Source organism: Phyllobates terribilis, unplaced genomic scaffold (assembly GCF_046119375.1).
Source record: "Phyllobates terribilis strain yellow unplaced genomic scaffold, ASM4611937v1 Scaffold_11__3_contigs__length_659146591, whole genome shotgun sequence".
Lineage (NCBI taxonomy): Eukaryota > Metazoa > Chordata > Amphibia > Anura > Dendrobatidae > Phyllobates > Phyllobates terribilis.
Genome location: NW_027362771.1, coordinates 567,013,769 through 567,136,833, shown reverse-complemented (window position 1 = coordinate 567,136,833; position 123,065 = coordinate 567,013,769). Strand labels below are relative to the sequence as shown.

At 45.6% G+C, this 123,065-nt stretch overlaps 7 non-coding genes across 7 annotated transcripts; all 7 read left to right on the top strand.

The window, feature by feature from the left end:
* Nucleotides 1–17,806: 17,806 nt before the first annotated feature.
* On the top strand, nt 17,807–17,879 carry TRNAM-CAU (transfer RNA methionine (anticodon CAU)). Its single transcript has one exon. It is a non-coding gene; the product is annotated as a tRNA-Met (tRNA).
* A 2,637-nt stretch (nt 17,880–20,516) lies between these two features.
* On the top strand, nt 20,517–20,588 carry TRNAE-CUC (transfer RNA glutamic acid (anticodon CUC)). Its single transcript has one exon. It is a non-coding gene; the product is annotated as a tRNA-Glu (tRNA).
* A 5,935-nt stretch (nt 20,589–26,523) lies between these two features.
* TRNAE-CUC (transfer RNA glutamic acid (anticodon CUC)) lies at nt 26,524–26,595 on the top strand. Its single transcript has one exon. It is a non-coding gene; the product is annotated as a tRNA-Glu (tRNA).
* An 8,866-nt stretch (nt 26,596–35,461) lies between these two features.
* TRNAM-CAU (transfer RNA methionine (anticodon CAU)) lies at nt 35,462–35,534 on the top strand. Its single transcript has one exon. It is a non-coding gene; the product is annotated as a tRNA-Met (tRNA).
* A 22,498-nt stretch (nt 35,535–58,032) lies between these two features.
* On the top strand, nt 58,033–58,105 carry TRNAM-CAU (transfer RNA methionine (anticodon CAU)). The gene has a single exon. It is a non-coding gene; the product is annotated as a tRNA-Met (tRNA).
* Nucleotides 58,106–64,053: 5,948 nt separating this feature from the next.
* TRNAE-CUC (transfer RNA glutamic acid (anticodon CUC)) lies at nt 64,054–64,125 on the top strand. The gene has a single exon. It is a non-coding gene; the product is annotated as a tRNA-Glu (tRNA).
* Nucleotides 64,126–82,611: 18,486 nt separating this feature from the next.
* Nucleotides 82,612–82,683, top strand: TRNAE-CUC (transfer RNA glutamic acid (anticodon CUC)). The gene has a single exon. It is a non-coding gene; the product is annotated as a tRNA-Glu (tRNA).
* The last annotated feature ends 40,382 nt before the right edge of the window (nt 82,684–123,065 follow it).

Here is a 123,065-nt window from a genome sequence, read left to right as displayed (position 1 = left end):
GCCCCACGGCCGGGTGTCCACACACGGTCCCCAGCCGCCTGGGGGCGGCCGGGTGTCCGTAAACGGTCCCCAGACGCCCAGATTTCTCCGTGGAACATCCCCACACACTTTTCTTAGACTGGCCTGCTTTAGGGCAGCATTGGACAAGCCCACCAGAGAACCCGACTCCTCCGGTGGGCCCTGGCTTCTCCATCAGGGGAGTTGAGAGTGCCAAGGTGAGGAGCATGAAGATGATAGAAGTTAGCATCTGCTTTGTTTTCTTGGAATGCAAGCGTAAGTGTGCAACCTGCCACCCACCCACCCCCAGGCTGCAATACCATAGTGCTAGCTTGCTTGCACTTGAAATTGGGCCTTTTAGGCATGTGGAGGCAGGCGCCGGCCACCATGTCATGGCTGCGTCGGCGGCCCTTTTATCCATACTCAGTCCCCAGCCGCCCGGCGGCCGGGTGTCCATGCTCGGTCCCCAGCCACCCTGCGGCCGGGTGCCCACACACGGTCTCCAGCCGCCAGGGGGCGGCCGGGTGTCCATAAACGGTCCCCAGCCGCCCCGATTTCTCTGCGGAACATCCCCACACACTTTTCTTAGACTGGCCTGCTTTTGGGCAGCATTGGACGAGCCCACCAGAGAACCCGACTCCTCCGGTGGGCCCTGGCTTCTCCATCAGGGGAGTTGAGAGTGCCAAGGTGAGGAGCATGATGAGGAAGATAGAAGTTAGCATCTGCTTTGTTTTGTTGTAATGCAAGCGCATGTATGTAGTAGCGGCTAGGCCTGAGGTGGTCAGCGTTTTGGCGCATATCCTACCTCCTCCGAGGATTGCTGGATGTTTTCCTGCTACTATCCAAGTTCTATGACTCCCGTTAAAACAAAGCTTCAGGTGATAAATGATGGATGAGGTAGTGGCAAAGGAGAAAGAGCAGGAGGAACAGGGACCATTCACATCAATATCAGGCCAGTCAACCAGATATGTCTTGTAGGATATGTTTCTGTAACAAAAGGAGCGGTTCGGCTACACAGTTATAGGGCATACAGTGAGTGCAATGCCTACCAAAAATTTTGAGGCACTTCAATGCCCCTTGGAAATGACATGGAGGTCAGAGGGCCTTAACTAAACCTTTTTTTACATTTATAGCAACTGGGTCTCCTGTGCACTGTTGGCCTAAGCAGTGAATGGAAGGCTTTCCAAAAATTATGAGGAACTGCAATGCCCCTTGAAACAGACGTGGATTACCGCGTACTAAAAACCTTCTACCCATTATTGGGGAGTGTGTCTCCCTTAGTTTTCACCTTTGCATTTAAAAGCAAAAGCTGACTAAAATTAGGAGGAAATGCAATGCCCGTGGGAAGAGTCGTGGAGATTAGAGGTAAGGTAATCAAAAACAACATTTCAATGCCCCTTGGAAGAGACGTGGAGGTCACAGTAGCTTAACAAGACGGTTTTAATGCCCCTTGGAAGAGTGGTGGAAGTTACAGTGGAATAAAAAGACAATATCAATGCCCCGTGGAATAGACGTTGAGGTCACAGTAGCTTAACAAGACGGTTTTAATGCCCCTTGGAAGAGTGGTGGAAGTTACAGTGGAATAAAAAGACAATATCAATGCCACGTGGAATAGACGTTGAGGTCACAGTAGCTTAACAAGACGGTTTTAATGCCCCTCGGAAGAGACGTGGAGGTCACAGTAGCTTAACAAGACGTTTTTAATGCCCCTTACAAGAGCCATGCAGTACAGCATATTACAAACATTAGTCCCATTATTGGGGAGTGGGTCTCCCATAGTATTTGCTTATGCCTTCCAAGCAAAAGCTTCCAAAAATTAGGACAGAGCAACTTGCAATGCCTCTTACAAGAGCCATGCAGTACAGCATATTACAAACATAAGTCCCATTATTGGGGAGTGGGTCTCCCATAGTATTTGCTTAAGCCTTCCAAGCAAAAGCTTCCAAAAATTAGGACGGAGCAACTTGCAATGCTTCTTACAAGAGCCATGCAGTACAGCATATTACAAACATAAGTCCCATTATTGGGGAGTGGGTCTCCCATAGTATTTGCTTATGCCTTCCAAGCAAAAGCTTCCAAAAATTAGGACGGAGCAACTTGCAATGCCTCTTACAAGAGCCATGCAGTACAGCATATTACAAACATTAGTCCCATTATTGGGGAGTGGGTCTCCCATAGCATTTGCTTATGCCTTCCAAGCAAAAGCTTCCAAAAGTTAGGACGGAGGAACTTGCAATGCCCCTTACAAGAGCCATGCAGTACAGCATATTACAAACATTAGTCCCATTATTGGGGAGTGGGTCTCCCATAGTATTTGCTTATGCCTTCCAAGCAAAAGCTTCCAAAAATTAGGACGGAGCAACTTGCAATGCCTCTTACAAGAGCCATGCAGTACAGCATATTACAAACATTAGTCCCATTATTGGGGAGTGGGTCTCCCATAGTATTTGCTTATGCCTTCCAAGCAAAAGCTTCCAAAAATTAGGACGGAGCAACTTGCAATGCCTCTTACAAGAGCCATGCAGTACAGCATATTACAAACATTAGTCCCATTATTGGGGAGTGGTTCTCCCATAGTACTTGCTTATGCCTTCCAAGCAAAAGCTTCCAAAAATTTTGAGGAAATGCAATGCCCGTTCGAAGAGTCGTGGAGGTCCCAGTAGCTTAACAAGACGCTTTTAATGCTCGTTACAAGAGACGTGGAGGTCAGAGTGGTATAACAAGATGGTTTTTATGCCCCTCAGAAGAGACGTGGAGGTCAGAGTGGTATAACAAGACGCTTTTAATACCCCTTACAAGAGACGTGGAGGTCAGAGTGGTATAACAAGACGCTTTTAATGCCCCTCAGAAGAGACGTGGAGGTCAGAGTGGTATAACAAGACGCTTTTAATGCCCCTTACAAGAGACGTGGAGGTCAGAGTGGTATAACAAGACGCTTTTAATGCCCCTTACAAGAGACGTGGAGGTCAGAGTGGTATAACAAGACCCTTTTAATGCCCCTTACAAGAGATGTGGAGTTCAGAGTGTTATAACAAGATGCTTTTAATGCCCCTCGGAAGAGACGTGGAGGTGAGAGTGGTATAACAAGACGCTTTTAATGCCCCTTGGAAGAGCCATACAGTACAGCATCTTAAAAATATTATTCCCATTATTGGGGAGTGGGTCTCCCACAGTCTTTGCTTATGCCTTCCAAGCAAAAGCTGACAAAAATCAGGATGGAGGAACGTTCAATAATGGCAACATGGTCCACGGTCACCCTGCTGGTATAGTGGTGGTGGAGGCTGAGGATAAGGAAAAGAACATAAAACAGCCGAAATGAGGAAGCGTATACCCATGTGTGGGTGTGAAGCGGTGCATGTGAATACACCTCCCGAAATAACACAGTGGATTTGACTTTATGTTACTCTGCTGTCATTTAGTGGTGATGAGAAGTTTGGCCCAATCCAGCCCTTGTTCATTTTGATAAGGGTCAGCTTGTCAGCATTGTCAGTTGACAGGCGAGTGCGCTTATCAGTTATAACTTCCCCAGCGGCACTAAAAACACGCTCCGATAACACGCTAGCGGCAGGGCAGGCCAGGACCTCCAAGGCGTACAGAGCGAGTTCATTCCAAGTGTCCAGCTTGGATACCCAATAATTAAAAGGCACAGAGGAATCACGGAGGATGCTGGTACGGTCGGCAAGGTACTCCCTCACCATCTTTTGAAACTTTCCACTCCTTGTGAGTGTACCCCGCGCCTCAGGGTCTGTCCGAAGGGAGGGTCTGAGAAAACTGTCCCAGAACGTTGACAGTGTTCCCCTGCCTCTGCTGGATTGGAGCTGCGTCTCTCTCGCATGTACACCTTGGTTGGGCAACAACGAACTGTGACCTCTGCCGCTAGCGTGTTCAGATGGGAATATTTGTAACAGTTCTGCAGCAAGGGCCTTCTGGTACTGCCCCATTTTTGTAGACCTCTCCACCTCAGGAATAAGAGAGTGAAAGTTCTCCTTGTAGCAGGGGTCTACAAGTGTCACCAACCAGTAATGACTGTCACCCAACATTTTGACAACGCGAGGGTCACGGTTAAGGCAGCGTAACATAAAGTCAGCCATGCGTGCCAGACTGGTAACGGGCAAGATTTCCGTGTCCTCACCAAGATGACGACTGACCATGCTCTCCTCCTCCACCTCCCCTCCCCCCTGTCCTCAGGCCACCCACGCTGAACCGACGGTATGACAGTTGTAGAGGTACTACCGTCTACAGCGCATGATACCAGCTCCTGTTCTTCCTCCTCCTCCTCCTCTTCTTCTCCCTCATATCCCCCAATGCACGTTGGGATGAGATAAGGCTTGGCTGTGTGTAATCGCCCGCTACGGCTTCTTGATCCATCTCATCATACTCTGGCTGCAATGCCTCCTCTTTAATTCTCTGCAGAGAGTGTTGCAAAAGACAGACAAGTGGAATGCTGACACTAATGATGGCGTCATCGCCACTCACCATCTTGGTGGCCTCCTCAAAGTTTGTCAGGATGGTACATATGTCAGACATCCAGGTCCACTCCTGAGGTCTTATGTGTGGAGTCTGACCAGAATATCGACGGCCTTGTTGCAGCTGGTACTCCACAACTGCTCTCTTCTGCTCACAAATCCTTTGCAACATGTGGAGGGTAGAGTCCCAACGTGTGGGGACATCACACACCAGTCGGTGTGCCGGAAGCTGCAAACGCTGCTGCAACACAGCAAGGGCGGCGGAAGCTGTAGCCGACTTGCGAAAATGAGCTGACAGGCGGCGTACTTTCACGAGCAGATCTGGCAACTCGGGGTACGATTTAAGAAACTGCTGAACCACGAGGTTAAGCACATGAGCCAGGCATGGTACGTGTGTGATCTCGCCTCGCCTCAGAGCCGCCACCAGGTTACGGCCATTGTCACACACGACCATGCCTGGATGGAGGTTCAGCGGTCTCAGCCACAGATCTGCCTGCTGTTTCACAGCTGTCCACATCTCACAAGCAGTGTGAGGTTTATCACCTAAGCTTATGAGTTTCAGCACAGCCTGTTGCCGCTTGGCGGAGGCAGTACTACAGTGCTTCCAGCTTGTAACTGATGTGGTGATATCTGAGATGGAGGCTGAGCATGAGGAGGAGGAGGAGGATCATGCGCAGGAGCTGTACACTGTGGGGGGCAACTCTGACTGACAAAGGGCCCGCAATCCTCCGTGTGGGGAGGATGTGTTCCGTCCCAAGGTCCGACTAGGTCCCGGCTTCCACTATGTTTACCCAGTGTGCCGTCAGGGAGATGTACCGTCCCTGGCCACAAGCACTTGTCCACGTGTCCGTTGTCAGGTGGACTCTCCCAGTAACTGCGTTGTTGAGGGCACGGCAGATGTTTTGGGACACGTGCTTGTATAGTGTGGGGATGGCACACCGGGCAAAGTAGTGTCGGCTGGGGACCGAGTACCAAGGGACGGCCACCGCCATAAGCTTGCGGAAGGATTCCGTATCCACCAGCCTAAAAGGCAGCATTTCCAACGCAAGCAGTCGTGAAATGTGAGAATTTAGGACTGTGGCCTGTGGGGCGTTAGCTGCGAATTTCCGCTTTCGTTCAAAGGTCTGGGATATGGACAATTGAATGCTGCGGTGGGACGTGGACGTGGACGTTGATGCTGTTTCTTGAGAAACTGCCATAACAAGTGAAGACTGAGAGGAGGGGGTATCTTTACATGCAGTATGGACAGGGGATTGCCTTGCACACACAACAGGGGGTTCTATTGCAAGCACAACAGCGGAAGAAGCAGTGATGACACCCGCTGACACTGGTCGTGGACCCTGGGGTTCGCCCCACAAAGTCGGGTGCTTTGCTGCCATGTGCCTGATCATGCTGGTGGTGGTCAGGCTGGTAGTTTTGTCACCCCTGCTGATGCTGGCATGGCAAGTGGTACAAAAGGCCTTTTTGGGGTTATCAGCAGAGTCTTTAAAAAAATTCCAGACTCTGGAAGACCTACCGCTTGTACTGGCAACGTCCCTCGTGTTGGTGTTACGGGGAATGGTTGCCCGCCTTCTGTCTGCGGCCACCATACTGCTTCTTCCTGCCTGTTGGGGTACTCTGCCTCCCTCCCCCTGTGTGCTGCTGGCCTCACTCTGCATGTCCTCCTGCCACGTTGGGTCAGTTACTAGATCATCCACCACCTCCTCCTCTTCCACTTGCACACCACGATCCTCCTCCTCACTTCCTGGCAATTGTGTCTCGTCATCGTCCACCTCTTGTGACAAATTACCAGCGTCGACTTCCTGTGGCCGTGCCTGTTCAAATATTTGAGCATCGCTACATGGGATCTCCTCTTCCACCACTTCAGCGGAGCAGGCGAGGGGCACAAATCTGGAAATTGACCAGTGAACAGCTCTTCAGAGTGTCCAAGTGTGGGATCAGTTGCTGTCTGACAACACTCGGCATGGTGGGAGAAAGGAGCATCAGGGTGAGGAAGAGTATGCGGTCGAGACTCATGGCTACTAACATTTGACTGTGTGGAAGACAGACCGGAGGTGTTGGTTCTCAGGTAACTGGAAGTATTATCTGCTATCCAATTAATAACCTCTTCACACTGATCAGTTCGCAATACTGGTGTTGTTCTGTGCTTCCCTAGTAATTCAGTCAAGAAGTGGGAGCGAGAAGATGTGGCTGTTGGTTGTGACACATTTTCACCTTGGCCACGGCCCCGTCCTCTGCACGCACCATCACCAGAACGTCCATTCCCACGTCCCTTGCCACGCGCCTTGCCCATTGTAAATGAAGTAAAATAGCTTACACTCGCACTATCAATGGAAAAAGGGTAACAAAAAGGAGATTAGAACCGTGGAAGAGGAAAACCACAGTTCTATTTCTCTGGCCTACACCCGACTCTTTTAAACAATCAGAACAATCAGGGATAAACTATTACTGTTTTTCTTTATGGAAAAAATACCAAAACCGGAATAATAGAGATTTTTTACCGTGGAATGGCAAAACCACAGTTATTGTTCACTGGGGTATACCATAAAATTTTAAATATATACTGTATATTTGTGGAAAAACAGTGAGCGACACACTCAAACTGTTTTTTTTTTTAGATACAAAAGGCGCACAACTGGATACTACAGAGATTTGACCCGTGGAAATGCAAAACCACACTGGGATTTGTCGGGCCTACAACAGACTATTTTCAACAGATATATTTTTGTGTCAGAACAGTCAGGAGACACTACTGTTTTTTTTTAAGGTCAAAAAAGCGAAAAGCAGCATAATAGAGATTTTTTACCATGGAACAGCAAACCCACAGTTATAATTTACTGGTGTATACCATACTTTTTTAAATATATAGATTTGCGGATGAACAGTGAGCGACACACTCACACTGTTTTTTTTAGATACAAAAGGCCCACAACTGGATACTACACAGATTTGACCCGTGGAATTGCAAAACCACACTGGGATTTGTCGGGCCTACAACAGACTATTTTCAACAGATATATTTTTGTGTCAGAACAGTCAGGAGACACTACTGTTTTTTTTAAGGCAAAAAGAGCGAAAAGCAGGATAATAGAGATTTTTTACCGTGGAACAGCAAACCCACAGTTATAATTTACTGGTGTATACCAGACTTTTTTAAATATATAGATTTGCGGCTGAACAGTGAGCGACACACTCAAACTGTTTTTTTTTAGATACAAAAGGCCCACAACTGGATACTACAGAGATTTGACCCGTGGAAATGCAAAACCACACTGGGATTTGTCGGGCCTACAACAGACTATTTTCAACAGATATATTTTTGTGTCAGAACAGTCAGGAGACACTACTGTTTTTTTTTAAGGCCAAAAAAGCGAAAAGCAGCTTAATAAAGATTTTTTACCGTGGAACAGCAAACCCACAGTTATAATTTACTGGCGTATACCAGACTTTTTTAAATATATAGATTTGCGGCTGAACAGTGAGCGACACACTCACACTGGTTTTTTTTAGATACAAAAGGCCCACAACTGGATACTACAGAGATTTGACCCGTGGAAATGCAAAATCACACTGGGATTTGTCGGGCCTACAACAGACTATTTTCAACAGATATATTTTTGTGTCAGAACAGTCAGGAGACACTACTGGTTTTTTTTTAAGGCAAAAAGAGCGAAAAGCAGGATAATAGAGATTTTTTACCATGGAACAGCAAACCCACAGTTATAATTTACTGGTGCATACCAGACTTTTTTAAATATATAGATTTGCAGCTGAACAGTGAGCGACACACTCAAACAGTTTTTTTTTACATACAAAAGGCCCACAACTGGATACTACTGAGATTTGACTCGTGGAAATGCAAAACCACACTGGGATTTGTCGGGTCTACAACAGACTATTTTCAACAGATATATTTTTGTGTCAGAACAGTCAGGAGACACTACTGGGATTTTTTAAGGCAAAAAAAGAGAGAGCAGGATAATAGAGATTTTTTACCGTGGAACAGCAAACCCACAGTTATAATTTACTGGTGTACACCAGACTTTTTTAAATATATAGATTTGCGGCTGAACAGTGAGCGACACACTCAAACTGTTTTTTTTTAGATACAAAAGGCCCACAACTGGATACTACAGAGATTTGACCTGTGGAAATGCAAAACCACACTTCTGTTTCTGTGGCCTATACCAGACTCTTTTCAACAGATATATTTGTGTCTGAAAAATCAGAGACACGCTTTTTTTTGGGGGGGAAAGGCGGTGGGGGGCACAGCAATAGGTTAATAAGACGGGTATTTGTACAGTGTGAAGGAGGAAAAAAAAAGAATATTTAGATGAAAAAAAAAGGATTTTTACTGGCCCCCGAGACCTAGAGCTAAGTCCAGCAATTTCAGAAACAGGATCACACAGGTCTGTAATGCAGCGTTTACTGGTATAACCACTGCGTCTCCTATACAGCCTGGCTGCCTGATATCTGGGATGGATATTAGTCCTGAGAAGGTCTGTTTGTTTGTTCTGGCAGCCTTTACAGACCCTACACTAACTATTTTGCAGGAAAAATCTCTCCCTAGCTCAGCAGCGCTGTCCCTACACTGTCTAATCCGGAGCGACTGTGTCCAAGATGGCAGCGCCCGGTTTTAAATACTCGAGGTGACGCTGTGCGGCCCACCAATCACTGTAATGCCCACATACAACAAGGCTGCCGCATTACAGTGACTGGCTGGCAATCCCTGCATGTTCATTGGCTCTGTAAAGAGTGCCAAACATGCAGGGCAGAGACCCGAGGTCCCGCCCGAGTAACCCGGAAATGCTCGGTGCTCGCCGAACATCCCGAGTAGCGTGATGCTCGGGCGAGTACCGAGCAGTGTCGAGCATGCTCGCTCAACACTAGTGGTGACCATACTGTATGGGGAGCTGTGGTGACTATACTGTATGGGGAGCTGTGGGGGACATCATACTGTATATTGGGCACAGTGTTGTAACTAAAGTCCTCTGGGCCCAAGTGCAAAGTCTGAACTGGGACTCCTACCAGAATGTTGGTCAAATCTATGGCCCCTTGGTCCTGGCCCTTATTCTATAATAATGTCTCTGTAGAATGAGAGAGAGGCAGCACTTTATACAATTTCTAGATTCGCATAGGATATGTGTGATTATACACTAGCACTTTACACAGAGCTCTGACCTATATATAGGACAACATTTGTGTAAATCCTTTGGTAATTTGTGCATTAGCCTATATGATGTGACTGTGCACTTGCACTTTACTTAAATTTATATACAGGATAACAATAGTGCAATATTCTGGTATAAATGTGCATTTAAACAACCCTATGTGATTGATCTACTCCCTCTGGACATTGTTTATCAACTTCTTGGGTGTACGCCCCTTGTTTTTATGGTTATTGGTTTGTTTTCCATTTTTATCACTTGATTGTCAATAAAGTACAATACGTTTCGCGAGATCTGATAAATTGGGCTTTTATGATAGTTTTTTCTCTTCTTAATTTTTAGTTTCATTAGAGTGTAAAGAATGAAAACCGGATTGTAAAAGTTCAAGAGGAGAGTTTTCTGTGAGGTAGCAGATTAGACGACAGTAGACAAAGCGTTCCAGGAGTTTAGAGATGATGGAAAGATTAGAGACAGTTCTGTAGTTAGTAGTTCTGGTCAAGGGATGGTTTCTTTTTTTTAAAGAGGTTATGACGGTGTGTTTGAATGAGGAGGGAAGGATACCATAAGCAAGAGAGTGATTAAATGTTTTAGTTAGGTGGGCTTTGACAGCCTGGGAAAGTTACTGAAGGAGATGTAGGGTTATTGCTGCAGGTTGTAGGGCAAGAAAAAGAAATAGCCTGCTAACTTCTTTCGTGACAGATTCAAAGGTGGAAAGTGAGCTTGAGGTGGTTAAGGGAATTAGAATGTAAGAAGTCTTGGATGTAAGGAAGTTTTTACACACTGACCGTGAGTTCCATACAGCAGAATTAAAGAGACAGAAGACATGCACTCAATATTGATAAGATTAGAAGGGTTTCTATGCACAGCAGGAAGAGAGTTATATATTTACTAGTGGAAAGAGGGCAAGGGATAGAGGAGATGTCACCAGTAGTGTTGAGCATTCCGATACTGAAATATCGGGTATCGGCCGATATTCGCGGTATCGGAATTCCGATACTTAATTCCGATACTTTTACAATATCGAATACCGGAATCGGAAGTTTCCATAATGCCTGCGCTCTGCAGTGTCTCTGAAGGATGACAAGCTGGATGGCAGCGCTCAGCTGCGATCCAGCCTGTCATCAGAATGCCATCCCAGCTTGAAAGAATTCTCCTGATTGTTTAAAAGCCGGCGGGCGGTAAAAAGCCGCCGGCTTTTAAACAATCACACAGCCCCATACTGCTTCCCCGCAGCCTCCCACCCCAATCCTCCGCTCCCCTCGCCACCTCCCATCCCGATCGTAAGTTAGGACCGGGCGGGGAGCGCAGCACCAAGGAGCGGGGAGCGAAGGACCCGGGCGGGGAAGCCGGCAGTGAAAAGACTTCACCGCCGGCTTTCCCGTTCTGTGCTGCGCTTTCCCGCCGGTTATTTCAAATGAACAGCTGAGGTATCAGGTGATGCCGATCAGCTGTTCATTTGAAGTCGCCGCGGTGCCCTCAGACGGTTCATGTGAGTTCATGCTTGACTGCATTGCATGAACTCACATGAACTTTCCCACGGCCGCACAGGTCAGCCTCACCTCCCAGACCATCAGCCCGTCATGATTGGTGTGTGTGCGGTGTCTGTGCGATGTGTCTGTGCGATGTGTGTGCGCGATGTGTGTGCGCGATGTGCAGACATAGGCCGATGTGACACTACTACTCCCATTAGCCTATGTCTGTCCCCCGTCCACTCGTGCCAGCAGGATCAGCTTGATGGGAGCAGTAGTTCCCATCAGCCTGATCCTGCTATTTAAACTGCCCCATATGTTATTTTGGCCCCCATAGGTTTATATTTTTGCCCCTATACGTGTTTTTTTTTAGGCCCCCATATTTTTTTTTTGTTTTTGGTCCCCAATCAATTTTAAATACATGTCATTGGTGGCCAGTGGTTACCTAAAATAAATTAGTTTATACATTACCTGTCCCCGCCGATCGCCACCTAAAATAAAGTAAAAAATAAAAAAATACACCTATACTCACCTAGACAGCTAATTCCCCGAAGCCATCGATCTCCTGTAATAAAATGTAAAATAATAAACCACAACCTTATCCTTACCCCTCCGTAGTAGTCCAAGAGTGTCCCACGATGATCTCCAGTTCAGAGCAGCCACATAGAATGTGACCGCTCTGAACCGCTGCCGCCGCTAGATTGATGGGGCCGTAAAGCAGCCCCGTCATTGCATAAGCGGGTTCGCCGGAGTTCAGTTAGCTGCTTTACGGCCCCGCTGTACCGTGAGAAATTCCCACGGTACAGCAGTGCCGTAAAGGAGGTCTCCGGAGCTGCGCTGACTGAATGCACTCCGGTGACCTCAGTCAGTGGCTCCCACTGCCGGGAGCGGACGTGTTCCCGGCAGTGTGAGCTTACAGCAGCCATGCACAGCTGTCACCATCTCCAGATGTGACAGCTGTGCATGGGAGATCAGCGCAGGAACGTGGACAGGTATCTATTTTTTTTTTAGTAAACTAAGAATTAAATAAAATGATGTGTTTTATTTCAAATAAATTATTTTTTTCTGGGTGTAGTGTGTGTTTTTTATTTTTAACACTTTGTAGGTTAGTAATGGGGGTGTCTTATAGACGCCCATCATTACTAACCTGGGCTTCATGGCAGCTGGCGCTGACATGAACCCCACCACTATTACCCCCTGCCACCGCACCAGGGCAGCGTGGAAGAGCGAGGCTAAGTGCCAGAATTGGCGCATCCTATGGATGCGCTATTTCTGGGGCGGCTGACGGCTGGTGTTTCTAGCCTGGGAGGGGGCCAATATTCATGGTACCCTTCCTGGGCTATTAATATCAGCCCCCAGCTGTCTGCCTAGCCTTTGCTAGCTATTAAAATAGGGGGGACCCCACGTCATTTTTTTTGGGGGGGTCTCCCATTTTAATAGCTAGTAAAGGCTAGGTATTCAGCTGGGGGCTGATATTAGTAGCCTGGGAAGCTCCGTGGGTATTACCCCCTTCCCAGGCTTCAAACATCTGCCCCAGCCGTCTGCTTAACCTCCGCTAGATACTAAAATTATGGGAGATCCCACGCCAATTTTATTTTTAATAAATCCTTTATTTTAACACTAAATGACACTTGAGGGGTTAATAAAGATGCAGTCCCTAAATTATTATTTATTTTTTAATAAATTTTTCCCAAAAATTTTGACGTGGGCTTTGCCATATTTTTGTATGCCAGCCAGGTACAGCATCCAGGAACGGGCTGCCCCCAACTCCCAGCTGCCTAATTGTACCTGGCCGGACACAACAATATAGGGAAGCCCTTTTTTTTTAATTATTTCATGAAATAATTAAAAAAAAATTGACGTGGGGCTTTGCCCTGTTTTTGTGTCCAGCCAGGTACAACTAGGCAGCTGGGGGCTGGAATCCGCAGCGCAGGGAGGCCCAAGCTTTCTGGGCCACCCCCGCTGCAAATTGCAATCCACAGCCACCCCGGAAAATGGCGCGTTCATAGAAGCGCCATCTTCTGGCGCTGTAGCCAACTCATCCAGGGCCCTGCTGCGGTGGCTCACTGGGTAATAAAGGGGTTAGGGCCAGCTTGGCATTATCAGCTGGCCCTAAGCCCGAAATTCATGGGGTCACGCCAATATTAGACATGACCACCATGAATTTCTAGTAAAGTATTTAAAAAAACACAACACCCAGAAAAAAGTCCTTTAATTGAAATAAACACACAATTCTTTATTGTTCTAAATTAAACCATACTTACCGTCACGCCCATTCCAGCTGAAGCCACCGATCTCCTGCAAAAAAAGTAAAATAATAAAGCAACATCATCCTTACCTTTCCATGGTTCCCACGACAGCTTCAGCTCTGCTACATCGAGATGACAGGCTGGACCGCAGCAGAAAGCTGCCATCCAGCCTGTCATCCCGCAGACACTGAGAAGAGCAGGCTTGCTTGCGCTCCTCAGTGTCTCGCTGTGACAGCATAAAGATGAGCCGAGGTCATGTCCAATGAACTCGGCTCACCTCATGCACGTCACTGACAGCGTGGGAAAATTCTCCTGCACTCAGCGCTTCAGTGTGAGAATTTTCCCACGCTGTCAGTGACGTGCATGAGGTGAGCTCATGTCCAATGAACTCAGCTGACCTCATACACGTCACTGACAGCGTGGGAAAATTCTCCTGCACTCAGCGCTTCAGCGTGAGAATTCTCCCACGCTGTCAGTGACGTGCATGAGGTGAGCCGAGTTCATTAGACATGAACTCGGCTCATCTGGATGCCGTCACAGAGAGACACTGAGGAGCGCAAGCAAGCCTGCGCTTCTCAGTGTGTGCGGCATGGCAAACTGGATGGCAGCTTTGTGCTGCGGTCCAGCCTGTCATCTCGATGTAGCAGAGCTGGAGCCGTCGTGGGAACCATGGAAAGGTAAGGATGATGTTGCTTTATTATTTTTCTTTTATTGCAGGAGATCGTTGGCTTCAGCTGGAATGGGCGTGATGGTAAGTATGGTTTAATTTAGAACAATAAAGAATTGTGTCTTTATTTCAATTAAAGGACTTTATTCTGGGTGTTTTTTTTTTTTTAAACTTTGACTATGGGGTTAGTAATGGGGGTGTCTTATAGACACCTCTCCATTACTAACCTGGGCTTGATGTCAGCTGGCATTATAAGCTGACATCAACCCCAGCTCTATTACCCCACTGCCACCGCTACAGGGCAGTGGGAAGAGCGAGGCTAAGTGCCAGAATTGGCGCATCCTATGGATGCGCCATTTCTGGGGCGGCTGACGGCTGGTGTTTCTAGCCTGGGAGGGGGCCAATATTCATGGCACCCTTCCTGGGCTATTAATATCAGCCCCCAGCTGTCTGCCTAGCCTTTGCTAGCTATTAAATTAGGGGGGACCCCACGTCATTTTTTGGGGGGGTCCCCCATTTTGATAGCTAGTAAAGGCTAGGTATTCAGCTGGGGGCTGATATTAGTAGCCTGAGAAGCTCCGTGGGTATTACCCCCTTCCCAGGCTTCAAACATCTGCCCCAGCCGTCTGCTTAACCTATGCTAGAGACTAAAATTACGGGGAACCCCACACCAATTTTTTTTTAAATAAATCCTTTATTTTAACACTAAATGACAAGTACAGTAATCAACACTGTCACTGTACTTCATATATATGTGACTGACATGTTTCTATCTATTTAATCTATGTGTGATTCTCTATTCCTTCTATTCTAAATTGTCGGGTACTGCTGCTGAATTGCCGGCCGGCTTTCTTAAAGAGACGGTGCATGAAAACACTATTATTTTTTTTAATAAATCCTTTACACTAAATGACAAGTACAGTAAGCAACACTGTCACTGTACTTATTATATATGTGACTGACATGTTTCTATCTATCTAATGTATGTGTGAAGCTCTATTCCTTCTATTCTAAATTGTCGGGTACCGCTGCCGAATTGCCGGCCGGCTTTTTTAAAGAGGCGGTGCATGAAAACACTATTATTTTTTTAATAAATCCTTTACACTAAATGACAAGTACAGTAAGCAACACTGTCACTGTACTTCATATATATGTGACTGACATGTTTCTATCTATCTAATCTATGTGTGATTCTTTATTCTTTCTGTTCTAAATTGTCGGGTACCAGTGTATGCCGCTGATGAATTGCCGGCTTTTCGTGTAATACATTCTACATTATTCTTAGTTGTTTTACTTCATGTAGAATTAACCTACAAGGAAAGAAAGGGTTTATTTTCATTCCGATATTTATGTCCCATTGACTTGCATTGGTTTCCGGTATCGGAATCGGCGATATCCGATACTTTTTGGGTATCGGTGCGATCCAATCTGATACGATATTTCCTCATATCGGTAGGTATCGCTCAACACTAGTCACCAGTGATTAGGAGAAGGAGAAAAAAGAGAGAGCAGGTGGTTCAGAGATCTGTGCGAGCATTTCGTGCAGTGTACGGTGGTAAAAGGAGAAAAACCGACCATGAAAGCCAAGAGAAGTCAAAAGTTATGAAATCTAATTAATCTTTATTGGAAATCAGAAGATAACGAAGGATAACAAAATGACCAAAAAAAAGCAAGGGTCACACAACTATGATGATATAAAAACCATATATCGTTAGGCAGTCATATTATCATATTAAAGTGCAATGCCATTGTAAACAACTATATACGATGATGCATGAATAGTATCCTATATCTAATATAGATATATATCTATATGTAACAATATATAACAAATTATAGCAAAACCATTGCAGCAGTGCCCTGTATAAAGTGCTAATGCAAATATTGAATATATTAGTATAAGGGCTATACTTACTGCTGAATGCTAGGGTAGTTGGGGACTCCCACTCCTGAGTGACATACACCCGACGTGCGTTTTGGCTGTCTCCTTCATCAGGAGATGGCTCAATGTTAGATTTAGGATACTTTTCATTAAACACCGTACATCTATATGATGACATACAGACACAAGAACAATTACAGTAGTATATACCAAATATTGACCACCAATATGTAAATATTTACAAATCAACGGTCGTTTAATGCCACAAATTGGTTAATGTGAATGGGTCTAGTGCATGAAATCACAAGCAATATCCCACTCCCATCTAGCACAGGTGGGCATTCAGAGTTTCAATTCAGGTATCCCTCCTTTCACAAACCTTAAATTTGAGTTAAACTCGTTATATAAAATATCCATACTCTGATATTGATGATTTTCTGGCTTTTTCAGTGTCCTCGTGTGTAGAACTTCACCCTTGGATTCCTGAGCTGACCACAGAATTAAGATGCGCATAATTGTCAGTGATTGAGAGTGTGGTCTATTGGGATTCACTATTTGTGGGCGTTGAATCCTTTGCAGTGCTAAGGATTCATTTTCAATGGCAGAGAAGGAAAAATAAGGAAAGCTGTATCCACTCCCTCACTATCACAATGACAAAGTCAAGGAATGCACATGCTGATTACAGTCTTTTTCACAGGTGCAGTGGGTTTATTGTCTGTACTGTTTTTCATATGTATTGCGTTTTTAGTGGTCTATTCTGTGTACACTTTATAGAAAAAAGGAAAAAGAAAAAACTAGAAAACAAAAATAGAATAAAAATAACAGAATAAAAATATGAAAATATCAATATTTAGAGCAGAATAAAATTATGAAAATCAGTGCGGAAATATCCAAGAACATTAAAGAGGTTGTCCACAACTTTTACATTGATGGCTTATCCTTAGGATAGGTCATCAATGTCTGAACTGCTGGGGCCCGACACACCGACATCCCTGCCGATCAGCTTTTATCGGTAGCGGCGGCCCGAAATACTTTCTTGCGGAGCTGGCCATATATTTGTAGTGGCCGGGGCTTGGTACTGCACAACCATCTCCCATTCAAATCAATAGGAGGCGGATGTGCAATACCTCGCGGCAGTCGCTATAAGTAGACATCCAGCTCTGCAAGTAAGTACTTCCATCCAGGGGCCGTTGCTGATACCGATAACAGCTGATCATACTAAGACCTCGTTCAGATGTCTGTTTTGTGTTTTATTTATGTTTTTTCAGAGCACCTATCCAATTTATTTGATGAGCCTTTTCACATGCATGTTTTTTGTCTTTTTGCACACCATCATTACACCAATAAGGACCAAGGCATATGATTTTAATCCATTTTGGAGTAAAATCAACAATTCACATCAATAGCTCCCTGAATAAAGAAACTGACATCTTACTGATGTCTTACATGTTTCATCCTAGTTCTGTCTGTTTTTCACTGCCCAATGGTTAAGAGAAGCTTGGACACTTTCATCCTATGTTTTTTATTGTGTAATAGAAAATCAGGTGCTACACTAAAGGTAAAAAAAAAATTAGAAACACGGACCTGAAAACAAATGAAAATCCGAAATTAAAACCACTGATCAAAATGGATGTGTGAATGAGGCCTAATACGCAGAAGTTGGAGGAAAGGTGATGTTCATTTCTTGGGGTTTTTGAACCTCTTTTTGTAATGAATATTTTGCTTTCAGAAGTTCTTGAACTAACAGCTGCTTTTTGTCTCCACTTTCAGCTGGTCTTTACATATTCAATTTGGTGAGTTTTATGACAAATGTGGTAAGAGTTTTTGAGGTCACTTTTTTCCCCCATGGTATTCTTGCTTCGGTGCATGTGCTGTAGTTAACGGCCACCAAGGTCTCAGTGTTAAGTTGCCTCGTTAGCGCAGTAGGTAGCGCGTCAGTCTCATAATCTGAAGGTCGTGAGTTCGATCCTCACATGGGGCAAAGGAAGCTTTAATTTTTTTTTCTTTCCTTTTTTAAAGTCATCAATCAATTGTAAACATTTCAAGAAATGGAAAGCCCATTTAAATTGTTTTACACCTTGATAGATAGAAAATTATTTTCAAACTTTGAAGGACCTGAGGTTAAGTTTCTATATTTAGCTGGTACCGTGTTTCGCTGCAGTAGTCCTACACATAATTTGTTTCCAGTAAACTAGAAACTGTTTTAAGCTTTTGGCATAATTAAACATATATGACACTGAAAGTTTGGTGTTTGCGTCTAGTGCTTCATTTTTACAGTGATACGATTGTGAGTGCAGAGCTGTTGAGTGGAGATGAGTGGCGTTCATGTCCTGCGCTAAATGCTGACTTCTCCTGGGAGCCTGTTGCAACGCTCGAAGAGAGAGAATTTTGGAATAAAGTTCAGGTCGTGTACCAGGACCTGAACTTCCACAGGTCTGCTCATCCCTACTGTTGAGTGGCAACCCTGCCCTGAGAGCCCTGTTGGAGAAACCCAATACACCTGCATTTTACATATGTAGGTATTAAAGGGTTTTTCCCCCAAACAAAAGTTGATTTTAATCAATACATCGTGGAATAATAATAAATTCCACAATTGGATGATTAAATAAAATGTTCCTGTGCTGAGAACAGGGCTGTGGAGTCGGAGCCCATCTTGGTGGAGTCGGAGTCAGTATAAAATGGACCAACTGCGACTCCTAAAATATAAAACAAATTGGTCACAGTAATTCAATGCAGTTTGTGAGGAATATTTTTTCATAAGAATTTGGGAAAGTTATGAAATGTCCTATAAATCTCTGTCCTATTCCTGATCTAAGGGTCTAGACTTTTAGCTGAGATGAATCTGTGCTACAGTAAATTTATCACTTAAACATGAGCCAAGTATGAGGGAGTCTGAGTCGTGGAGTCGGAGTTGGAGTCAGTGTCATGGAAATTGAGGAGTCGGAATCGGAGGTTTCGCTTACTGACTCCACAGCCCTGGCTGAGGTAATCTTATAAATGTGCCCCTACTGTGTACTGTGTAATGGCTGTGTCTGACTGTACAGGGACATGTACAGGAACATGGTCTGATCATACCACATCTCCTGGGCAGGGGAGGAAGCAAAAGATTAAACAGACATTACAACATGGGATCGCAGCTGATTATTTTTGTGAGGTAAAACATTTCCCTTTATGTTTTTAAACAATATTTTACCTCAAAGAAAGAATCAGCTGTGATCCCGTGCTGTAATGTCTGTAAACTCTTTTGCCTCCTCCCCTGCCCAGGAGATGTGGTATGATCAGACCATGTTCCTGTACGGTCAGACACAGCCATTACACAGTACACAGCAGGGGCACATTTATAAGATTATCTCAGCACAGGAACATTTTATTAGTTGTGGAACTTATTATTATTCCAAGATCTATTGATTAAAATCAACTATTGTTCTTGGGAAAAACCCTTTAATGCATTAAATTCATACATGAATAAACACAAATTTTACCAGTTTTTGCCTGGGTGTATGTCTGTTTATTATTCCATCTTTTGGAACTTTTTTAAGCGCTGTGCTTCTTTTTATATGTTAAATCTAAAATGTACTAAATTTGTTCCTTGCTGCACTAAACGTCCCCACAAATCCTGAGGAGGGCGAGTACAGTTTGGTTGTGTTACTCTGTGTATGCCAGAAGAGTACCTATCAGGTGCTCGGGAAAGCTGAGAGACATGTGGGCAAGTGTGTGACCCAGTGACTTATCAAAAGGGCGAGTGGTGGCAGTGAAAAGTGTGGTGTGGGTGTGAGAACTCGCTGTGAGGTGCACTTTGCGCATTGTCAGCCTATTGCAATAGATGAGTGCAGGCTCGGACTGGCCTGCAGGAGAAGAGGAGAATCCTCCGGTGGGCCCCCATGTGGGATGGGCTCTCCACTCAACCTATATAAGAAATAGATGGCACAATACATTTGTTTCACTATGTTCAGACAAGGGCATCATCTCAACATTCATGTAACAAACTACCCCATTTATCATTATATAGAAAAATAAGTACATTTGTGAGTGAGGATAATGTGATATTTGCATGTAGCTGAGCTGTGGGCCCCCAGAATCAATGTCACCCCAGTCCGGCACTGGGTGAATGGACAAGTGAGTGTGGGAAGCAAAGTCACTCTTTATAGTAGCATCCGAGGCAGGTGGATTGTGACGAGTCAGTGGAGGCGGTGTTCCTGACAAATTGGTGGCCGCATAGTGCTGCTCATGACATGTCTTTTTTCTTACCACTTTTTCATCAATAAAAATGTTGAAACCAAAGAGGTAATGAAAGCCCAGTAAGCATTAATGCTATCATTTGCAAATTTCCAGAGTCTATATCAACCACCTGTTTTTTTTTATATAAATAGTACAAATGCACAATATTTGCCAATTGTGCGCACCTAACAGGTATATGCATTGCTTATGTCATCAGCGCCGCTCGCCTCCAAATGTAAAATCAAGTGGCACTAGACAACGCTGTAAACATTTCCACCAGTTTTCTGTTGGATCACTCCAGCTTTCTATGAGGGTTTAGCCTATTTGAGACTGCCATTATAGTACTACATAATTGGTTAGACAGAGACCTAGAAGGGCATCTTCACCTATGTAGGCAGTTTCCCTGGTGGTCTAGTGGTTAGGATTCGGCGCTCTCACCGCCGCGGCCCGGGTTCGATTCCCGGTCAGGGAACGTCCATTTTTTTTTTTTTACACTAACAAGTTGGTTTATCTTGAGCTAATAATTAGCGTTAGGTAAATTTTGTAACATGGTCTCGCAAACTAGGCCACGACCCCTTTCCTCAAGAGTCACATCCACTTTCCATTAGGCCACACCCTCTTCTCAAACCACACAGAAAAGGGGTCTTAAACATGGGGTAAATTATATTTGATAACTTTAGAGAGTTGCTTTTTTTTCCTTTGTGTCACATTTATTATAGATTTATTTCACACGTTGCATAAATAGTGTATTTTTTTTTTAATTCTCCATGTTTTCTGAAGGTATACGCAACAAACTACGTAATAACAATCTCCTCTGGTTATTTCATTTTTGCTTAATTTTTTATGCATTTTCCTTCATTATTTGATGCATTTTTTGGTGCAGATTTGACGCAGAGTTTTTAATGTGTTTTTTTTATTCTACACAAAAACTTTGATTCTGCACTTAAAACAGCAACTGAGTTTTTTTTTACATGGGCTTTTTTTCAGGTGCCACATAGAAGCTCATAGAGAAAAAAAGCGTCCTTAGTTGCACAGCGGTCAGGAGTATTCATGAAATCACATCCACTTTGCTTGGACAGTTTAATGCAGCAGAATATCGGAGCAAAAAAAAATGCAATAGAAAAAATGCAGCATTTACATTACATTTAAACATGGTCTAAATGTCCAAGCAAAGTGAGTGATTTCAGAAAACCATCTAACCACATTGTGTCCCGGCTTTTGTGCTGTTTTTCTCTAGGCTTCTATTTAGAGCCTGGAAAAAAATGTATCTCGTGCCACCTATTGGAATCAGCAATCCTAAAGGTCAATATCAACCCTTTAACAAGCCTTGCCACATGATTTAAGATAAAAGCCAAACCAGACACTCCATTTGCAGACATTTTTTTTCGGTGGTTTTGCCCCTCATCAGTGCTAAGTTTCCCTATGCCAGCTTCATGCTATCCACAAGGAGAAATTATCTACTTACTGTTAGTGGCCTCTCACCCAGCCAAATCAGATCCGCTGCTTAGCACTGATGAGGAGCAAATACCCCAATCCACATGTCTGCAAATGAAGTATCTAATTTATACAATGTGATTTTCATGATTTTTTTTGGGATATTCTGTCTCTCAATGTTAAAATTAACCTACTCTTAAAATTATAGACTGTTCATGTCTTTGTCAGTGGTAAAACTTACAAAAACAGCAAGGGATCAAATAATTATTTCCTTCACTGTATGGAGAACACATAGGTAGCACTAGCAGTGCAAATTACCATCGAATCCATTATTCCATAACCCCATGTTGTTGGCAGGCGTTTTATCTGCCACTTCCTCCCTCCCAGTGGTGGTCTCAGAAAGGACTACACTTACTCATTTCCTATCGGCGTCTCAACTTATGCCCCAATAAGAATTTAGATATTAGCAAGTACCCCCTTAAGATTCCATCAGATTTATAGGGGTTTTAATGCATCATTATCTGACACAAAACTCTCTTTTATGGAGCATTGGGAACAAGATATAAATCAAACACTATTTCTCTGGAGAGAAGGTATCGTTGGTGGAAAACCCTTATTATGGGACGCAATCAAGTCTTCCTTGTTGAAAGTTTAATTACATTATTACGCAGGGTCTATCATTTACCTGTCTTCATACAATATATAGTACAGCTTCTCCAGACTGTTTTCGAGGATGTAATGAGAGGGGGATATATTACATATTTGTTGGACGTGCCAAGCTGTCCGCTCACCTTGGTGAAATGTCCAAATACCGCTGGAGACTGTTCGTAACCAACAATTGGCTTTTGAGTTCTTTGTGTTCTTGTTGGGGGACAAACCTCTGGGAGTTAATAACCCCACAGATAAATTAATACAATTCTGCTCAATGGTGACCAGAATTTTGAAAAAAATTAGCCAACAAAACTGAGAGCATTTTTATAGGATATGGAATCCGGTGATAGAAAACTCTTCCTTCCGCAAACCACTAATTAACTTTCCCATTAACACTTATGTCGTTAGTCCACTTCCCCCATTTTACTTTTCTTACTGTGAGCAGCACTAGACAACCCTGTAAACATTTCCACCAGTTTTCTTTTGGATCACTCCAGCTTTCTATGTGGACTCCACTTGTCTAATTACCCTATTTGAGCCGGCCATTACAGTGCTGCACAATTGGTTAGGCTGAGACCTGGAAGGGCATCTTCAGTTTTGAAGACATTTTCCCTGGTAGTCTAGTGGTTAGGATTTGGTGCTCTCACCGCCGTGGCCTGTGTTTGATTCACGGTCAGGAAATATCAACATTTTGATTGTCAAGTTTACAAGTTGGCTTACTTTGAGTTAACAATTAGCACTAAATTTTGTTATATGGTCTCGAAAGCTAGGCCACGACCCTTTCCTCGAGAATCACAACCACTTTCCATTAGGCCACAACCACTTTCCATTAGGCCACACCCACTTTCCATTAGGCCACACCTCTTCCCAAACATCCCAGAAAAAGGGTTTTTAGCTTGCAATAAACATGGGGCAAATTATCTTTGATAATTTTAGAGTGTTTCTTTCTTACTTTGCATCAGTCATTATAGATTTGTTTCACACGTTGTGTAAATGCTGTGGTATTTATTATTCTGCACTTTTTTGCAGGTGTCTGCATCAAACTACGAAATAACAATTTTGTATGATTATTTAATCTTTCCTACATTTCTTTATGCGTTTCCTCCTTATTTTATACAGGAAAAAGATATATCTTTGTACCGTGTTAGCTTGTAGATAGAAAAATATTAAGATTTGAGAGTCCTCAGTGGTTGATGCCTTTTAATGGCTAACTGAAAAGATGGTAACAAATTGCAAGCTTTCGAGACTACTCGAGTCTCTTCATCAGGCATAGAATCTTATCTAATATCTTATCTTACTATGCCTGATGAAGAGACCTGAGTAGTCTCGAAAGCTTGCTATTTGTTACCATGTTTTCAGTAAGTCCATGGCCCCACTATCAGTATTTGATCAGTATTTTTCTCAGGAGTGGCTGCCAAAAGGAGGAGTGGGTGATAAATGCAGAATTGGTGACTTGTTTCTATTATACCTTTTTTCTGATTGTTCCTCACCTGGTTTTGGCTCCCACTCCTGAGAAAAAGTACTGACCGAATACTGATAGTGGGGCTGTAGCCTTACGCGTATATCCTTTTCAACATTCTACATTTCTTACTGTGAGCGGCACTAGACAACCCTATAAACCTTCCCACCAGTTTTCTGTTGGATCACTCCAGCTTTCTATGTGGTCTCCACTTGTCTATTTGAGCCTACCATTATAGTGCTGTACAACTGGTAAAGTCGAGACCTGGAAGGGCATCTAAAAGTGAGCAGACAGTTACCCTGGTGGTCTAGAGGTTAGGATTTGGTGCTCTCACCGCTGCAGCCCAGGTTCGATTCCCGGTCAGGGAATATCAACATTTTGATTGTCAAGATTACAAGTTTGCTTACTTTGAGCTAATAATTAGCACTAAATTTTGTTACATGGTCCCACAAGAAAGGTCACTACCTTTTTCTCGACAGGCACGCCCACTCTCATTTAGGCCACGCCCACTTTCCATTAGACCACACCCACTTTCCATTAGGCCACACCTCTTCCCAAACATCCCAGAAAAAGGGTCTTTTCCTCATAATAAACATGGGGCAAATTATCTTTGATAGTTTTAGAGTGTTCTTTTTCTTACTTTGCATCAGTCATTATAGATTTGTTTCACACGTTGTGTAATTGCTGTGGTATTTATTATTCTGCACTTTTTTGCAGGTGTCTGCATCAAACTACGAAATAACAACTTTGTATGATTATTTCATCTCTCCTACATTTCTTTATGCGTTTCCTCCTTATTTTATACAGGAAAAAGTTATATGTTTGTACCATGTTAGCTTGTAGATAGAAAAATATTAAGATTTGAGAGTCCTCAGTGGTTGATGCCTTTTAATGGCTAACTGAAAAGATGGTAACAAATTGCAAGCTTTCGAGACTACTCGAGTCTCTTCATCAGGCATAGAATCTTATCTAATATCTTATCTTACTATGCCTGATGAAGAGACCTGAGTAGTCTCGAAAGCTTGCTATTTGTTACTATCTTTTCAGTAAATCCACGGCCCCACTATCAGTATTTGGTCAGTATTGTTTCTCAGGAGTGGGAGACAAAACCAGGAGTGGGTGATAACTGCAGAATTGGTGACTTGTTTCTATTATACCTTTTCTCTGATTGTTCCTTACCTGGTTTTGGCCCCCACTCCTGAGAAAAAATACTGATTGAATACTGACCAAATACTGACCGTGGGGCCGTGGCCTTAGAGATTAAAAGGTATCAACCACTGAGGACTCTCAAATCGTAATATTCTCCTTATTTGATGCATTTTTTGGTGCAGATTGAAGCAGAGTATTTAATGTGTTTTTTTTTATTCTACAGAAAAACTTTGATTCTGCACTTAAAAAAGTAGCTGCGTTTTTCTCACAATTTTTTATTTTTAAATGCATTTTTCTCAGGTTCCCCATAGAAGCCCATGAAGAAAAAATGCATTAAAACCACAGAGTTCAGCAGCATTTTTAGACACACAATGGTCAGGAGTTTTCATGAAATCACATCCGATTTGCTTGGATAGTTAAATGCAGCAGAATTACTGTGCAAAAAAAAACTGCAGAAAAAAAGCAGCATTTACGCTACGTGTGAACAGGTCCAAACAAAGTAGGTGTGATTTATTGAAAACTTCTGGTCACTGTGCATCTAAAGATACTGTTGAATTTCCCGGTTTTGGTGCTGTTTTTCTCTGTAGGCTTCTATGTGGAGCCTGAAAGAAACGTCACCGCCACTCACATAATGAAAAACGCCTTCTCTCGACTTAAACCAGTTCATCTGCAGCTTCCACTCCTGGATTCCTAAAAACTCAACCCCATATAGACGGCTAAACAATATAAAAGAGAAAAAGAGCAGCAGCCAACTGGATGCAATATAGTCGCCTCCACCATAAACACATATACAATCACCCTCTTCATAGGGGAAGAAGACTTGAATCTAGCGCCACCTATTGGGAGTACCAATCCTAAAAGTCATCCTAAAGTCTCATTTGTTAAAACATCAACTACATTATTACACAGGGTCAATCTTGTACCTACCAAGCTTCATAGAATATATGGTACAGTTTCTCCAGACTGTTTTCGAGGATGTAATGAGAGGGGGATATGTTACATATTTGGGGGATGTTTCCCAGCTATCCGCTCAAAATGTCCAAATGTCCAACAATTGGCTCTCAAGTCCTTTGTGTTCTTGAGGGACAAACCTCTTGGAGCTATTAGCCCCATAGATATATTAACACAATTCTGCTCAATGGTGACCAGTATTCACATGGCGGCTAATAGAAGTGGTCAAAGTGTCCATAATATTCTACATTTGGAAAAAAAAAAGAAAAAAGCCACCAGAACTGATGTCAGAGAGCATTTTTATAAAATATGGAATCCGTGGATGGAAAACTCTTCCTTCCCCAAACTGCCTTTTAACTTTCCTACTTAGGCCACAGCCCCACTATCAGTATTCGGTCAGTATTTTTTCTCAGGAGTGGCTGCCAAAACCAGGAGTGGGTGATAAATGCAGAATTGGTGACTTGTTTCTATTCTACCTTTTCTCTGATTGTTCCTCACCTGGTTTTGGCTCCCACTCCTGAGAGAAAATACTGACTGAATACTGATAGTGGGGCTGTAGCCTTACGCGTATGTCCTTTTCAACATTCTACATTTCTTACTGTGAGCAGCACTAGACAACCCTATAAACCTTTCCACCGGTTTTCTGTTGGATCCCTCCAGCTTTCTATGTGGTTTCCACTTGTCTATTTGAGCCTACCATTACAGTGCTGTACAACTGGTAAATCCGAGACCTGGAAGGGCATCTAAAAGTGAACAGACAGTTTCCCTGGTGGTCTAGTGGTTAGGATTCGGCGCTCTCACCGCCGCGGCCCGGGTTCGATTCCCGGTCAGGGAACATCAACATTTTGATTGTCAAGTTTACAAGTTTGCTTACTTTGAGCTAATAATTAGCACTAAATTTTGTTACATGGTCTAACAAGCAAGGTCACTACCTTTTTCTCGACAGGCACGCCCACTCTCCATCAGGCCACGCCCACTTTCCATTAGACCACACCCACTTTCCATTAGGCCACACCTCTTCCCAAACATCCCAGAAAAAGGGTCTTTTGCTCATAATAAACATGGGGCAAATTATCTTTGATAGTTTTAGAGTGTTGTTTTTCTTACTTTGCATCAGTCATTATAGATTTGTTTCACACATTGTGTAATTGCTGTGGTATTTATTATTCTGCACTTTTTTGCAGGTGTCTGCATCAAACTACGAAATAACAACTTTGTATGATTATTTAATCTTTCCTACATTTCTTCATGCGTTTCCTCCTTATTTTATACAGGAAAAAGTTATATGTTTGTACCATGTTAGCCAGTAGATAGAAAAATATTAAGATTTGAGAGTCCTCAGTGGTTGATGCCTTTTAATGGCTAACTGAAAAGATGGTAACAAATTGCAAGCTTTCGAGACTACTCGAGTCTCTTCATCAGGCATAGAATCTTATCAAATATCTTATCTTACTATGCCTGATGAAGAGACCTGAGTAGTCTCGAAAGCTTGCTATTTGTTACCATCTTTTCAGTAAATCCACGGCCCCACTATCAGTATTCGGTCGGTGTTTTTTCTCAGGAGTGGGAGCCAAAACCAGGAGTGGGTGATAAATGCAGAATTGGTGACTTGTTTCTATTATACCTTTTCTCTGATTGTTCCTCACCTGGTTTTGGCTCCCACTCCTGAGAAAAAATACTGACCAAATACTGATAGTGGGGCTGTAGTCTTACGCGTATGTCCTTTTCAACATTCTACATTTCTTACTGTGAGCGGCACTAGACAACCCTATAAACCTTCCCACCAGTTTTCTGTTGGATCCCTCCAGCTTTCTATGTGGTCTCCAGTTGTCTATATCATTAGGCTGAGTTCACACGATGCGTATTTAATGCGTTTCCGCTGCGTTTTTGCAGTTGTGTAAATGCCGCGGACACGCATTAAAAACGCATGGTAGAAGGGCAGCAATGTTCCCCAATTGAAATCCGCATGTGCTGTGCCCATGATGCGGATTTTTCCGCAGCGTAAACGCTGCGCTTAAAAATTCGCAGCATGTCAATTAATTTTGCGTAAACGTGGCGTTTTCGCCGCCATTGACTTGCATTAGAACGCGCCAATTCCGCCAGACTGCATTTGTACTTGCGCTATTGGCGCGTTCTAATGTGCGGATGGTACCCGGGTGTAGAGGAGAGGAGAGTCTCATCCACATCCAGGTACCATTAAAAAACTGTAAAAAAAGAATAAAATAAAAAATAAATGTATACTTACCTTCTGTCGGCCCGCACTGCGCTCCTGCTTGGTTCCCGGCACTTTGCAGTGAGTTGAAGGACCTGCGGTGACGTCAGAGTCATGTGACGGGTCACGTGACGCTGATGTCGGCAGGTCTTTCAATTCAAAGTTGCCGGCAGCCGGGAGAACGGATTGAGCAGGACAGCGCGGGCCATCGGAGGTAAGTATATACACTCTCTCGGGTCACACTATATAAATCCATGCTGTTTGCATGGATTTATACAGTGTGACCTAGTTGTCAAGCACTTTCCAGGTGATGCTAAAATCGCCTGGAAAGCGCTTGTCAATCCACATGCGGAAAAGCATGTGAATCTGCATGTATTCCGCAGGAAAAACGCATGCACAATCTGCATGCGTTTTTTCTGCCAGGGAGATGCAGAAATGATGCAGAAATTTTCTGCTTCATTTCTGCATCGTGTGCACATACCCTTATAGTGCTGTACAACTGGTATAGCCAAGGCCTGGAAGGGCATCTATAAGTGAACAGACAGTTTCCCTGGTGGTCTAGTGGTTAGGATTCGGTGCTCTCACCGCCGCGGCCCGGGTTCGATTCCCGGTAAGTGAACATCAACATTTTGATTGTCAAGTTTACAAGTTGGCTTACTTTGAGCTAATAATTAGCACTAAATTTTGTTACATGGTCTCACAAGCAAGGTCACGACCCTTTTCTCGAGAGGTACGCCCACTTTCCATTAGGCCACACCCACTTTACATTAGGCCACACCCTCTTCCCAAACATCCCAGAAAAAGGGTCTTTCGCTCGTAATAAACATGGGGCAAATTATCTTTGATAGTTTTAGAGTGTTGTTTTTCTTACTTTGCATCAGTCATTATAGATTTGTTTCACACGTTGTGTAATTGCTGTGGTATTTATTATTCTGCACTTTTTTGCAGGTGTCTGCATCAAACTACGAAATAACAACTTTGTATGATTATTTCATCTTTCCTACATTTCTTTATGCGTTTCCTCCTTATTTTATACAGGAAAAAGTTATATCATTGTACCATGTTAGCTTGTAGATAGAAAAATATTAAGATTTGAGAGTCCTCAGTGGTTGATGCCTTTTAATGGCTAACTGAAAAGATGGTAACAAATTGCAAGCTTTCGAGACTACTCGAGTCTCTTCATCAGGCATAGAATCTTATCTATTATCTTATCTTACTATGCCTGATGAAGAGACCTGAGTAGTCTCGAAAGCTTGCTATTTGTTACCATCTTTTCAGTAAATCCACGGCCCCACTATCAGTATTTGGTCAGTATTCAGTCAGTATTATTTCTCAGGAGTGGGAGCCAAAACCGGGAGTGGGTGATAAATCCAGAATTGGTGACTTGTTTCTATTATACCTTTTCTCTGATTGTTCCTTACCTGGTTTTGGCTCCCAATCCTGAGAAAAAATACTGATTGAATATTGACCAAATACTGACAGTGGGGCCGAGGCCTTAGCCATTAAAAGGTATCAACCCTTGAGGACTCTCAAATCTTAATATTCTCCTTACTTGATGTTTTTTTTGGTGCAGATTGAAGCAGAGTATTTAATGTGTTTTTTTTTTATTCTACAGAAAAACTTTGATTTTGCACTTAAAAAAGTAGCTGCGTTTTTCTCACAATTTTTTATTTTTAAATGCATTTTTCTCAGGTTCCCCATAGAAGCCCATGAAGAAAAAATGCATTAAAACCAGAGTTCAGCAGCATCTTTAGACACACAATGGTCAGGAGTTTTCATGAAATCACATCCGATTTGCTTGGATAGTTAAATGCAGCAGAATTACTGTGCAAAAAAAAACTGCAGAAAAAAAGCAGCATTTACGCTACGTGTGAACAGGTCCAAACAAAGTGGGTGTGATTTATTGAAAACTTCTGCTCACTGTGCATCTAAAGACACTGTTCAATTTCCCGGTTTTGGTGCTGTTTTTCTCTGTAGGCTTCTATGTGGAGCCTGAAAGAAACGCCACCGCCACTCACATAATGAAAAACGCCTTCTCTCGACTTAAACCAGTTCATCTGCAGCTTCCACTCCTGGATTCCTAAAAACTCAACCCCATATAGACGGCTAAACAATATAAAAGAAAAAGAGCAGCAGCCAACTGGATGCAATATAGTCGCCTCCACCATAAACACATATACAATCACAATCTTCATAGGGGAAGAAGACTTGAATCTAGCGCCACCTATTGGGAGTACCAATCCTAAAACTCATCCTAAAGTCTCATTTGTTAAAACATCAATTACATTATTACACAGGTTCAATCTTGTACCTACAGCGCCGGACTGGAGTACCTGGGGCCCACTAGGAAAAAATCAATCTTGGGGCCCACCAGCACCATGCAGTTACCGTATATAGGAATAACATAAGTCCACAAACTCTTTCAAAATGAATCAACTTTATTAACCAAAAAAGCGAAAAGCAGGATAATATAGATTTTTTACTGCGGAACAGCAAACCCACAGTTATAATTTACTGGTGTATACCAGACTTTTTTAAATTTATAGATTTGCGGCTGAACAGTGAGCGACACACTCAAACTGTTTTTTTTTAGATACAAAAGGCCCACAACTGGATACTACAGAGATTTGACCCGTGAAAATGCAAAACCACACTGGGTATTGTCGGGCCTACAACAGACTATTTTCAACAGATATATTTTTGTGTCAGAACAGTCAGGAGACACTACTGGGTTTTTTAAGGCCAAAAAAGCGAAAATCAGGATAATAGAGATTTTTTTACCGTGGAACAGCAAACCCACAGTTATAATTTACTGATGTGTAACAGACTTTTTTAAATATATAAATTTGCGGCTGAACAGTGAGAGACACACTCAAACAGTTTTTTTTTATATACAAAAGGCCCACAACTGGATACTACAGAGATTTGACCCGTGAAAATGCAAAACCACACTGGGATTTGTCAGGCCTACAACAGAATATTTTCAACAGATATATTTTTGTGTCAGAACAGTCAGGAGACACTTCTGGGTTTTTTTTAAGGCCAAAAAAGCGAAAAGCAGGATAATAGAGATTTTTTTACCGTGGAACAGCAAACCCACAGTTATAATTTACTGGTGTGTAACAGACTTTTTTAAATATATAAATTTGCGGCTGAACAGTGAGCGACACACTCAAACAGTTTTTTTTTATATACAAAAGGCCCAAAAATGGATACTACAGAGATTTGACCCGTGGAAATGCAAAACCACACTTCTGTTTCTGTGGCCTATACCAGACTCTTTTCAACAGATATATTTGTGTCTGAAAAATCAGAGACAAGCTTTTTTTGGGGGGGAAAAGGGGGTGGGGGGGACAGCAATAGGTTAATAAGACAGGTATTTGTACAGTGTGAAGGAGGAAAAAAAAAAAATATTTAGATGAAAAAAAAAGGATTTTACTGGCCCCCAAGACCTAGAGCTAAGTCCAGCAATTTCAGAAACAGGAGCACACAGGTCTGTAATGCAGCGTTTACTGGTATAACCACTGCGTCTCCTATACAGCCTGCCTGCCTGATATCTGGGATGGATATTAGTCCTGAGAAGGACTGTTTGTTTGTTCTGGCAGCCTTTACAGACCCTACACTAACTATTTTGCAGGAAAAATCTCTCCCTAGCTCAGCAGCGCTGTCCCTACACTGTCTAATCCGGAGCGACTGTGTCCAAGATGGCAGCGCCCGGTTTTAAATACTCGAGGTGACGCTGTGCGGCCCACCAATCACTGTAATGCCCACATACAACAAGGCTGCCGCATTACAGTGACTGGCTGGCAATCCCTGCATGTTCATTGGCTCTGTAAAGAGCGCCAAACATGCAGGGCAGAGACCCGAGGTCCCGCCCGAGTAACCCGGAAATGCTCGGTGCTCGCCGAACATCCCGAGTAGCGTGATGCTCGGGCGAGTACCGAGCAGTGTCGAGCATGCTCGCTCAACACTAGTGGTGACCATACTGTATGGGGAGCTGTGGTGACTATACTGTATGGGGAGCTGTGGGGGACATCATACTGTATATTGGGCACAGTGTTGTAACTAAAGTCCTCTGGGCCCAAGTGCAAAGTCTGAACTGGGACTCCTATCAGAATGTTGGTCAGATCTATGGCCCCTTTAATATTTCCCTCGGTCCTGGCCCTTATTCTATAATAATGTCTCTGTAGAATGAGAGAGAGACAGCACTTTATACAATTTCTAGATTCGCATAGGATATGTGTGATTATACACTAGCACTTTACACAGAGCTCTGACCTATATATAGGACAACATTTGTGTAAATCCTTTGGTAATTATGTGCATTAGCCTATATGATGTGACTGTGCACTTGCACTTTACTTAAATTTATATACAGGATAACAATAGTGCAATACTCTGGTATAAATGTGCATTTAAACAACCATATGTGATTGATCTACTCCCTCTGGACATTGTTTATCAACTTCTTGGGTGTACGCCCCTTGTTTTTATGGTTATTGGTTTGTTTTCCATTTTTATCACTTGATTGTCAATAAAGTACAATACGTTTCGCGAGATCTGATAAATTGGGCTTTTATGATAGTTTTTTCTCTTCTTCATTTTTAGTTTCATTAGAGTGTAAAGAATGAAAACCGGATTGTAAAAGTTCAAGAGGAGAGTTTTCTGTGAGGTAGCAGATTAGACGACAGTAGACAAAGCATTCCAGGAGTTTAGAGATGATGGGAAGATTAGAGACAGTTCTGTAGTTAGTAGTTCTGGTCGAAGGATGGTTTCTTTTTTTTAAAGAGGTTATGACGGTGTGTTTGAATGAGGAGGGAAGGATACCATAAGCAAGAGAGTGATTAAATGTTTTAGTTAGGTGGGCTTTGACAGCCTGGGAACGTTACTGAAGGAGATGTAGGGTTATTGCTGCAGGTTGTAGGGCAAGAAAAAGAAATAGCCTGCTAACTTCTTTCGTGACAGATTCAAAGGTGGAAAGTGAACTTGAGGTGGTTAAGAGAATTAGAATGTAAGAAGTCTTGGATGTAAGGAAGTTTTTACACACTGACCGTGAGTTCCATACAGCACAATTAAAGAGACAGAAGACATGCACTCAATATTGATAAGATTAGAAGGGTTTCTATGCACAGCAGGAAGAGAGTTATATATTTACTAGTGGAAAGAGGGCAAGGGATAGAGGAGATGTCACCAGTGATTAGGAGAAGGAGAAAAAAGAGAGAACAGGTGGTTCAGAGATCTGTGCGAGCATTTCGTGCAGTGTATGGTGGTAAAAGGAGAAAAACCGACCATAAAAGCCCAGAGAAGTCAAAAGTTATGAAATTTAATTAATCTTTATTGGAAATCAGAAGATAACGAAGGATAACAAAATGACCAGAAAAAAACAAGGGTCACACAACTATGATGATATAAAAACCATATATCGTTAGGCAGTCATATTATCATATTAAAATGCAATGCCATTGTAAACAACTATATACGATGATGTATGAATAGTATCCTTTATCTAACATAGATATATATCTATATGTAACAATATATAACAAATTATTGCAAAACCATTGCAGCAGTGCCCTGTATAAAGTGCTAATGCAAATATTGAATATATTAGTATAAGGGCTATACTTACTGCTGAATGCTAGGGTAGTTGGGGACTCCCACTCCTGAGTGACATACACCCGACGTGCGTTTTGGCTGTCTCCTTCATCAGGAGATGGCTCAATGTTAGATTTAGGATACTTTTCATTAAACACCGTACATCTATATGATGACATACAGACACAAGAACAATTACAGTAGTATATACCAAATATTGACCACCAATATGTAAATATTTACAAATCAACGATCGTTTAATGCCACAAATTGGTTAATGTGAATGGGTCTAGTGCATGAAATTACAAGCAATATCCCACTCCCGTCTAGCACAGGTGGGCATTCAGAGTTTCAATTCAGGTATCCCTCCTTTCACAAACCTTAAATTTGTGTTAAACTCGTTATATAAAATATCCATACTCTGATATTGATGATTTTCTGGCTTTTTCAGTGTCCTCGTGTGTAGAACTTCACCCTTGGATTCCTGAGCTGACCACAGAATTAAGATGCGCATAATTGTCAGTGATTGAGAGTGTGGTCTATTGGGATTCACTATTTGTGGGCGTTGAATCCTTTGCAGTGCTAAGGATTCATTTTCAATGGCAGAGAAGGAAAAATAAGGAAAGCTGTATCCGCTCCCTCACTATCACAATGACAAAGTCAAGGAATGCACGTGCTGATTACAGTCTTTTTCACAGGTGCAGTGGGTTTATTGTCTTTACTGTTTTTCATATGTATTGCGTTTTTACTGGTCTATTCTGTGTACACTTTATAGAAAAAAGGAAAAAGAAAAAACTAGAAAACAAAAATAGAAGAAAAATAACAGAATAAAAATATGAAAATATCAATATTTAGAGCAGAATAAAAATATGAAAATCAGTGCGGAAATATCCAAGAACATTAAAGAGGTTGTCCACAACTTTTACATTGATGGCTTATCCTTAGGATAGGTCATCAATGTCTGAACTGCTGGGGCCCGACACACCGACATCCCTGCCGATCAGCTTTTATCGGTAGCGGCGGCCCGAAGTACTTTCTTGCGGAGCTGGCCATATATTTGTAGTGGCCGGGGCTTGGTACTGCACAACCATCTCCCATTCAAATCAATAGGAGGCGGATGTGCAATACCTCGCGGCAGTCGCTATAAGTAGACATCCAGCTCTGCAAGTAAGTACTTCCATCTAGGGGCCATCGCCGATACCGATAACAGCTGATCATATTAAGACCTCGTTCAGATGTCTGTTTTGTGTTTTATTTATGTTTTTTCAGAGCACCTACCCAATTTTCACATGCATGTTTTTTGTCTTTTTGCACACCATCATTACACCAATAAGGACCAAGGCATATGATTTTAATCCATTTTGGAGTAAAATCAACTATTCACATCAATAGCTCCCTGAATAAAGAAACTGACATCTTACTGATGTCTTACATGTTTCATCCTAGTTCTGTCTGTTTTTCACTGCCCAATGGTTAAGAGAAGCTTGGACACTTTCATCCTATGTTTTTTATTGCGTAATAGAAAAACAGGTGCTACACTAATGGTAAAAAAAAAATTAGAAACACGGACCTGAGAACAAATGAAAATCCGAAATTAAAACCACTTATCAAAATGGATGTGTGAATGAGGCCTAATACGCAGAAGTTGGAGGAAAGGTGATGTTCATTTCTTGGGGTTTTTGAACCTCTTTTTGTAATGAATATTTTGCTTTCAGAAGTTCTTGAACTAACAGCTGCTTTTTGTCTCCACTTTCAGCTGGTCTTTACATATTCAATTTGGTGAGTTTTATGACAAATGTGGTAAGAGTTTTTGAGGTCACTTTTTTCCCCCATGGTATTCTTGCTTCGGTGCATGTGCTGTAGTTAACGGCCACCAAGGTCTCAGTGCTAAGTTGCCTCGTTAGCGCAGTAGGTAGCGCGTCAGTCTCATAATCTGAAGGTCGTGAGTTCGATCCTCACACGGGGCAAAGGAAGCTTTAATTTTTTTTTCTTTCCTTTTTTAAAGTCATCAATCAATTGTAAACATTTCAAGAAATGGAAAGCCCATTTAAATTGTTTTACACCTTGATAGATAGAAAATTATTTTCAAACTTTGAAGGACCTGAGGTTAAGTTTCTATATTTAGCTGGTACCGTGTTTCGCTGCAGTAGTCCTACACATAATTTGTTTCCAGTAAACTAGAAACTGTTTTAAGCTTTTGGCATAATTAAACATATACGACACTGAAAGTTTGGTGTTTGCGTCTAGTGCTTCATTTTTACAGTGATACGATTGTGAGTGCAGAGCTGTTGAGTGGAGATGAGTGGCGCTCATGTCCTGCGCTAAATGCTGACTTCTCCTGGGAGCCTGTTGCAACGCTCGAAGAGAGAGAATTTTGGAATAAAGTTCAGGTCGTGTACCAGGACCTGAACTTCCACAGGTCTGCTCATCCCTACTGTTGAGTGGCAACCCTGCCCTGAGAGCCCTGTTGGAGAAACCCAATACACCTGCATTTTACATATGTAGGTATTAAAGGGTTTTTCCCCCAAACAAAAGTTGATTTTAATCAATACATCGTGGAATAATAATAAATTCCACAATTGGATGATTAAATAAAATGTTCCTGTGCTGAGAACAGGGCTGTGGAGTCGGAGCCCATCTTGGTGGAGTCGGAGTCAGTATAAAATGGACCAACTGCGACTCCTAAAATATAAAACAAATTGGTCACAGTAATTCAATGCAGTTTGTGAGGAATATTTTTTCATAAGAATTTGGGAAAATTATGAAATGTCCTATAAATCTCTGTCCTATTCCTGATCTAAGGGTCTAGACTTTTAGCTGAGATGAATCTGTGCTACAGTAAATTTATCACTTAAACATGAGCCATGTATGAGGGAGTCTGAGTCGTGGAGTCGGAGTTGGAGTCATTGTCATGGAAATTGAGGAGTCGGAATCGGAAGTTTCTCTTACTGACTCCACAGCCCTGGCTGAGATAATCTTATAAATGTGCCCCTGCTGTGTACTGTGTAATGGCTGTGTCTGACTGTACAGGAACATGGTCTGATCATACCACATCTCCTGGGCAGGGGAGGAAGCAAAAGATTATACAGACATTACAACATGGGATCGCAGCTGATTATTTTTGTGAGGTAAAACATTTCTCTTTATGTTTTTAAACAATATTTTACCTCAAAGAAAGAATCAGCTGTGATCCCCTGCTGTAATGTCTGTAAACTCTTTTGTGTCCTCCCCTGCCCAGGAGATGTGGTATGATCAGACCATGTTCCTGTACGGTCAGACACAGTCATTACACAGTACACAGCAGGGGCTCATTTATAAGATTATCTCAGCACAGGAACATTTTATTTAAATACATTAAATTGTGGAACTTATTATTATTCCAAGATCTATTGATTAAAATCAACTATTGTTCTTGGGAAAAACCCTTTAATGCATTAAATTCATACATGAATAAACACAAATTTTACCAGTTTTTGCCTGGGTGTATGTGACGCGCCCCTGGGCCTGTGTCGCGCTGCGTTGCGCACGCGGGAGCTTACCCGGAGCCGGATCTGTTGAGGGTTGTAGTCTCGTGGCGGTGATCCGGTCCGTGCCCAGGGAGTCAGACTAAGTGGCGCTGTTTTAGCGGTAGATGTTGGACGACTACGCCACCCGTTGAGTGCAGCCAGGGAGCTGCTGCTGCAGGGCAGACCGCTGAGGCCGGTGGTAGGATTGTGCAGCGTGATAGTATAACCCCCAACGGGAGGGGTATGGCCTCAGGGCAGCCGACGTGGATGATGGGGGTAGCAGGAACCACTCGGAGACGGTACTGTGTAGTTCAGGGTCTTTACTGGTGACAAAGATAGACCCTCCCGGAGTACTGGCTAGCGATTGGGGCCTGGTCAGTCCTTGAGCAGATGGGATCTCCCCTGGCCAGGCGGAGGTGTAGGCCTCCCAAACTAACGATACTCTTCTGGCTACCTTGCTAGAGGCGGGTATAAGTAGCCCACGTCCCTGAGTGTACCGTGTGGTGCTCACCCGTATGGCCGGTGACTCGGGGCCTTCGGGTTTCTGGGCCAGAGGACCTGCAATCCCCTGCCGGTCGGTTTCTGCTGCTGGATAGGAGTTAGTCCCCACAGCCTCGGACTCCGGGTCCGGTGATAACTTCTCAGTCAGGGCGAGCTCTGCAGCTGCCAGCCCCTGACTCCTTGTAACACTGCTCCCAAAGAGCTCCTGTTGTTTCTTCCTATATTTGCTTCTTTTCTCTGCTTCTTCTCTACTCACTCACCCTGCCTCAGCCCTAGGTTTATATAGGGGAAGTTCTTCCCCTCCCAGGACTGGGCAGGAGGTGTGGCATGCATAGGATCCCTGACCAAGAGACCTCCCACCTGCTCTCAGACATAACATTGCTGTTACTGTGGAAAACCAGACCCCTGGGGTGCCACATATGTCTGTTTATTATTCCATCTTTTGGAACTTTTTTAAGCGCTGTGCTTCTTTTTATATGTTAAATCTAAAATGTACTAAATTTGTTCCTTGCTGCACTAAACGTCCCCACAAATCCTGAGGAGGGCGAGTACAGTTTGGTTGTGTTACTCTGTGTATGCCAAGAAGAGTACCTATCAGGTGCTCGGGAAAGCTGAGAGACATGTGGGCAAGTGTGTGACTCAGTGACTTATCAAAAGGGCGAGTGGTGGCAGTGAAAAGTGTGGTGTGGGTGTGAGAACTCGCTGTGAGGTGCACTTTGCGCATTGTCAGCCTATTGCAATAGATGAGTGCAGGCTCGGACTGGCCTGCAGGAGAAGAGGAGAATCCTCCGGTGGGCCCCCATGTGGGATGGGCTCTCCACTCAACCTATATAAGAAATAGATGGCACAATACATTTGTTTCACTATGTTCAGACAAGGGCATCATCTCAACATTCATGTAACAAACTACCCCATTTATCATTATATAGAAAAATAAGTACATTTGTGAGTGAGGATAATGTGATATTTGCATGTAGCTGAGCTGTGGGCCCCCAGAATCAATGTCACCCCAGTCCGGCACTGGGTGAATGGACAAGTGAGTGTGGGAAGCAAAGTCACTCTTTATAGTAGCATCCGAGGCAGGTGGATTGTGACGAGTCAGTGGAGGCGGTGTTCCTGACAAATTGGTGGCCGCATAGTGCTGCTCATGACATGTCTTTTTTCTTACCACTTTTTCATCAATAAAAATGTTGAAACCAAAGAGGTAATGAAAGCCCAGTAAGCATTAATGCTATCATTTGCAAATTTCCAGAGTCAATATCAACCACCTGTTTTTTTTTTATATAAATAGTACAAATGCACAATATTTGCCAATTGTGCGCACCTAACAGGTATATGCATTGCTTATGTCATCAGCGCCGCTCGCCTCCAAATGTAAAATCAAGTGGCACTAGACAACGCTGTAAACATTTCCACCAGTTTTTTGTTGGATCACTCCAGCTTTCTATGAGGGTTTAGTCTATTAGAGACTGCCATTATAGTACTACATAATTGGTTAGACACAGACCTAGAAGGGCATCTTCACCTATGTCGGCAGTTTCCCTGGTGGTCTAGTGGTTAGGATTCGGCGCTCTCACCGCTGCGGCCGGGGTTTGATTCCCGGTCAGGGAACGTCCATTTTTTTTTTTTTACACTAACAAGTTGGTTTATCTTGAGCTAATAATTAGCGTTAGTTTAATTTTGTAACATGGTCTCGCAAACTAGGCCACGACCCCTTTCCTCGAGAGTCACACCCACTTTCCAGTAGGCCACACCCTCTTCTCAAACAACACAGAAAAGGGGTCTTAAAACATGGGGTAAATTATATTTGATAACTTTAGAGAGTTGCTTTTTTTTCCTTTGTGTCACATTTATTATAGATTTATTTCACAGGTTGCATAAATAGTGTATTTTTTTTTTAATTCTCCATGTTTTCTGAAGGTATACGCAGCAAACTACGTAATAACAATCTCCTCTGGTTATTTCATTTTTGCTTAATTTTTTATGCATTTTCCTTCATTATTTGATGCATTTTTTGGTGCAGATTTGACGCAGAGTTTTTAATGTGTTTTTTTTATTCTACACAAAAACTTTGATTCTGCACTTAAAACAGCAACTGCTTTTTTTTTACATGGGCTTTTTTTCAGGTGCCACATAGAAGCTCATAGAGAAAAAAAGCGTCCTTAGTTGCACAGCGGTCAGGAGTATTCATGAAATCACATCCACTTTGCTTGGACAGTTTAATGCAGCAGAATATCGGAGCAAAAAAAATGCAACAGAAAAAATGCAGCATTTACGTTACATTTAGGCTATGTGCCCACGATGCAGAAATGAAGCAGAAAATTTCTGCAGCATTTCTGCATCTCCCTGGCAGAAAAAACGCATGCAGATTGTGCATGCGTTTTTCCTGCAGAATACATGCGGATCCACATGCGTATTCACATGCGTTTCCGCATGCAGATTGACAAGCGCTTTCCAGGCGATAGCATCACTTGGAAAGTGCTTGACAACTAGGTCACACTATATAAATCCATGCAAACGACATGGATTTATACAGTGTGAACCGTAAAAATTAAAACAAATAAAGCTATACTCACCCCCGAGGCCCCGGCGTGGCTGCAGCGCTCGTTCCTGTCTGGTTCCCGGCTGCCGGCATATCGCGAGACAGAGCGGTGAAGGGCCTGCGGTCACATTGTGACGTCACCGCAGGTCCTCAAGCGATTGCGGCATTCAGAGAAAAGCCTTCGGAAAGGTGAGTATAAACTTTATTTGTTATTTTATTCTTTTTTTACAGGTACAATGGTACCCAGGTCTGGATGAGAGTCTCCTCTCCTCCAGAACTGGGTACCATCCGCACATAGAGACGCATAGAAGCAGCTTGCACAAATGTACAGTCGCGGTTTCTATGCGTTTCAATGCAAGTCAATGGCGGGAGTTCCGCTGCGCTTCCGCAAAATTAAATGACATGCTGCGGATTTTTGTACGCAGCATAAACGCTGTGGAAAAATCCGCAGCATATGCATAGAACATGCGGAATCCCCTTGGGGACCATGGGGTGCGGATTACCTAGCGTTTCACAAGCGTTTCCGCTGCGGAAATTCCGCAGCATAAACGCTTGAAAAACGCTACGTGGGCACACAGCCTAAAACATGGTCTAAATGTCCAAGCAAAGTGAGTGATTTCAGAAAAACATCTAACCACATTGTGTCCCGGCTTTTGTGCTGTTTTTCTCTAGGCTTCTATTTAGAGCCTGGAAAAAATGTATCTCGTGCCACCTATTGGAATCAGCAATCCTAAAAGTCAATATCAACCCTTTAACAAGCCTTGCCACATGATTTAAGATAAAAGCCAAACCAGACACTCCATTTGCAGACATTTTTTTTTCGGTGGTTTTGCCCCTCATCAGTGCTAAGTTTCCCTATGCCAGCTTCATGCTATCCACAAGGAGAAATTATCTACTTACTGTTAGTGGCCTCTCACCCAGCCAAATCAGATCCCCTGCTTAGCACTGATGAGGAGCAAATACCCCAATTCACATGTCTGCAAATGAAGTGTCTGATTTGGCTTCTTATGAACCCTCTAATCTTCTCATGCCTTGGAGGGCTTCATGTGTTTCACGACATCCTTGCCCATCCAACATTTAAAGAACTCACCCTTCACGGTTACTTATTTTTAAACATACAGTGAAGGAAATAAGTATTTGATCCCTTGCTGTTTTTGTAAGTTTGCCCACTGACAAAGACATGAATAGTCTATAATTTTAAGGGTAGGTTAATTTTAACATTGAGAGATAGAATATTCAAAAAAAAATCAAGAAAATCACATTGTATAAATTAGATAAATTTATCTGCATTTTGCAGTGAGAAATAAGTATTTGATCCCCTAAAAACCATTATGAGTTCTGGCTCCTACAGACCAGTTAGACGCTCCTAATCAACTCGTTACCTGCATTAAAGACAGCTGTCTTACATAGTCACATGTATAAAAGACTCCAGTCCATAGACTCAATTAATCAGTCACACTCTAACCTCTACAACATGGGCAAGATCAAAGAGCTTTCTAAGGATGTCAGGGACAAGATCATAGACCTGCACAAAGCTGGAATGGGCTACAAAACCGTAAGTAAGACGCTGGGTGAGAAGGAGACAACTGTTGGTGAATAGTAAGAAAATGGAAGAAATACAAAATGACTGTCAATTGACATCGATCTGGTGCACCATGCAAAATCTCACCTCGTGGGGTATCCTTGATCATGAGGAAGGTGAGAGATCAGCCTAAAACTACACGGGGGGAACTTGTTAATGACCTCAAGGCAGCTGGGACCACAGTCACCAAGGAAACCATTGGTAACACATTACACCTTAAAGGTTTAAAATCCTGCAGTGCCCACAAGGTCCCCCAGCTCAAGAAGGCACATGGGCAGGTCCGTCTGAAGTTTGCCAATGAACACCTGGATGATTCTGTGAGTTATTGGGAGAAGGTGCTGTGGTCAGATGGGACAAAAATTGAGCTCTTTGGCATTAACTCAACTCACCGTGTTTGGAGGAAGAGAAATGCTGCCTATGACCCAATGAACACAATCGCCACTATCAAGCATGGAGGTGGAAACAGTATGTTTTAGGGGTGTTTTTCTGATAAGGGCACAGGACTACTTCACCGCATCAATGGGAGAATGGATGGAGTCATGTACCGTAAAATCCTGAGTGACAACCTCCTTCCCTCTGCCAGGATATTAAAAATGGGTCGTGGCTGGGTCTTCCAGCAAGACAATGGCCCAAAACATACAGCCGAGGCAACAAAGGAGTGGCTCAAAAAGAAGCACAGTAAGGTCATGGAGTGGCCTAGCCAGTCTCCAGACCTTAATCCCATAGAAAACTTATGGAGGGAGTTGAAGCTCCGAGTTGCCAAGCGACAGCCTCAAAATCTGAATGATTTAGAGATGATCTGCAAAGAAGAGTGGACCAAAATTCCTCCTGACATGTGCGCAACCCTCATCAACAACTACAAAAAACGTCTGACTGCTGTGCTTGCCAACAAGGGTTTTGCCACAAAGTATTAAGTGTTGTTTGCCAGGGGAATCAAATACTTATTTCTCACTGCAAAATACAAATAAATTTATCTAATTTATACAATGTGATTTTCATGATTTTTTGGGGGGATATTCTGTCTCTTAATGTTAAAATTAACCTACTCTTAAAATTATAGACTGTTCATGTCTTTGTCAGTGGGAAAACTTACAAAAACAGCAAGGGATCAAATAATTATTTCCTTCACTGTATGGAGAACACATAGGTAGCACTAGCAGTGCAAATTACCATCGAATCCATTATTCCATAACCCCATGTTGTTGGCAGGCGTTTTATCTGCCACTTCCTCCCTCCCAGTGGTGGTCTCAGAAAGGACTACACTTACTCATTTCCTATCGGCGTCTCAACTTATGCCCCAATAAGAATTTAGATATTAGCAAGTACCCCCTTAAGATTCCATCAGATTTATAGGGGTTTTAATGCATCATTATCTGACACAAAACTCTCTTTTATGGAGCATTGGGAACAAGATATAAACCAAAAACTATTTCTCTGGAGAGAAGGTATTGTTGGTGGAAAACCCTTATTAAGGGACGCAATCAAGTCTTCCTTGTTGAAAGTTTAATTACATTATTACGCAGGGTCTATCATTTACCTGTCTTCATACAATATATGGTACAGTTTCTCAAGACTGTTTTCGAGGATGTAATAAGAGGGGGATATATTACATATTTGTTGGACGTGCCAAGCTGTCCACTCACCTTGGTGAAATGTCCAAATACTGCTGGAGACTGTTCGTAACCAACAATTGGCTTTTGAGTTCTTTGTGTTCTTCTTGGGGGACAAACCTCTGGGAGTTAATAACCCCACAGATAAATTAATGCAATTCTGCTCAATGGTGACCAGAATTTTGAAAAAAAATTAGCCAACAAAACTGAGAGCATTTTTATAGGATATGGAATCCGGTGATAGAAAACTTCCTTCTGCAAACAACTAATTAACTTTCCCATTAACACTTATGTCGTTAGTCCACTTCCCCCATTTTACTTTTCTTACTGTGAGCGGCACTAGACAACCCTGTAAACATTTCCACCAGTTTTCTTTTGGATCACTCCAGCTTTCTATGTGGACTCCACTTGTCTAATCACCCTATTTGAGCCGGCCATTACAGTGCTGCACAATTGGTTAGGCTGAGACCTGGAAGGGCATCTTCAGCTTTGAAGGCATTGGCCCTGGTAGTCTAGTGGTTAGGATTTGGTGCTCTCACCGCCGTAGCCTGTGTTCGATTCACAGTCAGGGAATATCAACATTTTGATTGTCAAGTTTACAAGTTGGCTTACTTTGAGTTAACAATTAGCACTAAATTTTGTTATATGGTCTCGAAAGCTAGGCCATGACCCTTTCCTCGAAAATCACAACCACTTTCCATTAGGCCACACCTCTACCCAAACATCCTAGAAAAAGGGTTTTTAGCTTGTAATAAACATGGGGCAAATTATCTTTGATAATTTTAGAGTGTTTCTTTCTTACTTTGCATCAGTCATTATAGATTTGTTTCACACGTTGTGTAAATGCTGTGGTATTTATTATTCTGCACTTTTTTGCAGGTGTCTGCATCAAACTACGAAATAACAATTTTGTATGATTATTTCATCTTTCCTACATTTCTTTATGCGTTTCCTCCTTATTTTATACAAGAAAAAGATATATCTTTGTACCATGTTAGCTTGTAGATAGAAAAATATTAAGATTTGAGAGTCCTCAGTGATTGATGTCTTTTAATGGCTAGCTGAAAAGATGGTAACAAATTGCAAGCTTTCGAGACTACTCGAGTCTCTTCATCAGGCATAGAATCTTATCTAATATCTTATCTTACTATCCTTGATGAAGAGACCTGAGTAGTCTCGAAAGCTTGCTATTTGTTACCATGTTTTCAGTAAGTCCATGGCCCCACTATCAGTATTTGGTCAGTATTTTTTCTCAGGAGTGGCTGCCAAAAGGAGGAGTGGGTGATAAATGCAGAATTGGTGACTTGTTTCTATTATACCTTTTCCCTGATTGTTCCTTACCTGGTTTTGGCTCCCAATCCTGAGAAAAAATACTGATTGAATACTGACCAAATACTGACAGTGGGGCCGTGGCCTTAGCCATTAAAAGGTATCAACCACTGAGGACTAGAGATGAGCGGTGTTCAACTAGAACTGTTCGCCAATCTCAAATTCGAGCTGTTTTGGGCGGTGTTCGAGTTGTTCGACGAACCCGAACGATTTGCAAAAAATTTGGCTGTTCGAGGTTATGTTCGATAACTGTTCGTGCACCAAAAGCGTGTCCTGCATGTCTGGCGCTATTTAGAGCACCAATCATGCAGGGATTGTCTGCCATTCACTGTAATGCCACAGCCATAGTGGTTGTGGCATTAGAGTGATTGCCCAAATCGATGGGAACTGTGCTCACAGTGAAACATGAAAAGCCGGCAATTCAGCAGCGGCGTACACCGGTACCCGACAATTTAGAACCGAAAGAATAGAGTATCACACATAGATTAGATAGATAGAAACATGTCAGTCACATATATAAGAAGTACAGTGACAGTGTTGCTTACTGTACTTGTCATTTAGTGTAAAGGATTTATTAAAAAAATATATTAGTGTTTTCATGCACCGTCTCTTTAAAAAAGCCGGCCGGCAATTCAGCAATTCAGCAATCATGCACGTCACTGACAGCGTGGGAAAATTCTCACGCTGAAGCGCTGAGTGCAGGAGAATTCTCCCACGCTGTCAGTGACGTGCATGAGGTGAGCCGAGTTCATTGGACATTAACTCGGCTCATCTGGATGCCCTCACAGAGAGACACTGTGGAGCGCAAGCAAGCCTGCGCTTCTCAGTGTCTTCGGGATGACAGGCTGGATGGCAGCGTTCTGCTGCGGTCCAGCCTGTCATCTCGATGTAGCAGAGCTGAAGCTGTCATGGGAACCATGGAAAGGTAAGGATGATGTTGCTTTATTATTTTTCTTTTATTTCAGGAGATCGTTGGCTTCAGCTGGAATGGGCGTGACGGTAAGTATGGTTTAATTTAGAACAATAAAGAATTGTGTGTTTATTTCAATTAAAGGACTTTTTTCTTGGTGTTGTGTTTTTTTTAAATACTTTACTAGAAATTCATGGTGGTCATGTCTAATATTGGCATGACCCCATGAATTTCGGGCTTAGGGCCAGCTGATAATGCCAAGCTGGCCCTAACCCCTTTATTACCCAGTGAGCCACCGCACCAGGGCCCTGGATGAGTTGGGTACAGCGCCAGAAGATGGCGCTTCTATGAACGCGCCATTTTCCGGGGTGGCTGCGGACTGCAATTTGCAGCGGGGGTGGCCCAGAAAGCTTGGTCCTCCCTGCGCTGCGGATTCCAGCCCCCAGCTGCCTAGTTGTACCTGGCTGGACACAAAAACAGGGCGAAGCCCCACGTCAATTTTCTTTAAATTATTTCATGAAATAATTAAGAAAAAAAGGGCTTCCCTACATTGTTGTGTCCGGCCAGGTACAAATAGGCAGCTGTTGGTTGGGGGCAGCCCGTTCCTGCCTGCTGTACCTGGCTGGACCCAAATATAGTGCGAAGCCCCACGTCAATTTTTTTTTAATTATTTCATGAAAGAATTAAAAAAAAAATGTCTTCCCTATATTGTTGTGTCCGGCCAGGTACAAAAAGGCAGCCGGTGGTTGGGGGCAGCCCGTTCCTGGCTGCTGCACCTAACTAGACGCAAGTATAGTGCGAAGCCCCACGTCAATTTTTTTTTAATTATTTCATGAATTTCCTGAAGTAATTGAAAAAAATTGAAGTGGGGCTTCGCACTATATTTGTGTCCAGCCAGGTACAGCAGGCAGGAACGGGCTGCCCCCAACCACCAGCTGCCTATTTGTACCTGGCCGGACACAACAATATAGGGAAGGCCTTTTTTTCTTAATTATTTCATGAATTTCCTTAAATAATTAAAAAAAATTGAAGTGGGGCTTCGCACTATATTTGTGTCCAGCCAGGTACAGCAGGCAGGAACGGGCTGCCCCCAACCACCAGCTGCCTATTTGTACCTGGCCGGACACAACAATCTAGAGAAGGCCTTTTTTTCTTAATTATTTCATGAATTTCATGAAATAATTAAAAAAAAAATACGTGGGGCTTCGCCCTATTTTTGTGTCCAGCCAGGTACAACTAGGCAGCTGGGGGCTGCAATCTGCAGCGCAGGGAGGCCCAAGCTTTCTGCCCCCCCCCCCACCCGCTGTAAATTGCAGTCCGCAGCCACCCCGGAAAATGGCGCGTTCATAGAAGCGCCATCTTCTGGCGCTGTACCCAACTCATCCAGGGCCCTGGTGCGGTGGCTCACTGGGTAATAAAGGGGTTAGGGCCAGCTTGGTATTATCAGCTGGACCTAAGCCCAAAATTCATGGGGTCACGCCAGTATTAGACATGACCGCCATGAATTTCTAGTAAAGTATTTAAAAAAAACACAACACCCAGAATAAAGTCCTTTAATTGAAATAAACACACAATTCTTTATTGTTCAAAATTAAACCATACTTACCATCACACCCATTCCAGCTGAAGCCAACGATCTCCTGAAATAAAAGAAAAATAATAAACCAACCTCATCCTTACCTTTCCATGGTTCCCACGACAGCTTCAGCTCTGCTACATCGAGATGACAGGCTGGACCGCAGCAGAACGCTGCCATCCAGCCTGTCATCCCGCAGACACTGAGAAGCGCTGGCATGCTTGCGCTCCTCAGTGTCTCGCTGTGACGGCATCCAGATGAGCTGAGGTCATGTCCAATGAACTCGGCTCACCTCATGCACGTCACTGACAGTGTGGGAAAACTCTCACGCTGAAGCGCTGAGTGCAGGAGAATTCTCCCACGCTGTCACCTCATGCACGTCACTGACAGCGTGGGAGAATTCTCCTGCACTCAGCGCTTCAGCGTGAGAATTTTTCCACGCTGTCAGTGACGTGCATGAGGTGAGTTCATGTCCAATGATCTCAGCTCACCTCATGCACGTCACTGACAGCGTGGGAAAATTCTCCTGCACTCAGCGCTTCAGCGTGAGAATTCTCCCACGCTGAAGCGCTGAGTGCAGGAGAATTTTCCCACGCTGTCAGTGACGAAGCATGAGGTGAGCCGAGTTCATTGGACATGACCCCGGCTCATCTGGATGCCGTCACAGCGAGACACTGAGGAGCGAAGCAAGCCTGCTCTTCTCAGTATCTGCGGAATGACAGGCTGGATGGCAGCGTTCTGCTGCGGTCCAGCCTGTCATCTCGATGTAGCAGAGATGGAGCTGTCCTGGGAACCATCGAAAGGTAAGGATGATGTTGGTTTATTATTTTATTTTTATTGCAGGAGATCGTTGGCTTCAGCTGGAATGGGCGTGATGGTAAGTATGGTTTAATTTAGAACAATAAAGAATTGTGTGTTTATTTCAATTAAAGGACTTTATTCTGGGTGTTTGTGTTTTTTTTAACTTTCACTATGGGGTTAGTAATGGGGGTGTCTTATAGACGCCTCTCCATTACTAACCTGGGCTTGATGTCAGCTGGCATTATAAGCTGACATCAACCCCAGCCCTATTACCCCACTGCCACCGCTACAGGGTAGTGGGAAGAGCGAGGCTAAGTGCCAGAATTGGCGCATCCTATGGATGCGCCATTTCTGGGGCGGCTGACGGCTGGTGTTTCTAGCCTGGGAGGGGGCCAATATTCATGGCACCCTTCCTGGGCTATTAATATCAGCCCCCAGCTGTCTGCCTAGCCTTTGCTAGCTATTAAATTAGGGGGGACCCCACGTCATTTTTTTGGGGGGTCCCCCATTTTAATAGCTAGTAAAGGCTAGGTATTCAGCTGGGGGCTGATGTTAGTAGCCTGGGAAGCTCCGTGGGTATTACCCCCTTCCCAGGCTTCAAACATCTGCCCCAGCCGTCTGCTTAACCTACGCTAGAGACTAAAATTACGGGGAACCCCACGCTAATTTTTTTTTTAATAAATCCTTTATTTTAACACTAAATGACAAGTACAGTAACTAACACTATCACTGTACTTATTATATATCTGACTGACATGTTTCTATCTATCTAATCTATGTGTGATGCTCTATTCCTTCTTGTCTAAATTGTCGGGTACCGGTGTATGCCGCTGCTGAATTTGCCGGCCGGCTTTTTTAAAGAGAGTGTCTTCTGAGCAGTTTGTCAGCTTTTGGACACCTTTGAAGGTGTTTTCTATGCGTTTTTGTTTGCCTGCCATTGGTTTTAACGGTGTTCTAAGGTGTTCGACGAACAGTTCCTCGAACATCCCGGTGTTCGACGAACCGAACCGAACCCGAACACTATGGGGGTGGCTCAACACTACTGAGGACTCTCAAATCTTAATAGTCTCCTTATTTGATGCATTTTTTGGTGCAGATAGAAGCAGAGTATTTAATGTGTTTTTTTTTATTCTACAGAAAAACTTTGATTTTGCACTTAAAAAAGTAGCTGCGTTTTTCTCACAATTTTTTAATTTTTTTAATTTTAAATGCATTTTTCTCAGGTTCCCCATAGAAGCCCATGAAGAAAAAATGCATTAAAACCACAGAGTTCAGCAGCATCTTTAGACACACAATGGTCAGGAGTTTTCATGAAATCACATCCGATTTGCTTGGAGAGTTAAATGCAGCAGAATTACTGTGCAAAAAAAAAACTGCAGGAAAAAAGCAGCATTTACGCTACGTGTGAACAAGTCCAAACAAAGTAGGTGTGATTTATTGAAAACTTCTGGTCACTGTGCATCTAAAGATACTGTTGAATTTTCCGGTTTCGGTGCTGTTTTTCTCTGTAGGCTTCTATGTGGAGCCTGAAAGAAACGCCACCGCCACTCACATAATGAAAAACGCCTTCTCTCGACTTAAACCAGTTCATCTGCACCTTCCACTCCTGGATTCCTAAAACCTCAACCCCATATAGACGGCTAAACAATATAAAAGAAAAAGAGCAGCAGCCAACTGGATGCAATATAGTCGCCTCCACCATAAACACATATACAATCACCCTCTTCATAGGGGAAGAAGACTTGAATCTAGCGCCACCTATTGGGAGTAACAATCCTAAAACTCATCCTAAAGTCTCATTTGTTAAAACATCAATTACATTATTACACAGGGTCAATCTTGTACCTACCAAGCTTCATAGAATATATGGTACAGTTTCTCCAGACTATTTTCGAGGATGTAATGAGAGGGGGATATGTTACATATTTGGGGGATGTTTCCCAGCTGTCCGCTCAAAATGTCCAAATACTGCGGGAGACTGTCCTTAACCAACAATTGGCTCTCAAGTCCTTTGTGTTCTTGAGGGACAAACCTCTTGGAGCTATTAGCCCCATAAATATATTAACACAATTCTGCTCAATAGTGACCAGAATTCACATGGCGGCTAATAGAAGTGGTCAAAGTGTCCATAATATTCTACATTTGGAAAAAAAAAGAAAAAGCCACCAGAACTGATGTCAGAGAGCGTTTTTATAAAATATGGAATCCGTGGATGGAAAACTCTTCCTTCCCCAAACTACCTTTCAACTTTCTTACTTAGGCCACGGCCCCACTATCAGTATTCGGTCAGTATTTTTTCTCAGGAGTGGGAGCCAAAACCAGAATTGGTGACTTGTTTCTATTATACCTTTTCTCTGATTGTTCCTCACCTGGTTTTGGCTCCCACTCCTGAGAAAAAATACTGACCAAATACTGATAGTGGGGCTGTAGTCTTACACGTATGTCCTTTTCAACATTCTACATTTCTTACTGTGAGCGGCACTAGACAACCCTAAAAACCTTCCCACCAGTTTTCTGTTGGATCCCTCCAGCTTTCTATGTGGTCTCCACTTGTCTATTTGAGCCTACCATTAGGCTGAGTTCACACGATGCGTATTTAATGCGTTTCCGCTGCGTTTTTGCAGTTGCGTAAACGCCGCGGAAACGCATTAAAAACACATGGTAGAAGGGCAGCAATGTTCCCCAATTGAAATCCGCATGTGCTGTGCCCATGATGCGGATTTTTCCGCAGCGTAAACGCTGCGCTCAAAAGTTCGCAGCATGTCAATTAATTTTGCGTAAACGTGGCGTTTTCGCCGCCATTGACTTGCATTAGAACGCGCCAATTCCGCCAGACTGCATTTGTACTTGCGCTATTGGCGCGTTCTAATGTGCGGATGGTACCCGAGTGTGGAGGAGAGGAGAGTCTCATCCACATCCAGGTACCATTAAAAAACTGTAAAAAAGAATAAAATAAAAAATAAATGTATACTTACCTTCTGTCGGCCCGCACTGCGCTCCTGCTTGGTTCCCGGCACTTTGCAGTGAGTTGAAGGACCTGCGGTGACGTCAGAGTCATGTGACGGGTCACGTGACGCTGATGTCGGCAGGTCTTTCAATTCAAAGTTGCCGGCAGCCGGGAGAACGGATTGAGCAGGACAGCGCGGGCCATCGGAGGTAAGTATATACACTGTCTCGGGTCACACTATATAAATCCATGCTGTTTGCATGGATTTATACAGTGTGACCTAGTTGTCAAGCACTTTCCAGGTGATGCTAAAATCGCCTGGAAAGCGCATGTGAATCCGCATGTATTCCGCAGGAAAAACGCATGTACAATCTGCATGCGTTTTTTCTGCCAGGGAGATGCAGAAATGATGCAGAAATTTTCTGCTTCATTTCTGCATCGTGTGCACATACCCTTATAGTGCTGTACAACTGGTAAAGCCGAGACCTGGAAGGGCATCTAAAAGTGAACAGACAGTTTCCCTGGTGGTCTAGTGGTTAGGATTCGGCGCTCTCACCGCCGCGGCCTGGGTTCGATTCCCGGTCAGGGAACATCAACATTTTGATTGTCAAGTTTACAAGTTGGCTTACTTTGAACTAATAATTAGCACTAAGTTTTGTTACATGGTCTCACAAGCAAGGTCATGACCCTTTTCTCGAGAGGTACGCCCACTTTCCATTAGGCCACACCCACTTTACATTAGGCCACACCCTCTTCCCAAACATCCCAGAAAAAGGGTCTTTCGCTCGTAATAAACATGGGGCAAATTATCTTTGATAGTTTTAGAGTGTTGTTTTTCTTACTTTGCATCAGTCATTATAGATTTGTTTCACACGTTGTATAAATGCTGTGGTATTTATTATTCTGCACTTTTTTGCAGGTGTCTGCATCAAACTACGAAATAACAACTTTGTATGATTATTTCATCTTTCCTACATTTCTTTATGCGTTTCCTCCTTATTTTATACAGGAAAAAGTTATATCATTGTACCATGTTAGCTTGTAGATAGAAAAATATTAAGATTTGAGAGTCCTCACTGGTTGATGCCTTTTAATGGCTAACTGAAAAGATGGTAACAAATTGCAAGCTTTCGAGACTACTCGAGTCTCTTCATCAGGCATAGAATCTTATCTATTATCTTATCTTACTATGCCTGATGAAGAGACCTGAGTAGTCTCGAAAGCTTGCTATTTGTTACCATCTTTTCAGTAAATCCACGGCCCCACTATCAGTATTTGGTCAGTATTCAGTCAGTATTATTTCTCAGGAGTGGGAGCCAAAACCGGGAGTGGGTGATAAATCCAGAATTGGTGACTTGTTTCTATTATACCTTTTCTCTGATTGTTCCTTACCTGGTTTTGGCTCCCAATCCTGAGAAAAAATACTGATTGAATATTGACCAAATACTGACAGTGGGGCCGAGGCCTTAGCCATTAAAAGGTATCAACCCTTGAGGACTCTCAAATCTTAATATTCTCCTTACTTGATGTTTTTTTTGGTGCAGATTGAAGCAGAGTATTTAATGTGTTTTTTTTTTATTCTACAGAAAAACTTTGATTTTGCACTTAAAAAAGTAGCTGCGTTTTTCTCACAATTTTTTATTTTTAAATGCATTTTTCTCAGGTTCCCCATAGAAGCCCATGAAGAAAAAATGCATTAAAACCAGAGTTCAGCAGCAACTTTAGACACACAATGGTCAGGAGTTTTCATGAAATCACATCCGATTTGCTTGGATAGTTAAATGCAGCAGTATTACTGTGCAAAAAAAAACTGCAGAAAAAAAGCAGCATTTACACTACGTGTGAACAGGTCCAAACAAAGTGGGTGTGATTTATTGAAAACTTCTGCTCACTGTGCATCTAAAGACACTGTTGAATTTCCCAGTTTTGGTGCTGTTTTTCTCTGTAGGCTTCTATGTGGAGCCTGAAAGAAACGCCACCCCCACTCACATAATGAAAAACGCCTTCTCTCGACTTAAACCAGTTCATCTGCAGCTTCCACTCCTGGATTCCTAAAAACTCAACCCCATATAGACGGCTAAACAATATAAAAGAGAAAAAGAGCAGCAGCCAACTGGATGCAATATAGTCGCCTCCACCATAAACACATATACAATCACAATCTTCATAGGGGAAGAAGACTTGAATCTAGCGCCACCTATTGGGAGTACCAATCCTAAAACTCATCCTAAAGTCTCATTTGTTAAAACATCAATTACATTATTACACAGGGTCAATCTTGTACCTACAGCGCCGGACTGGAGTACCTGGGGCCCACTAGGAAAAAATCAATCTTGGGGCCCACCAGCACCATGCAGTTACCGTATATAGGAATAACATAAGTCCGCAAACTCTTTCAAAATGAATCAACTTTATTAACCAAAAAAGCGAAAAGCAGGATAATATAGATTTTTTACTGCGGAACAGCAAACCCACAGTTATAATTTACTGGTGTATACCAGACTTTTTTAAATATATAGATTTGCGGCTGAACATTGAGCGACACACTCAAACTGTTTTTTTTTAGATACAAAAGGCCCACAACTGGATACTACAGAGATTTGACCCGTGAAAATGCAAAACCACACTGGGATTTGTCGGGCCTACAACAGACTATTTTCAACAGATATATTTTTGTGTCAGAACAGTCAGGAGACACTACTGGGTTTTTTTAAGGCCAAAAAAGCGAAAAGCAGGATAATAGAGATTTTTTTACCGTGGAACAGCAAACCCACAGTTATAATTTACTGATGTGTAACAGACTTTTTTAAATATATAAATTTGCGGCTGAACAGTGAGCGACACACTCAAACAGTTTTTTTTTATATACAAAAGGCCCAAAAATGGATACTACAGAGATTTGACCCGTGGAAATGCAAAACCACACTTCTGTTTCTGTGGCCTATACCAGACTCTTTTCAACAGATATATTTGTGTCTGAGAAATCAGAGACAAGCTTTTTTTGGGGGGGAAAAGGGGGTGGGGGGGACAGCAATAGGTTAATAAGACAGGTATTTGTACAGTGTGAAGGAGGAAAAAAAAAAATATTTAGATGAAAAAAAAGGATATTACTGGCCCCCAAGACCTAGAGCTAAGTCCAGCAATTTCAGAAACAGGAGCACACAGGTCTGTAATGCAGCGTTTGCTGGTATAACCACTGCGTCTCCTATACAGCCTGGCTGCCTGATATCTGGGATGGATATTAGTCCTGAGAAGGACTGTTTGTTTGTTCTGGCAGCCTTTACAGACCCTACACTAACTATTTTGCAGGAAAAATCTCTCCCTAGCTCAGCAGCGCTGTCCCTACACTGTCTAATCCGGAGCGACTGTGTCCAAGATGGCAGCGCCCGGTTTTAAATACTCGAGGTGACGCTGTGCGGCCCACCAATCACTGTAATGCCCACATACAACAAGGCTGCCGCATTACAGTGACTGGCTGGCAATCCCTGCATGTTCATTGGCTCTGTAAAGAGCGCCAAACATGCAGGGCAGAGACCCGAGGTCCCGCCCGAGTAACCCGGAAATGCTCGGTGCTCGCCGAACATCCCGAGTAGCGTGATGCTCGGGCGAGTACCGAGCAGTGTCGAGCATGCTCGCTCAACACTAGTGGTGACCATACTGTATGGGGAGCTGTGGTGACTATACTGTATGGGGAGCTGTGGGGGACATCATACTGTATATTGGGCACAGTGTTGTAACTAAAGTCCTCTGGGCCCAAGTGCAAAGTCTGAACTGGGACTCCTATCAGAATGTTGGTCAGATCTATGGCCCCTTTAATATTTCCCTCGGTCCTGGCCCTTATTCTATAATAATGTCTCTGTAGTATGAGAGAGAGACAGCACTTTATACAATTTCTAGATTCGCATAGGATATGTGTGATTATACACTAGCACTTTACACAGAGCTCTGACCTATATATAGGACAACATTTGTGTAAATCCTTTGGTAATTATGTGCATTAGCCTATATGATGTGACTGTGCACTTGCACTTTACTTAAATTTATATACAGGATAACAATAGTGCAATATTCTGGTATAAATGTGCATTTAAACAACCCTATGTGATTGATCTACTCCCTCTGGACATTGTTTATCAACTTCTTGGGTGTACGCCCCTTGTTTTTATGGTTATTGGTTTGTTTTCCATTTTTATCACTTAATTGTCAATAAAGTACAATACGTTTCGCGAGTTCTGATAAATTGGGCTTTTATGATAGTTTTTTCTCTTCTTCATTTTTAGTTTCATTAGAGTATAAAGAATGAAAACCGGATTGTAAAAGTTCAAGAGGAGAGTTTTCTGTGAGGTAGCAGATTAGACGACAGTAGACAAAGCATTCCAGGAGTTTAGAGATGATGGGAAGATTAGAGACAGTTCTGTAGTTAGTAGTTCTGGTCGAGGGATGGTTTCTTTTTTTTAAAGAGGTTATGACGGTGTGTTTGAATGAGGAGGGAAGGATACCATAAGCAAGAGAGTGATTAAATGTTTTAGTTAGGTGGGCTTTGACAGCCTGGGAACGTTACTGAAGGAGATGTAGGGTTATTGCTGCAGGTTGTAGGGCAAGAAAAAGAAATAGCCTGCTAACTTCTTTCGTGACAGATTCAAAGGTGAAAAGTGAACTTGAGGTGGTTAAGAGAATTAGAATGTAAGAAGTCTTGGATGTAAGGAAGTTTTTACACACTGACCGTGAGTTCCATACAGCACAATTAAAGAGACAGAAGACATGCACTCAATATTGATAAGATTAGAAGGGTTTCTATGCACAGCAGGAAGAGAGTTATATATTTACTAGTGGAAAGAGGGCAAGGGATAGAGGAGATGTCACCAGTGATTAGGAGAAGGAGAAAAAAGAGAGAACAGGTGGTTCAGAGATCTGTGCGAGCATTTCGTGCAGTGTACGGTGGTAAAAGGAGAAAAACCGACCATAAAAGCCCAGAGAAGTCAAAAGTTATGAAATTTAATTAATCTTTATTGGAAATCAGAAGATAACGAAGGATAACAAAATGACCAGAAAAAAACAAGGGTCACACAACTATGATGATATAAAAACCATATATCGTTAGGCAGTCATATTATCATATTAAAATGCAATGCCATTGTAAACAACTATATACGGTGATGTATGAATAGTATCCTTTACCTAACATAGATATATATCTATATGTAACAATATATAACAAATTATTGCAAAACCATTGCAGCAGTGCCCTGTATAAAGTGCTAATGCAAATATTGAATATATTAGTATAAGGGCTATACTTACTGCTGAATGCTAGGGTAGTTGGGGACTCCCACTTCTGAGTGACATACACCCGACGTGCGTTTTGGCTGTCTCCTTCATCAGGAGATGGCTCAATGTTAGATTTAGGATACTTTTCATGCAACACCGTACATCTATATGATGACATACAGACACAAGAACAATTACAGTAGTATATACCAAATATTGACCACCATTATGTAAATATTTACAAATCAACGATCGTTTAATGCCACAAATTGGTTAATGTGAATGGGTCTAGTGCATGAAATTACAAGCAATATCCCACTCCCATCTAGCACAGGTGGGCATTCAGAGTTTCAATTCAGGTATCCCGCCTTTCACAAACCTTAAATTTGTGTTAAACTCGTTATATAAAATATCCATACTCTGATATTGATGATTTTCTGGCTTTTTCAGTGTCCTCATATGTAGAACTTCACCCTTGGATTCCTGGGCTGACCACACAATTAAGATGCGCATAATTGTCAGTGATTGAGAGTGTGGTCTATTGGGATTCACTATTTGTGGGCGTTGAATCCTTTGCAGTGCTAAGGATTCATTTTCAATGGCATAGAAGGAAAAATAAGGAAAGCTGTATCCACTCCCTCACTATCACAATGACAAAGTCAAGGAATGCACATGCTGATTACAGTCTTTTTCACAGGTGCAGTGGGTTTATTGTCTGTACTGTTTTTCATATGTATTGCGTTTTTAGTGGTCTATTCTGTGTACACTTTATAGAAAAAAGGAAAAAGAGAAAACTAGAAAACAAAAATAGAAGAAAAATAACAGAATAAAAATATGAAAATATCTATATTTAGAGGAGAATAAAAATATGAAAATCAGTGCGGAAATATCCAAGAACATTAAAGAGGTTGTCCACAACTTTTACATTGATGGCTTATCCTTAGGATAGGTCATCAATGTCTGAACTGCTGGGGCCCGACACACCGACATCCCTGCCGATCAGCTTTTATCGGTAGCGGCGGCCCGAAGTACTTTCTTGCGGAGCTGGCCATATATTTGTAGTGGCCGGGGCTTGGTACTGCACAACCATCTCCCATTCAAATCAATAGGAGGCGGATGTGCAGTACCTCGCGGCAGTCGCTATAAGTAGACATCCAGCTCTGCAAGTAAGTACTTCCATCCAGGGGCCGTCGCCGATACCGATAACAGCTGATCATATTAAGACCTCGTTCAGATGTCTGTTTTGTGTTTTATTTATGTTTTTTTCAGAGCACCTACCCAATTTTCACATGCATGTTTTTTGTCTTTTTGCACACCATCATTACACCAATAAGGACCAAGGCATATGATTTTAATCCATTTTGGAGTAAAATCAACAATTCACATCAATAGCTCCCTGAATAAAGAAACTGACATCTTACTGATGTCTTACATGTTTCATCTTAGTTCTGTCTGTTTTTCACTGCCCAATGGTTAAGAGAAGCTTGGACACTTTCATCCTATTTTTTTTATTGCGTAATAGAAAATCAGGTGCTACACTAATGGTAAAAAAAAATTAGAAACACGGACCTGAGAACAAATGAAAATCCGAAATTAAAACCACTGATCAAAATGGATGTGTGAATGAGGCCTAATACGCAGAAGTTGGAGGAAAGGTGATGTTTATTTCTTGGGGTTTTTGAACCTCTTTTTGTAATGAATATTTTGCTTTCAGAAGTTCTTGAACTAACAGCTGCTTTTTGTCTCCACTTTCAGCTGGTCTTTACATATTCAATTTGGTGAGTTTTATGACAAATGTGGTAAGAGTTTTTGAGGTCACTTTTTTCCCCCGTGGTATTCTTGCTTCGGTGCATGTGCTGTAGTTAACGGCCACCAAGGTCTCATTGCTAAGTTGCCTCGTTAGCGCAGTAGGTAGCGCGTCAGTCTCATAATCTGAAGGTCGTGAGTTCGATCCTCACACGGGGCAAAGGAAGCTTTAATTTTTTTTTCTTTCCTTTTTTAAAGTCATCAATCAATTGTAAACATTTCAAGAAATGGAAAGCACATTTAAATTGTTTTACACCTTGATAGATAGAAAATTATTTTCAAACTTTGAAGGACCTGAGGTTAAGTTTCTATATTTAGCTGGTACCGTGTTTCGCTGCAGTAGTCCTACACATAATTTGTTTCCAGTAAACTAGAAACTGTTTTAAGCTTTTGGCATAATTAAACATATACGACACTGAAAGTTTGGTGTTTGCGTCTAGTGCTTCATTTTTACAGTGATACGATTGTGAGTGCAGAGCTGTTGAGTGGAGATGAGTGGCGCTCATGTCCTGCGCTAAATGCTGACTTCTCCTGGGAGCCTGTTGCAACGCTCGAAGAGAGAGAATTTTGGAATAAAGTTCAGGTCGTGTACCAGGACCTGAACTTCCACAGGTCTGCTCATCCCTACTGTTGAGTGGCAACCCTGCCCTGAGAGCCCTGTTGGAGAAACCCAATACACCTGCATTTTACATATGTAGGTATTAAAGGGTTTTTCCCCCAAACAAAAGTTGATTTTAATCAATACATCGTGGAATAATAATAAATTCCACAATTGGATGATTAAATAAAATGTTCCTGTGCTGAGAACAGGGCTGTGGAGTCGGAGCCCATCTTGGTGGAGTCGGAGTCAGTATAAAATGGACCAACTGCGACTCCTAAAATATAAAACAAATTGGTCACAGTAATTCAAAGCAGTTTGTGAGGAATATTTTTTCATAAGAATTTGGGAAAATTATGAAATGTCCTATAAATCTCTGTCCTATTCCTGATCTAAGGGTCTAGACTTTTAGCTGAGATGAATCTGTGCTACAGTAAATTTATCACTTAAACATGAGCCGTGTATGAGGGAGTCTGAGTCGTGGAGTCGGAGTTGGAGTCAGTGTCATGGAAATTGAGGAGTCGGAATCGGAAGTTTGGCTTACTGACTCCACAGCCCTGGCTGAGATAATCTTATAAATGTGGCCCTGCTGTGTACTGTGTAATGGCTGTGTCTGACTGTACAGGAACATGGTCTGATCATACCACATCTCCTGGGCAGGGGAGGAAGCAAAAGAGTATACAGACATTACAACATGGGATCGCAGCTGATTATTTTTGTGAGGTAAAACATTTCCCTTTATGTTTTTAAACAATGTTTTACCTCAAAGAAAGAATCAGCTGTGATCCCGTGCTGTAATGTCTGTATACTCTTTTGCTCCCTCCCCTGCCCAGCAGATGTGGTATGATCAGACCATGTTCCTGTACAGTCAGACACAGCCATTACACAGTACACAGCAGGGGCTCATTTATAAGATTATCTCAGCACAGGAACATTTTATTTAAATACATTAAATTGTGGAACTTATTATTATTCCAAGATCTATTGATTAAAATCAACTATTGTTCTTGGGAAAAACCCTTTAATGCATTAAATTCATACATGAATAAACACAAATTTTACCAGTTTTTGCCTGGGTGTATGTCTGTTTATTATTCCATCTTTTGGAACTTTTTTAAGCGCTGTGCTTCTTTTTATATGTTAAATCTAAAATTTACTAAATTTGTTCCTTGCTGCACTAAACGTCCCCACAAATCCTGAGGAGGGCGAGTACAGTTTGGTTGTGTTACTCTGTGTATGCCAGAAGAGTACCTATCAGGTGCTCGGGAAAGCTGAGAGACATGTGGGCAAGTGTGTGACCCAGTGACTTATCAAAAGGGCGAGTGGTGGCAGTGAAAAGTGTGGTGTGGATGTGAGAATGGTGACCAGTATTCACATGGCGGCTAATAGAAGTGGTCAAAGTGTCCATAATATTCTACATTTGGAAAAAAAAAGAAAAAAGCCACCAGAACTGATGTCAGAGAGCATTTTTATAAAATATGGAATCCGTGGATGGAAAACTCTTCCTTCCCCAAACTACCTTTCAACTTTCCTACTTAGGCCACGGCCCCACTATCAGTATTTGGTCAGTATTTTTTCTCAGGAGTGGGAGCCAAAACCAGGAGTGGGTGATAAATGCAGAATTGGTGACTTGTTTCTATTATACCTTTTCTCTGATTGTTCCTCACCTGGTTTTGGCTCCCACTCCTGAGAGAAAATACTGACTGCATACTGATAGTGGGGCTGTAGCCTTACACGTATGTCCTTTTCAACATTCTACATTTCTTACTGTGAGCGGCACTAGACAACCCTATAAACCTTCCCACCAGTTTTCTGTTGGATCGCTCCAGCTTTCTATGTGGTCAGTGAACAAGTGAACAGACGGTTTCCCTGGTGGTCTAGTGGTTAGGATTCGGCGCTCTCACTGCCGCGGCCCAGGTTCAATTCCCGGTCAGGTAACATCAACATTTTGATTGTCAAGTTTACAAGTTTGCTTACTTTGAGCTAATAATTAGCACTAAATTTTGTTACATGGTCTCACAAGCAAGGTCAGGACCCTTTTCTCGAGAGGTACGCCCCCTTTCCATTAGGCCACACCCACTTTACATTAGGCCACACCCTCTTCCCAAACATCCCAGAAAAAAGGGCTTTCGCTCGTAATAAACATGGGGCAAATTATCTTTGATAGTTTTAGAGTGTTGTTTTTCTTACTTTGCATCAGTCATTATGGATTTGTTTCACACGTTGTGTAATTGCTGTGGTATTTATTATTCTGCACTTTTTTGCAGGTGTCTGCATCAAACTACGAAATAACAACTTTGTATAATTATTTAATCTTTCCTACATTTCTTTATGCGTTTCCTCCTTATTTCATACAGGAAAAACATATATCTTTGTACCATGTTAGCTTGTAGATAGAAAAATATTAAGATTTGAGAGTCCTCAGTGGTTGATGCCTTTTAATGGCTAACTGAAAAGATGGTAATAAATAGCAAGCTTTCGAGACTACTCGAGTCTCTTCATCAGGCATAGAATCTTATCTAATATCTTATCTTACTATGCCTGATGAAGAGACCTGAGTAGTCTCGAAAGCTTGCTATTTATTACCATCTTTTCAGTAAATCCACGGCCCCACTGTCAGTACTTGGTCAGTATTCAATCAGTATTTTTTATCAGGAGTGGGAGCCAAAATGAGGAGTGGGTGATAAATGCAGAATTTCTGACTTGCTTCTATTAGACCTTTTCTCTGATTTTTCCTCATCTGGTTTTAGCTCCCACTCCTGAGAAAAAATACTGATTGAATACTGACCAAATACTGACAGTGGGGCCGTGGCCTTAACCATTAAAAGGTATCAACCCTTGAGGACTCTCAAATCTTAATATTCTCCTTATTTGATGCATTTTTTGGTGCAGATTGAAGCAGAGTATTTAATGTGTTTTTTTTAATTCTACAGAAAAACTTTGATTCTCCACTTAAAAAACTAGCTGCGTTTTTCTCACAATTTTTTATTTTTAAATGCATTTTTTTCAGGTTCCCCATAGAAGCCCATGAAGAAAAAATGCATTAAAACCACAGAGTTCAGCAGCATCTTTAGACACACAATGGTCAGGAGTTTTCATGAAATCACATCCGATTTGCTTGGATAGTTAAATGCAGCAGAATTACTGTGCAAAAAAAAACTGCAGAAAAAAAGCAGCATTTACGCTATGAATGAACAGGTCCAAACAAAGTGGGTGTGATTTCATGAAAACTTCTGCTCACTGTGCATCTAAAGACACTGTTGAATTTTCCGGTTTCGGTGCTGTTTTTCTCTGTAGGCTTCTATGTGGAGCCTGAAAGAAACGCCACCGCCACTCACATAATGAAAAACGCCTTCTCTCGACTTAAACCAGTTCATCTGCAGCTTCCACTCCTGGATTCCTAAAAACTCAACCCCATATAGACGGCTAAACAATATAAAAGAGAAAAAGAGCAGCAGCCAACTGGATGCAATATAGTCACCTCCACCATAAACACATATACAATCACAATCTTCATAGGGGAAGAAGACTTGAATCTAGCGCCACCTATTGGGAGTACCAATCCTAAAAGTCATCCTAAAGTCTTATTTGTTAAAACATCAATTACATTATTACACAGGGTCAATCTTGTACCTACCAAGCTTCATAGAATATATGGTACAGTTTCTCCAGACTGTTTTCGAGGATGTAATGAGAGGGGGATATGTTACATATTTGGGGGATGTTTCCCAGCTATCCGCTCAAAATGTCCAAATACTGCGGGAGACTGTCCTTAACCAACAATTGGCTCTCAAGTCCTTTGTGTTCTTGAGGGACAAACCTCTTGGAGCTATTAGCCCCATAGATATATTAACACAATTCTGCTCAATAGTGACCAGAATTCACATGGCAGCTAATAGAAGTGGTCAAAGTGTCCATAATATTCTGCATTTTGGAAAAAAAAGAAAAAAGCCACCAGAACTGATGTCAGAGAGCGTTTTTATAAAATATGGAATCCGTGGATGGAAAACTCTTCCTTCCCCAAACTACCTTTCAACTTTCCTACTTAGGCCACGGCCCCACTATCAGTATTTTTTCTCAGGAGTGGCTGCCAAAACCAGGAGTGGGTGATAAATACAGAATTGGTGACGTTTCTATTATACCTTTTTTTTCTGATAGTGGGGCTGTAGCCTTACACATATGTCCTTTTCAACATTATACATTTCTTACTGTGAGCGGCACTAGACAACCCTATAAACCTTCCCACCAGTTTTCTGTTGGATCTCTCCAGCTTTCTATGTGGTTTCCACTTGTCTATTTGAGCCTACCATTATAGTGCTGTACAATTGGTAAAGCAGAGACCTGGAAGGGCATCTAAAAGTGAACAGACAGTTTCCCTGGTGGTCTAGTGGTTAGGATTCGGCGCTCTCACCGCCGCGGCCCGGGTTCGATTCCCAGTCAGGGAACATCAACATTTTGATTGTCAAGTTTACAAGTTGGCTTACTTTGAGCTAATAATTAGCACTAAATTTTGTTACATAGTCTCACAAGCAAGGTCACGAACCTTTTCTCGAGAGGCACGCACACTTTCCATTAGGCCACACCCACTTTACATTAGGCCACACCCTCTTCCCAAACATCCCAGAAAAAGGGTCTTTCACTCGTAATAAACATGGGGCAAATTATCTTTGATAATTTTAGAGTGTTTCTTTCTTACTTTGCATCAGTCATTATAGATTTGTTTCACACGTTGTGTAAATGCTGTGGTATTTATTATTCTGCACTTTTTTGCAGGTGTCTGCATCAAACTACGAAATAACAACTTTGTATGATTATTTCATCTTTCCTACATTTCTTTATGCGTTTCCTCCTTATTTTATACAGGAAAAAGTTATATCTTTGTACCGTGTTAGCTTGTAGATAGAAAAATATTAAGATTTGAGAGTCCTCAGTGATTGATGTCTTTTAATGGTTAACTGAAAAGATGGTAACAAATTGCAAGCTTTCGAGACTACTCGAGTCTCTTCATCAGGCATAGAATCTTATCTAATATCTTATCTTACTATGCCTGATGAAGAGACCTGAGTAGTCTCGAAAGCTTGCTATTTGTTACCATGTTTTCAGTAAGTCCATGGCCCCACTATCAGTATTTGATCAGTATTTTTCTCAGGAGTGGGAGCCAAAACGAGGAGTGGGTGATAAATGCAGAATTGGTGACTTGTTTCTATTAGACCTTTTCTCTGATTGTTCCTCACCTGGTTTTGGCTCCCACTCCTGAGAAAAAATACTGACCGAATACTGACCGAATACTGATAGTGGGACTGTAGCCTTACACATATGTCCTTTTCAACATTCTACATTTCTTACTGTGAGCGGCACTAGACAACCCTATAAACCTTCCCACCAGTTTTCTGTTGGATCACTCCAGCTTTCTATGTGGTTTCCACTTGTCTATTTGAGCCTACCATTATAGTGCTGTACAACTGGTAAAGCAGAGACCTGGAAGGGCATCTAAAAGTGAACAGACAGTTTCCCTGGTGGTCTAGTGGTTAGGATTCGGCGCTCTCACCGCCGCGGCCCGGGTTCGATTCCCGGTCAGGGAACATCAACATTTTGATTGTCAAGTTTACAAGTTGGCTTACTTTGAGCTAATTATTAGCACTAAATTTTGTTACATAGTCTCACAAACAAGGTCACGAACATATTCTCGAGAGGCACGCACACTTTCCATTAGGCCACACCCACTTTCCATTAGGCCACACCCTCTTCCCAAACATCCCAGAAAAAGGGTCTTTCGCTCGTAATAAACATGGGGCAAATTATCTTTGATAGTTTTAGAGTGTTGTTTTTCTTACTTTGCATCAGTCATTATAGATTTGTTTCACACGTTGTGTAATTGCTGTGGTATTTATTATTCTGCACTTTTTTGCAGGTGTCTGCATCAAACTACGAAATAACAACTTTGTATGATTATTTTACCTTTCCTACATTTCTTTATGCGTTTACTCCTTATTTTATACAGGAAAATGATATATCTTTGTACCGTGTTAGCCAGTAGATAGAAAAATATTAAGATTTGAGAGTCCTCAGTGGTTGATGCCTTTTAATGGCCAACTGAAAAGATGGTAACAAATTGCAAGCTTTCGAGACTACTCGAGTCTCTTCATCAGGCATAGAATCTTATCTAATATCTTATCTTACTATGCCTGATGAAGATGTGGTGCCCCTGTGGGTTCAGTCGCCACAGAGGTACTGCATCTCACCCAGAGGTGTGGTATCTCACTCTCAGGTAAGGATAGAGTGCTGCCCTGGACCCTAACACCTGCATCCAACACATACCACTTCAGTGGGGGCAGGGCGAGATTGCTCCTAAGGGAGAGCACAGTCCCTGGTCCCTAGCTGGAGGGTGGAACCATGTAGTGGGTGTGGGTGGAGGACATAGTTCAGGGGAGCACAGGAAAGGAAGTGATATAAAAGAGGGAACCATCTTGAAAATAGAAGCCAGTCAGAGGAGGAGAGTGTATGGAGCAGGAGCTCTGCAGGAGCTCTGCTCGGGAGGAGGGCCTAGCAGAGAGTCCCAAGTCTGAGAAGAGGAGCAGGAAGGAGGGCTCCAGGAGGAACGAGGGGATCCTAGGGGTGCTGGAGGCCACCCTTACGCCCGAATCTACCAGGTGTGGAAGGATCAAGCCGTAGAGGGGACCGGCCCCTAAACTAGTGGAGAACTACAAGACTCAGCTAGAAACCGGAGGCTTCTGTACTTTTAGGGTGCAGTTGCCACAGCCACAATTACATCGCCGAAAAGGTGGTCACAGAGGGTCCAGGGGACAGCAGGTCGCCCGCAAGATCCGAGGCTACCGGCTTGGGACACTGATTATGAGGCGCAGGGCAGGAGGGTGAGAGCCAGCGCAGGAAGATGACTGAGAAAAGCACACAGAAAGGGGTCCCGTTAAGCCCTCTTGAATTATCTGAGGGATTACTGAACCCCTGCTTGGTGAACGCAGTGCGACGTGGCAGGCTGTAATCTGTACAGTGAAACCTGAGGAACTTAACAACTGTGAGTAAACTCTGAAGACTGCACCCCACTGTCTCTGTGAATTACTGCTGCGCCATCACCCCCTGCACTACACTGCACTACAACGCCCAGCAACATCTATACATCTACACTGCCCTGGAGCTAAGCTCTGCCTGTGGAGAGCTAAACCAACTCTGCTGCATCAATAACAGCTCCAGAGGATCTGCACTGCAGCGGCGGCTCCACAGTCGCATACCACAGGTGGCGTCACGAACTTTATATAAAAACTATAAATCCCCTGTAAATAATCCCTCTTTTAATGACCGCCCTGGGTCACGGAGCGGGTCACCGCCACTGTGACATCTCCCCTAGCAACGACCGGCCTGGCACCGAGTACCCCATGGCCCAGGAGGCACGTCATCTTTGGTGTCACGAACAGGATATAAACCCACCCGTTATCACCGGGTATTGTGCGCCTAGAGACTGTGTTCTATACTGAATGTGGCACCCACCCCAGAAGAAAGGGCGCCATTATGTGCGTTTTCAAAGACAACATAGAACCTCCCATCGTGGGCCGGGTCCCAGAATGGCGCCAAAAGCGGAGCACGCCCCAAGCAGCAGTAACCATGTATGTAGATGTGTCCATCCTCTCCCAGAAAGGGGAGAGGAAGAAAGAAGAAAACTGGGAGACAGGGTGTGGTCTCAAGCAGTCTAGACAGACCACACCCAGCAGGCAAGATGGAAGGAGGTCAGCCTGAAGCTCCGGCTTGTGGTCTGCAGCCCGCGGCAGGGCCCCTCACCGTGGAGGGGATGCTAGCCAAGTTGTCCCTGGAGGACACCAGCTTCATCCGGGATGAAATGCAAGGACTGGGCAGGAGGATGAAAGAGGCCCAGCGAGCTGAGATTGCTGCCTGGAGAGCAGAGCTGATGGAAAAGTTGGTGACCTGGAAGCAGTCAGCGTTGCAAGTGACCAGCAGCGCCCCAGCCCCGGCGGAGCCTGACCAGAACCAGGAGGCAGCGTGCAGCACAGGAGCGGCCGCGGGAGCAGGTAAGAGAAGACTCCCTGTCCCGGGCGCTGAAAGCGCTGACCTGCTCCTGGGCCCCCTGGTAGAACTCCCTGTCCCGGGCGCTGAAAGTTGTGATCTGCTCCTGGGCTCCCTGCCGGAACCTCCATACCCGGGCACACATGCGCCCGCTCCACTCCTGGTCCCGGAGCCCTCTACCCTGGGTGCTAATGAGGAAGACCTGCTCCTAGGCCCCCTTCAAGAGCCATCAGCCCCCACACCCGAATGGGTGTATGGACGTGCTGTCTGGGACTGGTCCGTGGAGGTGGAAGACCGTAGCCTCCCGCTGTTACCCCCTCCTGAGCCCTTAGCCATCTCCGGGAGGGAAGAGGACCAGTTCCTGTGGGACAACCCTGGGGGGGACCTCATGGGGTTTCCCCGGGAAACCAGAGCCGAGGTTGCACGTCGGGTGGAGCACTGCAAGAGGGAGCTGGGGCAGCTGGAAAAAGAGCGGCACCTCCTGCGGATGCAGTGGGAGAGACTAGAGGCCCGGAACATGGAGGAGAAGGCCCGGGCCCGCAAAAACAAGGAAGCTGCACATGGTCCCCGTGCCGAAGGGACTGTGGTGAAGTTTAACCTGGATGGAGGATGAGGTTTCATCTGGGATCCACACGCCGAGACGGATCTTTTCGGCAACAGGAGGGATGTGGAGTCCCACCTGAAGGAAGGACATCCAGATCGAAATCTCTACCCTGGTGATCATATCACCTACACCAGGCAGAGAAGTGAGAGGGGCTGGTATGCCCTGAACGTCCACAGGGTGGTGGAGGAGAGTGAACCCTCGCCATATAGAGCTGATGACCCAGCTGGGCCAGCCTATAGTGGACAGGAGTCGTTTCCACGGAGGAAGCACCACTACTGAGCAGTAGGTGGAACTGTACTGTATATAGTTAGTTACCCGGAAGGGTACAGCAATGTTGATGTTGGTGTGAACTGGAAAAGGTTCACACCAACAAGAGGCCCTCACTACACACAGACACCCCCACCCTTCCACCTCATACCACCAGAGGGAGCCCTGTTAGGGATATATATACTGGAGGGTGGAGTTAGGTAGGCAGAATGTGCTGGCACTAGAGATCAGTGAAGAAGCAGCACGTTAGCTGCTGTGCTGAGGGCCAGCCAAGGCCCAAAGCACCTGCTGAAGCCTGAGGGCCTAGAGTGCGGCCGGAGGCAAGAAAAGGAGAGAGGAGTTAAGGGGGAAGAGGAGCATCTTAAGCTCACCCCAGAACACAAGCCGGACACCGGGTCCGCGCCTACAGGGTCCTCTACACCCAGTAGGGATAACCGGCATACCAGGAGGATTACAGACCCCTGGTCAACCTGAAGCTATAATCATTTACAGAACTAGGAACCACGAAGGCCCCAGCGTCCAGGGATAGTGGTTGCCAGAGAAAAGTTCTACTACCAAGCAGACAGGAGAGAGAGTGAAACAGTACAGAAGCTAGGCCTAGTTCCAGGCTGGCCGGGAGCTTTAGAGAGAGGAAGAAATGGATCAGGAGGCCTGCTACCCGCTCACTGGGGAGAGTCCAGAAGTGCACCCTTCCTACTGAGTACCCTGGACCATACCTGCCGTTACACCAGTAAAGGTACTGAAACGTGTCCATCATTCCCCCTGACCCCACCGGGCCACCTCTCACCTGCATCCCTTCCATCAACCCAACCCCGGGGGCCCGCTCCGCCTGTGGGGAGCTGTAGCATCCCAGCTGCCATCCCATGAGCCCCGGAGGTCTGCAGCAGCATTGGTACCCATTACCAGGAACCACAGGTGGCGTCACTAGACAAAACTGTTATTCATTGCTTCAAGTAACAAGACCCCTTTTTAAGAGTGACCCCAGGGTATGGGCCTGGGAGCCGACTGCCGTGACATCGCACAGAAGGTCAAGGCCTGAGTATCGAATTTCCCCCATATCCCCCTGGGTGAGTCATTTTCATAGTTACCCGGTCAGGGTACCAAAGACTGACAGGCTGAGGACTGTGAGCAGCCAATAACTGACCTTGTAAATAGTTGCACTTCTTAAAGTGCCCCTTGGTTTTATGCAACAAAAATGACCTGAGAACAAAAACCCGTTTGGCGTGGCCGAAGACGTGGTCCAACACCTGGATCACCTATGCCCTGCAGCCACGCCCAGGGCCTACATTGAGGGTTTTCGGACGGGTCCCTCATGCTCATGTTTGTTAAATTGCACCTTGTTGAAAAGAATGGACACCCGGTTACAGATCACGCTGTAACCTGCTAAGAATGTTTTATATGGAAAAATGTTTTATATGTGAAGAAGAATGTTATTAAATATGCTTTTATAATGTTTGATATGCTAATAGTAACCTGAAACGTTCAAGAAATGTGCCTCCCATAAAGGGAAGAAAAAGTTTGTTTAATATCTTCTATGCGAATGCATTCTAAAAATTGTGTTTTACTCTGTTCCAGCCCGCGGACGTGCTGTGTTTTGCTGCATCTCACCCAGAGGTGTGGTATCTCACTCTCAGCTAAGGATAGAGTGCTGCCCGGGACCCTAACACCTGCATCCAACACATTCCACTTCAGTGGGGGCAGGGCGAGATTGCTCCTAAGGGAGAGCACAGTCCCTGGTCCCTAGCTGGAGGGTGGAACCATGTAGTGGGTGTGGGTGGAGGACATAGTTCAGGGGAGCACAGGAAAGGAAGTGATATAAAGGAGGGAACCATCTTGAAAAGACAAGCCAGTCTGAGGAGGATAGTGTATGGAGCAGGAGCTCTGTAGGAGCTCTGCTCGGGAGGAGGGCCTAGTAGAGAGTCCCAAGTCTGAGGACAGGAGCAGGAAGGAGGGCTCCAGGAGGAACAAGGGGATCCTAGGGGTACGGGCAGTGCTGGAGGCCACCCGTACGCCCGAATCTACCAGGTGTGGAAGGATCAAGCCGCCGAGGGGACCGGCCCCTAAACTAGTGGAGAACTACAAGGCTCAGCTAGAAACCGCAGGCTTCTGTACTTTTAGGGTGCAGTTGCCACAGCCACAATTACATCGCCGAAAAGGTGGTCACAGAGGGTCCAGGGGACTGCAGGTCGCCCGACAAGATCCAAGGCTACCGGCTTGGGACACTGATTGTGAGGCACAGGGCAGGAGGGTGAGAGCCAGCGCAGGAAGACAACTGAGAAAGGCACACAGAAAGGGGTCCCGTTAAGCGCTCTTGAATTACCTGAGGGATTGCTAAACCCCTCCCGTGGTGAACGAAGTGCGATGTGGGAGGCTGTAATCTGTACAGTGCAACCTGAGGAACTTAACAACTGTGAGTAAACTCTGAAGACTGCACCCCACTGTCTCTGTGAATTACTGCTGTGCCATCACCCCCTGCACTACACTGCACTACAATGCCCAGCAACATCTAAACATCTACACTGCCCTGGAGCTAAGTTCTACCTGTGGAGAGCTAAACCAACTCTGCTGCATCAACAACAGCTCCAGAGGATCTGCACTGCAACGGCGGCTCCACATAGTCGCATACCACAGGTGGCGTCACAAACTTTATATAAAAACTATAAATCCCCTGTAAATAATCCCCCTTTTACTGACCGCCCTGGGTCACGGACCGCGTCACCGCCACTGTGACATCTCCAATAGCAACGACCGGCCCGGCACCGAGTACCCCACAGCCCAGGAGGCGCGTCAAAGAGACCTGAGTAGTCTCGAAAGCTTGCTATTTGTTACCATGTTTTCAGTAAATCCACAGCCCCACTGTCAGTATTTGGTCAGTATTCGGTCAGTATTTTTTCTCAGGAGTGGGGGCCAAAACAAGGAGTGGGTGATAAATGCAGAATTGGTGACTTGTTTCTATTATACCTTTTCTCTGATTGTTCCTTACCTGGTTTTGGCTCCCACTCCTGTGAAAAAATACTGATTGAATACTGACCAAATACTGACCGTGGGGCCGTGGCCTTAGCCATTAAAAGGTATCAACCACTGAGGACTCTCAAATCTTAATATTCTCCTTATTTGATGCATTTTTGGTGCAGATTGAAGCAGAGTATTTAATGTGTTTTTTTTTATTCTACAGAAAAACTTTGATTCTGCACTTAAAAAAGTAGCTGCGTTTTTCTCACAATTTTTTATTTTTAAATGCATTTTTCTCAGGTTCCCCATAGAAGCCCATGAAGAAAAAATGCATTAAAACCACAGAGTTCAGCAGCATCTTTAGACACACAATGGTCAGGAGTTTTCATGAAATCACATCCGATTTGCTTGGATAGTTAAATGCAGCAGAATTACTGTGCAAAAAAAAACTGCAGAAAAAAAGCAGCATTTACGCTACGTGTGAACAGGTCCAAACAAAGTGGGTGTGATTTATTGAAAACTTCTGCTCACTGTGCATCTAAAGACACTGTTCAATTTCCCGGTTTTGGTGCTGTTTTTCTCTGTAGGCTTCTATGTGGAGCCTGAAAGAAACGCCACCGCCACTCACATAATGAAAAACGCCTTCTCTTGACTAAAACCAGTTCATCTGCAGCTTCCACTCCTGGATTTCTAAAAACTCAACCCCATATAGACGGCTAAACAATATAAAAGAGAAAAAGAGCAGCAGCCAACTGGATGCAATATAGTCGCCTCCACCATAAACACATATACAATCACAATCTTCATAGGGGAAGAAGACTTGAATCTAGCGCCACCTATTGGGAGTAACAATCATAAAACTCATCCTAAAGTCTCATTTGTTAAAACATCAATTACATTATTACACAGGGTCAGTCTTGTACCTACCAAGCTTCATAGAATATATGGTACAGTTTCTCCATGATACTGGTATTGTCGATGATCCGTTTAACCAAACCATCCAAATTTGTACCCTTCCCTCTTTGTAATTCCCGTACTAAAATAAAATAAGACTAAAACACCATATTCTTTTGGGAAATTCTGGCCACAGCAGCCTTTATTTAAACAAAAATTACATAGATAAATAATTAACACTCAATGGTAGGAGGATCCTTGAAGCTCCAAAGATCTGGTGATTAACATAAAACCAACAATTAAAACCAAATTGCCCCCAGCCGTTACCCCACTGGCTCGAGAGCACCATAACCCCAAAGGGTTCCATTATTTACTTCCACTTCCCGGGCTCCGACATTACCTGCCGTGAGACCCCCAAAACCAGATCAGCAACCAACGTTTTCCAATTAAGGAATCCATACCCTAATGGACCACCATACCAATTTAAATCCAACTTCAGGGACCCCCGACCACCACAACGAGGGCACTTTGAATATCTCAAATGCCTGAGACCCCCCCCGAACGAAAAGCTATGGCCCTCTCGATGCCCTCTTGTAATCCCAAAGCCCACATGTCAATGCCCACTGCATTTAAATGCACACCATCCGCCAACCAAAATTCACCCTCTCCTTTCTCTAAATCGAAATGCCGCACAGCAATCCCCCCATTCCTAGTAACAAAACTAGAGACTGCCCTATTAACTTTAATCCTAGCTTTATTGATTCTCTCAACGGACTTAGCTCTACGCCAAAATCTCCAAGGGACAATCTCCGACCAAACAATAAACAAACCTGGAAATGCCAACCACAATCACAACAAATCATGTTTAATATCCTTTATCATCTCTCTAAAAGGGCGCAAACCTAGGTCGTTCTCCCCCACGTGCAAAACCAAAATGTCACATGACCTATCTAAACGCGCGCTGTGATGTACCTCCTGCAGCACTCTACATCAACTCATGCCTCTAAAGCCCAACCACCTGATCACAGCCGTTTCTCTGCCAAAACCGAGCTACCTTCCTGCAGGCCTTATATCCGCCCTCAGTGCTCCCCAGTGCACGTAGAAGTGTCCCAGAATCCATACTAACGCGGAATTGGAACCTGCAGAATAAACACAAACAAATTTGAAAAACACTTGCCTTAAACCAACAGCAGCCATAAAATCCAACATTAAAGAGGCAGTTTACCTGCCTGAGCCTGAGGTCTGATATAACTCCGATAACGCCTCGACTCCCACCGCCCAATGCGCTGTATAGTTTCCCTATTAAGACCACCCGCAGCCGCTTCCGTTGCTGCTCCAATCCGAAACTAGTGTGACCCAAAACGGGATGAATCTAACCCCAATGACTTTAAACACTTCCTAAATACTGTTATAAACTGGTATCTGGACAAGAAAGACCCATCCTTGTGACACAATAATGGACCTCCCTGCTTTGGTTCAGACTCCCTAAACAGCTGCAAGCATCTTATCGGACACATAAAAGAATTCCCAACTGCTCCCAAAACTAAGCGTCTTCCTTTTCCCAACTGATCCGTGTTTGATTTCCGGATTCAAAATTCCACACTTCCTGAGGTGCCCACCACATCTGCTGACAAAAGACCCCCGCCCACTGATCTGCTAGGTGATACGATCTCACCCACCCTCAAAGCTCCAAAGAAGGCCAGGAAAAAGGCCAATCTTAAAAGACAAATTTCAAACTCAGAGCAACACACAGAAGGAAACCCCCCCCTATCTTTTCAAAAATGCCAAATGAAACTGGCCTCCTAGAGTCATCCTGCCCCTTCCCCCTCCGAAACCCCTTCAATGCCTGTTTTATCACGAAACTTTTTGTTAAATCTCTCTGACCATGTAACTTGAAGCCAAAGGCCATAGCCGCAATAGTCTGAGAGATTTTTGCTACTGACCAACCCCCCTCGGCCCTTTGACTTATCCATGACAATAATACTCCTAACTGATCATCGTCCAGAGCCGAAAGCCCGACCGTATTAAACAACCGGTCTTCCCATAATTGCCAGATAGATTGATACGCTTCCCAAGTTCCCACCGCCAACGATGACCTAATCATCGACTCAGCGGCCCGTATACCACTTTCCAAAGCTCCGGAGGGCACTCCAGCCCCTTGTCTGCCGCCTCTGGTGCCAAAAATCAGCAATGGCATTCTGCACTCTGGGTACGTGAGACGCTGTCACATAAGCATTCATGGAAAGGCAAATCAGCACTAACTGGCGGAGAACCCTAATCACTGGAGGCGAGGATGCTGTAATGTTATTAATTGCACACACGATCCCCATGTTGTCGCAGTTAAACCGTACCCTCTTATTTTGAAGTTCCCCCCTCCACAGATATACTGCCACCAAAATCTCTAATAAGGCTATGTTTTTTACCAATCCTGAAGCTACCCAATCTTCAGGCCAACTGGATGCGCACCATTGACCTCTAAAGTACGCCCCAAAACCTGAACTTCCCGCCGCATCTGTGTACAATTCCAAAGTACAATTGTCCTGTACTTCCTCCATGAGCAATGAACGTCCGTTATATTGCTCCAGAAATTTCTCCCACACTACCAAATCATCTCTGTGTTCAGCCGACAAACGAACGTAATGATGTGGCGATTTCACCCCCGCCGTAGCGCTGGCTAACCGACAAGAAAAAATTCTCCCCATGGGAATAATGTGGCATGCAAAATTAAGTTTCCCAAGAAGAGACTGTATTTCCCTCAAAGTCATTTTTTTTAACTTCCTAGCCCGCGCAACCTCCTTTTTCAAAGCCGACACTTTCTCCCCTGGCAACCTAAATTCCCAATTAACTGAATCAATTACAATTCCTAAAAAACAAATGGTCGTAGTTGGATCTTCAGTTTTTTCTGAAGCCAAAGGCACTCCGAAACGCTCTGCTACCCACTGAATCGCTCTCAGCAGAATTTCACAACGTGTAGAATCGCCCGAACTAATGCACAAAAAATCATCCAGATAATGGATGATAGATTCAAGATTGGTCACATCCTGGACGACCCATTCTAGAAATGTACTGAAAGCCTCAAACAAGGAATAAGACAAAGAACAGCCCATGGGCAAACACCTATCCACAAATAACTCACCCCCCGCCAGTAACAACCCAACAACCTAACTCTTTCAGGATGAACAGGCAACAACCGAAATGCTGATTCCACATCCGTCTTAGCCAGCAATGCCCCTTTACCACACCATCTAACCCACCGCGCCGCCTCATTGAATGACGTATAAACCACGGTACACAGTTCCGGATCAACCATGTCATTAACTGACCTTCCCCGCGGATAAGAAAGATGGTGAATGAGCCTAAACTTTTTAGGCTCCTTTTGGGGCACTACGCCCAATGGAGATGCTACCAAATTTGAAAAAGGAGGATCGGCAAAAGGACCAGCCATACGCCCCAAAGCCACCTCTTTTTGTAACTTTACAGAAACCACCTCCGGATACTGATCTGCTGATCTGAGACTTTTCAGCACCCGGGAAATGTCAAATGCAGGTGGAGGAATTTTAAATTCGTCAGCAAAACCTGATAATAACACTGCCGCTTTTTCCCTATCAGGAAACCTATTTAGATAGGGGAGCACCGTGGTTAAGTTCACCGGTGTCTCCCCCTTGAGAATTGTTGGCCCCTGACTTGACTTTCTTTTTGAAACACCTGGCAGCGCCATGTGATGAGCCATTGCAGTGTGAGCAAAGATGGTTGAACCTGCAGTTGGCCCCAAATTTACATTGGCTGTCGTTGAACTGCCAGCATAAACCCGGTTTTTGAATTCCTGACTGCCCGGATGTGCCTCCACTCGCCTGCGTACCTGATTGATGAGCAGAATGGCCGGCGAAGCCGGCCCCTTCGTGAGGGAAATGCCCCAATCTAGAAGGAGCCATCACCCGTAACCAAAGGCCAATGTCCTTCTGATCCCACCTTATGGCAGGACGAATAGCTTTCCTCTGAAGAAACTGCTCGTCATACCGAAGCCAAGTCTGTACCCCGTAAGTCCTATGCGCCTCCCCAATAGCATCCATATAGCAAAACAAGGGAGGGCAGTTCTCCGGTGCCTTCTCACCTATCAAGCTCGCCAAAATGGCGAATGCCTGCAGCCAATTAGTGAAAGTCTGCGGGATTAAACGCCACCTTTTCTTCTCTTCGTCCTCCTTCCTACTATCATCCTTTTTACTTTTTTCCAGGTTAAATTTCACCAGAGGCAGAAGAGAAAAAATTTCTATGTATTCGTCTTTCCAAACTTTTTCCCTCACCTCTTTCTTAAGGTGTGCCCCTAACGGACCTTCAAAACACACATAAACCTCCCCGTGAGCCCTATCGTCCAAATTAATTCTACACTCCTTTTCTTTTTCTGTCTGCACCGACACCAAAACGGGCTCGGGCAATTGACTCTCACCCTCAAGTCTATTACCCACACTGCTCAGCCCGGGCTCACCCATGCGGCTAAATGGCCTGAAGCGGCACTACTACCCCTTTCCAGTCGCGACAATAACTCCCTCACAATTGCTAATACTTCACTCACCCATTCGCCAACCACCCCCATCTGTCCCTGACTTGTACCCCCAGCCACCGACCCCTGATTAACACTTAAACCTGGGTATAGAAAATTCTGAGTTAACGAACAAGACATAGAACACAACTCACCAGGCTGCGGAGGAGCTGTGGTCCCCCCAGCCGACCTTCCTCAATCCAGCCATCCGTCCCGACTTCTGATTCTTCCCGTTGGACCCTCCATCTCTTGTGACCCGAACACCGCCGATGCAATGGATCCCGCCGACGCAGCCCTGTATGGCGGAAAGTCACTGACATGCACTTATGTTGAAAAAGGACCAGGGGGCAGTGTATGTGAGGGCACATCATTGTCACCCAGCCCCCTGCCCCCTCTGACCCCTGCCTGCAAGGTCTGTGTGCCAGTGACCCGCGTGTCTGCTCCTGAATTTGAAGCAGCCCACGGACCGCCAGTAAGGGCGGGTAATAACACTTGCCTGTTATCACCGCCCGATTGCTGCCCATCCTGGATGATCCTGCTGTCTTCTGTGTCTGAGGAGGCGGACCGCCCGACAAGAGCATCGCGGTGCCGACTCCCCGTGACGTCACTGGTACCATCAGCCCTGGCGCGTGTAGGCCCCGCCCATGACACGGTCTGCGGCCTACTAACCGCCGCATGACACATGCCAGCGGGTGGATTCCTCCCAGACCGGGGCCTGCTGCTGCGCTTCCTGACTGGCACCCGGCCTGGAGGGTCCCCGGAGGGGATCCTACGCCTGCGCAGTGCCTGGGGAGCCAGGTCGAGCGACAGCTTGTCAGGAGCCCCCCCCTCCGATGATCGCTGCTACCTGCTCCTGCAGCCGTCCTCAGGGCTTCCAAGAGCTGCGCTGTGGACACCATCTGGTATTCACAGGACGGTATGGGGGAGACAACACACTACCCCTGTGAGCAGGAATCTGGGTAACCCCTCCCCTCACAAGCTCTTAAAAAAAAAACATTAAACCACTCCCCAATACCATTAAGGCCTAGCCACTCCCTCCAACCCATTGTCATGCAGGCCTGCGTCCAAGCCTGCGTCCAAGCCTGCGTCCAAGCCTGCGGGTGGGGGGCGGGCGGCTGTTCTCTGGCCTATCCTGACTGTTTTCGAGGATGTAATGAGAGGTGAATATGTTACATATTTGGGGGATGTTTATAAAATATGGAATCGGTGGATGGAAAACTCTTCCTTCCCCAAACTACATTTCAACTTTCCTACTTAGGCCACGGCCCTACTATCAGTATTCGGTCAGTGTTTTTTCTCAGGAGTGGGAGCCAAAACCAGGAGTGGGTAATAAATGCAGAATTGGTGACTTGTTTCTGACGCGCCCCCTGGGACATATTCCTTTTTGAGGGGAATACCCGGCACCGGATCAGATGGGGGGGGTTGTAGTCTCCGAGCGGCTGTGACCCGGTCCCGTGCCCAGGGCGTCAAGCTCAGTGTTATGTGGCAGTCCTTACTGATGTTATTAAAGTTCGTTGTGTCGACTACGCCACCCGTTGTGATGCGGTCACTGTGGCCGCCGCTGCTGCAGGGTCCGCTGAGGCTGATGGTGGGTGCGCAGCTTGGTGGGATAACCCCCAACGGGAGGGGTATAGCCTCAGAGGGGACAGGCGCAGAGGATGGGGGTTGTGGTGGTGCGGTGCAGCCGGTAATGATGACAGACTCGGGTTGTGCAGTTAAGGGTCTTTACTTACTGCAGATGTTCCTGGTCACTCTAGCTCCAAGTGACCTCCCGAGCCGTGCTGCGTCCACCAGGTCCTGGATCCAGCCAACCCCCAAACAAGTCCGGAGCGTGGCCCTGAGCTCTCCCTCTGTCCTTTCTTCAGCCGTCCCCACCAGTGATTCACCTAAATCCAGCTCCCTCGGGCCTTCTGTTGGGCAACCTTTGGCCTCAGGTTCCCTGACCCTCCATGTGGTGTGCCTTCAGGGTGAATGTAGTGGGTGACCGTGACAGACTCTGCCCACGGTCTCCGGTCTCTGGCTGGGGAATGTCTTTACCCCCACCAGCTTGGGTTCCGGTACCCTTCTGCTGACTCCTCACCCGGTGTTCTTATTTGGGTTCTTGGGTCCCTTCTTTGTCCCCCTCTGGGTCTTTCTGTACTCCACTCTCTCACTCTTCAGGCTCAGGTCTGTTCTGCTCCCTTGCTGCAGGCTGACTTCCTCTGCAGCAGACTTGTTCTCTGCACTGACTGACTTGTGCTCAGCGTCTGACAGGCTCCTCTGCGTCTGACCCTGATCCTAGTTGGTGCCCTCCTTATATATCCCTCTATGTGTGAGCTCAGGTGACCAGCACCCAATGAGCTCCTACCACTACCCAGACTGCTCCCCCTATCTGCCCCTACACTACATGGGATGTTCCTCCCCCCTCCCACTCCAGCCAGGAACAGGCTCGGTCGCACCTGCACATTTCTAAGTGGGAGTGCCGTCGGCCTGCTCCTCTGGAATGGGATGTATGTAGTGCATGCAGTCTATCTGAGCTCAGTTCCACACTCCTTCCTTACCCGGGAGTGGAATATCACACCTCTGGGTTGAGGTGCAATACTCCTGTAGCAGCCGAATCCTCAGGGTGCTACATTCCCCCCTGGTAAATCACAGCACGTCCTCGGGCTGCAAAGACAAAAAACACCAAAACATACAACATTTTTATAAACATGTAAAACATATTAAATATTATACGAAATACTATATAAATATATATATAAACTTTTTCAGGTAAACAACATTCTCGTCGTCTCTTTCTCTCTTCTGTTCCTCTGGTCACCGTGCAACTCGTGACCAGGTAGAGTGCGACAGTCTTTTGTAAAACAGTTTCCCAAATAAAACCGGTAGGGGGCGCTTTAGCAAGCGCAACTATGTACAGGGAAATTTTGCCGTTCTCAGTCCCCGGCCAGGTAAAGGGAAAGGGATGGCTGCTCACAGTCCTCAGCCTGGTATGGAAAGGGTTACAGGTAACAGTTCACTGGTCCCAACGGGGACTATTTTAGCAGCAACAACAGTTCCAGTTTCAGTTTCAGTTCCGATTCACTGTGCCCCGACAGGCAACTATATACAGTCTCCTGCTCTGCCGCACTCAACGGCGTCTGCCTCCTGCTCTTATCTTACGGCTGGTGGTTTCTTCAGACCCGTCCGGGTCCTCTTGCTCCTCCTCCTCGCACCGCAACTCCTCCTCCGTCAAGCGATGCACGTGGAGGGCGTAAGGTCCCTTGGCACACTTGTGCCGGGTGAACGTTACCTCATCACCGACGTAGAGGTCACGGCCTTTGTGACCCTCTGGCAGGTGGGACTCGACGTCCCGTCGTGTAACGAAGACGTCACCCATGGTGTTCCGGTCCCTTATGAAGCCCCACCCATGCTGCGCATTAAACTTTATTACCGTCCCGATGGTACGGGGACGATCTGCTGCACGGGGGTCCCTTCTGGTCCGACTCTTTTGCTCCGCGCTGCGGGTCTGGGCCCATTGCTCTTTGGCCTGCCTCTCCTCCCGCTCTCTCTTGAACTCTGCCAGCTGTTGACGGCAACACTCTGTGCGCGCTGCTGCAGCTGCCCGAGTCTCTCCGGTGAACCCCATCAAATCTTCTCCCGTGGGGTCCCACACGAACTGGGCTTCCTCGAGTGGAGGCGAGACCCGAGTCACGGGCTTCGGAGCCGGGATTAGGGGCTCACACAGGGGACCTAGTTGCTTCTGCCGCTCCAGCTCCAAGAATCCTTCGGGCCAGATGAAAGGCCGACCGTCCGGCCACGTTAGCTGGCTGAAGGGGTCCTCTCCCAGATGTGGCACCCTAGGTATTACGGGCGCGGGCGCGGTGGTGGTGGCGCCCGGGTTGCCCAGGCCTTGCGGCCAGGCCTGGGGCACCTGGAAGGTGAAGGGCACCGTTAGGACGGCGGCGCCCTGGGTTACCTGGCCTTGCGACCAGGCCGGAGGCTCCGCGGAGGTAGATGGCTCTGCTTTGGATGCGGCGCCCGGAAATGCTAGGCCCTGTGACCAGGCCGGAGGCTCCTCTTCCGGCGCCACGCTCCGGGTCACGATGCGTGACGTCATCGGGGTCGCGACGGCGGCTTCCGGTCGGGGCCTAGTCGGTGGCGATGTCATGGCGGTCTCGGGTACGGCCGGGGGACCTTCGGGCTCTGCGACGGGGAGCTGGGGCAGGTAAGCGGTCTTCCGGTATGGGGTATAGGCATCCCCCTTACCTGCTGCCATGCGTCTCGCTCCCTCTTCTGCGCCGTCTCCGGCCTTGGGTCCTCCCGCGTCATCCGCAGAGGCAGTCGATGTCTTCTTCCAAGGGAGCGGGTTAAGTGGACGGGTTCCAGCTTGCTGGGCCATCTCCCGGCCCCACTCCGCCAGGATCTCCCTCTGCACTCGGGCCATCCTTCCCGCGAGGCCCTCCAGGGCACTCCGCGCGCACTCCCGATCTCGGGGAAGCTGCGCCAGGATCTCCGCTAAGCCTAGCGGGGTTGTTGACTCCAGCAGGCTCCTGACCATCGGGTCGGTGCTGCTCTGCTCTGCTTCCGGCAGGCTCCTGGCCAGCGGGCCGGTGCTGCTCTGCTCTCCTCCTTCTTCCTCCAGCAGGCTCCTGGCCAGCGGGCCGGTGCTGCTCTGCTGCCGCTCCATTCCCGGGTCCACTCTTTCTCTCCTCGACTCCGGGTGAGCTTCTCCGCTACTCCTCATTAGACCTCTTGCCTCCGGGTGCGCTCGTTCTACACTGCTCCCGGCGACACCCATCTTTTCTCTCTTCTTTCGTCTCCTCCCACTTCGAGGGCGGTCCCGGGGCAACTCGGTGACTGTCAGCTCCAGGGGGAGTTCTTTCACGCTGACAGACACCTCCAGCATCACAGTCTCTGTTGGTGGGGGCGGTTTCCACTTTTGGCGCCAATTTCTGTCCCGGCCCACGATGGGATGTGGCCTCTTGCCCTCCTTTGGCACGCCCATAATGGCGTCCGCTGCTCTTCCAAGGCGGGAAATCTGCGGTTTTGGCGGGAAGCGTCGCCCAGTGGCGGGAAACTCTGCAGATGGCGGGAACAAGCTGGAAATGGCGGACAATCGGCGGGAAACGACTGGTGATGGAGTCCGATGGCGTGGACCCTCCGGAACCGGCAGGAGTCTTCTTTCTAAGGTAAACTTGCACTTTTCTTCAGGCACGCAGTACCCGGGTGTTGCGGGCACGTAATCCTGCCGACTACGCCAAAGTTGACGCGCCCCCTGGGACATATTCCTTTTTGAGGGGAATACCCGGCACCGGATCAGATGGGGGGGGTTGTAGTCTCCGAGCGGCTGTGACCCGGTCCCGTGCCCAGGGCGTCAAGCTCAGTGTTATGTGGCAGTCCTTACTGATGTTATTAAAGTTCGTTGTGTCGACTACGCCACCCGTTGTGATGCGGTCACTGTGGCCGCCGCTGCTGCAGGGTCCGCTGAGGCTGATGGTGGGTGCGCAGCTTGGTGGGATAACCCCCAACGGGAGGGGTATAGCCTCAGAGGGGACAGGCGCAGAGGATGGGGGTTGTGGTGGTGCGGTGCAGCCGGTAATGATGACAGACTCGGGTTGTGCAGTTAAGGGTCTTTACTTACTGCAGATGTTCCTGGTCACTCTAGCTCCAAGTGACCTCCCGAGCCGTGCTGCGTCCACCAGGTCCTGGATCCAGCCAACCCCCAAACAAGTCCGGAGCGTGGCCCTGAGCTCTCCCTCTGTCCTTTCTTCAGCCGTCCCCACCAGTGATTCACCTAAATCCAGCTCCCTCGGGCCTTCTGTTGGGCAACCTTTGGCCTCAGGTTCCCTGACCCTCCATGTGGTGTGCCTTCAGGGTGAATGTAGTGGGTGACCGTGACAGACTCTGCCCACGGTCTCCGGTCTCTGGCTGGGGAATGTCTTTACCCCCACCAGCTTGGGTTCCGGTACCCTTCTGCTGACTCCTCACCCGGTGTTCTTATTTGGGTTCTTGGGTCCCTTCTTTGTCCCCCTCTGGGTCTTTCTGTACTCCACTCTCTCACTCTTCAGGCTCAGGTCTGTTCTGCTCCCTTGCTGCAGGCTGACTTCCTCTGCAGCAGACTTGTTCTCTGCACTGACTGACTTGTGCTCAGCGTCTGACAGGCTCCTCTGCGTCTGACCCTGATCCTAGTTGGTGCCCTCCTTATATATCCCTCTATGTGTGAGCTCAGGTGACCAGCACCCAATGAGCTCCTACCACTACCCAGACTGCTCCCCCTATCTGCCCCTACACTACATGGGATGTTCCTCCCCCCTCCCACTCCAGCCAGGAACAGGCTCGGTCGCACCTGCACATTTCTAAGTGGGAGTGCCGTCGGCCTGCTCCTCTGGAATGGGATGTATGTAGTGCATGCAGTCTATCTGAGCTCAGTTCCACACTCCTTCCTTACCCGGGAGTGGAATATCACACCTCTGGGTTGAGGTGCAATACTCCTGTAGCAGCCGAATCCTCAGGGTGCTACATTTCTATTATACCTTTTCTCTGATTGTTCCTCACCTGGTTTTGGCTCCCACTCCTGAGAAAAAATACTGACCAAATACTGATAGTGGGGCTGTAGCCTTACACGTATGTCCTTTTCAACATTATACATTTCTTACTGTGAGCGGCACTAGACAACCCTATAAACCTTCCCACCAGTTTTCTGTTGGATCGCTCCAGCTTTCTATGTGGTCTCCACTTGTCTATTTGAGCCTACCATTATAGTGCTGTACAACTGGTAAAGCCGAGACCGGAAGGGCATCTAAAAGTGAGCAGACAGTTTCCCTGGTAGTCTAGTGGTTAGGATTCGGCGCTCTCACCGCCGCGGCCCGGGTTCGATTCCCGGTCAGGGAACATCAACATTTTGATTGTCAAGTTTACAGGTTGGCTTACTTTGAGCTAATAATTAGCACAAAATTTTGTTACATGGTCTCACAAGCAAGGTCACGACCCTTTTATCGAGAGGCACGCACACTTTCCATTAGGTCACACCCACTTTTCATTAGGCCACACCCTCTTACAAAAAAACCCAGAAAAAGGGTCTTTAGCTCATAATAAACATGGAGCAAATTATCTCTGATATAGAAGAAAAAGTTTTCCAGCGAAGTGGTATCCAATTTCCAAAATTTATTATGCAAAAAATAAAATCTTCAATCCAAACAGGGAGTTACACAGTGCTTAAGCCAACATGTTTCGACAGATGGTCTTAGTCATGGCAATAGCTGACAAATAGGGAGGGAGATAATTATATACACATGCCCTCATTAACCCAACAGCTGAATAAAAAGCAGAATCAGTGACATACAAAGTAGTAAAAAAGAAAAAATATATATTTTTTATATATATAATGAATGAAAAACAAATATACAGAAAATAATACAGTAGTAACAAAATAATATAATAAATCAGAGTCAATACTGTAAAATTACATCCTGTCTAATATTCAGACCATGGGGGACTCTCGTTCCAAGGTTATAAATGCAATAAGACTCTTTCTGTAACAAACGGCACCTAACATCTCCACCTCTAAAAGGGGTAGATATTTTTTCAATACCTTGGAATTTTAGTGCCTGAGGCTATGTGCCCACGATGCAGAAATGAAGCAGAAAATTTCTGCAGCATTTCTGCATCTCCCTGGCAGAAAAAAACGCATGCAGATTGTACATGCAGATTGTACATGCGTTTTTCCTGCAGAATACATGCGGATTCACATGCGGATTCACATGCGTTAAAGCATGCGGACTGACAAACACTTTCCAGGCGATAGCATCACTATGAAAGTGCTTGACAACTAAGTCACACTATATAAATCCATGCAAAAGGCATGGATTTATATAGTGTGACCGTAAAAATAAAAAAATAAAGCTATACTTACCCCCGATCCCCCGCCGCGTGTGCTGTCGCGCTCGTCCTGGCTTCTTCCTGGTTGCTGGGCTCTCGCGAGACAGAGCGGTGAAGGGCCTGCGGTCACATGACCGCGATGTCATCTCAGGTCCTGGAAGATAAGTGTGACACCCCAGGGGTCTGGTTGCCACAGTGATAGAGATGTTATGTCTGAGAGCAGGTGGGAGGTCCTTTGGTCAGGGATCCTGTGCATGCCACACCTCCTGCCCAGTCTTGGGAGGGGAAGAACTTCCCCTATTTAAACCCGGGGCTGAAGCAGGGTTAGGAGTCAAGGAGAGTAGAGACAAGAGACAGTCATAGGAAGAAACAGCTGGAGCTCAGTGGGAGCAATACTACTACGAGTCAGGGGCTGGCAGCTGCAGAGCTCGCCCTGACTGAGAAGCTTTCTTACCGGACCCGGCGTCCGAGGCTGTGGGGACTAACTCTTACCCAGCAGCAGAAGCCGACCGGCAGGGGATTTCAGGTCCTCAGGCCCAGAAACCCGAAGGCACGGTCACACGTGTGGGACCAGCACCGCCATCGTGGAGCGGAAGCCAATAGAAGGCCCCGAGTCACCGGCCATACGGGTGAGCACCACACGGTACACTCAGGGACGTGGGCTACTTATATCCGCTTCTAGCAAGGTAGCCAGAAGAGTACAGTCAGTTTGGGAGGCCTACAACTCCGCCTGGCCAGGGGAGATCCCATCTGCTCAAGGACTGACCAGGCCCCGTTCACTAGCAAGTACTCCGGGAGGGTCTATCGTTGTTACCAGTAAAGACCCTGAATTACACCGCACCGTCTCTGAGTGGTTCCTGCTACCCCCATCATCCACATCTGCTGCCCTGAGGCCATACCCCTCCCGTTGGGGGTTATACCATCTATGCTGCACCATCCATCCACCGGCCTCAGCGGACTGTCCTGCAGCGGCAGCTCCATAGCTGCATTCAACGGGTGGCGTAGTCGTCCTACATCTACCGCTGTTACATCGCCGCTCAGTTTGACTCCCTGGGCACGGACCGGGTCACCGCCACGAGACTACAACCCTCAAGAGATCCGGCTCCAGGTAAGCTCCCGCGTGCGCAACGCAGCGCGACACAGGCCCAGGGGCGCGTCATAAGCGTTGCCGGCAAACAGAGAGAAGCCGCCGGACAGGTGAATATAAACTTTATTTATTATTTTATTCTTTTTTTTACAGGTACAATGGTACCCAGGTCTGGATGAGAGTCTTCTCTCCTCCAGAACTGGGTACCATACGCACATTGAACCGCATATAATCCGCGTGTACAAATGTACTGACACGGATTATATGCGTCTCAATGCAAGTCAATGGCGGCAATTCCGCTGCGCTTCCGCAAAATTAATGAACATGCTGCGGATTTATGAGCGCTGCAGAAACGCTGCGGAAAAATCCGCAGCATGTGCATTGACATTGCGGAATGCCATTGGGGACCATGGGGTGTGGATTACCAAGCGTTTTTGATGCGTTTCCGCTGCGGAAACGCATGAAAAATGCATCATGGGCACGCAGCCTTGGTGTTACCCCCATGCTTGGTCTGAAAATGTCTAGAAACCCCTGAGATATTCAAAGCTGAGCGGTTACTGCTATCAGATATATGTCTGCAAATTCTCCCCTTTAATTCACCTGTAGTGCAACCCACGTACTGGATCTTGCAGGTCATACATCCCACTAGATGAATCACATTATTCGTGCAGCAGTTAATATAAGTTTTAATTCTAATAATACTGCCATTAGAGTAGGATGGAAAACTATCACCTCTCAGTACGTGAGTGCAAGCGGTGCAGCGTGTATGTCCACATCTATACAGCCCCTTCAAGGGTATCCATGATGAATTAGTATTGGACAGAGGACCGAGAAAAAGACTAGGAGATAAAATAGAACCTAGTGTTGGAGCTTTTTTAGCACCTTAAAATCAGACAGGATTTGGGCAAGTTTCTCATCACGATTCAGGACAGGTAGATATTTCTTGATGATGTTAACAACATTAGTATAATGTGGACTATATGTAGTGACAAAAGGGATCAACTTGGATAGTATACGGGGATTATTAACATTAATATCCCAATTTTCATTAATTAAATCATCTCTATCCAATTTATCTACAATTCCAACTGCTCGATTTAAGATACCTCTAGAGAAACCACGCTGCTCTAATCTCTGTAAAACTGCCGCCGATTCAACCCCATACGCTCGTTGATCACTACAATTCCTCTTGGTGCGGATCAATTCCCCAACAGGAATGACAAGATTTGGCGTTTAGGGTTGAATTAGTAGCAGTAGGCTTTCTAAAAGGGGTCACTTCAACACATTCCATAAGATAATTCCCTGTCAAGCAGATATCCAGAAAATTAATGCTTCTATTATTAGTAAAATGTGTAAATTTTAAATTGAAGTCATTAATATTAATATATTCTACAAAATCCTTTAATGCTTCAGGTATACCCTTCCACACTATAAGGATATCATCAAGATATCTCGCATACCATGTCAAATAGGCCTTAAAGGGATTTTTATCATTAAAGATATACAACTCCTCCCATATTCCCATAACCAAATTCGCAAGGGTTGGGGAAAATTTCGCCCCCATACTGACACCCCGGTTCTGTAGATAAAATATTCTGTCAAATGAAAAATAGTTATGTTTTAACAAATAATCTACTACCATGATAATAAAATCCTGTACAGGTTGGGAGTAGCAACTATATTTCTCCAGACTGGTAGTCAGACACCGTAAGGCAACATTATGGGGTATTGATGGATAAAGGCTGATCACATCATATGTACACCAAGTATAATCAGATTTCCATTTGAAATTAGAAAAAGTAGCCACAACAGTCTTAGAGTCCCTGATAAAACCAGGGAGGTTGTGTACTAAAGGTTGAAGTTGCTGGTCAACCCATGATCCAAGTCTTTCACCCAAGGATCCTATGCTGGCTATTATAGGGTGACACGGAGGAAAAATATTTTTATGTGTTTTCGGTAGTGAATGGTATATAGGGATGATCGGATGGTCTACCATTAAAAATTCCTCCGTTTTTTTATCAATTACCCCCATATATAAACCTTCATGTAAGAGAGAGATAAGTTCCTTTTGGATTCGAGCTGTAGGGTCGTCCGATAATCTAATGTATACCTCAGTATTGTTCAGATCCTCCAAGGCCAGTTTGTTATAAAGACCTGAGTTAAGAAGGACCACTGCCCCCACCTTGTCATACATTCTCACAGTAAGATCCTTATTGTCCCTCAGTTCCCTTAATGCCAGCCTTTCCTGACTACTAAGATTATCTGGTATAGGGGGTTGTTCAAAACCCAATTTAGTGAGATCTTTCTCCACTAATTCCTGGAAAACATCCAGAACATCAGGTCTAGATGCAACAGGGTAAAAGTAGGGATTACTAATCGAGATGTTAATACTATTTTCAGTAGGAAGATCAGAGGACAAATCTCTCAATGCTACTGACGCGCCCCCTGGGCCACGTGAGGAACCCGGAACCGGGCTTTTTTATAGATGCTGGGGGTTGTAGTCACCGTGGCGGTGACCCGGTCCCGTGGCTCAGGGTTGTCAAACTAAATGGCAGTCTCTATATACTAATGTCCGACTACGCCACCCATGGATTGCGGTCAGGGTGAACCGCCGCTGCAGGGCAGACCACTGAGGCTGGTGTTGTGGGTGCAGCAGAGTGTAGTACAACTCCCCACGAGAGGAGTATAGCCTCAGGGCAGTAAATGGGGATGTTGGTGGTGATGGTGCGTGGGAGCAGCAGTAACCACACGGAGTCTGTCATGCAATTCAGGGTCTTTACCGTTGGTGGTATTAAAGGACCCGTCCGGAATACAGGTTAACAATGTAGGCCTGGTCAGTCTGAGAGCAACTGGGAAATCCTGTTGGTCAGGGGGAGTTTGTAGGCCTACCGTGCTGACTTCACTCTTTCTTGGCTATCCCGCTGTAGTGTAGTGGTAGCCCACGTCCCTGAGTGTACCGTGTTGTTCTCACCTGTATGACTGGCGACTCGGGCCTTCCGTGCTTCTCACCCCTCCAGGGCGGTAGTGGTCCCTCTCGTGTGGCTGAGCCTCCGGGCTTCCTTGGGCGAAAGGACTTGAAGTCCCTTGCGTGGTGGTTTTCTGCTGCTGGGCTTATAACCCTCACAGCCTCGGACCCCAGTGTCCGGCTTAGTAAGTCTCTGGTCAGGACGAACTCTGCTAGTTCCCCTCCTGGCCTCGTGTTCCTCCTCTGCCTACAGGGACTCCTCAGCCTGCTGATGACCTGTCCCTATCTCTGGAACTAGACTGGAACTTGTCTCTGGCTTCACTGGACTGGACTCGACTCCCTAACCCTGCCCCAGATCCAGTTTATAAAGGGCAGGTTTCTCCCCTCCCTGGACTGAGACAGGAGGTGCTGCATGCTAATTGTCCCCAACCAGGGAACCTCCCACCTGCTCTCAGACATGACATTGCTGCCACTGTGGCAACCAGACCTTGGGGCACCACATTCCCCCCTAGTGAAATTTAGTACTCTGGGACTAAACATATTTTTGCAAAACACAACATAACAGGGTATAAACAATAACATAAACATATATACAAGTACATTTTGTCCTTAAGGTCACGGCGCTTCCGTGACCGGGTGTCCATATCACCCAACAAGGTGAAGTCTTGAACGGTGCGGGGACCTGTCTCCATAAACCCCAAGTTCCTGGCCTTGAGCGTGGCGACAAGGCTGAGCTATCTACTTTGGGCCACAAGGGGGCCACGCCAGACAGGTTTTTCTTCTGTGGCCATCTTCGCAAGAGGGCACCAGGTGCAACTATCTACAAGACAGTTCCGGCCATTCAGTGTCCATGACCTGTCAGTCCATTGAACTAGGAAAAACTGGAAAAACATTATTACTGTCCAGGTAACACAAACATTAAACATTTTCGACATTGGCAATATACAGGTAAATATGACATATTAGATTCTCCAGCGAGCGGGTACCTGACCTTTAGTGCTCCTGGTGGACCTACGTAACCCACTGTCTGGTAGTACTCTATTTGGGTCCCCTGTTTCCACCCCCTGTGTACTGGGTGTGCTAGTGGCTGCATTAGAGGTATTTGCAGATGTTACGGGTAGGCTGGGCAGCTTTCTGCGTACTCTTTGGCTCACCACGGGCATGGCAGGTTCACTACTAGCAGAGGGTTGATTCTCCTGAGCTGCTGGTATGGACTCTTCTGCCTCCGGGGCCACTGGCTCTTTCTACACTACTTGCTCTTCTGCAGGCACTTGAGGGGCTGGCTGGAGAAAGGTAAGGACGGGTACCACTATAGCGTTGTTGATTTGTGTTCAGGACCGGGGAAAGTCTCCGAGCACTGTACTGACCATTTCTTCCCTTTCCTCTGCAGGTTGAGGGCTATCTTGGTCTTCATCAGTGCTTTGCAGCTGCTCGGGACACTTCTTCAGGTGGTCTCTAGAGACAATGGCTGTGGTCTCTCCTCCATCCTTACTGATAACACACACTTTTGGGTTCTCATGGCTTGACGGCAATACGATGTACTGGTCTTTCTCCCACTGGTCATCCAACTTGTGGAGCCGTCTCTTGCTCTTCAAGACCTGCTCTCCAGGTGCCAGGGGAGCAGCTGGAGCATGCTGGTTGTAATCCCTCTCATGCCTCTCTCTGGCTTGAGATAGACTTCGCTCCACGCTCTCCTGTACTTTCCGGTACTGCTGCTGTCGTTCTGTGTCCCAGTCTGCTTCTGGTGAGGTGTCCTCGGGTGTCAGGACTCCCATCTCCAGGTCAATTGGCAGCTTACCAGGTCTTGCCCTCATTAGGTAAGCCAGGGTGCAGTTGGTAGAACCCACTGGGATATGGTTATACAAGTCCACCAGATCCGGCAGTTTCTCAGGCCACAGGCTGCGTTCCTCCAGGGGCAACGTCTTGAGCAGGTCTATTACTACCTGATTCATTTTCTAACACATCCCGTTGGTTTGGGGGTGGTAAGGCGTTGTCCTTATCTTCTTGCAGCCATACAGGTTGCAGAATTCCTGGAAGACTTCAGCCTCGAACGCTGTACCTTGATCAGTCAACACTTGCTCCGGATACCCGTGTGGACGGCAGAAATGCTTCTGAAAGGCTCTGGCGGCCGTCTGAGCTGTTAAGTCTTTGACAGGGACCACCACTAGGAACCGGGAGTAGAGATCTATGATTGTGAGTGAGTAGACGTATCCCGATCTGCTTGGAGCCAGCTTTACGTGGTCTAGGGCCCCCAGCTCAAGGGGCTGCTTTGTGATGATGGGCTGCAGGGGAGTCTTCTGGCTGGCGCGGTCCTTCCTCCTTAGGTTGCACGGGCCACAGTCTCTGCACCATCTCTCTATAGCCCCTCTCATGCCTACCCAGAAGAACCGCTCACGCAACAGGAACATGGTATGCTTCTAGGACCATAGCCGCATCCCGCCTTGGGACCACTACCTGCCAGATCAACTCATGCGTTCAAGAGTTGGCGGTTCTGCGGCACAGCCTCCCCTCGTAGAGAAACAGCTTGCTCCTCTCCTTCCACAGCTGTTTGGCCTCTTCCGGGGCATCCGGATCAAGGTGAGCATCAGCCTGGGTCAGCATCTCTTTCACCAGGCGGACTGTGGGGTCACTATCTTGCGTCTCGGCCCAGCCGTGGTGGGGTAAGGGATTGAACGTAGCGGTAGCAGAGCACCTCTCCTTTATGCAGTGGGAACACTGGGTGACCCCATGACGGTGGAATGCAGGGAGTTCAATTTCTTCCAGTTCTTCTGGGTCCTCTCCCCAGTCCTGCAAGTGAGGCATTCTGGACAATGCATCTGCATTGGCATTTGCGCGCCCTGTCCGGTATTTGATGGTAAATTCATAATTGGACAGCCGGGCCATCCATCTCTGCTCTAGGGCACCAAGTCTTGCAGTGTCCAGGTGTGTCAACGGGTTGTTGTCCGTGTACACAGTGAACTTAGAAGAAGCCAGGTAATGCTTGAAGCGTTCGTTGACTGCCCACACCACTGCCAGGAACTCTAGCTTGAAGGAGCTATAATTCTCAGGGTTTCTCTCTGTGGGTCTCAGCTTTCTGCTAGCATAAGCAATTACCCGTTCTCTGCCCTGCTGGATCTGGGACAGTACGGCTCCTAGCCCCACGTTACTGGCGTCAGTGTGGAGGATAAAAGGCTGGCCGTAATCAGGGTAGGCCAGGATCTCATCCCCCGTGAGGGCTATCTTCAGCTGGCGGAAAGACTCCTCCAGCTTGTCCCACTTAAAGGGCGGCTTCTGGCTTTTAGTCTTTGACTGACCTAACAGGAGGTCCTGCATAAGGGCTGCCATTTTGGTAAACCCGGAGATGAATCTTCGGCAGTAGCCTACCAACCCGAGGAACTGCCGCACTTCCTTTATGCTGGAGGGTCTTGGCCAGTCCTTAATCACCGTGATCTTGTCAGGGTCTGGGGCTACTCCGTCAGCACTCACCACGTGTCCCAGGTACTGTACTTTTGGCTTCAGTAGATGACACTTGGAGGGTTTCACCTTTAGGCCGAAGCCTGCCAGGGCATCGAACACCTCTGCCATGTGCTTTAGATGGTCCTCATAGGTCTTGGAATATACGATAACATCGTCCAGGTAGAGTAGGACCGTCTCGAAATTTCTGTGCCCCAGACAACACTCCATCAGCCTCTGGAAGGTCCCTGGTGAGTTGCAGAGTCCGAACGGCATACAGTTGAATTCACTGAGACCCATCGGGGTGGTGAAGGCGGTCTTCTCCTTGTCCGACTCTGCTACAGGAACCTGCCAGTACGCGCTAGTGAGATCCAAAGTAGAGAAGAAGTTAGCAGATTTTAATGCAGCCAAAGAATCCTAGATAACGGGTACGCATCTTTGTGTGTTATTCTGTTGACCTTTCTATAATCTACACACATCCTCATGGTGCCATCTTTCTTTTTTACAAGAACTAGAGGAGCTGCCCAGGGGCTACAGCTATCCCTGATCACCCCTGCCTCCTTCATCTCTCGCAACATACCCTTGGCATTCTGATAATGTGCAGGGGGTACAGGCCGGTATCTCTCTTTGATGGGTGGATGGTCTCCTGTGGGGATTTGGTGTTCTACCCCCTTTACTTGCCCAAAGTCTAGTGGGTGTTTACTAAAGACTCTTTCGTACTCCTGAACCACCCGGTAGACTCCCTGTTTTTGGTGTGAGGGAGTGGAGTCGGTGCCCACATGCAGTTTCTGACACCAGTCCTCCATTTGTTTCTTGGAGCTGTAACCCTCCTCTGGTTGAGATGGAGGCAAGGGTTCCACGGCCTTTACAGAGTCCTGGTTAATGGTGAATAATTTGGCTAGAGTGCCATACCGAGGCAAGTGTACTTCTCTTTCCCCAATATTTAGGATGCGGACTGGTACCCTCCCATGGCAGACATCAACCACCCCCCGTGCTGTCAAAATGGTGGGCCTACTGTCTGAGTAAATGGGTTCTACCATAGCCTGGTAGTCTCTACCTCTTAACCCGATTACAGACCGGCACCAGATCATCATTTCACTTTTTGGGGGCATGGCAATAGGGAATGGGTCACTCATCCTAACGCTTCCAATCTCACCACCAGACAGTTCTACCTGTTGCCGCTTCATCAGGGCTCTGATCTCCTTTTGTAAGACACGCTGCTGGCTGGAGCTGGCATTCATTGCAACCTGCTGTAATATAACAATTATCTCTGAAAGACAATTTTCAATAAGGTTAGTACCCAAGGTTATTTTAGGGTGACTTTCACAACGGTCAATGTCCACAATAATCAGTCCTTGCGCCGGCAGTTCAACTTTACCAATCTTGATGGTCACCTCCTTGAACCCCACCTGCGGCACGGGCTGACCATTGCTGGCGATGATGCTCAAGTCACTATCTGGGTAGCGGGTAATATCCGTGTCATCCCAGTACCGCTTGAAAAGTACATAGGGGATGGTGGTTACCTGTGACCCGGTGTCCAACAGTGCACTCATGGGAATGCCATCCAGTACCACAGGCAAGACCGGTCGCCCCCCACATACTTGTCACGCCAGTTTGACGGGCCTGATGATCTTACACCTGGGGGTTGGCCCTCTGCCCCAGGTTGGGCCCGTTTAAATTACAGTACCTCGCAATATGTCCTGGCTGGCTGCAGCGGCGGCAGATGGGTTGTCCATCCTGGTCGTAGCGGTCCGTTGGCTTCCCTCTGGACGGCGGGATCCTCTTCTGTCGGCGCCACGGGACGTCCTCCGGACTGGTAGCCAGCTGGATCTTTCCTGGAGAGGATACCTGTAACGACTGCACAGTCCTGGTTAGTGCGGCAACGCTTTTAGTCAGTTCTTGGACCTGATGGTGCAGGTCTGTAGACGGAGTACTATTCTGTGCGTTGGCTCCTGCAGATTCTGTAGACTGGGGTGCCGCCTCTTGGTGATAAGTGATAGCAGGGCGCCTGGAAGCCGCAACGCCACCGGGTGCGGATTCTCGGAGTACCCGGATGGCTCTGTCCTTAAACTGTGCAAAATCTAACCCAGGGTTCTGCAGGGCCATCAGGCGTAACTGGGTTCGGTGGGCGCTGGACAGCAGACCCTCAATGAATTGTTCAGTCAGCAGTTCATCTGCATTCCTCACAGTGTCAGGGTCGGCCTGCTTGATGGCTCTCAGGGCCTCTTGCAAATTCAAAGCATAGTCTCTGATACTGTCTTGGGCCCGCTGCTTGCACCCATAAAATCTCATTTTGATCTCTGCTGAGGTGCGGGTATCAAAAGTGTCCTTTAGATGGGCCAAAATCTCCTTCACGGTCCCCTTGTCCCTGACTGACCAGGACTTTACTTCTCGTTGGGCCGCGCCAGTTAACTGGCCTATCAGTGTGGTAACTTTCTGTTCTTCTGTCAGCGGGTACACCTTGAATAGACTATATAGTCTCTCTTTAAAGTCGCCCTGAGTACAGGGGCAACCAGGCCGCTCCGGGGATATAAGGCAACGTGAACGACATTACTGTGGCAGCGGCCGTGCTGGCGGTGACAGTTCCCTCCGCTTCCGTCATCCTCTTCCCCCCTAGTCAACCGTGGCCTACCTTCCGTTGCTTCTCTTCTGTAGGCCTCGGCTTCGCAGGCGACCGTCGGGGTTGAGGACCTTGCGTCACATCCTGGTGACGTCAGCGTCCGCTCGGCTCCTTTCAGGACCTTGCGCAGCGTCCGTGCGTAAGGCGGGGCTCCAGTTCTCGCGCGCTTTCATCGTCCACGCCCCTCTTCTTCCCGCGCGGCGTCCCAAAGATGGCGCCCGATGGCGGGAAAATGGCTGCGGATGGCGGGAAACGGCTGCGGATGGCGGGAAACTCCACAAAGGCAAGTTTTACAGTCTTTCCTCAGGCACGCAGTACCCGTTGGTGGCGGGCACGAAATCCTGCCAACTACGCCAAAAGTTGACGCGCCCCCTGGGCCGCGTGAGGAACCTGGAACCGGGCCTTTTTTTATAGATGCTGGGGGTTGTAGTCACCGTGGCGGTGACCCGGTCCCGTGGCTCAGGGTGGTCCAACTAAATGGCAGTCTCTATATACTAATGTCCGACTACGCCACCCGTGGATTGCGGTCAGGGTGAACCGCCGCTGCAGGGCAGACCACTGAGGCTGGTGTTGTGGGTGCAGCAGAGTGTAGTACAACTCCCTACGAGAGGAGTATAGCCTCAGGGCAGTAAATGGGGATGTTGGTGACGATGGTACGTGGGAGCAGCAGTAACCACAAGGAGTCTGTCATGCAATTCAGGGTCTTTACTGTTGGTGGTATTAAAGGACCCGTCCGGAATACAGGTTAACAATGGAGGCCTGGTCAGTCTGAGAGCAACTGGGAAATCCTGATGGTCAGGGGGAGTTTGTAGGCCTACCGTGCTGACTTTACTCTTTCTTGGCTATCCCGCTGTAGTGTAGTGGTAGCCCACCTCCCTGAGTGTACCGTGTTGTTCTCACCCGTATGACTGGCGACTCGGGCCTTCCGTGCTTCTCACCCCTCCAGGGCGGTAGTGGTCCCTCTCGTGTGGCTGAGCCTCCGGGCTTCCTTGGGCGAAAGGACTTGAAGTCCCTTGCGTGGTGGTTTTCTGCTGCTGGGCTTATAACCCCAGTGTCCGGCTTAGTAAGTCTCTGGTCAGGACGAACTCTGCTAGTTCCCCTCCTGGCCTCATGTTCCTCCTCTGCCTACAGGGACTCCTCAGCCTGCTGATGACCTGTCCCTATCTCTGGAACTAGACTGGAACTTGTCTCTGGCTTCACTGGATTGGACTCGACTCCCTAACCCCGCCCCAGATCCAGTTTATAAAGGGCAGGTTTCTCCCCTCCCTGGACTGAGACAGGAGGTGCTGCATGCTAATTGTCCCCAACCAGGGAACCTCCCACCTGCTCTCAGACATGACATTGCTACCACTGTGGCAACCAGACCTTGGGGCGCCACACTACAAGTGTATTATTATATTATTTTGTTACTCTATTGTATTATTTTCTGTATATTTGTTTTTCATTCATTATATATATATATATATATATATATATATATATATATATAAATTTCTTTTTTACTACTTTGTATGTCACTGATTCTGCTTTTTATTCAGCTGTTGGGTTAATGAGGGCATGTGTATATAATTATCTCCCTCCCTATTTGTCAGCTATTGCCATGACTAAGACCATCTGTCGAAACATGTTGGCTTAAGCACTGTGTAACTCCCTGTTTGGATTGAAGATTTTATGTTTTGCATAATAAATTTTGGAAATTGGATACCACTTCGCTGGAAAACTTTTTCTTCTATGTTGATTGCTGGTAACAGGACGGTGTCCGTGCGAGTGAGTATCTAACGGGACAGATTTATACTACTGGCTGGGGAGCTGCTTCACCTCCTTTTACAAATTATCTCTGATAGTTTTAGAGTGTTTTTTTCTTCCTTTCCATCACAGTTAGTATAGATTTGTTTCACACGTTGGGTAAATACTGTATTTTTTATTATTCTGCACTTTTTCTGCAGATGTCTGCATCAAACTATGAAATGACAATCATCTAGGATAATTGCATCCTTCCTGCCTTTCATTATTCGTTTCCCCGTTATTTGATGCATTTTTAGTGCAGATGTGAAGCAGTTTTTAATGTGTGGGTTTTTTTTTATTCTACAGAAAAGTTTTGATTCTGCGTTTTAAAAAGTAATTGCAGTTTTTTTCACAATTTTTTATTTTTACGTGTGTTTTTCTCAGGTTCCCCATGGAAGCCCATAAAGAAAAAAAGCATTAAAACCGCAGAGTTCAGCAGCGTCTTTAGACATACAATTAGCTTGGATAGTTAAATTCAGAATTACTGTGCAAAAAAAACACTGCAGAAAAAAAGCCAGCAATTATGCTACGTGTGAACAGGGCCTAAATGTCCAAACAAAGTGGGTGTGATTTCATGAAACCTTCCGCCCAGTGTACGTCTAAAGACGCTGCTGAATTTCCCGCTTTTGGTGCTGTTTTTCCCTGTAGGCTTCTCAATGGAGCCTGGAAAAAACACCATTCCGTCACTCACATAATGAAAAACGCCTTCTCTCAGATAAAACCGATTCACCTGCAGCTTCGACTCCTGGACGCTATAAAACTCAACTCCATATAGACAGCTAACGAAGATAAAAGAATAAAAGAGCAGCAGCCAACTGGATGCAATATAGTCACCTCCACCATGTACACATATACAAACAGCCTATTTAAAGTGGAAAGGACTTGAATCTAGCACCACCTATTGGGAGTACCAATCCTAAAATTCATCCTAACTAGTGTTGAGCGAGCATGCTCGACACTGCTCGGTACTCTCCCGAGCATCTCACTACTCGGGATGTTCGGCGAGCACCGAGCATTTTCGGGTTGCTCGGGTCTCTGCCCTGCATATTTGGCGCTCTTTACAGAGCCAATGAACATGCAGGGATTGCCAGCCAGTCACTGTAATGCCGCAGCCATGTTGGTTGTGGACATTACCGTGATTGGCTGGCCGCACAGCGTCACCTCGAGTATTTAAAACCGGGCGCCGCCATCTTGGACACAGTCGCTCCGGATCAGATAGTGTAGGGAGAGTGCTGCTGAGCTAGGGAGAGATTTATACTGTGAAATAGGTAGTGTAGGGTCTCTAAAGCCTGCAAAATCAAACAAACAGTCCTTCTGAGGACTAATATCCATCCCAGATATCAGGCAGGCAGGCAGGCTGTATAGGAGACGCAGTGGTTATACCAACAAACACTGCATTACAGTCCTGTGTGCTGCTGCTGCTCAAATTGCGAGACTTAGCCCCAGGTCTCAGGGACCAGGAAAAATCCTTTTTGTTTTTATCTAAATCCTCTTCTTTTTTTTTTCCCTCTGTCAGACTGTCTTATTAACCTTTTGGTATCCCCCCCCCCAAAAAAAAAAAAAATTGAGTGTGTCTGTGAGTGTTCAGACACAAATATATCTGTTTAAAAGAGTCTGGTTTCGGCCAGATAACTAGAACTGTGGTTTTGCAGTTCCCCGGTTCAAATCTCTGTATTATCCACTTTTTTTGCCTTTTTTCCATTAAAAAAAAAACAGTTTGAGTGTCTCGCTGACTGTTCAGACACAAATATATCTATTAAAAAAAGTCTGGTATACGCCAGGAAATTAGAACTGTGCTTTTCTTCTTCCACGGTTCAAATCTGGGTGTAATCCATCTTTTTGCCTTTTTTAAATGAAAAAAACAGTTTGAGTGTCTCGCTGACTGTTCAGACACAAATAGATCTGTTTAAAAGATTCTGGTGTAGGCCAGAGAACTAGAACTGTGGTTTTCCTCTTCCACGGTTCTAATCTCCTTTTTATTACCCATTTGCCATTGATAGTGCGAGTGTAAGCTATTTTACTTCATTTACAATGGGCAAGGCGCGTGGCAAGGGACGTGGAACTGGACGTTCTGGTGATGGTGCGTGCAGAGGACGGGGCCGTGGCCAAGGTGAAAATGTGCCACAACGAACAGCCACATCTTCTCACTCCCAGTTCTTGACCGAATTACTAGGGAAGCACACAACAACACCACTATTGCGAACTGATCAGTGTGAACAGGTTATCAATTGGATAGCAGATAATACTTCCAGTCACCTGGGCACCACCACTTCCGGTCTGTCTTCCACACGGTCAAGTCTTAGTAGCCGTGAGTCTCGAACGCATACTCCTCCTCACCCTGATGCTCCTTCCTCCCACCATGCCGAGTGTCGTCAGACAGCAACTGATCCCACAGTTGGACACTCTGAAGAGCTGTTCACTGGTCTATTTCCATATTTGGGCCTGTCGCCTGCTCTGCTTGAAGTGGTGGAAGAGGAGATCCCATTTAGCGATGGCCAAATATTTGAACAGCCACGGCCACAGGAAGGCGACGCTGGCAATTTGTCACAAGAGGTGGACGATGATGAGACACAATTGCCACGAGGGTGAGGAGGAGGACCGTGGTGCGGAAGTGGAAGAGGAGGAGGTGGTGGATGATCTAGTAACTGACCCAACGTGGCAGGAGGACATGCAGAGCGAGGCCAGCAGCACACAGGGGGAGGGAGGCAGAGTAACCCAACAGAAGCAGTGTGGTAGCCGCAGACAGAAGGCGGGCAACCGCTCCCCGTAACACCAACACGAGGGACATTGCCAGTACAACCGGTAGGTCTTCCAGAGTCTGGAATTTTTTTAAAGACTCTGCTGATAACCCCAAAAAGGCCATTTGTACCACCTGCCAGGCCAGCATCAGCAGGGGTGACAAAACTACCAGCCTGACCACCACCAGCATGATCAGGCACATGTCAGCAAAGCACCCCACTTTGTGGGGCGAACCCCAGGGTCCACGACCAGTGTCAGCGGGTGTCACCTCTGCTTCTTCTGCTGTTGTGCGTGTAAGAGAACCTCACTGCTTTGCGTGCAAGGCAATCCCATGTCCATACTGCATGCAAAGATGCCCCCTCCTCTCAGTCTTCACTTGTTATGGCAGTTTCTCAAGAAACAGCATCAACGTTCACGTCCACATCCCACCGCAGCATTCAATTGTCCATATCCCAGACCTTTGAACGAAAGCGCAAATTCGCAGCCAACGCCCCACAGGCCACAGTCCTAAATTCGCACATTTCATGACTGCTTGCGTTGGAAATGCTGCCTTTTAGGCTGGTGGAGACGGAATCCTTCCGCAACCTTATGGCGGTGGCCGTCCCTCGGTACTCAGTCCCCAGCCGACACTATTTTGCCCGGTGTGCCAACCCCGCACTACACAAGCACATGTCCCAAAACATCTGCCGTGCCCTCAACAACGCAGTTACTGGGAGAGTCCACCTGACAACGGACACGTGGACAAGTGCTTGTGGCCAGGGACGGTACATCACGGAGGATTGCGGGCCCTATGTCAGTCAGAGTTGCCCTCACAGTGTACAGCTCCTGCGCATCATCCTCCTCCTCATGTTCAGCCACCATCTCAGATATCACCACATCAGTTACAAGCTGGAAGCACAACAGTACTGCCTCAGCCAAGCGGCAACAGGCTGTGCTGAAACTCATAAGCTTAGGTGAGAAACCTCACACTGCTTGTGAGTTGTGGACAGCTGTGAAAGAGCAGGCAGATCTGTGTCTGAGACCGCTGAAACTACATCCAGGCATGGTCGTGAGTGACAATGGCCGTAACCTGGTGGCGGCTCTGAGGCAAGGCGAGATCACACACGTACCATGCCTGGCTCATGTGCTTAACCTCGTGGTTCAGCGGTTTCTTAAATCGTACCCCGAGTTGCCAGATCTGCTCGTCAAAGTACGCTGCCTGTCAGCTCATTTTCAGAAGTCGGCTACAGCTTCCGCCGCCCTTGCTGTGTTGCAGCAGCGTTTGCAGCTTCCGGCACACCGACTGGTGTGTGATGTCCCCAAATGTTGGAATTCTACCCTCCACAAGTTGCAAAGAATTTGTGAGCAGAAGAGAGCAGTTGTGGAGTACCAGCTGCAACAAGGCCGTCGATATTCACGTCAGACTCCACACATAAGACCTCAGGAGTGGACCTGGATGTCTGACATATGGACCATCCTGACAAACTTTGAGGAGTCCACCAAGATGGTGAGTGGCGATGACGCCATCATTAGCGTCAGCATCCCACTTGTCTGTCTTTTGCAACGCTCTCTGCAGAGAATTAAAGAGGAGGCATTTCAGCCAGAGTATGATGAGAAGCCGTAGTGGGCGATTACACACAGCCCAGCCTCATCTCATCCCAACGTGCATTGGGGGACAATGAGGGAGAGGGGGAGGAAGAACAGGAGCTGGTATCATGCGCTGTAGACGGTAGTACCTGTACAACTGTCATACCGTCGGTTCAGCGTGGGTGGCCTGAGGACAAGGGCGAGGAGGAGGAAGAGGAGAGCATGGTCAGTCGCCATCTTGGTGAGGACACGGAAGTCATGCCCATTACCAGTCTGGGACGCATGGCTGACTTTATGTTACGCTGCCTTAACCGTGACCCTCGCGTTGTCAAAATGTTGGGTGACAGTCATTACTGGTTGGTGACACTTTTAGATCCCCGCTACAAGGAGAACTTTCACTCTCTTATTCCTGAGGTGGAGAGGTCTATAAAAATGGGGCAGTACCAAAAGGCCCTTGCTGCAGAACTGTTAAAAAAAATTCCCATCTGAACACGCTAGCGGCAGAGGTCACAGTTCGCTGCCCAACCAAGGAGTACAGGCGAGAGAGCCGCAACTCCAATCCAGCAGAGGCAGGGGAACACTGTCAACGTTCTGGGACAGTTTTCTGAGACCCGCCCAGCTTACAGGCCCTGAGGCACGGGGTACTCTCACAAGGAGTGGAAAGTTTCAAAAGATGGTGAGGGAGTACCTCGCCGACCGTACCAGCGTCCTCCGTGATTCCTCTGTGCCTTTTAATTATTGGGTATCCAAGCTGGACACTTGGAATGAACTCGCTCTGTATGCCTTGGCGGTCCTGGCCTGCCCTGCCGCTAGCGTGTTATCGGAGCGTGTTTTTAGTGCCGCTGGGGGGATTATAACTGATAAGCGCACTCGCCTGTCAACTGACAATGCTGACAAGCTGACCCTTATCAAAATGAACAAGGGCTGGATTGGGCCAGACTTTTCATCACCACCAAATGACAGCAGAGTAACATAAAGTCAAATCCACTATGTTATTTCGGGAGGTGTATTCCCATGCACCACTTCACATCCACTCATGATTATACGCTTCCTCATTTTGGCTGTTTTTTGCTCTTCTCCTTATCCTCAGCCTCCACCACCACTATACCACCAGGGTGACCATGGTCCGTGTTGCCAGCATTGCAAGTTCCTCCATCCTAATTTTTGGCAGCTTTTGCTTGGAAGGCATAGGCAAAGACTATGGGAGACCCACTCCCCAATAATGGGAATAATGTTATTAATATGCTGTACTGCATGGCTCTTGTAAGGGGCATTGCAAGTTCCTCCGTCCTAATTTTTGGCAGCTTTTGCTTGCAAGGCATAGGCAAAGACTATGGGAGACCCATTCCCCAATAATGGGAATAATGTTTTTAATATGCTGTACTGCATGGCTCTTGTAAGGAGCATTAAAATCATCTTATTAAGCTACTGTGACCTCCACGTGTCTTCCAAGGGTCATTGATATTGTCTTTTTATTCCACTGGGACCTCCACGTCTCTTCCAAGGGGCATTGATATTGTCTTTTTATTCCACTGTGACCTCCACGTCTCTTCCAAGGGGAATGAAAACCGTCTTGTTAAGCTACTGTGACCTCCACGTCTCTTCCAAGGGGCATTAAAACCATCTTGTTAAACCACTCTGAACTCCACGTCTCTTCCAAAGGGCATTAAAATCGTCTTGTTAAGCTACTGTGACCTCCACGACTCTTCTAAGGGTCATTGATATTGTCTTTTTATTCCACTGGGACCTCCACCACTCTTCCAAGGGGCATTGATATTGTCTTTTTATTCCACTGCGACCTCCACCACTCTTCCAAAGGGCATTGATATTGTCTTTATATTCCACTGTAACCTCGACCACTCTTCCAAGGGGCATTGATATTGTCTTTTTATTCCACTGGGACCTCCACCACTCTTCCAAGGGGCATTGATATTGTCTTTTTATTCCACTGGGACCTCCACATCTCTTCCAAGGGGCATTAAAACTGTCTTGTTAAACCACTCTGAACTCCACGTCTCTTCCAAGGGGCATTAAAATCGTCTTGTTAAACCACTCTGAACTCCACAGCTCTTCCAAGGGGCATTAAAATGTTGTTTTTAATTACCTCTAACCTCCACAACTCTTCCAACGGGCATTGCATTTCCTCCTAATTTTAGTCAGCTTTTGCTTTTCAATGCGTAGGCGAAGACTAAGGGAGACCCACTCCCCAATAATGGGTACAAGGTTTTTAGTACGCTGTAATCCACGTCTGTTTCAAGGGGCATTGCAGTTCCTCATAATTTTTGGAAAGCCTTCCATTCACTGCTTAGGCGAACAGTGTACAGGAGACCCAGCTGCTATAAATGGAAAAAACTGTTTAGTTAAGGCCCTCTAACCTCCATGTCACTTCCAAGGGGTATTGGAGTGCCTCAAAATTTTTGGTAGGCATTGCACTCACTGTATGCCCTATAACTGTGTAGCCGAACCGCTCCTTTTGGTACAGAAACATATCCTACAAGACATGTGTGGTTGACTGGCCTGATATTGATGTGAATGGTCCCTGTTCCTCCTGCTTTTTTTATCCTTTGCCACCACCTCATCCATCGTTCATCACCTGAAGCTTTGTTTTAATGGGAGTCATAGAACTGGGATAGTAGCAGGAAAACATCCAGCTATCCTCGGAGGAGGTAGGATATGCGCCAAAACGCTGACCACCTCAGGCCTGGCCGCTACTACATACATGCGCTTGCATTCCAAAGAACAGAAAGCTAAGGAGATGGATGGCCTCATGATCATGAATAATTTACTCGTTGTGTAGACGGCCGACCACTGCTGCTGTCTACCTTCTGAACTTTGTGTTGAAGCCTGATTGACCCAGGACCCGCAATCCTCTATGTCTGGAGGACGTGTTGCATCCCAGTGTCCAACTGTGTCCCGGCTTCCACAATATTAACCCAGTGTGAAGGCGTCAGTGAGATGGACCATCCCTGGCCACATTCACTTGTCCACATGTTTGTGGTTAGGCTGTCCTTTCCACTAAATGCACTGGGGAGGGCACAGGTAATGTTTTGGTATGTGCGCTTGTGTATTAGGCGCACCGGGACAAATAGGGGCGGCTGGGGACCGTTTATGGACACCCGGCTGGGTGCTGCTGGGGACTGTGTGTGGGTCCTGAGTATGGATACCAGGCCGCCGACGCAGTTGTGACATGGTGGCCGGCATCTGCCTCCACAAGCCTAAAAGGCCTCATTTCAAGTGCAAGCAAGCTAGCAGTATGGTATTGCAGCCTGGGGGTGGGTGGGTGGCAGGCTGCACACTTACGCTTGCATTCCAAGAAAACAAAGCAGATTCTAACTACTATCATCATCATCATGCTCCTCACCTTGGCACTCTCAACTTCCCTGATGGAGAAGCCAGGGCCCACCAGAGGAGTCTGGTTGTCTGGTGGGCTCGTCCAATGCTGCCCTAAAGCAGGCCAGGCTAAGAAAAGTGTGGGGAAGGTTCCCGGGACAAATAGTGGCAGCTGGGGACTGAGTATGGAGACCTCGCCGCCGACGCAGCCATGAGGTAGTGGCCAGCTTCGGCCTCCTCCAAGCTAAAAGGCCCCATTTCAAGTGCAAGCTAGCAGTATAGTATTGCAGTCTGCGGGTGGGTGGGTGGTTGGCTGCATATTTGCGCTTGCATTGCAAGGAATGGGGGAGGTACAATTGAACACTGCCCTGAGACAAGGACTTGCACGGGGTTAGTTTCAAGTTTGCATCTTCGGATGCGGCAAGGATCACTTCTGATGGGCACACTTTTAGGCAGTGACCTAGGTGTCAGAGATGCTTCTAGGGGTCTTCCCCATGCTGTTCCCATGTCTTTTCAGCACTGTATGCATGTGTCACACAGCACATGGCCAGACATGAACGTTTTATTGTGAGCCCGTAAAAGTGGCTTAATACCTCTGACCACGCTGTTGACAGCAGTGACCTGGGGGTCAGAAATGCTTTCTGGGGCGGTCCCCATGCTGTCCCCATGTCATTTGAGCACTGTCACTATTGTTTTGGGCACTTTTTAGGCTTTCTACAGACTGGCGGGGGTGCCGCCGCAAAAATGCTCGGGTCTCCCATAGACTAACATTGGGCTCGTTGCTCGGGTCGAGCACCCGAGTATCACGGTGAGCTCGGCCCGAGCTTCGAGCACCCGAGCATTTTAGTGCTTGCTCATCTCTAATCCTAACGTCTCACTTTTTGAAACATCAATTCCATTATTACACAGGGTCTATCTTGTACCTACCTTCATACAATATATAGTACAGTTTCTCCGGACTGTTTTCGAGGATGTAATGAGAGGGTGATATATTACATATTTGTTGGACGTGCTGAGCTGTCCGCTCACCTTGGTGAAATGTCCAAATACTGCGGGAGACTGTCCTTAACCAACAATTGGCTTTCGAGTCCTTTGTGTTCTTGTTGAGGGACAAACCTCTTGGAGCTATTAGCCCCATAGATAAATTAACAGAATTTTTTGCTGAATGGTGACCAGAATTCACATGGCGGCTAATAGAAGTGGTCAAAGTGTCCATAATATTCTATATTTTGGAAAAAAAGAAAAAAGCCACCAGAACTGATGTCAGAGAGCATTTTTATAAAATATGGAATCGGTGGATAGAAAACTCTTCCTTCCCCAAACTACCTTTCAAATTTCCTACTAAGGCCACGGCCCCACTATCAGTATTCGGTCAGTATTTTTTCTCAGGAGTGGGAGCCAAAACCAGGAGTGGGTGATAAATGCAGAATTGGTGACTTGTTTCTGTTATACCTTTTCTCTGATTGTTCCTTACCTGGTTTTGGCTCCCACTCCTGAGAAAAAATACTGACCAAATACTGATAGTGGGGCTGAAGCCTTACACGTATGTCCTTTTCAACATTCTACATTTCTTACTGTGAGCGGCACTAGACAACCCTATAAACCTTCCCACCAGTTTTCTGTTGGATCCCTCCAGCTTTCTATGTGGTCTCCACTTGTCTTATTACCCTATTTGAGCCTACCATCATACTGCTGAACAATTGGTAAAGCAGAGACCTGGAAGGGCATCTAAAATTGAACAGACAGCTTCCCTGGTGGTCTAGTGGTTAGGATTCGGCGCTCTCACCGCTGTGACCCGGGTTCGATTCCTGGTCAGGGAACATCAACTTTTTCACTTGTTAAGTTTACACTAACATGTTGACTTACTTTGAGCTAATAATTAACATTACATTTTGTTACATGGTATGGCAAGCTAGGCCACCAACTCCTTTTCTCAAGAGTCACACCCACTTTCTATTAGGCAACACCCTCTTGTATAAAAACCCACAAAAGGGTCTTAAGCACGTAATAAACATGGGGAGAATTATCTTTCATAGTTTTAGAATGTTCTTTTTTTCCTTTGCGTCACATTTAATATAGATTTGTTTCACACATTGTGTAAATACTGTATTTTTTTATTCTGCCCATTTTCTGCAGGTGTCTGCGCCAAATTACATAATAAGAATCTTCTCTGGTTAGTGCATGTGTCCTGCATTTCTTTATGCTTTCCCCCTTTTTTGATCCCCATTTGGTGCAGATATGAAGCAGCGTTATTAATGTGTTTTTTTTATTCCACAGAAAGGCTGCGTTCCCACGATGAGCTTTTGATGAGTTTTTAATGCTGCAGAATTTCCGCGTCATTTCTGCACCTATTATTTCAATTTGGTTACTTGCTTTTTTTCTTTGCCTTTTTGTGTGCGTTGTTGACTCTGCATTTGTCTATTGCTGGTGCGTCATGCTTTAAAAAAAGTTGCTTTGTTTTTGATACATCCTGGTATTTGCCTTTGACAAAACTTTATTGCTATACATAGGTGCATATTACTTACATTTTTATGCGATTCCAAGGCAGAATCATGTGCATTTTTTACCTGCAGATTTTCCGTATCTAGTGTAAGTCTATGGGGAAAATCCGCACAGAAAATTTAGCGTCTCCGCAAGAGAAATTGACATGTTGTGGATCTGACACACGCACCGCAGGTCAGTGTACAGTAAGAGAAAAAGCACAAAGGGCAGGAGATTTCTATAAATGCCTCCACTCTGCTGGAACTGTAAAACGTTGCGTTTTTGATGCAGCAAAAATAAGCAGCATCAAAAACGCACCAAAAGCTCATCGTGGGAATGGAACCAAAAGCTTTGATTCTGCATGTAGAATCTGCTGAGTTTTGGGGTGCCAGTTAATATTAATTAACAAGAGCTACTGGATCTTTAAAAGGGGATTTATTACAAATAGAATATTTACAATAACATACATAAGGGAAACCTAACTAAGGGACAAGGGAACAATGTAAGGGAAAAGGTAAAAGGAGAGGGTGGTAGAAGATGGGAAGTGAGAATAAGAAGAATAAGAAGAATAATGCCTAACTAGTTTGATGTGCTACCTTTATATCAGTTACATAGTCAGACATGGCCCATACATTGCCCATCCCTGTAACACCTCCAAATAGGTACCATCCAATCAGGTCACAGTCTTTGAAGTTCTCCAGAAACATGCACATGGCTGCTGATGCAGACACTCTTCTGAAGGTGGCGCTCTTAGGTTTAGAATGGGTAAGAGTATCAGAGGTCATACATGATTGCAGTGGTCTTCATCTTCCTGCTGATGGCGTCTGGTATATAGCCAAAAGGTCTTTGTATCAAGTGGCCCAAGGACAGGTTCAACTGCATTTTGCTTAGAGATAAGAGGTCAACTTGAAGAACAATGGTTTGCAATCCAAACACCACAGGGGTTATGTACCTTTCAAGAGGCCAGACAAGATGTCCATCTCCCATGTAGGTGCTCTCTTTACTCTATCAACAGAACAAAAGGCACAACACCACAGGACACACAATGCCTTGCCTCCTCACAGGTTTTATGACTCCAGAGCACATGGTCAATCTCTTTGACGTAGTCCTTTGATGAACTTTAGTGCTATACAGAGTTTGTGGATCAAATTGTGAGTTCAGTCATTCATATTATACGTACTATAGATATTGTCCATGTTGGGTTCCAACACTGCACTATAAAAAAAGTAAGTTTTTTTTTTTTACATTTGTTTTAATTGAGTTTTTTTCAGAAGTCACATGTAAGCTCATAAAAGAAAAAAAAACACCAAAACCACAAAGTTCAGCAGTTTCCTTAGACGCACAGAGGTCAGGAGTTTTCATGAAATCGCATCCACCTTTCTTGGAAAGTTAAACGCAGCAGAATTTTTGAGCAAAAAACCGCAGCATTTACATTACATGTAAACAAGACCTAAACGTCCAAGCAAAAAAACGCAGCATTTACGTTATATGTAAACATCCAAGCAAAGTGCGTGTGATTTCATGAAAACTTCTGCCCACTGTGCGTCTGAAGATGCCGTTGAACTTCCTGGTTTTGGTGCTTCTTTTCTCTGTAGGCTTCTATGTGGAGCCTGGAAAAAATGACACTCTGCTACTTACAGTTGTGCTCAAAAGTTTACATACCCCAGCAGAATTTTTCCTTCCTTGGCCTTGTTTCAGAGAATATGAATGATAGCAAAAAAACTTTTTTTCCACTCATGGTTATTGGTTGGGTGAAGCTATTTATTGTCAAACTACTGTGTTTTCTCTTTTTAAATCTTAGTGACAACCAAAAACATCCAAATGACCCTCATCAAAAGTTCACATACCCCAGTTCTTAATACCGTGTATTGCCCCTTCTAACATTAAATTTTGTTACATGGTCTTGCAAGCTAGGCCACCAACCCCTTTCCTCTAGAGTCACACCCGCTTTCTATTAGGCAACACCCTCTTGTATAAAAACCCACAAAAAGAGTCTTAAAACCCACAAAAAGGGTCTTAAGCACGTAATAAACATGGGGAGAATTATCTTTGATAGTTTTAGAGTGTTGTTCTTATCCTTTGCGTCACATTTATTATAGATTTGTTTCACACAAAAAGCTGCTTTGTTTTTGTCACATCCTTGCATTTGGCTTTAACAAAACTTTATTGATATACATAGGTGCATATTACTTGCATTTTTTATGTGATTCCGCCACGGAAACATGTACTTCTTTTACCTGCAGATTTTCCGTATCTAGTGTAAGTCTATGGGGAAAATCAGCACAGAAAATGTAGCGTCTCCACAAGAGAAATTGACATGACTTTTGGATATGGGACAGACCCCGACTCCATCTTAAAACAACCATAACTACAGTACACCTCAACACTGGAATAAATGCACAAAACCCATTATTTTTGTTGTCAAAATGGCCACAGATTTTATTTAAATCACAGGATGAAAACAATCACATTTGGAGTCAGGTGAAGTGCTAGTACATTGGGATTCACCAGTGCTGTGATATCCCCAGCTGTCTGACATACAGCACCAGGACAGACAGCCATAAAGGGGCGGCATGCACTGGCTTGCCATTCAAGTAAACTTTCAGGGCACCATTGACCCTATTATCCTCATTCCTGTGCCCGCCCTTGATTGATGTTACATTAACAACATCCTTGAGGCTGGCCACCAAAGCTGAGCCTCTTCACCACCATGAGGTTTTACATCCTCTATTAGTAAAAATGAGTCCACCTTAGCTTGTCTGCAACTTCCACCTGACTCCTAAACCGCAAAGCTGTGACGGGTTATAAATTCCAAGCCACAGATGGCACTTTTAGTCTTTTTATTTTTATTTTATAAATTACTTTGGTAAACTTACAAAGTAGATTCCCTCGGCAAAGGGCTAACTTGGCAAACCTCCAACTCACAAAGAGTCATCCTACAGCGCTCAGAAGAGAAAAAAAACCCTGTGGAGGAAACTTCTAGGGAACCATGGCTGAAGGATTGCCCTTCCCTTGGGCTTAGAAGGTTAATGTTAATCTTAACTCTTTATAGTCATGATAAAATTGGACATGGTACAACATATAGTGTGGAAAATTAAAACAAATACAATAAAGCATTCCTCAATATACAAGTTATGGTTGAATAAAGTGTTGTAAGACAGTGATTATAATAGGGTGGGTGATGTTTCCTCCATTTCATCTGGTGAGAGAAAGAAAGACAAGTCAGAGAGTTACCTCCTCTATGTAAGCCCCACCCTCCACACAGTAAGACAATAAAACAATACTGTGATCCTTCATCTTAAAGCAGAATCACTCTTGCTTAACAGTCTGCACAGCTATACAAACAAAGCTGCAGGTGTTAAAGATCCACCCCTCCCAAAGTCATGTCCCCCTCTGCTTAGTGCTTCAGGGGTTTCTTGTTGTGGATCTGAAACACACACCACCAGTCAATGTACACTGAGTAAGAGAAAAAGCACAAAGGGCATGAGATTTCTATAAATGCCTCCTCTGTGCTGGAACTGTAAAACATTGAGTTTTTGACACAGCAAAAACACGCAGCAACAAAAATGCACCAAAAGCTCATTATGGGAACGCAGCCAAAAGCTTTGATTCTGCACTTAAAAAAAGTAAAAGTTTTTTTTTTCCATATTTTTAATTGAGTTTGTTTACAGAAGTCACATGCAAGCTCATAAAAGCAAAAAAGCACCAAAACCGCAAAGTTCACCGGCATCCTTAGATGCACAGAGTTCAGGAGTTTTCATGAAATTGCATCCATTTTTCTTGGAAAGTTAAACGAAGCAGAATTTCTGAGCAAAAAAAACACAGCATTTATGCTAAGTGTCCAAGCAAAGTGCGTGTGATTCTTTGAAAACTTCTGTCCACTGTGCGTCTAAAGACGCTGTTGAACTTTCTGGTTTTGGTGCTTCTTTTCTCTGTAGGCTTCTATGTTAATAATCCCATAGATAAATTAAAGCACCACTCCAGCATTTTTTTATATTTTCCGCTATAGTGGTGCCTCTAATCTAAGGAGGTGACAGGGACTGTCACGTCTCTTCCCTCCTGAAAGACAAAGTTTATAAAATGGTTCTGACATATAATTTTGTTGTATTTTTATTTTAGGGTAATATATGAAAGTTCATAGTACGGTATAATAACTAATTGATGCAGTTATTTTGATGTAATGTATAGTGAAAAGGGAAATATGTAATGGTGGGCATATTAGTTAAGTAGGTGAAAGTTTTAGTTTCCCCAGCAACAGACTGCTGGGGCAGACAGAGTAGATTAGGATACAGTTAATGTGTTTGGGACCAGCCCAGCATGGGAGGGTCTGGGTCAGTTGAAAAAAGTGAGCAATTCCTGGTTTAGGCAGTTAAAGTCCAAGACAGTGAAAAGTTCAAGTGGGAAGTTCATGTTCAAGCTGCAGTGGGCAGTACCAGTACATAACGTCCGGGCAGTATGAGGTCTTGCGGAAATCTCTGTGTAGTCAGGGGTCGTGGGCCCGGAGTAGGCACTGGAATGCGTGTCTTATTCTCTTCGATGTGGCAGAGGCCGGATGGGGAAAAGTGAGGGGGAACGGTAGCATATCTCAGAAAAGCTACATTGCCACATGGGGAGTTCCTAGGACCAACAGAAGCTGTTGAGTTAGGGACAGTCCTAGCAGAATGAAGCCAAAGTCTTGCAATGTACTGTGTAAAAGGAACAACTGGAGGGTGCTGTGCCCAATGCCATGTGTTACAGACTGTTGTATCTGAACTGTAAAGTAAAGTTGAACTTATTGAAACGAACCGAGCATCCTCTGATGTGTGTGGCTGATCCTGGACCCATGGGCATGGATGCAGCGGAGCCTTCTGGTCTACGAGTGAGTACAAAGCAAACCTTACAGTACACATGGAATAAGACACTATTTGTTAGTGGGGTGCCAGGGTGTGGATAAGCAGCAGGCCCACATTACCAGCACTGGGCCCCACTTCATACTCACCTGCCGCCGTCTTCACTTTTTATTGCCACCGCTTCTGTCAATCTCTAGCAGTTTGTGATCAGCCGGATTGCCCCAGTGGTTCATAGATCGAGCCAGAGGTCACTCTTCAATGTAAGTCTATGAGAGCCTCATTCATTGAGAGTTTGTGACGTAACTTCTGACTACCAGACCGTCAATAGTTGCAGTCACAAGATAGTGCCGCAGGACTGGAGCAGTGAGAAAAAAAAAAAGATGAAGATGCCGGAGAGTAAGTTTAGGACCAGGGACCTTACAGAAGGTGCACCACTTCAGTTCTGAAAAAAAAAACTCCACTGGAGTGGTGCTTTAACCCCTTTCCAGCCTGGTACGTAATAGTACGCACCAGGCTGTCACCCCCTGTTCAGCGGGGGGATCCGGCCCTGAGCCCACACTGAACCGCACACATGTCAGCTGATTCTTACAGCTGACATGTGCCTGCAACAGCCACGGGTAGAATCGCGATCCACCCGCAGCTGTTAACAGAGGCATTTAACATCGCCGCGCCGGAAGCGCGTCACTTACCCCGCCCATCGGTGACCCCGTCATGTGATCGAGGGTCACCGATGCATGGGCATGACAACCCTGGGTCTTCAGCAGACCCCAGTGGTTGTCATGAAAAGATTGCTATGAGCGCCACCTAGTGGTCGGCGCTCATAGCACGGGAGCATTTCTGCTACATAGAGGTGATCTGCTCATCACCTCTATGTAGCAGAGGCGATCAGGTAATTGCTGCTTCTAGTCTCCTATGAAGACTATTGAAGCAAGCAAAAAGTGTAAAAAAAATGTTTTTAAAAATATTAAAATATTTAAAAACAATATATAAGTTTAAATCACCCCCCTTTCGCCCCATTCAAAATAAAATAAAAACGCACATACACATGTTTGGTATCGCCGCGTTCAGAATCGCCCGATCTATCAATATAAAAGAAGAATTAATCCGATCGGTAAACGGCGTAATGAGAAAAAAAAATTCTAAACGCCAGAATTACGCTTTTTGGTCGCCACAACATTGCAAAAAAATGCAATAACGGGCGATCAAAACATCGGATCTACCCCAAAATGGTATCAATAAAAACTTCAGCTCGGCGCGCAAAAAATAAGCCCTCACTTGGCCCCAGATCCCTAAAAATGTTTGGTGTTTACGAACTCGTAATGATCTGGGAAATAATAATGGAAGGTCAGTTTTAGCATTCAGTGAACGTGATAAAAAAAATAAAAAAAAAACATCTGTGGTATTGCACTTTTTTTTCAATTTCACGTCACTTGGAATTTTTTTGCCGTTTTCCCATGCACGATATGGTAAAACCAGTAATAACGTTCAAAAGTACAACTCATCCCGCAAAATATAAGCCCTCACATGGCCATATTGACCAAAAAATAAAAACGCTATGGCTCTGGGAACAAGGGGAGCAAAAAACGAAAATGCAAAAACGGAAAATCCCAGGGTTGCGAAGGGATTAATAGAATTCTGCTCAATGGTGACCAGCAGCTAATAGAAATGGTCAAACAAAGTGTCTCCATAATATTGTACATTTTGAAGAAAAATAAGCCACCTGAATTGACAGCAGAGAGCGTTTTGATAAAATATGGAATCCGTGGATAGAAAACACTACCTTTTAACTTTCCTACTAAAACTAATGTTGTTAGTCCACTTCCCCCATTCTACGTCTCTTACTGTGAGTGACACGTAGACAACCCTGCAAACCAGGGATGTCAAACTCAAAACACACAGAGGACCAAAATGAAAAACTTGGATAATGTCTCTGGCCAACCAGCAGGGCCGGCTCCAGGTTTTTCTGGGCCCAGGGCGAAAGAGTCTCAGTGGGCCCCTATAACACATACCACGATTCATGATGCACAGATACCGCAGAGAAATATATATATATAGTACAATGCAAAGATTTCACTTCTTACATTACATGAGCGATATCTATTGTAAATTCCACAATAGCTCAGAAACCGGCGAATCGCTCCACACAGAATACTGGCCCCCATATAAGGCCCCATACGGAATACAGGCCCCCATATAATGCTCCATACGGAATACTGGCCCCCATATAAGGCTCCATACAGAATACAGGCCCCCATATAATGCTCCATACGGAATACAGGCCCCCATATAATGCTCCATACGAATACTGGCCCCCATATAAGGCTCCATATGGAATACTGGCCCCCATATAAGGCTCCATACGGAATACTGGCCTCCATATAACGCTCCATACAGGATACTGGTCCCCTTATAAAGCTCCATACAGGATACTGGCCCCCATATAACGCTCCATACAGGATACTGGTCCCCTTATAACGCTCCATGCAGGATACTGGCCCCCATATAATGCTCCATGCAGTCTGTTACCCCCCACATAATGCCCCATACAGGCTGTCCCCCCCTTATAATGCTCCATGCAGGCTGTTACCCCCCACATAATGCCCCATACAGGCTGCCCCCCCCCTTATAATGCTCCATGCAGGATGTTCCCCCCACATATAGCACTATGCAGGCTGCCCCCCCCCCTTATAATGCCCCATGCAGGCTGTTCCCCCCCCGTATAATGCCCCATGCAGGCTGTCACCCCTCCTCTTTATAATGCCCCATGCAGGATGTACCACCTTCTCTTTATAATGCCCCATGCAGGATGTCACCCCCTCTCTTTATAATGCCCCATGCAGGATGTCACCCCCCTCTCTTTATAATGCCCCATGCAGGGTGTCACCACCCTCTCTTTATAATGCCCCATGCTGGATGTCACCCCCTCTCTTTATAATGCCCCATGCAGGATGTCACCCCCCCTCTCTTTATAATGCCCCATGCAGGATGTCACCCCCCCTCTCTTTATAATGCCCCATGCAGGATGTCACCCCCTCTCATAAAAGGCCCCATGCAGGATGTCACCACCCTCTCTTTGTATTGCCCCATGCTGGATGTCACCCCCTCTCTTTATATTGCCCCATGCAGGATGTCACCCCCCCTTTATAATGCCCCATGCAGGATGTCACCCCCCCTTATAATGCCCCATGCAGGATGTCACCCCCCCCATATTATGCCCCATGCAGGATGTCACCCCCCATATTATGCCCCATGCCTCCATACATTAAAAAAAAAATCACATACTTACCTCACTCCTCCCCACCTGCTGCAGCTGCTCGGGTCCGGACTCCAGCGTCGCCGGTATCTTCCCGCTCTGCGCTCCCTGTGATGGCTCAGGGGAGGGCGTGGTGGAAATACGTCACCGCACCCTCTGACCTGAGACGTCACAGGGAGCGCAGAGCAGGAAGAAAGCGGATCTGCGGAGGCACGGGGAGAGGTAAGTATCCGACTGCCGGGGCCCTGAGCAAGCGGGAGAGAAGGGCGGGCGCTGACACCGCTCTCCTCTGCCCATAGCTCAGCAGGGTGCCCGACCGCCAGTGGGCCCCTCTGCCTGCTCAGGGCCCCGGCACTTGCCCGGGTGCTGATGCCGGCCCTGCCAACCATTATACAGTATAATGGACCCCACATAGTCCTCCTTATAGCATTATGGGCCCCACATTGCCTTCTATACAGTATAATGGGCCCCACATAGTCCTCCATACAGAATAATGGCCTCACATAGGGTTGGTGGTTCTGGTGTCGAGGGACAAATATAATCACCCTGTGGGCCAGAGTTTGACATGTGTGCTGTAAACAGCTTCTCCAGTTTTCTATTGGATCTTGAAAGCTTTCTATGTGGGTTCTACTTGTCAAATAATCTATTTGAGCCTGCCATTCTAGTGCTGTACAATTGGTTAGGCAGAAACCTGGAAGTGCCTCTTGAGCAATACAGACAGTTTCCCTGGTGGTCTAGTGGTTAGGATTCGGCGCTCTCACCGCCGCGGCCCGGATTCAATTCCCGGTCAGGGACCATCCACTTTTTGACTCTTAAGTTTACAAGTTGGCTTACATTGCGCTAATTAGTGGTAAATTTTTATAAATGGACTCGCAAGCAAGGTCACAACCCATTTCCTCGAGAGTCACACCCACTTTCCAAACATCCCAGAAAAAGCGCCTTAAGCAAGTAATAAACATGGGGCAAATTATGTTTGATCATTTTCGTTTGTAGTTTTTTTCTTTTACATCACATGTAATACAGATTTGTTTCACACATTGCGTAAATACTGTTTTTTTTATTCTGTACATTTTTTGCAGGTGTCTGCAACAAACTACCTAATAACAATCTTCTCTGATTATTGGATCTTTCCTGCATTTTTTAGATTTTTCCCCCTTACTTGATGCATTTTTGGTTCCTTTTCTTTCAAGCAGAGTATTTAATGTGTTTTTTTTTATTCTACAGAAAAGCTTTGATTCTGCACTTAAAAAAGTAACTGCAGTTTTTTTCATATTTTTTTTTTACATGCGTTTTTTTTAGTTTTCCCATAGGAGCCCATAGCAAAAAAAAGCACCAAAACCGCACAATTCAGCAGGGTCCTTAGATGCACAGCGGTCAGGAGTTTTCATGAAATCACATCCACTTTGCTTATGCAGTTAATCACAGCTGAATTTTTGAATAACAAAATGCAGCTTTTGTGTGAACGGGGCCTAAATACCCAAGTGGGTGTGATCTGATCTTATGAAAACTTCTGCCCTCTGTGCCTCTAAAGACGCTGCTGAATTTCCCGCTTTTGGTGCTGTTTTTCTCTGTAGGCTTCTCAGTGGAGCCTGAAAAAACGCCACCGCCACTCACATAATGAAAAACGCCTTCTCTCGGCTACAACCAGTTCGCCTGCAGCTTCCACTCCTGGACGCCTTAAAACTCAACTGGATATAGACGGCTAACGAAGATAAAAGAGAAAAAGAGCAGCAGCCAAATGGATGCAATATAGTCGCCTCCACCATATACACATATACAAACAGCCTCTTCAGAGGGGAAGAAGACTTGAATCTAGCGCCACCTATTGGGAGTACCAATCCTAAAACTCATCCTAAGGTCTCATATGTTAAAACATTAATTACATTATTACACAGGGTCTATCTTGTACCTACCAAGTTTCATACAATATATGGTACAATTTCTCCAAACTATTTTCGAGGATGCAATGAGAGGGGAATATGTTACATATTTGTTGGACGTGCCGAGTTGTCCACTCACTTTGTCGAAATGTCCAAATACTGCGGGAGACTGTTCTTAACCAACAATTAGCTCTTGAGTCCTTTGTGCTCTTGTTGGGGGACAAACCTCTGGGAATTAATAACCCCATAGACAAATTAAAGCACCACCGCAGAATTTTTATTTTATTTTACCGCTGCATTGGTGCTTCTAATCCAAGGACCCTGACTCTACTCTTATACTCACCCGCTGCAGTCTTCTCCTTTTATTGCCACGGCTTCCGTCAGTCTCCAGCAATTTGTTACCTGCCGAATCGCTCCAGTGTTTCATCAAGTGAGCCTGAAGCCACTCTTCAATGCAAGTCTTTGAGAGCCTTGTTCATTGAGAGTTTGTGACATAACTTCTGACTTCCAGCTAGTCAATAGTTGCGGTCAGAAGATTGTGCCGGAGGACAGGAGCGGTGCCAAAAAAAGGTGAAGACACCAGAGAGTAAGTATAAGACTGGGGGAGGGACCTTATGTAATGATATGGACCTGATGACCTCGTTTTCCCCCTTGAAGAAACAAGTTTTTTGTTGAAATGTTTTGCTGTGATGTAATGTGAATAGAGTCTTGCATTTTGTGTACATGATGTAATATGTTCTGGTGTAATATAATGTAATGTTTAAGGGCAAGTTGTGAGGGGGTGGTCAAGGATTCCCACACCCCTCTGGAACTGTTCAACTGTGTTTTATCATAAAATATGTTATCTATAATAAGCCCACTAGATGGCAGTGCTGTCTTAAGGCCCCGTCACACTAAGCGATGCAGCAGCGATCCCGACAACGATACGACCTGTCAGGGATCGTTGCTGCATCGCTAATACATCGCTGGTGAGCTGTCAAACAGGCAGGCTCACCAGCGATGAGGGAAGCAACGATATCGTCCACGATGTCCTGCTTCCCGTTACCAGCCTGCTGCTGAAGCAGGAGCAGGCTGGTAACTATGGTAAACATCGGGTTACTAGGGGCATACGCGCACTTAGTAACCCGATGTTTATCATGGATACGACTCTGCTACCGTGAGCGGTAACCTCCCGTGCACAGTAGCAGAGTGGTATCCATGGTAAACAGCGGGTTACTAAGTGCGCGCGTGCCCCTAGTAACCCGATGTTTACCATAGTTACCAGCCTGATCGTTGGTCCCGCTGGTCACAAACAGCGATGTGTGCTGGCCAGCGGGAGGCGAACGACCAAAAAATGGTCCAGGACACTTTGCAGCGATCAGCGACTTCACAGCAGGGGCCTGATCGCTGCAAAGTGTCACACATAGCGACATCGCTGGTGAGGTCGCTGTTGCGTCACCAAAACCGTGACACAGCAGCGATCTCGCTAGCGATATCGCTATGTGAGACGGGGGCTTTACAGTTGAAGATATTTGGCTTGTGATAATCTTGTTTAGTTCAGGACAGTTAACCAGATAGGCCGGCCCATAGGTGAGTGGTAGTTCAGACTGAAGGATCTCTGGGGGTTTTGGGGAGATTCCATTTTAGAATCAGTCTGTAAGAGAGTCTCAGGGAAGACAGTAGTGCTAGATGAAGAAGAGAAGGGTGTGTGTGTGGCGAATACTGGAGAATAGGAGCAACGGGGACATCCAGAGCAGACTTACCTGAAGAGGCCAATTTGGGGACTCCGCAAACATGCCGGGACTGGGACATCCTTATCTGCAAGGTGGATCCAAGAAAGTCAGGTAGTGGGAACTGTAGGGTGGTAGCAGAAGCTCGCTTACGGTTAGGTTCCAGGAAAAATGAAGTTTCCCTTAGGAATTCTGCGTTATTCTTTATTTCAAGATCTGTGTCATTGTATATGAATGAAGAGAAAGGAAACTTTGTCACATGCTATTCTCTGTATATGATGACTACTGTGAGTAAAGAAGTTTTTACATTTTCAAGCTGGTGTGGTTTCCTCAGTCTAAAGACCAAAAGAATTGGAAGACAGGACAGAGGGTCAGAAGTGAGTATGGAGGTCTCCTGTACTAAAACACCACATCACACATGTAAGGTGCCCCAGCGAGGTAGTCGTGGGTGAGCTGTGGCCCCTGCTCGCTCTGGCACCCTACAGACAATGTGTGTCCTCCCTCTAATGTACTTCAGTGTATGTGGTGCTTTCCACTTACTTGAGACCAGCCGGTCGTGTCTGTCTCCAGGCATTTCTCTTCTGGGACCAGGGCAGCAATAAATTCAGAGGACACAAGGTTCATAACCATAACTGGGACTTTACTTGGGGAAGAGGAATATGTACAATATATACAGGCAGATATAATGGATAAGGCCCAACGGGTTGTCATCTTTCCCACAGTTACTTGATACAAATTCAGCCCTGGTTCCCTCTTTAAGTGAAGCATCTCTGATGCTCTGTTCTCTAGCCCTAGAAAATCTTCTTCACCAATGACAGTATATCCGGATCCTAATTCTCCCCACGTCCTAGACTTGAGTCCTAGCTTCTTCTGCAGCCTGCAGACAGAATATGCCCCCGGGTCCTCAATATCTCTCTTGAGTTTCTCCGGCCGGCTAAGGGGAATATTTTGGAGGTAATCTTCACTCTGGTGATCTTATTGTCTGGAGTACGGGGCTCACGTCTGCCCTAGCAGCCACTAGACCAAGGTTGCCCGTACTGTTCCAAGTAGTATCTCTCACTGAACTCTACTTCCTGCTTCTCTTAACTAAGCAGAGATTTTCCTAATTTGCCCACCCTATATTGGCTGTCCTAAATGTCTGCAATACTACTGGCAGACTTAACCTGTCATCTGCATCCAGGACAGAGGCATCTTGTGGCTGGTTACCACCAATACTACAGCGCACAAGGAAACATATTAAAAACAAAGCATTTATTCACATCCTGTGGCTAACCATAGCACTGGGTTCCCCCTTTACTCTACTGGACTAGATTATCACAACTAACCCCTTAACTGTACCTAACTGCAGCCCAGAGAGATCTAACTGTCTAATATTCTCTTTAACCCTTTTAGTGCCAGAGGGAAGCTACTTCCTTCCCCACTACTACACAAACACACACCCAGGGACCCGAAGGTCCCCATATTTCTGTAATGGGCCGGGGTGATGAAGCAGATGTGCCGCTCCACCATGGCTACCATCCTGCCCCTCGTTACAAAGTGATGGCTTCCAGTAAACAGTTAGTTGGAGTTTGGCGTACCAAGTAAACAGTGCTGACAAAGGTTGATCCACAGTAAGAAGAGACAAAAAGCCAGGGATAGAGAGATTCTAAAGAGAGAGAGTGAATGAGGAGACAGAGTGGCCTTCCTGAGACGGGTCCTAGGAACAGGACGCTGTACCATGAACCAAAGAGCTTGTGACGCAGAAGGTAACGGACCTAAGCAGGACTAAGGACTAGTGGGTGTCCCGAGTGCAAGGGTTCCAGGGCGCCAGTAGAGGAAGAAACAGGATGCGGAACCCCAGAGCAAGTAGGAGACTTGCAGATGAGGACTGTAGCGTTTAAGCTGGGTGGTTGTTAAGTAAGGAATAACCAGTGTGCCTCATTAGCCCTAGAGTAACCTAAAATGGAAGGATGTTGTGTGACAAGATGCTTCATAAAGAAAGAGTAACGTCCATCAGACTTTGTGTCTGCTACCCCTTGTATATATCCCTTACCAAGTTATTGCTCAGTAAAGACTCTATGTGTGAATGACGGTCTCCTTTATTGAACTGTGAAACCTAAGGTCCTGGCCAGCCAACACCATCGGCTACAGGCGGCCTGCAAAGGGCAGAAGGCCCTGACAGCACCAACATGAACACCCAGCCAGGCCCCACTCTTTCATGTAGCGCGCCACGGCATGACAGGAAAAGATGAGTTCCTCGCCCACGCCTACCACCCTGTGCCCTCTACGCTTACATTAGAAGCATCACTCCAGCACTGAAAAAAATACCTGCTGGAGTGGTGCTTTAATATAATAGAAGTGGTGAAAGTTTCCATAATATTCTACATTTTGAAAAAAAAAAGCCACCAGAACTGATGTCAGAGAACATTTTGATAAAATATGGAATTAGTGGATAGAAAACTCCTCCTTCCCCAAGCCACCAATCTTCCTTTCAACTTATCTGCTAAGGCCGGTTTCACACGTCCTGATTTTTCCAATGAGGGCAGCGTTCAGCACCCGGCGCTTGGGAACAGCGCTAACTGTACACCGATTCCCAGGTGTCGGTACGTGTGCTCCCGATGCTGCACACGGGCAGCACACGGACATCTCCGGTACCGGAAAAATCAGGACTGGTGAAACCAGCCTTATTGTGAGCGGCACTACACAACCCTATAAACATTTCAACCAATTTTCTGCTGGATCACTCCAGCTTTCTATGTGGACTCCACTTGTCTAATTACCCTACTTGAACATACCATAAGGCTATGTGCCCACGATGCAGAAATTCTCAGGATTTTTTGCTGAGCGTTTCTGCATCTCCCTGGCAGAAAAAACTCATGCGGATGGTACATGCGGATTGTACATGCGGATTGTACATGCGTTTTCCTGCCAGGGACATGTGGAAATGGAGCAGTTACCCACTGACATTTCCGCATGTGGATTGACAAGCGCTTTCCAAGCGATTAGCATCACTTGGAAAGTGCTTGTGACAACTAGGTCACACTATATAAATCCATGCTAACAGCATGGATTTATACAGTGTGACCCGAGAGAGTGGTAAAAATAAAAAAAAAAATATATACTTACCCTCCGATGGCCCGCGCTGTCCTGCTCACTCCGTTCTCCCGGCTGCCGGCAACAGTGAACTGAAAGACCTGCCGACGTCAGCGTCGCGTGACCGGTTACATGACTCTGACGTCAGCGCAGGTCCTTCAATTCACTGCAAAGTGCCGGGAAGCAAGTAGGAGCGCAGCGCGGGCCGACAGAAGGTAAGTATACATTTATTTTTTATTTTATTCTTTTTTTACAGATTTTTTAATGGTACCTGGGTGTGGATGAGACTCTCCTCTCATCTACACCCGGGTACCATCCGCACATTAGAACGCTTGGATTACGCATCTACATATACAGTGATGCGTAATCCATGCGGTCTAATGCAAGTTAATGGCGGCGAAGACGCAGCACTTCCGCAAAATAATTGGTAGTGCTGCATTTTTTTCCGCAATGATAATCTGCAGCGGAAATTTCCACAGCATGTGCACAGCACATGCGGATTATCATTGGGAAACATTGCTGCCCTTCTACCATGCGGTTTTAATGTGTTTCCACAACTGCAAAAACGCTGCGGAAACGCATTAAAAACGCATCGTGAGCACACAGCCTTATAGAACTACACAATTGGTTAGGAAGAGACCAGGAAGTGCCTCTTCAACTGCTAAGACAGTTTCTCTGGTGGTCTAGTGCAGAGGTCCCCAACCGCCGGTCCGCGGACCAGGACCGGGCCGTTGGGGTTTTTCAGCCGGTCCGCGGGGAGAGGGGGCCCCTCCAGCCTCCAGCAGGGCCGCCATCAGGGCATGACTGCCCTGACTCCAGTATGGGGCCCGGCCGGTAGGAGCCCCCTCGGAGCCCCCCTCTTGTGCGTCTCTCTCCTCATGGGGCCCCCGGCCGCATGCTAAGCGCCGGGTCCGGGACATCTTAGCGCTGCGCTGCTGCGGCAGCACCTTCATGATTCCCCTGACTTCCGGTCATGTGACGGCGCCGTCACATGGCCGGAAGTCAGGAGAACCTGGTGTCAGCGATTTGGACGAGCGCCAGGATTCTGCAGGGATCGCATGGGGGTAAGTATAACAAGTTTTATTTTTTTTTAAATACAATTAACTAGGAGTGGGGGGAATGAGAGATGCACATGGGGGGAGGGGAGAGATGAGAGATGCACATGGGGGAGGGGAGAGATGAGAGATCCACATGGGGGGGGGGGAGAGATGAGAGATGCACATGGGGGAGGGGAGAGATGAGAGATCCACATGGGGGGGAGGGGAGAGATGAGAGATGCACATGGGGGAGGGGAGAGATGAGAGATCCACATGGGGGGGAGGGGAGAGATGAGAGATGCACATGGGGGAGGGGAGAGATGAGAGATCCACATGGGGGGAGGGGAGAGATGAGAGATGCACATGGGGGGAGGGGAGAGATGAGAGATGCACATGGGGGGAGGGGAGAGATGAGAGATGCACATGGGAGGGAGGGGAGAGATGAGAGATGCACGGGGGGGTGAGAGATGCACGGGGGGGTGAGAGATGCACGGGGGGATGAGAGATGCACGGGGGGTGGATGAGAGATGCACGGGGGGTGGATGAGAGATGCACGGGGGGATGAGAGATGCACGGAGGGAATGAGAGATGCACGGGGGGGATGAGAGATGCACGGGGGGGATGAGAGATGCACGGGGGGGATGAGAGATGCACGGGGGGTGGATGAGAGATGCACGGGGGGTGGATGAGAGATGCACGGAGGGGGATGAGAGATGCACGGAGGGGGATGAGAGATGCACGGGGGTGAGCTGCACATGGGGGGGTGAGAGATGCACATGGGGGGGTTATGTTTACATAACTTTGTTGCCTTATGAAGGGCGGGGGGGCCCCCAAAAATTTCTTGCACAGGGGCCCACTACAGTCTGTGTCCGCCCCTGGGATGAAGTAAATGCAGCTGAACAGCAGCTGTCAGGACAGCTGCCCTGTCCTGCTGCAGGGCGTGATGGGGCCTCAGTGATGCGGCTCTTGGCACAGCACATTATGTGGGGCTCCTGGCATAGCTCCTGGCGGGGACCTGGTCTACACTATATGATAAGTATGCACTAAACTCCAAATCCCTCCATTACCCCGCCCCCATATGACCAAAGCCCCGCCCACCCCACCCCCTCCTTGCTGGGCCATGGAAAAATGATCTTGCTTCAAGCCGGTCCCTGGTGCAAAAAAGGTTGGGGACCACTGGTCTAGTGGTTAGGCTTTGTTGCTCTTACCACTGCAGCCCAGGTTCAGTTCCCAGTAGGGGAGTATCAACATTTTGATTTACAAGTTGGCTTACTTTGAGCTAATAATTAGCACTAAATTTTGGTACACGGTCTTGCTAGCTAGGCCATGACCCCTTTCCTCAAGAGTCACACCCACTTTCCATTAGACCCCCTTCTTAAACATGGACCAAATTATCTTTGATAGTTATAGTGTTTTTCTCCCTTTGCATCACATTTATTATAGATTTGCTCCTTTTTTTGTGTTAGGGTATGTGCACACGATCAGAAATCACTGCGGATCCGCAGCGGCCAGATGGTACAGCATAGTGGACGGGATTTGTAGAAATCCCATGTCCACTATGCGTCTGTGGCACATCCGCGGAAACTGAAACAGATCATAGCATGTCAATT